Here is a 144,179-nt window from a genome sequence, read left to right as displayed (position 1 = left end):
GGGTGTCATACTAGCTCTCTTCTCCTCTCACAGGAATGTGAAACTCTAATGATATAATATATATAAATGTACTTTATAAAGTATAAAACATAACGCAAATGTGACAAAATTATTACTAGATTGCTACTAAGTGAAATACTAATATTTCTCAGTTAATTCTGAATAGTTTCCATAATTCCAGAGTAATTAGGTTTCAGAGGTGGTGTAGCTTCCTCAAAAAGGTAAATAGATTGATGGATGGGTAGGTGGATAGGTAGTTAAAAGCATATATATTCAGATTTTTCTTAAAAAGATTATTTTCTAAGGAAAATTCAAAATGTATTTAGAAAACTCCTCTTTCTGAATAAATGATTTTAGAGCGTTAATATCATTGCAAATGTCTCAACTCACTAAATACCACTGTGTAATTTATATACTTTTTTTAAAAGCAAAGTTGCTCAAGCAGCAAATTCAAAGTGGCAGGACTCTTTATATCATATATGCAGCATTATTAATTTTGCAGCATCTCCAGCAGATGCTAAAAATAGCATGCCGTTAAATTACAAATGTACACAGAGTTCTCTAAGGTCTGGGTATTCACAAGTAAAGATGAAGGCATTAAAAAGCTCATTAATATAAATAATAGTGTGAGCAAAACAGATATTGCCTTAAGCAGTACAATTACTAGTCAATAACTCCTTATCAGTTTTCCATTATAATCTCTTTATTGTACTACTTCACTTCTTATCCTTTGATCTAGTAATTCTGTTTCTACACCTTTAGGCCCTTTTGTTATTTTCTGGCAAGAAAACTGATCTAGTAAAGATTCGAAACAATCAATCTACATTTAAGAGTTTTCACTAAATCTTTATTAATACTGAATTTAAAAAGTTTAAAGTTTCTTTTTCTTTTTCAGTGGTTATCAAGATATGACTATGATGTGCGTTGATACTCTTTTCTATATTCTGATTGGACTCGTTAAACTTTTATCTGTGGGTTCATAGTTTTCATCTAATTAGGATAGTCATTGGCCATTATTTCTTTAAATAATTTTTCTTCCCTCTTCTGGCCATATGCTCTTTGTGTTTCATTCTATTACCATGTCTTCAAGCACACTGATCTTTTCTTTCACAGTATCTAATCTTAATACCATCTAGGGTATGATTTACTTGAAATATTGCTTTACACCCAAAAGTGCTTGGTCTTATTTATTTATTTTTTTTACAAATTTTCATCCCATTGCTATCTTCTAGTCCATTCCTCATAATAGTAATATTGTTTATATTCTTGCATATTTGGGGCATACACATTTATAGCTATTTTAAGATACTTATCTGGTAATTCCCTTATCCCTAATCATTTTTGCATCTCTTTCATTTGATTCATTTTTTCTGCTGCCATGAAAAGCCACATTTTTTTCATGCTTTTTTGCATACCTAGTAATTTTGTATTGGATCCTGGACCTTATGAATTTTACATTGTTGGGTGATTCATTTTGTCTTATTTCATTCAAGAGGTTTGGACTTTTCTGGGGCATACAGTTACTTGCAGTCAATTTGATCTTTTTGGGACAGCTATTAAACATGATGAAGGTGGTTTCAAAGAAGTCTTTAGTCTACAGCTGAGTTGGCTCAACTTCTGAAGTGATACTATCACCATATGTGAACTATCCCTGAGGCCCCATAAATTTAAATGTATTTCTGCTTTGATATTTTTTTAAATCTAGGATTTGTTTAGATTGCTTGTACTCTAACCACCTCATGGAATTTCACCCCTTCCGCTTACAGACCACTAATAAGGTAAATATTCTAAGAGACCCTTCTATAGTTCTCTGAAGCTCTATCTCTCTCTATGCTCTTGACTCCTCTCCAGGATTCTTTCCAGCACAGTTGAGCTTTATCTCCTTTGACTCTGATGTCTGGCTCTTCATCTCACTGAGATTGCTTGTTTGTTTGTTTGTTTGTTTGTTTGTTTTGGTTTCTCTTTTCCTGGATGACAACCTGGAAACTGCTTTCAGAAAATAACCTATGTTAATCATAAGGTTGATGTATTTGTTTCCTTTCTCTCAGGGATCACAGTCCTGTTCTGGTTGTTGTCTAATGTCTGAAACCTGTAGATATATAGATGATAGATGATAGATAGATAGATAGATAGATAGATAGATAGATAGATAGACAGATAGATACAAGCAGGGTCATTCTCATAGCACTGCATTGACAGAAGTGAAAATGCCCTTGAAGCTATGGAAAAAAAAAATGTCCTATTTCTTTTCACTGAAAGAGTCCAGAAATAATGACATATCAGGGGCGCCTGGGTGGCGCAGTCGGTTAAGCGTCCGACTTCAGCCAGGTCACAATCTCGCGGTCCGGGAGTTCGAGCCCCGCGTCAGGCTCTGGGCTGATGGCTCAGAGCCTGGAGCCTGTTTCCGATTCTGTGTCTCCCTCTCTCTGCCCCTCCCCCGTTCATGCTCTGTCTCTCTCTGTCCCAAAAATAAATAAACGTTGAAAAAAAAATTAAAAAAAAAAAAGAATGACATATCATGAACATAAGGATATCCAGTACCTAGATCTTTGTTTTAAAATATTATTAATCACCAAAATGAGTCAGTACTCCTTAGAGCATATTTTAAATATGGAAGAGAGAAAGTAGAAAAGATGAGCCTGGAAATTCTTGTTACATGAGAAAGTAAAAAATGCTAAAAAATTGATGGAAATATGTCAAATTCTTATAGGTGCCTGAACAGGTCATATGGACATTTGGCAAATACTTTAGGAGTTCAAATGAAACACAGATAAGCCAATGTTTTAGGAGTAAGGGTCTTTCTGAAAATAAAGAGATACATTATTGGAATAATAAAATAAATATAGATTCATCCTAACAAAAACCAAAACAAAACCTTTATAGGATAAAAAAGATCCACCAAAAATTTAACTGTCATGTAGAAAAATTGAACACTCAGTGAAGATAACAAAATCAAGATTCCCTACAACTTTTCATCTATAATATTTTGCATATAAATCAATATTTGTTTTAATGTGTATTCACTTTTGAGAGAGAGAGAGGAGAGAGAGAGGGAGAGAATGCATGGAAGCGAGGGAGGAGAGAGAGAGGAGGACACAGGATCCAAAGCGGCTCTGTGCTGACAGCAGAAGTCCAACGTGGGACTTGAACTCATGAACCATGAGACCATGACTTGAGAGGAAGTTGGAAGTTTAACTGATTGAGCCACCTTAGGTGCCCCAATAATTAAATCCTAATAGACATGTGAAGAAGCAGGGAAGTGTGATCCATAATCAAAAGAGACAATAAGTGAATAGAAAAAAAAAATACTCAGATGGTGGATTTGTTGGAATTAGCAGACAAAGACTTCAAGATAACTACTAGGAATATGTTAAATAATTTACAGTAAATGATGAATAGAATGGTAAATAGGGAATTTCAGGAGAGATATGAAATCTCTTTAAAATGCACCCAGGGTCACCTTGGTGGCTTAGTTAGTTAAGCATCCGACTTCAGCTCAGGTCATGATCTCACAGTCTGTAGGTTCAAGCCCCACGTCAGGCTCTGTGCTGACAGCTCAGAGCCTGGAGCCTGCTTTAGATTCTGTGGCTCCCTCTCTCTCTGCCCCTCCTCTGCTTGTGCTCTGTCTGTCTCTCTCTCTCTCTCTGTCTCTCTCTCTCTCAAAAAATAAACATTTAAAAAAAAATTTAAATGCAGCCAAAGAAAATCTCAGAACTAAAAAGATTCAATATATAAAGTAATTTATTTTTATTATATTGTTTAATTTTTAGTTATATTTACTTTTTTGTTTATTTATTTATTTTAGAGAGAGGGAGGGAGAGAGAGGATGTGCTTGCAGCTTAGGAGCAGAGGGAGAGAGACTCTTAAGCAGGTTCCATGCTCAGCATATAGCCTGATGCAGGGCTCAATCTCACAATCCTGGGATCATGACCTGAACTGAAATCAAGAGTTGGATGCTCAAACAACTGAGCCACCCAGGCACCCCAAAATAAAATTATTGAATGGGACTGATGGCAGATAGAACACTGCGGAGAAAAGAATCAGTATACTTGGAGACCAGTAAAGAGAAACTAAACTGAAGCACAAATTATCTTATCTAATCTGAAGCACAGATAGAAAGAAAAGATTGAAAGAAATAAACAGAACCACAATGACCTAGGGGATAATAAGAAGCCATCTATAACATGTGTAATTGGTGTCCTAGAAGGCAGAGGAAAAGTGATTATATATATATATTATAATATATATATATATATATATATATATATATATATATATATATAAACATTGCCCTCAAAAAACTCTTTAAAGTATCAACCCACACAGCCAAGAAGAAAGGAAACCCAAAGGTAGATAAGCATAGTGAAAACCACTCAGGGTCACAAATAACCAAACTACTTAGTCTAAGATATAAAGAAAACATCTTGAAAGCAACCAGTAAAAAAAAAAAAAAAAAAGAAAAAAAGAGAGTAAAAAAGGAAAGAAAAAGAGAGAGAGTGATATATACCATGGAGAAAAATAAGAAGGATAACTAATCTATCAGGAGTAACGGAGGACATAAGGCAATAAAATGACATCTTAAAAGGCTTTAAAAAACAAACTTACTTAGAATTTTAAGGATAATGGATGTATACTTCAAAAAGGAAGGCAAAATAAAGACACGTTCAGATGAACAAAACTCAAGAGAATGGGCATTGCTGCAAGAGCCACCACAGGAAGTGAATCAGGCTGAAGAAAATTGAGTGGGAATAATTCTTACATTATATGTGGAGATGTATGATATTAATTCAAGGTAGATGAAAAATTAAGGAGCATATTTTACTTCCTAAAATAACCACCATGAAGCTAATTGAAGGAGTTAATAATAACATTCCATATAGAAGATAACATGGAATACTGAAAACAGTGATTTCAAAAGAAAGCTGCAGGGGGATGGAAACGGGGATTCCCAGCTCAGTGCTTTGCTTTTTTAAGGTGAACTGAACTCTGCTGACCCTGCAACAGAAAATTACTAAAGAAATAGATGGATTTTTACAAAAACTGAGGGAGAAGATGAAAATTGGAATGCTAGGCAGGTAGGACTTTGACAAAGTGCAGGAGCAACTGGGAAATGATGTGTTGAGGAATATGACTATATTTTTCAAGAAAATGGCTTGGTAGCATACAAAGATGGGAAACTCTGTGTAAACAGAATATTCAAGGTCAGCTGGGTGAGGCATTCAACTACTGTGTGAGCTACGTTGCAGAAATTAAACTTCCAAAGAGGGGGTACTTTCATTGCAATTCTAAATGGGATGTTAAATGTGTCCTCCTTTGGAGACAGTAACTTGGGATGTTGAATGTCACTGAAAGATCTTTCTTTGAATTGGATGTGGTAGGGCTTCCCAAAGGCATTATTCAACTCTAGCTTCTCAGGGATCAAGTAAGAGCCTGAAAATTAATAAGAAATAGAGCTGCACTTTATTTCTTTTAACAGAAAGAAAATCTTTTAACAGAGGTGTCCACCCAGGCCCTCATACACACTTTGACTTAAGGTGTGGGAGCAGCAGTTGTGGGGACCCTCATTCCCCTCTTTCACATTTGGCAAGTTCTTTGTGAAACTGGAAGTAACCTCGAGGTCCCAGTCTAGAACATCATGAAAGAGAGTTTTCCAACAAAAGGGTTCACGGGTCACTTTTCAGTAAATGGAAATATTGGGACCCACAAACCTTCCACCAGTTGGTTCTAGGGCTGGGTTCAGTCCACAGGTGGTCTCTACTAAAGGCTCACCTACCTGAATATTCAGCCTAGGGGAACCCTGTGGTCTGCATCCCAGCCCCAACCAGGTGCTTTCAACACAGATAACCCTGGCTTCTTCCAAACCTTCAGGCCACTCAGCCTTGTCTCGCTCAGGATTGGGCTGGGAGAAAACAAGAAGAAATGCCAATTTGTGGAGTTTTCCCCCCTCACACACTTCAATTTATCTCCCACAGGATGGATGTATCCCGGTGATTCCCAGGACACAGCATCCAGTGACTCTTTTCCTCATTGAATTTTGCAAATGACATTGAACTGACCGTTCAAAATGAAAAATAACAAAGTGATTTCATTGTTTCCTAAAAAAAAAAAAAAAAAATAGAAGTCATTAGGAACAACAGGACAAAGAATGAAAAATGAAAATGATAATGAAAAATAGAAGACAAATAGAAATAGAGAGAACACAAATAGATCAACAATTATGTCAAATAAATGTGGACTAAATGCTCCAAGTAAGAGTCAGAGATTGATGGGGTGCCTGGGTGGCTCGGTTGGTTAAGCATCCGACTTTGGCTCAGGTAATGATCTCACAGTCTGTGGGTTCAAGCCCCACATCGGGCTATGTGCTGACAGCTCAGAGCCTGGAGCCCGCTTTGGATTCTGTGCCTCCCTCTCTCTGCCCTTCCCCCACTCTTGCTCTCTCTCTCTCTCTCTCTCTCTCTCTCTCTCTGTCTCCATCAAAAATAAATAAACATTAAAAAATTTAAAAAAAAGAGTCTGATATTGTCAAACTAGATAAATAAGCAAGACTCATCTATATGCAAGTTATAAGAGATGAATTTTGGGGATCCTGGGTAGCTCCGTCAGGTTGAGCATCAGAGTCTTGATTTTGGGTCAGGTCATAAACCTAGGGTCATCTGATCAAGCCCCACATCAGGCTCAGCATTGAGCATGGACCCTGCTTAGTATTTTCTCTCTCTCTCTCTCTCTCTCTCTCTCTCTCTCTCTCTCTCTCCCTCCCTCCCTCTGTCCCTCTCCCCCTCTCTTCTGCTCATGCATGCACTCTCTCAAAACAAAACAAAACAAAAAGAAGAAAAGAGAGAGAGAGAGAGAGAGAGATGATTTTTCAACCTAGGAAAGTTGAAAGCAAAAACATGGAAAAGTACACTATGTGAAAACAGTATAGTAAAGCTGATATGACTATACTAATATCAGATAAAATCAGATAAAGACTTCTGGACATAGGGTATTACCAGATATAAGAAATATTCATAATGATAAAAAAGTCAATTTAACAAGAGGATCTAAAATATTAACCTGTATTCATCTACTAACAGATCTCAACAAAGCACAAAGTAATAACTGTCAGAGCAAAAGGGAAAGCTAGAGAAATCCATCATTATTATTGGACATGCCGTATGTTCTTATTTACATATATTTCTAGAACCGAAAATAGTGATCTCATCTGAGGAAAATCTCAATAATGGTTGGTTTTGCTGGGGGTTTGTCTGTAAAGAGCAAGATGTATTTTCTCAGTATGATAAAAAATACTTTTTTTCTTTATTGGGATGGGAGTTTTACAGAAGTACACATTTGCCAAACTCCTTTAGCTATCTACTTAAATCTTTTCACTTTATTGCTTTTAAATTCTATCTTAACAAAACCTCAAAGTACTGTCCAGTATTCTACATAATGCCCTTTTGTCATTTACATTTAATATTGGATATTTATATATATTATTTCCCTGTTAGAGTTCTGCTTATAACACTTTGCCCAATTTTGATAATTAATCAATATCAATTGAACAAATAAAAATGAACTGTAAATATTGAATCCAACATTTTACTTATTTATTTTTATTTTTTATTTTTTTTAAGCTTGGATTTTCACTTGCTTTATCTTTTTTTTTTCAATATATGAAGTTTATTGTCAAATTGGTTTCCATACAACACCCAGTGCTCATCCCAAAAGGTGCCCTCCTCAATACCCATCACCCACCCTCCCCTCCTCCCCACCCCCCATGAATCCTCAGTTTGTTCTCAGTTTTTCAGAGTCTCGTATGCTTTGGCTCTCTTCCACTCTAACCTCTTTTTTTTTTTTTTCCTTCCCCTCCCCCATGGGTTTCTGTTAAGTTTCTCAGGATCCACATAAGAGTGAAACCATATAGTATCTGTCTTTCTCTGTATGGCTTATTTCACTTAGCATCACACCCTCCAGTTCCATCCACATTACTACAAAGGGCCATATTTCATTCTTTCTCATTGCTACGTAGTACTCCATTGTGTATATAAACCACAGTTTCTTTATCCATTCATCAGTTGATGGGCATTTAGGATCTTTCCATAATTTGGCTATTGTTGAGAGTGCTGCTATAAACATTGGGGTACAAGTGCCCCTATGCATCAGTACTCCTGTATCCCTTGGGTTACTTCCTAGCAGTGCTATTGCTGGGTCATAGGGTAGGTCTATTTTTAATTTTTTGAGGAACCTCCACACTGTTTTCCAGAGTGGCTGCACCAATTTGCATTCCCACCAACAGTGCATGAGGGTTCCCATTTCTCCACATCCTCTCCAGCATCTATAGTCTCCTGATTTGTTCATTTTGGCCACTCTGACTGGCGTGAGGTGATATCTGAGTGTGGTTTTGATTTGTATTTCCCTGATGAGGAGCAACGTTAAGCATCTTTTTATGTGCCTATTGGCCATATGGATATCTTCTTTAGAGAAGTGTCCATTCATGTTCTCTGCCCATTTCTTCACTGGGTTATTTGTTTTTCGGGTGTGGAGTTTGGTGAGCTCTTTATAGATTTTGGATACTAGCCCTTTGTCCGATATGTCATTTGCAAATATCTTTTCCCACTCCGTTGGTTGCCTTTTAGTTTTGTTGGTTGTTTCCTTTGCTGTGCAGAAGCTTTTTATCTTCATAAGGTCCCAGTAGTTCATTTTTGCTTTTAATTCCCTTGCCTTTGGTGAATCCAACATTTTAAATAGGACTAACTTTATTGTGTATTGTAGAGTAGGTGTTGGTAACAGTTAGTCAACATAGCCCCTAGCCTAAATTTGGCCCACTTCTTGTTTTGTATGATCCAAAGCTAAGATTAGTTTTTGTATTGTACGTGGTAGGAAAAAAATCAAAAGAAGAAAATATTGTGTGACGAGTTAAAATTATATAAAATTCCACTTCAGAAAACATTAAGTTTTATTATAACACAGGGAAGTAAAAGGATGAGAAAAGATCTGTGGTTCCTCGATACCTCAGTTAGTTAAGTGTCCGACTCTAGGTTTCCGCTCAGGTCATGATCTCCTGGTTCATGAGTTCCAGCTCTGTGCTGAGGACACAGAGCCCGCTTGGGATTCTTTTTCTCTCTTCCTCTCTCTCTCTCTCTGCCTTTCTTCCTCTCTGTCTCTGTGTCAAAATAAATAAATAAACTTAAAAAAAAAAAAAAAAAGGATGAGAAAAGATCGATCATGCAAACACTTAGCATGATACGGCTGATAGGATTTTCCTGATATCAAATAAACGAGGCTTTAGGTTGAGAGGTTTTGTCAGATACAAATAAGGAGAATTCAAAAAGGCAAAAGTTGAAAGAGTTGCAGGCGCTGCTGAGATAGAGCCCAGGAATCTGGACTGCAGTAAGCCTTCAGGCCCTCTGTAACAAAACCTGCTGTAGAGTAATGGCAATAACAAAATATTTCTTAATCATGAGCCATGCAAATAATCAGCTGTTTCACAAGATACAAAGTGGCAGATGGGGTCATGCAGCAGATTTAGTAAGAGTATAAGTGATTATGTAGGCTACAGGAGTGGATACAATTTGGAAGGATGGGAGATAAGGAGATAACTGGTTTCTGCCTACACAGTTTCAGCAGCTTTGCAAAGATGAGATTTATAAATACTTTATAAATTAAAGAAATTAACTACAGCATCACTAAACTGAAAGTACCACCTACACCACTTGCACAGTGTTCTATTAATAGTGAGTGAAGCATTAGCTGCCAAGGCCTTGGAATAAATTATTATGGAATTAGACCTCGCAGAGATGAGTTATTGCCTCTCATATGCACATTACTTGTAGCAAGAAAATACCATATTTGGAGTCAATCTCTTGTAGAGTCCAAAAGCTACACACAGTTACAATGACATAAGAGCTTAGACTTACAGCCTTATTAATGTTTTATAGAAATGAGGTGGAGAAGATAAAATGGATAATAATTTAAATGATGATGAGATGGATCTTCAATACTTTTTGGTCCTTTTTTGGTCTCTCAGCTACTTCTAAGAGTACAAGCAGGCATTTCCTTGTTTTAAGAAAAACTCGTTATTCTATGGCACTACTTATTAAGGAGAGAATAAATTCAGTATTAATTACATGAAAGATTATAGTTAGAAAAATGCTGAGGTCCACGTTTAATTAATTGTGGTCGATCCCTGCAATGTGAGTGAAAGGAGGTGTCAGAACAGAATCATCTGCCTATAATTAATATAATGGTTATCATTCTTCCTACAAATAAAAAACCTGTTGAGAATTTCTTGGTCAAAATGGGAAATGTATGACTAGGATGGAATATAAGGGTAATTCGCAGTTCAAGGGTCTCATGTGGCCAGGCCTTAGGAAAGAAACTGGAACCACCACATCATTGCTATTAGGGCTTTCTCTCAATTATCATTCTGGGCTGTTTCCTTGTTCTGTCTTTCTACTGACCAACCTCTTGTAGCCGAAAATGGCTGCCGTTACCTCTCATTTAGAATTTTCCCTTGAAGAGGGGTGCCATAATAGAGATTAAATGTTTACATTCCTGGGGTGCCTAGGTGGCTCCGTAAGTTAAGTGGTTGACTCTTGATTTCAGCTCAGGTCATGATCTTGCAGTTCGTGGGATCAAGGCCAGTGTTTGGTTCTGAGCTGACAGCACGGAGCCTGCTTGGGATACTCTTGTCTCCCTCTCTCTCTGCCCCTCTCCCAGTCATGTGCTCTTTCTGTTTCTCTCTCAAAATAAATAAACATTAAAAAAAAAAAAATGTCTACATTCCTTGCTAAGGAACTCTTCAGCTCAGTTGGTGTCAATAGATCACCACTCCTAGTCTGACCACAGTGGATCCTGTGGTTCTATTACTGTGTTCAGAGAAAGAGATCTCATTGTTTTTGTTTTTTTGCTGTTTTTTTTTTTTAATTTTGTTTATTTTGAGAGAGATAGAGACACTGCAAGCAGGGGAGGGGCAAAGAAAGAGGGAGAATCCTAAGCAGGCTCCACCTGGTCAGTACAGAGCACAACAAGGGCCTCAAACTCATGAACTGTGAGGTCATGACCTGACTCTTACCCCACTGAGCCACCCAGGTGACCCATCTGTTCTTTTTTTCTTTATTATTCTTATTTTTTTAACATTATTTTTTTTTAACTTTTCTTTTCTTTTCTTTTCTTTTCTTTTGGTTATTGTTCTTAGTCTTCTAATCTGACCAGTACTCACTAGTCAAACCAGAGACTATAATAGTAAGGCTGAGCTAATAATGTATCAGTTGTCTCAAAAACGGTCTCATCCATAAAACAAAAATGGTTTGCTTGCCCTGGTTATGACTTTATAGAATTGATTAGTAGAAAAATGAAATTATGTATGTTAATAATATTTGCAATTTTTTTGACACCAATCATATAAATTTCTTCACTATATGTAAAGAATTTCTTTCTTTGTGGTTCTTTTTGGAAAGCTAAGCTCCCTGCACACACTATAGAAGTTAAAAATGCTAGATTCTCACATTCCAAGTCTCCCTAACACCTCAAGCATGAACATGTGACCTACATGGGCTACTCAGGGGCATTCATAAGGGACTGCATGTGGCACAACATAGAATTGCCATGAGTAGGATATTGTGTTGGGCCATGGCAACAACACTGACCAGATCTGATGACCCTACTTAATACCTTGACCCTGTGTTTCCTTTAGTTTCAAAGCCTGGCTCTTCTAGCCTGCTAGTGCTTTTTCTATGCTTTTAATTAAAATAAATAAACTCAATAGATTTTCAATAAATTTATTTTCTATTTAGGCATAAAAGATCCAGATCTAGTTGAGTTGGTTTTTGTTGCTTGCAACTTAAAACTCTAATAAATAGTGAAAGTACTCATAAAATACAATTCATTAATGTTGTATATTTGATTTCCATTTGTAGCCCTCAATCCACCAATCTGGAAAGTTATTGAGAAAATAATAACAAGAAGATAAGCTTACCATGAGTCAATGCCCTTTAAAAATAGACATCTAAATGCATTTTTCAGATTTCATTGAAAAGGCATTAAGGACTTCTGCATTTAATCATAAATAAATTTCACCTCAAAAACAACAAAAAAGTACTAGAAACAAATTTAGAGCTTTGGTTAATAATATGCACATTGAAGTTTTTGTGGGAATATACTGATTCTATAACTTTGCTTGAAATGCATCAAGAAATAAGATAGATGAGTCAATGGCCAGAGGGATGTGTATATGAGTATGGATGAATAGATATGTGATAAAGCAAATATAATAAAATGTTGATTTCAGCCCTGACATAGTGTATACGTGAATTTTTACTCTGAAATTCTTTCTGCTTTTCTGTGTTTAAAATTATCATAATGAAATGTTGGAAAAAATAAACATCTAGTGATTTGACATCTCATAATATAAAAATTCATTCTCAATATTTCTATGCATTTGAGAATCTAGAAAAATCTCGATTCCTACTACCTCCACAATGCTCTTTTACATTGCTTTAACCCCACTTACCTTTGAAGTTTCTAAGTTCAGTGTGTACCATACTTGCTGTTTACAATGGGTCATCTTAGTTATTCCTTTCAAGTTTTTAATTCCACAATGAGTAATTATGTCTTTCAGAAATCCACAAGAGCAAAATCTGAAAATATAAATTATCTGTTTCCTCAATACTCAGAGATATTTGGTGTACATTTCTCTAGAATTTGCTTTAATAAATGCCCTTTAAAAAGTTGGAGAGACTAAAGCAAATGTATGGGAAGTATGTATTATCTTTGTCATTTAATAGATCGGGCCAGAAACTCAGCTTCTTAAAATCCAAATTTATCATTTCCCACTTGCACCTTATCATGACAAATATTTGTTTTTATCCTTCAGATTTCTCATTGACCTATTCCATGGGTATTTTATGTTCTATTGATTTTCTCAGCTACTACAATATTGTACATGTATTTCATAATACAATATTATTGGATTGTACTCTCTCAGTAGTTTGGGGACGGAGGTGTTTATCAAGTACTGCCTAATAGGCATCACCATGAATAGTGCCATAAAAATCATATAAAGGAAATAAAACTCATCTTAAGAAATATTAAACAGATCATTTTGTTGAATGGTTAAGATAGGCAACATCTTTGAGCCTTAGTACTTAAACCTGAACAGCTTTAAAAGAAGTAACATAGCATGCTAGTAGTACCTCATCCAGTATATGCCATATGCCCAGTCAGCGTAAGAGATAATTTCTATTAGTATGTTACTTTTGATTTGTACACTGCCAGCATATTTACAGAGCAAACTGCAAAAATCATTTATACTCAAAAGAAGTTTCAACATTTTCCCTTGAATAATTTTTAACATTATCGGTATTTTTATTATGCCCTTTTTCATTGATAATGCAATCCTATCTTTAGCTTAGACAGGTTCTGACACCACAAAGTCTAGATTTTTTGAGACTTGGTAAATGAGATTTTGTTATTTAAGAATCTAAGATAATGAACCTTACCTGGTGCTTTATAGTCTTTGGTAAGACATCATTCTTTTACCTCTATTCTGGACTAACAACTCTGGTACTCCATTTGTGTGCAGTGAGTCAGTCATTAGAGAAAGTAAAGACTTTCTTCCTAAAATTATATAATATTATTTTTTTCTTTTTGAATTAAAGGTTTCCCATTTGTCATGTAATAGCCATTACTAATCTGTTCAAATCATTTACAAAATTCTCACTTTCCATCATGCTTGCTACATTTTTTCAATCATAAAGAAGAACAGATGATATATTAATTTTGCTGTCTTCCTTATCTAATGGAATTTCTCTTCCAACCCACCTTATGTGAGTCAACTGACATGTGGCAAGTACCAGCCTCACAGATGGATCAGTAATGACAATCACACAATTGCTGCATTTTGCAACACAGGTGCTTGGATTGGCTTTGCCTGCTGGCCAGCAATTTACAGATTTTTGGCAGACCCCCACGGTTGTAAAAAAAAGCAAAGAGAGAGCACATACTCATTCAACTGGCATTCATCCTTCTCTGCGATGGGTCCTATGGTGAGCCAGACTCACTGCTATCATTGCTTCCTAGTCCCTGAATCACTGTCAGGTTCTTAACCCCTATCTGCAACTTGTAAGGAAACCATTTTGGTTTAATTATAAATGTGTCAATTTAGTATGGAAATAATGTGTTCCTTCATGCAATATTTACTACCAAAAAAAAAGTAGAAATTGAGACACTTTTTCTTCCGAATCCAAAATGAAATGTTTTTACAGCGAACATAAAAATACACTTAAAAAGAGATTGTCTTTAAAAAAAAGGTCATATTTTTGCTATTAATTTTTCAAGTTTAACCTTTGATTTTCCAAATACTCCTTTGTCCTTCAAACTTGAAGATGTATCTGGAGAGAGTGATTGCTATTTATATGTATGTGGGTGAGTATGAAAATACTGCTCATGAGCCATTTTTCAGCATGAGTGCATATGAAAATTTGTCTTTAGTGAGAATTTATGCACTTGGCTGGTTTCCAGGAATCTTAATATGAATTGGAGATAGACTCACCCTTGAGGAACTCATGGTAGAGTTGACGAGAATGTCAGTGTGACACCTTCCACTAAAAAGTATGAATAAAGGAAGTAGTACTGCTGGGGGAGAGGCAATTGTGCTTGAAAAGGGTCAAGGAAAACAATAGAAACAAACTGACATATGTACTTAAGGCTTACAGGATGTGCACTTCATTAGGAAAGTACACAGATGTAGTCAGTTTGAACAAAGGGAAATGGTTTGTTTTGGAAAATGGGATTTATTGTGTTTGTTGGGAATAACTAAAGATATGGTTGGAGAGATAGTCTTGGATCAGACATGAAGATCAGTATGGGGCTGCTTTCAATATAGGCCATGTCCAGAACAGAACATTATACTAGTTAACTTGTTCCACTTCCTGAGCATCCCCATCTCACTGCACCATAGTAAACCCAGTGAATCTACCTGAAATCTTAGAGTCATTCTCCAGTCTTTCTTTTCTTTCACACCCCATATCAAAACATTAAAAAGCTTTAATTTCATCTTCAAAGCATATTCCGTCTTCTTATCTGGACCGTCACCAATATTATTCACTTTCAAGCCACAGTCATTTCCTGCGTGGACTATAATAGACTCGTTATTGGCCGTACTGCTTCTGTTTGGACTACCTTTCCCCCGAATCCATTTGCCACACAACAGAATGATCTTTTAAAATCGAAATAAAATCACATTATTCTGCCTTTATCCCTCCTAAAAAGCTGTCCACTGAAGATTCTAGAATAAAATGCAAAGTCCTAACATTCAGGAGACCTTGCATGGTTCAACTTCATCTCTTGTGGCAGGTGCTCTTTTCTAAACTCCAATCTTTTCCTCAAACACAATAAGCTTATTTTTTGCCCTGAGGTCTTTGCACTAGCCTAGAATGTTCTTTCTCAGATATTGGCATGACAGTCCCATTCTTGTTATTTTCATTTCAGGTGTAGGTATCACTGACTTGCCGGGGTGGGGGGGCATTTCTGACCATGGAACCTACCTCATCCAGAAGTACATTATCACTGCTCTTCTAAGTAAAACCCCTGAGTGGTTGGAAATGGGAATAAGAAAATTGCAACAGAATGTGAGACAATGTACTGCTTTCTTTATCAAGAAAGTTGTGTAACAAAAAAATGTGAACTATAATATCTTATGTGTATGAGTCATATTTGCTTTATTCAGAAATTACAGAAGGCAGTATGGTGGAAATTCTGGGAAGAATGAGCTTTATCTCAATCGGAAAACAGACCTGATTATCTGACAAAGCACCTATCTGGGCACGTATTTTTCCCTTTGTTGCCTTCCTTTTATTTATCAACAGAAATGGGATGAAGGGAGCACGTATGCATAACATGAATATCAAAGGAATTCTGTCTGGTTACTATGCCAAAATGTTGGCGTTACTTTTCCTCCGTCTTATCAGAGAAGGAAATGACTTGGGGTAGGCAGGCCTCACAACCATTTTATCTATTCCAACAACATAGGATATAGATACATTCTGATATTGATTGAAGCAAACTGTAAGTGCCCATTTAAACATTCCATTATGGAAATTAAAACTATAAATTGTATTTTTATTTAAGGAGTTTGGGGGCTTTTTTTTTTGTAAAAGAATCAATGCCTTGATTGAAATCCCAGAGTTCTGTGCCACAGGGCATGGAAGAGTCATTTTTGGCATGGAAATGTTAAAGGCAGTTGTTACTGGTTATTTGTAGATATTGAGGAACTTTAGTAAATCTCTTGCCCAGTGTAGAATTTTGACTAGCACTGCCTTCAGGAGTCCTCCAGGATTAGTCCATAGCAAAATGATGCTCTAAGTAGTAGAAGGTATTAACAGGTCAGATGGAATTATTTACCATCATTCCATTATATTGCTGAACAATGTCTGCCCAAAGGAACAGTATGGGTATTTATTGTGGTTGCATTTTGTTCCCCCTGACAATAATTAAACAACAGACTGGCTACCTTTTTAAAAGTACATGTTATTATTTGTTTTGAATAGATAATATATGCACATGATGCAAGGTATAAAAAGGCACTCAAAGAACATACAAAATAATTCGCAGTCCCACATTTTTAAAAAAAATTTATTTGCTTTGAGGGGAGGGTAAGGGGCAGAGAGATAAGGGGAGAGAGAGAGAGAGAGAGAGAGAGAGAGAGAGAGAGAGAGAGAATCCCAAGCAGGCCCCATACTGTTAGCACAGAGCTCGATGTGGGGCTTGAATTTACCAACCAAAAGATCATGACCTGAGCCAAAACCAACAGTCAGATGCTTAACCAACTGAGCCACCCAGGTGCCACCCCAGTCCCACATTTTTATCACAGCCATCTAGTTCCTTAGAGGCATTCACTGTTACTTTTCTTAGATGTGCTTCCAGAGATAATCTAAGTACATCCAAGCAGATATCCCATGCATATTGTCTTTAAATAGAAATCATAATCCATCTATAATATTATGCACATTGATTTATTCTAAAATATCTTGGAGATTTTTCCATATTCACACATAAATTTCCTATTTAACTGCTGCATGATATTCCATTTTATGGATAAACCAAATTACCTTCAATACTTTCCTGTTATTGGACATTTAAATTGTGCTTTTAACTATCTAATAAAAAAGAACTTTTTTTAAAAAAGTCTTGTGGAATTCCTAGGATATGTGTAGTACTCTCCCCCACCCCCACCCCCGCTGAGAAATTGTGTCCTTTCTCAATCTATAGACAAAAAGTTGTACTTAACAAATTTCTTGATTATGTGAATTCTTTTTTCTCCTATTTTAGTTCTCAAGCTTAGCAAGCTGATTGTATTAGATCTCTTTTTAATTTTTTTTCCTATTAACCTTTGTCTTTTTTTTTTGCTCCTTCATTCCTTTTTTTTTTTTTTTTTTCACTTCCTTTTCAATCCTATCATGTTTTCAGTGGGGATAGTTTTTGTGTTGCTCCTAATGTGGGCTTTATACCTGAGATTTTATTTTTTTCTCTTACTTCTTTCCTGTGCTTTGCTAACTTATGTGCTCTCTTTCTCTGTTATCTACCATATCTGCCTTGGATTCTTGCACCTCTGCTTTGAACTTGAGGTCATATAATTTTTTGCTTTATCATTAAGATTTCTTAAATCTAATCTTATTCTAGCATTTTCCTGTAAACGCTGTTCTTGTTTCTTAATTTCAGTGAACTCAGTTCTGGGACCAATAATCTGCCAAAATTTTATTGTGAGGCAGGAATTTTTCTTAGGACATTATTTTTTAAAATTTTTTTAAACATTTATTTATTTTTGAGAGACAGAGAGAGACAGAGTATGAATGGGGGAAGGGCAGAGAGAGAGGGAGCCACAGAATCTGAAGCAGGCTCCAGGCTCAGAGCTGTCAGCACAGAGCCCCACGTGGGGCTTGAACCCATGAACTGTGAGATCATGACCTGAGCTGAAGTCAGATGCTTAACTGACTGAGTCACCCAGGCGCCCCAGGACATTATTAAATTAAAGCAGTATTTCCTTAGTTTATCACTGAAATAAATTATTATATTCAAAATAAATTTTGCTATTAATGATGGCATTTAACATCTTTTGGCTTAATGGTCCCCAAATGTTCATCTTGGCCTTTATTGACAAAGGCTATCTTAAAATATTGAAAAGAAGAAGAATTGGGTGATTTAATATGTCTGGGCAATGAGAGTTGATTTATTCCAACTCAAGGTTAGCAGCATCAGGCCTCTTGACTCTTAATTGAAAAGGACACCTCAATGAAAAATAACAGGAGTCCTCAAATGCTATTGAACATATAAGCATATTATATAATATATTCTGAGAGCTATGGAACCTACTGCAGAGAAATAAAATCGTTAGTAGACGTGCTACTCAAACTGAAAATTGCTGTGCGCAGTAAAAATTATCTTATAGGGGCGCCTGGGTGGCTTGGTCGGTTGAGCGTCCGACTTCGGCTCAGGTCATGATCTGATGGTCTGTGAGTTCGAGCCTGGTGTCGGGCTCTGTGCTGACAGCTCAGAGCCTGGAGCCTGTTTCAGATTCTGTGTCTCCCTCTCTCTCTGCCCCTCTCCCGTTCATGCTCTGTCTCTCTCTGTCTCAAAAATAAATAAACATTAAAAAAATTAAAAAAAAATAATCTTATATTCCTATGTGATGGTGTTGACATACATTTTTGTTTTGTTTTTTACAGAACAATTAATATCAATATTGTGATCACCAGCTGATATCACTATTTCACCTACTTTTCTTGGGCTATATACCTCCTTGCGTTTCTGATGAAAGATTTTGACACACTGATCTACCTACAGTTTTTGAGGATGTAATTTTGTTCTTCTTTTTCTAGCACAGGAATTTCTGCCCTGGTGTCACACATAATTCCATCCTATCTATTGCTTTACATTTTCAGGATTTTTTTAAACTTTACCTCTACAGGTCGGCAGCATTTGGACTCTATCATTGAAACTAATCATATTTCAAGTTCTAAAAACCGAGCCAGGCAAAGAGTAAACAGTTCTCTGAAGGAAAATGCTCATGCAATCCCAGGGCTATGGAAGGCTGAAATAATGAAAAATAAGGCAAATAAGTAAAATGAAAAGTAAACTGGAGTGGGACATTGCTGAGGCAATTTCTGTCTATCACATCTATCTTAGAGAAGAAACTCTCTGGAACCCAGATAAATATCCCTTTTGTGGCAGGACCCACCGCAAGAATTTCTCCATAGACCCTACCAGATGTCAGATTTCCACATGTTAAATTAAAGTTCTATTAAAGATAATTTGTCTCCTTTTGTTTGTGTCTGAAGGAGTAGACTAGAAATACTTACCTATTTCTGCCCAAATGTCAACATTTGTATCACATAATACTGTGTTGGCATAGACTTATGGAAAAATAATTCATCTAAAAATGACTATATCCAAAAACAACCTGCTTTTGAAATTCTGTTAGTAAATAAATAAGGAATTTTTAGAATATTTATGAATATAAAAGAATCTGTTTTTAAAAGACCAAAGGGAGTTTTGCATTTATGAAATTATAACAATAAATCATGAAGAAAGGAAAAGGTGAAATAAGAAAAACTGTATGGTGCAAAACACATGTTATAAAATTTAATGAAAATAATGGTGGTGATAAAAATAATGGATTAGCTATAGAAGACAAATCTTGGAGAAGAAAAAGGCACTGGAGGGAAAGTGTTCAAATCAGAGTATTTCTGAGGAGAGGAATAAAATAAAGTGAAAGTAGGTCTGAAGTGGGGCAGATCCAGGTAATCAGACCCACGTATCACATACCATGCTGGTGAGGACAGAGTGGACAGAATAAAAATAACGAAGACGTGTGTCTGAAAACTTTCACCAGATAAAGACATATTTCAACTGGCAGGTTGCAAATACCTTTGAAAACCTAGGGAAAATTATGTTAGATAAATAATATTTACATTTATCATGGTGAACTGTGATGGCTGTGTATTTGTTTCCTGTGGCTGCCGTAATCCATTAATACTGACTTGATGGCTTAAACGATGCAAATTTATTCTGTCACAGTTCAAGAGGTAGGAAATTTGAGATCAGTTTCACTGTGTCAAAATCAAGGTGACAGCAAGGCCACCTGCCCCACGGGCTCTAGGGAAGAATTTGTTCTTTGTCTCTTTTGGCTTCTGGTGGCGGCTGGCATTCTTTGGCTTGTGGCTGAATCACTCCAGCCTCTGCCTCTGTGGTCACACTGCCTTCTCTTCTCAGTGTCAGCGTTCCCTCCTCTTACAATGATACACGCATGTGATTACATTTACCACTCTCCTAGATTATCCAGTGTTCTCTCTCTCTCTCTCTCTTGATCTCCAATTTAATCATTTTTGCAAAATTCCTTAATGCAATATAAGGCAACATTTATAAGTACTGGGGATTAGGAAGTGGATGTCTTTTGGGGGGCCATTATTTAGCCTGTGATTTAGATGTATGTATACATGTATGCATGTATGTATAAATTTTGCAAGCCTCCAAGCACGAGATACAGATTACATACATGGAAACAAAATTCTAGTTGTTCTTAGACTATCATTCTGTAGAGAATTCTACAGCGTTGAGGAAACATGGTGGTATTACAAATTCAACCAAATACTCATTTATTTGCAAAGGCAACCAGAAGATTTTCTCAGCTCTAAAAAAGCTCAATTTAGTTTTCCTGAAGATAAAATTTTGTTGCATTACAGATGGATGGGAGATGATTCAAGGTTAGAAAGTTAAAAAGAGGGAAGTTTTTTATAAAAGTCTGGCAATAAGCACTGTAGCTTAACAGAGACTTAAACATCAAATTAAATCTCCATGCTGGAGTGCTTCTCTGCTCAGGCCAGATTTACACTCAGTCTCTAGGTACTCTCCTTCAGTCCTGTGACTTTGCATACCATCTGTATGCTGGAGACAACCTGATTTATATTTCTAATCTAGGCATCTCCTCTCAAGTCAACTCTCACTTAACCGTGTTTTTTCCTTTTTCTTAGATACCTGATAGGCATCTGAAAGTTAACACACCCTGAACCAAACTCTTGTTCTCTATTTAGACCTGGTGAACCTTTAGCTTTCCCTGTCTCAGAATATGGCAAATCTATTTAACCAATTATGTAAGCAGAATATCTATCCACTGTTTATTTTTCCCTATCTTTTGGCAAATCCCATTGGCGGTTGTTTAGAGATATAAGAACTACCACACCTCTCACTCCGTGGCTCCTACCTAGCTGGAGCCATTCTCCTCTCTTGCCTCAAATAATTAAACATCTTGCTCTGCACCCACACTTGCCTTTGTATAGTCCAGCCTCCAAGGAACCAGAGTGACCTGAACTAAAGTATGATCATGACTGCATTACTTAGCTGCTCAGAGCCCTGCAATGGCTTGCAAGCTGCCCCTTCACTTCCTGACTTCATCTCCTACCACCCTCTCTTATTTCCTCCAAGAGTTAGGCCTCCTGGCTGTTTCCATAACACATGAGTTAGGGGAAGGTCTTCCAGGGCCTTATGTTTGTCCCTTTTCACTGAATTGTTCCCCCAGATACTTGCATGGCTGGCTGCCTCAGTTCTTTCAGGATTGGCTCACATATCCCCTGTTGTCCAGGCCCCACCATAAATCTCTATTTCCTCACTCTGCCAAAAATTTGTTCATGGGTCTGACATTACACAACTGTATATTTACAGTTTCATTTTATATCTCACACCACTAGAATGTGAGTTTCATAAGAGCAGAGGCTTTTTCTTTTTTGATCATTGCTATATCCCCTGGGCTTAAAAGTATATATAACAACTAATAAAAGCTGTTAATATTTTTCAATAAACACATTAAATGAAAAAATAGTGAAAAAAAATTATCCCAGTATATTCTGAAACACATTTTGAAATATATATGTCATGTAAGCATATATATTTTTATGTATGTAATATATAATAATTCATGAATATATGCATATGGAATGCCCTCTCCCCACAAAAAAAGATTCTCTTTGGTCAGTATGAGTATAGTTTTTTTTTTTTACTTTTTCATTTTTTCTAAGTTTTTTCAATAAACATATATTTTTAGTTTTTAATTTTTTTAAGAAACAGAACTTTTTTTTATTTTTTTTTTGTTTTTAAGAGACAGCATGAAAGAGGGAGAGGGGCAAAAGCAGAGAGCGAGAGAGAGTTGTAAGCAGGCTCCACACTCAGCATGGAGTCTAATGAGGGGCTTGATCCCACAACCCTAGGATCATGACTTGAGCTGAAATCAAGGATCAAGGGCTCAACAGACTGAATCACCCAGGCACCCCCAACAAATATTTTTAAAATTAGGACTTGTGCTATTAACATTTTTTACAGATGAATAAGACAGAAAAGGAGAGAATAATTAATCGGTGTATGGATATGCAATCATCAAGTTCTTTTTGAAGATGAAGGTAGCTGCCATTTTATATGGCAAGGAGTCCTCTTCTAAAGCTACCTTTAAAATTTGTTTAGGGGTGCCTGGGCGACTCCATTGGTTAAGCCTCTGACTCTTGCTTTCTGTTCAGGTCATGATCTCACAATTTTGTGAGATCAGGCCCTGCAATGGGCTCTGCACTGGCAGTGAGGAGCCTGCTAGGGATTTTCTCTCCCCCTTTCTCTCTCTGCCCCTCCCCCACTCATACTGTCTCTGTCTCTCTCAAAATAAATAAACTTAAAAAATAAAATAAAACAAGATAAAACAAAACAAAAATAAAATAAAATAAAATAAAATTTGTTTAGTAGGAGTACCTTAAATGGGAAAATGTTCCAAGACATTCCACTACAAAATTTCTTTACATGGATCCAAGCCAGACTCGCTTAAATTGACAATGATCATAGTAATGTGATAAATCAAATACTTCTTGTTAGGACATCCGTATATAATAGTTTAAATTTTGTTCTTCTAAAAGATAGTCACAGTTTAAAAGAGTTAAAAGATGATCAAAGGACATCCTTAGAGGGGTGCATAGGTGGCTCAGTTGGTTGAGCATCTGACTCTTGATTTCTACTCAGGTTATGAACATAGGGTGGTGGGATTGCTCCGATCTCAATATGGAGTCTGTTTAAGATTCTGTCTCTCCTTCCCACTGCCTGTCTCCCCCACCTGTGCTCTCTCTATCTCAAAAAAAAAAAAAAAAAAAAAAAAAAAAAAAAAAAAAAAAAAGGAAAGAAAAGAAGAGAAAAGAAAAAGAATGTTTTCCAGGTGATATAAAATTTATATGGAATAGTGGAATTCTATGCAGCAGTGCCAACCATTGGTCAAGAACTTTAGGTGCTCTGGAATTTGATGCATTCCTTGGTAGCCTTCAATCTACTCCAAGATAAATAAATAGTTGCCTCTGTAACTGACTGTAATACCAGGTAAGCAGACAGGGGACATGGTACTCACCCTCTGTCTTTGAAAGCTTCAAAAGTCTTAAAGAAGGAATGGTGTTCTGTTAGAATTCTAACTTAATATTTTGCACATGACTTCAAAGGGACAACTCCAAGGGAGGTTATTAAAATTTTATCTTTCACGGTTTTGTGAAAATGTTAATTCACTTACCGAAGAGAATATTATACACACATTTGGTTTAAAATTGAAATACCACAGCAGATGTTAGCATTTGAGTTTTTCACTTACTTATTACCTTGCACAAAGATAGTAACTCCAAAATTAGCATATTACAATGTTGTAAAACAAAGATAACACATTGAAGCTAAAGAAAACCAGGGAAATATCTTTAAGAACAGTGGGAGAAGAATCCTTTTGGATTAAAAATGTTGTTTTCTGCATGGAACTATAAAGATTCATTTCTGTTGATGGTGAAAAACCAAAGCTAACCCAAGTTGTATTCCTCTCAAAAACTCATATCTTTCTAGTAAACCTGTTTAAAAAAATAATATGAAATTACAAATACAAAATTACATATAGTGCCTTCAGAGGAGTCCTTGCAAGTGAAGATTCCTTAAGTTATATTAGCTTCATGATAAATCTTTCTCTGTGAAAATGTTATTTTTCATCTGTTCCCAAAGGCCTAGCAGTATAATGGAAATATGCATTACAGATGTAAATGTAATCCTTTATATCACTAGTGGCTTCTAGACAACAGCACAAAGATCTATAGTTATTCCTTTGCATTAATAAAAAGGAAAAAGAAAGAGTAAAGGAGAGAAGAAAAAAATAAAAGAAATCATATATGCAAAATGAGAGAATCCATTTGCTCATGGCCACTCTAATAGGAAAACAGTATGAACATGAAAACTTAAATTTGATATAGAAGGGGAAAAAATGCCAGAATATTAAGAAATGCTAAAAATGAAAGACACCAAAGACTTGAGATTAACACAGAAATGCAAATTATTATCTGCTTAAAAAATTGGTAGAAATGTGACTGTGCCCCAGGCACTTTAAAAAAGTGTTGGATTTTAGTTTAGACTGTTAAAGTAAAAATTGCATTGGACAAAATAAACAGGCAAGGGAGTCTTTATTCAAGACTATTACAGTCATAGAGAGAGACTGAACTCAACTCTGTGAAACTAAAGATGTAAGAGTATTTAAGTGCTGAGGTGAGTTGGCAGAAAAGTACGAGGGGACTTTTGGGAAGGGTTGACTGATGGTAGGCATTCAGCACACTGAGTTATTCTTGAGTCTGCAAATGTTTTTATCTCTGGTTAGGGCATCTGTGTTTGGTACTTGGCTCTCAGTGAAGTTGGAGGGACTGGGAGACAGAGCCACTCTATCTTTTACTGTTTAATTTTGAAGCCCTAGTATATAGGTCCTTCAAAAAGGCATTTCCTAGTACTAACACTGGCAAAAGACTGGGATATTTGCATACATTTCAAAAAAGCAGAGAAAAAACTTACAATTGCAAGATTTTTAATATAGATGCTCTAAGGAACAGATGATTAAAGGGGTATAGACAGCAAGAAGTCTGTCTAAATTTTAGATGAGCCGAGGGGACCATTAAGGCCATCTTCCTCTAAACAAGGACTTTGAATTTATATTTCAAGTTAGATGAGATTTATTAGTTCCATTCCACTGGTCACCACTGCCCATGTTTGCTAAAATTGGGAGTGGCAATTTTAGAGAGATGATACAAATAGATGATAGATAGATAATAGATATCATTTTCTGGCATATTCATTTTTAAGGATTTTAGAATGCTTAACATTATTAAATACATTTTTATAGTTTATTCTCCAGAGACATTTTTAATAAGTTCCCCCCCTTCTCCCTAAATTATTAACGGAAATCAAAATAATTAGAATGGAAGGTCTCGCTTCAGAGAAACAAGGTAATACAGTAATTGCCTCAAGCAAGAGGCTTCTGCTAATTCTTCTGAGATGAAAAACAACTCTTAATACTCACCTACCTAGTTTAATAATCATTAAGTATTTAGTCCTAACAACATCTCTTTATGAGTCTGGTGAGAATGAAAACCTACTTGCATTTCTGAGAATTCTCAAGACTGTCAAAACACTTTTTAAGTGAAAAGGACACTAGAAAATGAGAATTAAAATTCTGATTCCTTATCTTGAATCTAAATTATTATATTCAATTATTATCAAGTGAGCCAATGTGGGTTGCCTCAATGCAAACAATGATCTTCTGTAATAACTGCTATTAGACACCACCATAAAATATTATATATATTTCAATTACCCATCTTATTTTTCAAACATATCTCTACCCAATCCTATATTTATTGGTAAACATGATTTCTATTGTAGAGGAAGGAAGTATGCACCCCAAATTTATTCCACATATTCAGTCATCTCTGTTACAGTTCCTTGTTCAAAGAAAAACTATTAGTTTCTCAGATATCAGTAATGAATACACTTCTTTGTCACATGAAATTGCAAGTTTTACATTTTCTGCTTCTGAGTATTAACACAATATGAATACTCTCCCTGTTCTTTAAATTGACCATCTAGAATGGGCCAGTAGTTCCCAGCCTTTAATGCATATTAGGACCAATCAGGAACCATTAAAAAATGCTGGTACCTGGCTCTGACCCTCACGTTGTGATTTAATTAGTATTGGTATTGGCTGTGATATAGATATTAGGAGTTTTTCAAAATAACTTTTGAGATAATTCTAATATGTAACAGAGCTTGGGAATTATTGATCTAAGACCTATGATTTTTTCTCTAGAGAAAGTATTGTCCTTAAACCTGTCAAGACAAACAGTGTTATCATAGAAAAAAATAAATCAGTGTATCTCAGCCTGATAATATTAGAATCATCTGAGAAACTTAAAAAAAAAATATATATATATATATAGATATCTAGACTCTACTCTCAGTGATTCTAGTTCAATTGGTCTGGTAGGTTCAGGCAACAGTCATAGAGCCAGGAATTCTAACATGTTGTTGAGGATATAGGTTGAAAACTGCTGAGTTAAACATCCCTATATCAATGTAAAATTATCTAAAAAATTTATCTACCTATCTAGCTATCTATCTCCAATTTCTTATCTCACACTTCTTCCAGCCTGAAATGCTCAAGTGATAGATCATTTGGATAAATTTGATTACAAATGGAGGCTGTCATACTCCTCCTTCTCTTCTTCCATTTAAAAAAAAATATATATATATATATATATATTTATTTATTTATTTATTTAAGTCTTTTTTTTTTTTTTTAATGTGTATTTATTTTCGAGAGTGAGCGATAGAGCATGAGCAAGGGAGGGGCAGAGAGAGAAGGAGACACAGAATTCAAAGCAAGCTCCAGGCTTGGAGCTGTCAGCACAGAGCTGGACTTGGGGCTCGAACTCACAAACTCAGAGATCATGACCTGAGCGGAAGTGGGGATGTTCAACTGACTGGGCCACCCAGACGCTCCTTAAAAAATTTATTTATTCATTTTGAGGGGCACCTGGGTGGCTCAGTCAGTTAAGTGGCCGACTTCGGCTCAGGTCAGGATCTCATAGTTCATGAGTTTGAGCCCTATGTTAGGCTCTGTGCTGACAGCTTGGAGCCTTGAGCCTGCTTGAGATTCTGTGCCTCCGTCTCTCTCTGCCCCTCTCCTGCTCATACTCTGCCTCTCTCTCCTTCAAAAATAAATAAATATTAATTTTTTTAAGTAACAGAAATTAACTTGTTTTTATAGTGAAAGAGCACAAGTGAGGGAGAGATAGAGAGAGGGGTAGAGAGTGAGAATCTCAAGCAGGCTTCACACTGTCTGTCTGATGATGCAGGCTTCGATCCCATTAATCGTGAGATTATGACCTGAACAGAAATCAAGAGTTGGATGTTTAACCATCCGAGCCACCCAGGGACCCATCACCTCCACTGTTTCTTATCCTTTCATTTATCCACTGAGTCAACAAGCACCACACAGTGTGGTGGCATTGTGCATGCAGTTCCTAGTTGGGAATCCAGTGATGAATCTCATAACATCAAGACATTGGCAGTTAATTGCCTTGGGAATTCAGGTTTTCCAACTTTCAGGGTAATTGTAAAGGGTTAAAGTAGGTTTGTAAATTGTAAAGTCCTATGAAAGTGGACAATGCATAGAGAAGAAACCAGACTTCTTTGGTGAGGTAAGTAAGTGTTGTGTTAGGTGTGTATGGCTATTGGTGTTAAAATTCACCTCTAATATAACTATGCCACTTCTATTTCTTTATTATCTCATTGATTGGTAACTCTAATGGTGAGATTTTGGACCAAGGATAAGACAGAACAAGGTAAGCTGAACTCATGGAAGCTATGGCCTAATTGAGGAATTCCTTCCTTTTCTCCTTCCTTCTTTCCTTCCTTCCTTCTTTCCTTCCTTCCTTCCTGCCTTCCTGCCTTCCTGCCTTCCTGCCTTCCTGCCTTCCTGCCTTCCTAACCTCCTTCCTTCCTTGTTCTTTCCTTTTCTTTCTTTCTTTTCAGGAAAATTGTAATTTTAGATGTTGTTCACATTGGGATATAGAATTCGATTTGTGGCTTGGCTATATAAAAGTTTTACTTTTTCTGTGCCCTACAACCTGTAATGCCCTTCCTGCATTTTGATTGACAACATCCTTCACAAAGTATTTGACAATATAATTGGTCTGTTATGAGTCTCTTCAATAAATTTATAAGTAAAATATTTTACAATTACAGTAGCTCTTGTCAGTGGTATGTCAAAGTGACTATTGTGTTTCATCAGAATTGGTCCTAATATAAGATATATTGTCTATTATATAATTTCAAAATATTTTTATAATTGTATATTAATACACAATAAATATGTATTAACAAAATATACATTTCACATTAGTGTCTAATGCATAATTAGATGGCCATCATATGACCACCATGCACTCTTCTTTTCTAACACTGATCTTCCATGACTTACCATGCATGGGGTTACATCCCAGTAAACCCATTTTAAGTTGAAAATATCATAAGTCAAAAATGTATTTAAAACACTTAATTTATTGAAGTTCATAGCTTAGTCTAGGTCATCTTAAATGTGCTCAGAGCATTTACATTGGCCTACAGTTGACTATAATTGTCTAACAGAAAGCTTATTTTTTGTGTGTATTTATTTATTTATTTTGAGAGGGGAGGGGGAGGAGCAGGGGAGGGGCACAGAGAGGAAGAGAGAGAATCCCAAGCAAGCCCTGTGCCACCAGCATAGATCCCGATGTGGGGCTCAAACTCATGAGACCATGACCTGAGCTGAAATCAAGAGTCAGTCACTGACTGAGCCACCCATGCACTCCATAACAGAAAGCTTATTTTATAATAAAGTGTTGAATATCTCATGTAATTTATTGAATACTGTACTGCAAGTGAAAAACAGAATGACTGGGTACAGAATTTTTGTAAATGTCCACCCTCCTGATTGTGGGGCTGACTGGGACCTGCGGGTCGCTGCCACTGTCCAGCGTCACAAAAGAGCATTGTACAGATACTGCTAGCCTGGGAAAATATATCAAAATTCAAAATTTGAGGTACAGTTTCTCCTTAATTCCTATTGGTTTTGTACCATTGTAAAGTCAAAATATTGTAAGTCAAACCATCATAAGTAGGGGACTGTCTGTATTCCAAACCTCCTGTTTTTCTCCTATCTTGGGACTGTTCAGGGAATTCTTCAATGTGACCACCTGCTGGACATGAATAGAATAGTCCTGTATGTGTGTATGTGTGTACCTACCTGTGTGTGTGTATTTTAAAATCTGGTGTTCACTTTGTTCTTTAACAGTCTCAAGTTTCTACCGAGATTGTATTGATAAATAGCATTGCTGGTTTACATTTACATTAAGTATGTTTGGTTTAAAAATACATATGCCTTATTTTTCTTACAATCCTCATTTAAATATTTTTTAAATGTTTATTTTTGAGAGAGACAGAGAAAGAGTGTGAGTGGTACTGGGGCAGAGAGAGAGGGAGACACAGAATCCAAAGCAGGCTCCAGGCTCTGAGCTGCCAGCACAGAGCCCGACAAGGAGCTCGAACTCACGATCCATGAGATCATGACCCGAGCCAAAGTTGGACACTTAACCAACTGAGACACCCAAGCGCTGCTCTTACCATCCTCATTTTAAAACGAACTCTTTGTAAAGAGAATACTGTTGCTCAATTCGGTAAGGCTATAGGCACAACAAGAATTTTACTAGCTGATGAGTCTGTCCTCTTTCTTTAGCAATGTCAGGAAGGTCCCATTTATTTGAATATTCTGCTAAAAATGTCACAGCTGCAACTATGTTAAGATTTATCCATGAAATTTAATTTCTGATTGGTCAGAAACTAATTACCTTGCCTTCATGCTAATAAAGTTCAGCAGCCAACTTACTTGAGAAACAAAATCAGTTATAATGGTATTTTTTTAAGGTATGTGAATTGTTACCTTAATCCTTATACGTATTACATGGATACCAAACTATAAATGATGATCAATTTGTAATAAACCTTATAATGCAAAATCTTGTGGAGAGTTCCACACCACAAGAAATAATAATGTTTTCACTTGAATAATTGATCAAGCTGAGTCTTGTGATACTGGTTGGAATAATTCCAGTTGTTCAGTTGTGACCTTAGACATAATTTTCCCTCATACTTTTGAAAAATGTACCTTAAAATTTTACCAGAATTAGGTGATAACCTCCATGGCTTTGTGAATTTATGCTAATATCTCCCCATACTCTGCTTCTGGGGAGGGTTTATGCCATTTTGAGGTTTTAATACTTCTGTACTGTTAGTATCTGAGACAATCAAAACTTTTTTCATCTATGAGCCTGCTGAAATGTAAATCTGAAAGATCTATTCAGAAGTATTAGTTTCCATTATTTTATGCAGAAGTTTCTCCCTTGGCTTAGGGCCCCTGGATTAAAATACTGCACTGAAACTGCCTTTTATTTTTTTTATTTTTTTTTATTTTTTTTTCAACATTTATTCATTTTTGGGACAGAGAGAGACAGAGCATGAACGGGGGAGGGGCAGAGAGAGAGGGAGACACAGAATCAGAAACAGGCTCCAGGCTCTGAGCCATCAGCCCAGAGCCTGATGCGGGGCTCGAACTCACGGACCGCGAGATGGTGACCTGGCTGAAGTCGGACGCTTAACCGACTGCGCCACCCAGGCGCCCCTGAAACTGCCTTTTAAATGGCATTCATAGTAAGAGAAATTGTATAGACGCTGCTACACAGTGTTTTCTCCAAAAGTCTTAACCTAACTTCCAGCAATGGTGCTAGACACAGTGGATTCATAATAGTTTATTTACAGAGCAAACACGAAGGAGTTTATGTGCTGGTTGACTCTCCTTGTTGCATTTAGGTAAAAATTTCAGAGTAAGTCAAGGCTTGTGTCAATAAAATTCAAGAACAAATCAATTGATTGTCCAAGGTAGGACAAAGTGATCCACATGATCTTTTCAGATGACTGGAGCATGTCATTTAAGGCAGGTTACAGGTATTCTATAAACATAATCATGTTTTCCTAATTATTGGTCTCATCAAGAGTATCTTTAAAGGGTCTTTAATGATGTTGAACAGGCATCATCTCATTTCATATCTCAGAGGGTTCTACATCAAAAGGAGGCTCAAATGATTCAGAAAAACATAATGGATCCTGGAAGAATGGCACCCAAAACAAAGATGGTGGTGTGGAATGAAATGCCTGCTCATTCACCTATTATTTGTGGTATTTTTTTTCCTTCTTTCCTTTCCTTTCCTTCCTTCCTTCCATCACAGGATGAAGGAAGAACTATAAAGCAAAAATATCCATTTACAGCAGCACTGGAGTGATTATCAAAACTGACTTGACTTGTATAATAACTCCCTCTAACCAGCTGAAGATGATAAGGTAGCCTGAACTCTGAATGACCTTGAGTGAGGATGGCAAAACCACACTGTCTCTAACTATGAACATCCTTATGGCCAATGAACAATGGGACATGCTTTAACCAACAGTCTACAGATCTACGAACTCACTTTGTCCTATCCTGGGTGTCAGTTTTCAATGCTTAATTAACACAATCAACTTGCACTGCCCTTTTCTGGAACTTAAAGTCTCTGACTTCTCCTCTTTACTGAACTACTCGATTAATTTATTCATGGATGTCTTTAGTTGCCATGCCTGTTAGTAAATGCAGTTTTGTAATTTTTTAAATTATAATAATACTATCATTTGTCTATAGAAAGTACAACAATTTCTTTCCCGGAATTAAACAATTTCCTTTTGATAATCCTAATATTTCTGGGTCCAGGAAGGATTCTCCTAACCCAGATGCTTAACTGACTGAGCCACTTAGGTGCCCCTCAAGACCTAGTTCATTTTAAAAAGATACCTTTTTTATGAGTGGTCATAAACATACATATGCAACTAAAAATAGAATACAGGTATTTTTTGAGAGAAAAAATTCTTAAGGTTATTCAGGAAAGAGAGTTTGAAGCTACAAATCATTTTAATATGCATAAAATTAATTGTCAAACTTTATATTGTGAAATTTAATTAAACATATTCTAGCCATTTGGGTTTTGAAATGCTAGGTATAATACTAAGTGAAAGATGTGAGGAATCGATATTATCCTTCTGGCATTTTTGTTTCAGCAGTATAATAGCTTTCTTACATGGTGTGTAAGAGAGCTAGTGATATTTTTACCTTGATCTGTAGGAAAATTAACATTCTATAAAGGGTAAATCTATTAATTAGAGACCTGCACAGCTTTCTTTCTTGCTAGTATAATCATTAAATTGATTTTTCCAGTCCATCATGTAATTGTTCCAGCGATAGAATCCTGCTCTCCATTCTCGTTCTGCTTCATCAATATTTCCTGTAAAACATGGAATAAGTTGTATTAATCTAAATTTTAATCTGTTTACATTAATTGAAAAATAATTTTGATTATAGATGCTATTTTCTCCAAGTACACTGTGCAGTAATTTTTTACTTTTCATTATTTATTATCAGCTTCTTTCGCTACCTGAAAAGCTTTAATAAAATTTTATACTTTACATGGAAATGCAAATAATATATATGTGAATTGAATATATCATAAAAATGTGAACATGAATTGATATATTATGTCAAATTATATTACATAACATATATTAGTTTCTAAGAATATATATAGATGTTATCTTTTTTGAACCCCTCTGCATAACAGAAATCTCATTTAATGCATTTCACTTATATATGATACAACAGACTATTATTTCTGATGAAAATATTTGTATATATTTATTAATGCATAAGGGTAACTTTGTAATTGACATTCCATGAAGATTTTACACTCACCCTATATGAGTTATTTTAATTCCAAACAATGCCTACTCATTGAAAGCAGCTTATTGAAACTACTACATGAAAGCAGTTTATTAATTGATTTACAAATTAGAAAGATGACTAAGAAAATCTCTGCTTTTCAGTAGCTTGCAAAGTGTATGCATGTGTCAGGAGAAAGGAGTGTTTATGTCAGGAATAATGTGAGGCAATGAACCAAAAACAGTCTATGTGTACTACAGGCACCTTGAAACCTTGATTTATTTGAAAATCTATTACATTAAAGAATAAAGTTTGTGAGCAATAGAAACTCCTGAACACAAACTTCTGAAATTATGTGTATATAATTTTTAATGTTTATTTATTTTTGAGAGAGAGAGAGAGAGAGAGAGAGAGAGAGAGAGAGAAGGAGTGTGAGTGGGTGAGGGGCAGAGAGAGACGGAGACACAGAATCTGAAGCAGGCTCAAGGCTCAGAGCTGTCAACACAGAGCCTGATGCGGGGCTCAAACTCATGAACTTTGAGATATGACCTGAGCCAAAGTCAGATGCCTAACCTACTGAGCCACCCAGAAGCCCCTCCTAAGATTAATATATATGATAAAGCTAGAAAATGGTTTAAGTTATTTAATCTATAAAACATTTGTTGTTTTACTTTTTAAACTCTTAGAGTACTGTGTTATAGTCATTTAATTAAAAACAGCATTTTGAGTTATTTCAGTTACCTTGAGAATAAAGACTGACAGTGTTTTAATTATATACTTTTCAGTTAGGAATTTTTGAAATTAATTATAACTTTGTAAGATATTAATTTGGAGAAGGCAGTTCATATGATCTCACTACATTATACATGAAAATGTGTCTTTGTTTCATTCATACTGTTAACAATGGAGCACATTCAGTGATTTATTTTTAGTTTATATGAAAATCAAAATATTTAAAACATTTACACAGCTATTAAAATATCCCCTGTAATTTAAGATATATTTAAGTTTGAAATGTTCATAATGCTTGGACTTTGGATAAATATTTGAGAATATATACAAAAATTTCCCATTTTAAAAATGGCTTTTAAAAGGTCAATGACTGTAATTATTTTGTGAATAATAGAACTTTTCTAAAAAAACATTAGATGTGAAAGACATTAAATATCATGCCAAATGATCCACTCCTATGATATTTTTTATAATTAAATGCTGTTTTAAGTGTTATGCAAAATAAGGGCTCTAAAGTTCAGAAAGAACAAAATTTTTGTTATAAGAAATAAATGAAAAAAAAGAAATAAATGATTGGTAATCTAGCACTTACACCATGAATTTTAATACTCAGAAAAAAAAGTCTTAGATTTAATTTTTTTTCTTGTACATAGAATGATGCCAAATCCATTAATTCATATAAATGTAAACTTATTTCCTTATGTATCATAATCAAACACTATACTTTGCTTTTTAGTGCACAAATGCATTGTAAACCTTAATAATTTTTTTCTTTAATAATACTGAACATTGAGACAATAAAATATGAAACATTTGATTTTTTTCTAATACAACTCAGAAGAAGTGAATACACCTTAGTAAAAAGATAACAAAAATTTTGAATCCATGACATAAATCAAACCAAAATTAGTTCTTTTTCTTCCTCTTACTTCTCCTCTTCCTCCAAACTGGAATACTACTTAAGTGGCTATAGATTGATCATCTGTGAGATGTAGATGTATCATCTTGTAGTTAACAAGGTACTATAATGTGAAATAAAATACATTATTTAGGCTTTGGACTGATGTGGGTTAAATTCCAGCTTGACCACTTATTATATTTCTGACATAGCAAGAATTCTAAACTTTTCAAATTAGTTTTCCAACTGTAAATGGGGTTGGTGTTCACTATTGTGCAGTGTTACTGTGAAGGATAAATCAGCTGGTATGTACATTATAAAATGAAGCTCGATACAGCTATTGGGAGCTCCAAAAATGAATTTACTGCCCTATTACAAAAATTTATTCTTAACTTTGCTCTTTATTGAATCCATGTACAGCTAGATCAATACCAGTAGTTCATAAATATATTGACACAACTTTTTCAGGACTTTCATGCTCTTTGATTTGTCCACATTGTTGTCTCACTTGGAAAAAGAAAGAGTCAGGCTTTCTTCCTTACAGAAAGAGTAATACTAATAAAGCTACTTTTTGTCTTGCCAATTAAAAAAGAGTGAGCATATTTCACCAGAGTGGAGTCTATTTAGTCAAGTTGAAGGAGGTAAGAAGGAATACAGGAGAGGTGAGTTGACTCAAAATTATAAATGGAGGTAAAGTTAGAAGAAAAGATTAAAATGGATATTGAATTGTTCTGATCATTATAATAAAAAAAAGTGATTCATGTACTTTGAGATTTCATTGAAAATCTCTCTTGTCCCCATTACTTATTTTCCTATTTGTTAATTAATTACTAAAATTACCAAGGAATGCATAATTCTTTATGAGACAGATCAGAAACACATTTATTGTCCTGTTATAATTCTGAGTGTGGGATTAGAGTGAACTATATCTATACTAATACTACAGAGTGAATTACCATAAACTCAGGCTAGGCTTTATGAAGACATCACTTACAGGCATACCTATTTTATTGCACTTTATTGTGCTTTGCAGATACTGCATTTTTACAAATTGAAAGTTTACGGCAACCTTGTATCAAGTTAGTCTATCCACACAATTTTCCCAACAGTATTTGCTCACTTCATGTCTCTATGTCATGTTTTGGTTCTTCTTGCAATAGTTCAAACTTTTCATTATTATTCTATTTGAATTGCTGCAATCTCATTATAAAACCATAAAGGATGGGGAGTTGCTTCTTATGGATGAGCGAAGAAAGTCATTTCCTGAACTGGAATCTACTCCTGATGAAGATGCTGTGAAGATTGTTGAAATGACAACAAAGAATTTAGACATTACATAAATTTAGACATTACAAAGAATTTAGACATTACAAAGTGATAAAGCAGCAGCAGGGTTTGAGAGGATTGACCCCAATTTTGAAAGTTCTACTGTGGGTCAAATGCTGTCAAGTAGCTCAGATGATAGTGTTTTTAGCAATAAAGTATTTTTATTTCAATTTTTTAAATGTTTATTTATATTTGAGAAAGAGAGAGAGAGCGAGAGCGAGAGAGAGAGAGCACCAGCAGAGGAGGGGCAGAGAGAGAGGTGGAGACAGAATCCTGAAGTTGGACGCTTAACTAACTGAGCCACCCAGACACCCCAGCAATAAAGTATTTTTAAATTAAGATGTGTTCAATATTTTTTTAGACACAATGCTACTATCTCTACTACTTAATGGACTTCAGTATAGTGTAAATATAACTTTTATATGCACTTGGAAACCAAAAAGTTCGTTGACTTGCTTTATTGTGATATTCACTTTATGGTGGTGGTCTGAAACCAAATGGCAATATCTTCTATGTATGTCTGTATTTTTAAAATGCAACAAAGGAAAACAACACTAGATCTAATGCTTTTCTTCATTGGGAAGATTTGAAGGTCAAAGTGGTTTTTCCTTTAGGTAAATTTACTCTTTCACTTTTAGTGAAAAATATTGGTATCTTATTGACATTGAATGGATCATTTCTCTACTTCCTTTTCTTTCTTTTGCAAACAATTATGAAGTACTGTGCAGTTACATTTTGAGTGAAAATTGTTGATAACATCTGAAACAAATACTGCACATTTTATTTCTTGCAGGTGCATGCAATAATAGCACAGGCATATGCTGAAGTATAGTCTGAAAGTTAAGGGCTAGAATTCATGTGTTTAAACAAATCTTAAGGATCATTTTATTTGAGAACATTTATTGCTCAAAAGTAAACTACTGCTCAAGTGGTACTTATAAAGCTCATTGGGTTTCCATCTTGAGTGAGGTAAATATTTCTCCTTTTAAGAAATCCAGTTAGTGTTTTTTTTTCCTTTATGTGTAGAGCTGTTTTGTGTGTGTGTGCGCGCGTGTGCGTGTGCGTGTGTGTGTGTGTGTGTGTGCATTTAATAATATTGCCATAGAAACGTCAGCGCAGGTCATCTGAATAACCCCAATTTTCAAAATATCAAAGACTGAAATGTATGAGGTTTTGCAACTTGAAATACACAAAATATGGTAAGAACATGTTTTCTTAATCTTTTTAATCCCCCTACATTATTTATTTGTAAAACCTAAAAACATGTAACTTCAAACTGGTTTTGTTTAAATGTAAAAAAGTTGTTGATTATTAATGAAGACATTGATTTTTACAACAATCATATCATGCATTTACTTTAAATTTTTTAAAATATATTGAATATAACTTTTTGGGGAGAATTATCTGAAAAATGCTAAAGTATAAAATTGTGTTTTTTAAAGACACTTTGGAACTATTCCAAAGCACCGTACAAACCCAGAGCAAGGTATGGTATTTCCAAACAGCTCAGTGTTGCTCAACTAGGGAGTGGTTCAACACTGGATAGGAAGGAGTGGCAGCTAGCCAAAAACTTAACAGTTTGTTTATTCAACCTGCTTTATGACAATTCACTATTTAAAGATAGGGATTTTGAAGTACATCTTCAAAAATTGTTGATACTGAAGTTTTATTTTGTCAACAAATAAATTACAATAGGCTGCACAAGCTCAAACCAGAACAAGTCAATTCGGCTTATGATAAGTTAGTCATTGAAAATCCTCCCCACTCCCCTTTCATTGTCCCTCAAGTACAACCTTCTCATTTAAAAATATTTTAAGTAAAGATTAAGAATGTGCCATCTGTGATATGTTAAATGGTACCTCTTTTGGTCTCTTGGCAGTTTAAACATGTTACCTCATTGTTATTCACACCCGGAGGACACAAGGGCAGCACTGTAGGTTTGCCAAGGGATGCAGAAACCCATCTCTGGATATATATTATGTCACAGAACATTTGGTAATACACAGAGCACGGGTATATCAGAAACATCTCCCAAACAGATGGAGTACATAATTATAATTTTGGTGAGTAATGTCTGATAATTAAAACACATATTAAACAATCAAATATAGCTCTGAGATGCCCATATTTGCCTGAAACTAACCCCCAACCTCTCTAAACATTAAACCAAAACAGCTACTATATTGTGGTGTCTAACACAGCCTGAAAATTGCAGAGTATTATGATGAACAGAGTGGTAAAGTCTAAAGGAATGGGGCAGCAATATGTCTGATGTTTGAAAGTCAATTACTTTTACTTGAAAAATAAAGACCTGAGGAGTCACATGGGTTAGAAACAGCTGGGCGTTTTAAAACCAGCAAGTGAGTGAGATACACATGTCATTTCCTCACAGAAGAGGTGATCATTCAAGCTGATTGCTCGAGTAGATTTAAATATCTTCTTACTAATGAATTTTGAAATAACATAATAATATGAACCAGTTTTCCTAGCACTTCCTTGTATAAGCTTATGGAATCCTTTCTTAAAGATTAGCTAACTAGGGGCGCCTGGGTGGCGCAGTCGGTTAAGCGTCCGACTTCAGCCAGGTCACGATCTCGCGGTCCGTGAGTTCGAGCCCCGCGTCGGGCTCTGGGCTGATGGCTCAGAGCCTGGAGCCTGTTTCCGATTCTGTGTCTCCCTCTCTCTCTGCCCCTCCCCCGTTCATGCTCTGTCTCTCTCTGTCCCAAAAATGAATAAACGTTGAAAAAAAAATTTAAAAAAAAAAAAAAAAAAAGATTAGCTAACTAAATTATTGTCTGTTTATTGTATTATGGAATACATGTATGTGTTCAAGATAAATATCTCTAACCTCAGAATATTTAGAAATTTTTGGAGTCTGCTTTTAAACATTTAATTCTGGAGGGTTTTTTCCCCCCTTAGAAATCAAGAGTTCTGTTTATCAATAAATTTGTTTTTACCTCTCTTTGAGTATAAATTATATTTCATTCTATATTTTATTAATTATATTTTTAGTTCTATACATTGCTTACTTTATATATTTATTTGTTCATTTATCCATTAATTAGTTACACATAGACTAACTAATGTGTTAGCAAGCAGTGCCCTATTTTAGTTCCACTACCACGTTTTATGTTCCTCTACGGGAGAATTTCTCTTTTAGTTTTCTTTACTACTAAAGTGCTACTCATATAGTAAGACCTCAAAACACATCTAAACTTGCTGGAAGAAAGTTGTTAAAATTATCTACTCACTGGAATCAAGTAATTGTAAAATCACAAGTTAATACCATCACTGTGCCTTGGATAGTCTACCTTTTCTCCCTTTTACATAATCCACAATCAATTACTTGACCAACTACTAAAAAGCACATACCTGTCATTTCCAAGACTTTGGGAAAAAATAGTGTCCAGAATCGGCATTGTTGAGCACGTAGTTTAGTGTATACTTTTGGTGACTCTGCATTCAAGGTTAAATATTTTTGATCGGTGCTTCTGAAGGCAGGCCATCGTGTGCTGTTGTTCTGGGTTCCATTTGGATTTCTAAAAAATTAAAGAGACACAGTATAGTTCTACTAAAATCATTGTTAGAATATTGTTCTCAAAAACCAACAAGAGCTTTTAAAAAGTCAGAAAAAATGTGGATTTGTTTTGATGAGGTCAAGTAAAAATGAACTGGGTAGAATGTTTTCAGTAACTTGAAGCATTAAATTAGTTAAAAGTGTAGGAATTAAAATTTAAAGAAAAACTTTTTCCATGCATTTTGGCTTAACATACAAGGAAGAAAAAAATTTTTTTTCCATTTCAGGAATAGACAAGCTTAAACAAGCTTGAAGGGTCAGTATTCTTTTTGTTTCCTTTTATTCCTTTACCTCAGATCCAATCTTTTCACAATGAAGATTAATACCATTTTCTCAATATCTTGCATCTATATTGTTCTATTTGTTCCTGTCATTACTGTCTGAGTTTGTGACTGATTACACATCTTATTATGCAATAACTTCATTACTATAGGAAACTGCCTTCAGTCTCACTTTTAAAGATAGTGGTTCATTTATTTCTTTTGAGAGAGAGAGAGGCGGGGGGAGAGGCAGAGAAAGAGGGAGACAGAGACTCCCAAGTAGGTTTTGCACTGTCAGTGCAGAGTCCCTGATGAGGGATTCAAACCCATGAACCCTGAGATCATGACCTGAGCCAAAATCAAGAGTCAAATGCTTAACTGACTGAGCCACCAAGGTGCCCCAGTCTCACTTTTAATTTGATCTTACATTCTTATAGATCTGCTCACTGATTAAAAATTGTTTCAGTGATTCACTGTGGGTTCAGATAAATTTAATTAATATGGTGCCACCCATATTTCCAAGCTTATTTTCAGATAGTCTCTGCATAAAGCAACCAACAGGAATTAGGGACAGTTCCTTAGTAATTCCCTCCTTTATTTCACTTCCTTGCCCTTGTCACAGCTACTCTGCTTGGAATCCCTTCATTTCCTAATAGCATGGGTCTAGGTCAATTCCAATTCTCTTTTTTATATTCTCTTTTTGTGCTGATATTTCCTATATCTTTCATTGTGATTTTTAAATCAATAAAACGTCTCTATTTTTTAGAAAAAAAATTTAAATGTTTTTTAACATTCATTTTTGAGAGACACAGCATGAGTGGGGGAGGGGCAGAGAGAGAGGGAGACACAGAATCTGAAGCAGGCTCCAGGCTCTGAGCTGTCAGCACAGAGCCCAGTGCAGGGCTCAAACCCACGAACCATGAGATCATGACCTGAGCTGAAGTGGGGCACTCAACGGAATGAGTCACACAGGCACCTCTCTATTTTTTAGAAATTTATAGTTTGGGGTTTATTTGCACCTTTGTAGCACTCAATAATATGTTCTTACCTAGATCACACAAACACAAATTCAAAGAGTAAACATTTTGAGACTCCAAATAGCCACTGGTGAGTCCCTAGATTTCCCTTTAATGAACTTTTATGCTATGATTATGAATTAGATTCTGCTCTAAGATCTAGAAATACAAATATGGGAAACATATGTACATATGTGCAAGGAACAACATTCGTGAAGACAAAGAATCAATGTATGGTAGCCTAAACCAAACATAAACAAAGGGACACAAATTGTCAGAAGAGGGAACAATCACTACATGCTTGCAAGAAAATTACCTGAAGGAAGGAGATTCTAACTGACATAAGAAGAGCAAATAAAGAACTGATCCAGGAAGAGAAGTTGGAAAAACTAGAGAAGGGGAAAACAATTAACATAAGTATAAATAATGAGTGTTCATCTTAGGTCAAATAACAATGAAAAAACTAGTTTTCTTGGAATATAGGATAAAGGACATCCTATTAGAGTTACAGCTTCAGGATATCAGTGTTACTGCATTAACATCTGACAGCCTAGGAAAATGGTTTGAAGTACAACTGTAGGCATTTATTATTCTTAAGGGATTTTTGACTAAATGGCTTATTTTGAACATAACATTTTAGAAATACTGACCTGGAAGTTATCCAGAATAATCAAGAACCTATAGTCACAGGTATTTCTATCATAAACAGAAGACTAAAGTGATAAGGATAAGTAATTCATTCCTTTCTCCTAGAGTCTACCTTAAGTAAAATTATGTAAGAAAAACTCTAGTTGAACTTTTCTAAAAATTCAATGCACAAATTTCTTTGTCATTCTAATAGTTCTGTAGATTGGTATGGACAGAAAGTCCGGAGTAGTGACAGCAGATACAAGGGTTTTTTTTGTTGTTTTGTTTTGTTTTGTTTTCCAAAAGCCTGTGAACTCAGTAGATTTTGGAAAGAGAAGCAGGCATTCATTCAGCGTGGTTATCTACAGGCACATTTTGCCATCAAGAACTTGTATCGAATAAGCACCATAAATTCATATTTTATCATAAAAGTAGACATATTCAACCATGAATTCAGGAGCTTTGGAGATAAATAGCTTCTTGATGGACTAGTTGATTTTATGTAGGAATTGGATGGTTAAAAAGAATTATTAATAACCAGAGCTATTCAAGCTAAACCAATATCATAACAGGATTGAAACCTCCTGCTTTAGGGTATTATTTGAGAGAGGTCATGAAGAAAATTTCTCTGGATCACAGATGGCACACTTGTCTAGGTGAATTATGTAGTCTTTTCCCTTTCTTTTAAAGCTTTAGAAGCTAACAAGTACAGCTGCTGGAGGCTGGATATTAAACCAGGAGAACCATTGGTCTGATTCGGTACAGCAATTCTTATGTTCCTAAATTGCCCACTTTCCTTCTAATTCCACTCTAATTAACTTATGGCACGATTTTAACTGCTCATTCATTTCTAGCTGCTGCAAATGGTGACTTAAAGTGAGCTGACTCGTACTTGAGTTCAAGAGCAAAGCACTATTGGCACTGCCCATGTTCATTTGACAAACTTTGTTCTATGAAATAACTCATGAAATTCCAAAATGCAATTCAGAGATAATAAAATTCCTTTGCCTATGGATGCAGATATAGTTTTCAAAAAGTGATTGAAATAGCTATTGAAGCGATGGAGCATTTTACTGTATAATTTGAAGAAATCTTCGAAGAATTTAAAACTTAACAAGAGATATAATTCACTTTCTATCCGCATCAATTAAAGACTTTATGAAATACAACGTATTTTCCAGATACACAATTCTGAAACACTATATAATTTTAGTCTCAAAACTATAAGATATATTTAAACATCTTGGCTTTGCTGTTTTTTAAAAATATTTCCTGTTCTTGTCACAAAATAGAGACTTCAAAGTGCTAATACCTAATTTTTTTTTATAAAATAGAGAAATCTCTGCTCTGTTTTTACTATGAAATTTTTTTCTCTACTTTGCGGTGTACATAAGTGGTCTAAATATCATTCATTACACTTTTCCTCTTATGTAGGTTTGAAATTTTTAAGACACAGCTTGTTTAACCAAAAAGGCAGGGTATTTTCCTAACATCTGTATTTCAGGAAATTACCTGCTTGTCATTGATATTTGAGCAAAGATTTGATGTCTTATTTTATGAATAGACTTATAAAAAAGACTTTAATTGACTCAGGATGCCTGATATGAAGAAAAAGTATGCATTCAGCTCTGTGCATCAAGTTTTCTTGGGATTATAAATCCCAGGATTGCCTATCAATCTTAACATAAGAATTAAGATTCTTTTTGATTAAGAATTTTGAGACAATGGTATCTAAGAAAGCTATACAATGATTTTAAAGTGAACATATTTCTAGTAAGATAAAGCCATGATTAGTAGTTGTAAATTGAAAGGCCATCTGAAATATTCCACTCCTGTGAGAGGGCTACAGATGACACTGGATAATTTCTTAAATATGAAAATGTTTATAGATTTATATTCTATGTTAAGTCACATTTGAATAAAATTGTATATTAATTTAAAGAGTAGAAGGGCTATTAGAGAATCTGAATTTAGCAAAAAAAATCATCTATTCATTCAACAAATACTGAATGCATACGATTTCAGGTTTATTTAAGTTACAGAAAATCAACAAAGACAAAAATAAAAACTCTTGCCCCTTGCAGTATTCATTCTTTGAGGAAGATAGACAATAAACAAGATAAATAAGGAAAATACAATATGTTGGGTAGTAATAGTTCTAGAGAGGGGGCAGTGGTGAAGGAATATGCAATAATGAATTTGATTGGCCTTGGTCCATAGGTCCTATGAGGTAACCTCTGAATGTGTGGAATTTTGCACCATACCGAACTGTTTATGCTAACACGGCGACTCATGGTGGGCATCAATGGCTTTTGCTAAAGGCTTGACTCAGGGTGGGGCTGTTCACACTGATATCTTATGGAAGGAACCAGCCATTCCAGAAGGACCAACCATGTGATTAGAGGGTTGAGACTTTGAGCTAGGTAATATCAACCTGACCTCCAGGAAGAGGAAGAGGGCTGAAGATTGAGTTCAAACACAGTGGCTAATAATTTAATCAACTATGCCTATATAATGAAATTACAATAACACTCTGAACCTTAAGCTCAGGTGAGCTTCCTGGGCTTGTGATACTCCATGTACACATTGCCACAATTAATGCCATGAAGGTAATGCATCTATGAGGTCCCAGAAGCTTTCCCTTTGGAATCTTGTCAGTACCAGATCCTGTTTTATGTATCTCTTCTTTTGACTGGTTCTGATATATACCCTTTTATTATATAAAAACTGCAATTGTGAAGCATCTTGGTGGCTCAGTCGGTTAAGTTTTCTACTCTTGATTCCGGCTCAGGTCATGATCTCACAGTTGGTGAAATTGAGTCCCTCATCTGCACTGACAGCACAAAGCCTGCTTGGGATTCTCTCTCTCTCTCTCTCTCTCTCTCTCTCTCTCTCTCTCTTCTCTCTCTCTCTCTCTCTCTCTCTCTGCCCCTCCCCTGCTCTCTCTCAAAATAAATAAAGAAATCTTTTAAAAAAGATTGCCCTCTCTCTCTCTCAAATAAATATTGAAGAAAACAAAACTTCAATTGTAATTATAGCACTCTCCTGAGTTCTGTGAGTCATTCTGGGGCATAATTAAATCTGAGGAAGTTCACAGAGACTTCAAATTTAGAGCCCACTATTCTGAAGTGAGGGTGGATCTGGTGGCTTTGAACTTGGAACTAGTGTCAGAAATCTTGGGCTAACTTGGAAGTCTGAAGGCCTGAGCCATTAACCTTGATTTGGCTACCTCAGGGTAGGGAAGCTGCAATATTTGATCGGAAAGGAACTTTTAAGTAAAGACTTGAAGAAGAAGAGGACTGAGATTTGCAATTTTTTGGAGGAAGAACATTTCAACAGAAGGGCTAGAAAGCAAAGGCTACAAGACAGATAAGCATCTGGAGTTTTCCATGAAAAGTGAGTAAGAGAGTGGGGCTAGAGTAGAGCCAGCCAGGGAGGGAGTAGTCTGAGGGGAAGTTGGAGAGGTAACAGGAGACCACATTAATTAGTGAACTATAGGTCCTTGTAAGCTTTTTATGTCTACTTTCAGTGGGAGAAGTAATTGGAGGGTTTGCACAAAGAAGAGACAAGATCTCACTTATATTTTTCAAAAGATTATCTGGCTGGAATTCTGGGAATAGACTGCAGAGAATCCAAAGCCAGAATCAGAGAGAGCACCTAGGAGACCACTGTATAATTTAGGTGAGAGATGATGGTTGTTTGAACCAGGTAGGTAGTAGTAGAAGTTGAGAGAAGTGGTCATATCTTGAGTGTATTGAAGGTAGAGAGCACCCTTGCAATTTGCCAATGGAGTAAATAGAGAGAGAAAGAGAGCAGTCAAGGATGACACCAAGGATTTTGGCCTGAAAATTTGGAAGGATGAATGGAGTTGCCATTACTGAGATAGAAACTGCTGCAAGAAGAACATATTTGGAGGAAAATATTGAGAATTCAGCTCTTTGCATGTTAAATTTGAGATACAAATACAGAATGGAAGCAGACAGTTGGAATTTAGTGGCTAATCTTTATTTTACTGAGGGAATCTCTGTCTTACAAATGGATTCACAAGCTCTTGAAGGTACTATTCCCCAGGAACACCAATATTCTGACTCAGTTTCCAAATTTCAATGCAGAAATGACATTTAAAAATATACACCTTGCAATAAATGAATTCATAGGACACACAGCACCTGTCCCTTCCTATATTGTAGCTCCTTGGTTTAATGCTCCTCTTACCATCTTGTCAGACAGGCCTTCCTTGATGACTCCATTAAAATGGCCAGTCTCGATTTCCTCACACTTCAAAATTTACTTTTTAAGTTTTTATTTAAATTCTGGTTACTTAACATACAGTGTAGTATTAGTTTCAGGAGTACAATATAGTGACTTAACACTCGCATACAGCACTTGATCCTCATCACAGGACGTGTATGCCTTAATCCTCATCACCTATTTTACCCATTCCCACACCCACCTCCCTTCTGGTAACCATCAGTTTGTTCTCTACAGTTAAGAGTCTGTTTCTTGATTCGCCTCCCTTTTCCCTTTGTTTGTTTGTTTTGGTTCTTAAATTCCACATATGAGTGAAATCCTTTGGTATTTGTCTTTCTCTGACTTATTCCACTTTTCATAATACTCTCTAGCTCCATCCATGTCATTGCAAATAGCAAGATTTCATTCTTTTTTATGGCTGAATAATTCTCAAAATTTATTTTAACTGCACATTTTCCTCTTTCCTCATTACAGAGTGCTATGGTCTGAATGTTTGCATGCTCTCAAAATAAGGTGATGGTCTTAGAAGCTGGAGCCTTTGGGAAGTGCTTCAGCCATAAAGGCAGGCCCTCATGAATGGGACGGGTGTCTTTATATAAAAAGTTTCATAGAGATCCTTTGCCCCTTCCACCATGTGAGGACACAACGAGAAGGAGCTGGCTATCAGTTAGGAAGAGGGTCTTCACCAGAAGCTGACCATGCTGGTAACCTAATCTTTGACTTCTAGTCTCCAAAAGTGTAAGCTGTTGTTTATAAGCTACCACATCTGTGGTATCTTGGTATCGCAAGAATGGGCTAAGACAGAGAGTAAGCTCCATGCAAACCATCATTTATTTATAACCTAAAACTGTGCTGAATCATAGTATTTAGGAAATAAATATGAAGAAAAAAATAAGAAACATCACAACATCATGGTAGTTTATCTCATTTGTTTTTAACTATAGTAAATATTCACATTTAAAAACCACCACCACATGGGAAATTATATTTCAAAGATGACTTATATGACTATAAGAGTCTATGGGATAGTTTTAACATGTGCCTTACATGTAAACTATTTTTTGCCATGACAATTTAACATTTAAATAAACATAATTGATAACATAGCATAAATTTGTGCCTAGGAGATCTCATTTAAAAAGTGAGATGTGCAGATTTATTATTCTTAGAAAAAAATTAGGAACCAATTGAGCAAAACTGATCAAAAAGAAACTAAAAAGGAGATAATATCATGATTAGTAGTGGTAGCAGAAAATGAAAAGTTTCACAAGTTGCTTCTATTTTGACATTTATGTAAAGAGCAAACAAAGCAATTTAACATAGTAAACAAATTTTCTCTTCATATATAAGTATATGATGATGAACATGAATTCATAATATAATCTGTTTTAGAAAAATATGAAGACAGGTAAAACAGTGATGCTAGTACATAGCAAGGGATAAATAAAATCCTGTTTCTCTCAAGATCATATTCTTTGCTTGATTTTGTATACAGGCAACTCCTTACGATAAATATAGACATTAAATACATTTTGAAGTAGTTTTATTCCTTCTAGACACATTTTCTATGACTATATTTATAAATTTGACAAAGTGCCATTATTGATTTCATTTAAGTGTGCTAAAAACTATTCAATCTTTAAAACTGACCAAACAATAGCTTTTTTAATTAAATTAATAGTAACATTTATTCTTTTAAAAAATTTTTTTAACATTTATTTATTTTTGAGAGACAAAGAGAGGCAGAGCATGAGCAGGGGAGGAGGAGAGAGAGATACAGAATCCAAAGCAGGCTCCAGGCTCTGAGCTGTCAGCACAGAGCCCAACGCGGGGACATGGGGCTCAAACTCAGGAACTGAGAGACCATGACCCGAGCTGAAGTTGGACGCTCAACCAACTGAGCCACCCAGGTGCCCCAATTGTAACATATATTCTTAATCATATAACCAACTAAATATCCACTGAATTCTCTTAAATCGACTTAGTATTAATTTGTGAATGCATTCCCAATAATTCAAACATACTCCCTCCATTTTAATCTATAAGGCTGTATCCTAGGTTGATCAATTAATTTCATAGAACTTATACTGAACTTTATCGTTTCTACAAGTTTCCAAGATGAATCTTTAAAGACAAATGGAATAATTTAAATAATTTTTCTTTGCATACAAACACACAAACATGCACATTTCTATGTATCTGACTCCTGACTCTGTGTGTGTGTGTGTGTGTGTGTGTGTGTGTGTGTGTATTCTGCAACTCGAATATTAGAGGTACCAAAAACAATTGAACAAATATCACTTATATACAAATGTAATTTATTTCATACTATTGAAACTCACTGTAAGAGTACCAGTACCAGATTATATAGATAACAACTATATTTTGAGCTTTAGAGTAAATAACATCTTACTTATTTTTGCATATTCAGCATGTATCATAAGCCTGCACAGAAACTATACGTTCAATAAATCCTTGCTTAAATGAGAACTAAGTGACTAGCCTTCAGAACTTTGGATGTATTTTAGATGAATTTAATATCAGTTATAAAATATTAATTTTCACAGTATTAGAAGAGAGGAATTAACTTTATTCTCATGTGTTAAGATGACAAAAAGTCTTGTAAATAATACTCTTCTCAGGTTAAAAATTTGAAAACTCACATTAGCTCTTTAAGTGTCTAAAGTAATAATGCATTTAATGTCCAAGTCCTACATCAGCTGATGAGGAGTCACAATATGCATGACTTTCTGAGTTTTTCATAAGCCCTGTTCACAGACTGAAACTCAGCTCTTTTCCAAGGTTCATTTTTGGCCTCATCTAGATTCACTGTAGTTTGTTAGGAAGGTTTTTATGGTCGTACTGTTCTCCCTTTGTAGGCAATAAGGGCAAAAATATTAGTTACTAAAGCAATATGTAGTGTATAATAATGTAGTTGTGCATAGAGAGTTTTTTATAAATAGATTATTTGCAATTTAAATTATATTTAATGCAAATATCTAAACCTAGTTCACTTTTGTTGTTTGCTTCCTTCCATCTCTTGACATTTCCAGTGCAAACTGTGGAGATGAGAGAAGTAATTATGGACGAACAAGTCTCTAGATTCATTGGTTTGTTAAGTTTCCTCCTTACTCCAACAGTTCATTATTCTAGGCAAAAGTCTGGGTACCCAGAAGGGCAGGACTGTATTAGTACAACACAGTTGTCAGTAATACAGAAATTCTTTAACAATGACTTCTTGCATCTAAATCTACTGTGTGAGGGCCCCTCCTGAAGTGGATCACCTAAGGAGAAGCAATCTAAGCCTGCCCCTCCTGCCCACGTGCACCTTGCCTACCCACCCCAGCTAATACGCCAGATCCCCAGCATCATAAGCCTGGCAGGGTGCAAGTAGCCCAGACGAGCCACACCACCCCACAGTGAATCCCGCCCCTAGGAGAGGGGAAGAGAAGGCACACACCAGTCTCACTGTGGCCCCAGCGGTGGGCTGGGGACAGACATCAGGTCTGACTGCGGTCCCGCCCACCAACTCCAGTAATACACCACAGCACAGGGGAAGTGCCCTGCAGGTCCTCACCACGCCAGGGACTATCCAAAATGACCAAGCGGAAGAATTCCCCTCAGAAGAATCTCCAGGAAATAACAACAGCTAATGAGCTGATCAAAAAGGATTTAAATAATATAACAGAAAGTGAATTTAGAATAATAGTCATAAAATTAATCGCTGGGCTTGAAAGCAGTATACAGGACAGCAGAGAATCTCTTGCTACAGAGATCAAGGGACTAAGGAACAGTCACGAGGAGCTGAAAAACACTTTAAATGAAATGCATAACAAAATGGAAACCACCACAGCTCGGCTTGAAGAGGCAGAGGAGAGAATAGGTGAACTAGAAGATAAAGTTATGGAAAAAGAGGAAGCTGAGAAAAAGAGAGATAAAAAAATCCAGGAGTATGAGGGGAAAATTAGAGAACTAAGTGATACACTAAAAAGAAATAATATACGCATAATTGGTATCCCAGAGGAGGAAGAGAGAGGGCAAGGTGCTAAAGGGGTACTTGAAGAAATAATAGCTGAGAACTTCCCTGAACTGGGGAAGGAAAAAGGCATTGAAATCCAAGAGGCACAGAGAACTCCCTTCAGACGTAACTTGAATCGATCTTCTGCACGACATATCATAGTGAAACTGGCAAAATACAAGGATAAAGAGAAAATTCTGAAAGCAGCAAGGGGTAAACGTGCCCTCACATATAAAGGGAGACCTATAAGACTCGTGACTGATCTATCTTTTGAAACTTGGCAGGCCAGAAAGAATTGGCACGAGATTTACAGGGTGCTAGACAGAAAAAATATGCAGCCAAGAATCCTTTATCCAGCAAGTCTGTCATTTAGAATAGAAGGAGAGATAAAGGTCTTCCCAAACAAACAAAAACTGAAGGAATTTGTCACCACTAAACCAGCCCTACAAGAGATCCTAAGGGGGACCCTGTGAGACAAAGTCCCAGAGACGTCACTACAAGCATAAAACATACAGACATCACAATGACTCTAAACCCGTATCTTTCTATAATAACACTGAATGTAAATGGATTAAATGCGCCAACCAAAAGACATAGGGTATCAGAATGGATAAAAAAACAAGACCCATCTATTTGCTGTCTGCAAGAGACTCGTTTTAGACCTGAGGACACCTTTAGATTGAGAGTGAGGGGATGGAGAACTATTTATCATGCGACTGGAAGCCAAAAGAAAGCTGGAGTAGCCATACTTATATCAGACAAACTAGACTTTAAATTAAAGGCTGTAACAAGAGATGAAGAAGGACATTATATAATAGTTACAGGGTCTATCCATCAGGAAGAGCTAACAATTATAAATGTCTATGCGCCGAACACCGGAGCCCCCAAATATATAAAACAATTACTCATAAACATAAGCAACCTTATTGATAAGAATGTGGTAATTGCAGGGGACTTTAACACCCCACTTACAGAAATGGATAGATCATCTAGACACACGGTCAATAAAGAAACAAGGGCCCTGAATGATACATTGGATCAGATGGACTTGACAGATATATTTAGAACTCTGCATCCCAAAGCAACAGAATATACTTTGTTCTCGAGTGCACATGGAACATTCTCCAAGATAGATCTTATACTGGGTCACAAAACAGCCCTTCATAAGTATACAAGAATTGAAATTATACCATGCTTACTTTCAGACCACAATGCTATGAAGCTTGAAATCAACCACAGAAAAAGTCTGGAAAACCTCCAAAAGCATGGAGGTTAAAGAACACCGTACTAACGAATGAGTGGGTCAACCAGGCAATTAGAGAAGAAATTAAAAAATATATGGAAACAAACGAAAATGAAAATACAACAATCCAAACGCTTTGGGATGCAGCAAAGGCAGTCCTGAGAGGAAAATACATTGCAATCCAGGCCTATCTCAAGAAACAAGAAAAATTCCAAATACAAAATCTAACAGCACACCTAAAGGAACTAGAAGCGGAACAGCAAAGGCAGCCTAAACCCAGCAGAAGAAGAGAAATAATAAAGATCAGAGCAGAAATAAACAATATAGAATCTAAAAACACTGTAGAGCAGATCAACAAAACCAAGAGTTGGTTTTTTGAAAAAATAAACAAAATTGACAAATCTCTAGCCAGGCTTCTCAAAAAGAAAAGGGAGATTACCCAAATAGATAAAATCATGAATGAAAATGGAATTATTACAACCAATCCCTCAGAGATACAAACAATTATCAGGGAATACTATGAAAAATTATATGCCAACAAATTGGACAACCTGGAAGAAATGGACAAATTCCTGAACACCCACACTCTTCCAAAACTCAATCAGGAGGAAATAGAAAGCTTGAACAGACCCATAACCAGCGAAGAAATTGAATCGGTTATCAAAAATCTCCCAACAAATAAGAGTCCAGGACCAGATGGCTTCCCAGGGGAGTTCTACCAGACGTTTAAAGCAGAGATAATACCTATCCTTCTCAAGCTATTCCAAAAAATAGAAAGGGAAGGAAAACTTACAGACTCATTCTATGAACCCACTATTACTTTGATTCCTAAACCAGACAGAGACCCAGTAAAAAAAGAGAACTACAGGCCAATATCCCTGATGAATATGGATGCAAAAATTCTCAATAAGATACTAGCAAATCGAATTCAACAGCATATAAAAGAATTATTCACCATGGCCAAGTGGGATTCATTCCTGGGATGCAGGGCTGGTTCAACATTCGCAAATCAATCAACGTGATACATCACATTAAAAAAAAAAAGAGAAGAACCATATGATCCTGTCAATCGATGCAGAAAAGGCCTTTGACAAAATCCAACACCCTTTCTTAATAAAAACCCTTGAGAAAGTCGGGATAGAAGGAACATACTTAAAGATCATAAAAGCCATTTATGAAAAGCCCACAGCTAACATCATCCTCAACGGGGAAAAACTGAGAGCTTTTTCCCTGAGATCAGGAACACGACAAGGATGCCCACTCTCACCGCTGCTGTTTAACATAGTGCTGGAAGTTCTAGCATCAGCAATCAGACAACAAAAGGAAATCAAAGGCATCAAAATTGGCAAAGATGAAGTCAAGCTTTCGCTTTTTGCAGATGACATGATATTATACATGGAAAATCCGATAGACTCCACCAAAAGTCTGCTAGAACTGATACATGAATTCAGCAAAGTTGCAGGATACAAAATTAATATACAGAAATCAGTTGCATTCTTATACACTAACAATGAAGCAACAGAAAGACAAATAAAGAAACTGATCCCATTCACAATTGCACCAAGAAGCATAAAATACCTAGGAATAAATCTAACCAAAGATGTAAAGGATCTGTATGCTGAAAACTATAGAAAGCTTATGAAGGAAATTGAAGAAGATTTAAAGAAATGGAAAGACATTCCCTGCTCATGGATTGGAAAAATAAATATTGTCAAAATGTCAATACTACCCAAAGCTATCTACACATTCAATGCAATCCCAATCAAAATTGCACCAGCATTCTTCTCGAAGCTAGAACAAGCAATCCTAAAATTCATATGGAACCACAAAAGGCCCCGAATAGCCAAAGGAATTTTGAAGAAGAAGACCAAAGCAGGAGGCATCACAATCCCAGACTTTAGCCTCTACTACAAAGCTGTCATCATCAAGACAGCATGGTATTGGCACAAAAACAGACACATAGACCAATGGAATAGAATAGAAACCCCAGAACTAGACCCACAAATGTATGGCCAACTCATCTTTGACAAAGCAGGAAAGAACATCCAATGGAAAAAAGACAGCCTCTTTAACAAATGGTGCTGGGAGAACTGGACAGCAACATGCAGAAGGTTGAAACTAGACCACTTTCTCACACCATTCACAAAAATAAACTCAAAATGGATAAAGGACCTAAATGTGAGACAGGAAACCATCAAAACCCTAGAGGAGAAAGCAGGAAAAGACCTCTCTGACCTCAGCCGTAGCAATCTCTTACTCGACACATCCCCAAAGGCAAGGGAATTAAAAGCAAAAGTGAATTCCTGGGACCTTATGAAGATAAAAAGCTTCTGCACAGCAAAGGAAACAACCAACAAAACTAAAAGGCAACCAACGGAATGGGAAAAGATATTCGCAAATGACGTATCGGACAAAAGGCTAGTATCCAAAATCTATAAAGAGCTCACCAAACTCTACACCCGAAAAACAAATAACCCAGTGAAGAAATGGGCAGAAAACATGAATAGACACTTCTCTAAAGAAGACATCCAGATGGCCAACAGGCACATGAAAAGATGTTCAGCGTCGCTCCTTATCAGGGAAATACAAATCAAAACCACACTCAGGTATCACCTCACGCCAGTCAGAGTGGTCACAATGAACAAATCAGGAGACTATAGATGCTGGAGAGGATGTGGAGAAACGGGAACCCTCTTGCACTGTTGGTGGGAATGCAAATTGGTGCAGCCGCTCTGGAAAGCAGTGTGGACGTTCCTCAGAAAATTGAAAATAGACCTACCCTATGACCCAGCAATAGCACTGCTAGGAATTTATCCAAGGGATACAGGAGTACTGATGCATAGGGCCACTTGTACCACAATGTTCATAGCAGCACTCTCAACAATAGCCAAATTATGGAAAGAGCCTAAATGTCCATCAACTGATGAATGGATAAGAAATTGTGGTTTATATACACAATGGAATATTACGTGGCAATGAGAAAAAATGAAATATGGCCTTTTGTAGCAACGTGGATGGAACTGGAGAGTGTGATGCTAAGTGAAATAAGCCATACAGAGAAAGACAGATACCATATGGTTTCACTCTTATGTGGATCCTGAGAAACTTAACAGGAACCCATGGGGGAGGGGAAGGAAAAAAAAAAGAGGTTAGAATGGGAGAGAGCCAAAGCATAAGAGACTGTTAAACACTGAGAACAAACTGAGGGTTGATGGGGGGTGGGAGGGAGGGGAGGGTGGGTAATGGGTATTGAGGAGGGCACCTTTTGGGATGAGCACTGGGTGTTGTATGGAAACCAATTTGTCAATAAATTTCATAAAAAAAAAAGAAACTGAATGTGAAATCAAAGAACTTCCTACAATAAATGAATCTTCTAAACAATACATAAATAAATAAATAAATAAATAAATAAATAAATAAATAAATAAATCTACTGCGTGGATACAGTCCATGGTCAAGTTGGTTATTAAATTTTTATTATTTATCATTCCTAACTAGTGGATTGGAATACATTCTTAACCCCACAGAAAAATAGGAATACAGATATTTATGAGAGAAAGAGAGATCAGAGGAAGAGGAAAAGAAAAGAAGGGAAGAAAAGAGTAGAATCCTAAAGGCCATGTAAAAAACTGTATGATCCTGTTACCAAATTTGCTCAAAAGACAAACCATATCAATAGGCTAAACCACCTATGGAAGAAAAAAAGAGAGGGAGGTTTATTTTCACTCACCATTAATAAAAAGGAACAGATTAGATTTCAGTTAAATAAATACCATAGTTAAATGAGATATGTTTAGCTGCAGATCATCTTCTAACCTTGAGAATAATTAGTAACTGTAGTAACTGAAGGTAGGCAGCATATGGGCTGAGGTTTCAGCACTAGCAATAAGCAAAGGCCCATTATAATATAATATAGCTAGATATGTGCTATGAAAGTGGATGCCTGGTAAGAAAGAAACATCTAGTCTAAAGGATGATCATAAAAAGTAAAACTGTGGAATATTGAAGGTAAGGTAAGATATTTTTAAGTGTATTTACTTATTTTGAGAGAGAGAGAGAGAGAGAGAGAGACATAATAGGAGGGCTAGAAAAAGAAGGAGAGAACCCCAAGTAGGCTCTGGGCTGGCAGCACAAAGCCCCAGAAGGGACTCAACCCCACGAATTGTGAAATCATGACCTGAGCTGAAATCAAGAGTTGGACACTTAACTGACTGAGCCACCCAAAGTGCCCCATGAGGAGAGTTCTTCAGGAAACTTGTCTAAACAACAACAACTACTACTACTACTTCTTCTTCTTCTTCTTCTTCTTCTTCTTCTTCTTCTTCTTCTTCTTCTTCTCTTCCTCCTCCTCCTCCTCCTCCTCCTCCCCCTCCCCCTAACCCTAACCCTCCTCCTCCTCCTCCTCCTCCCCCTCCTTCTCCTCCTCCTCCCCCATCTTCCTCTTCCTCTCCTCCTCCTCCTCCTCCTTCTTCTTTTTCTTCTTCTTCTTCTTCTTCTTCTTCTTCTTCTTCTTCTTCTTCTTCCTTCTTCTTCCTTCTCCCTCTTCCTCTTTCTCCTCCCCCTCCTCCTCCTCTTTCTTCTTCCTTCTTCCATATTCTTCCTTCTTCTTCTTTCATCTTTCTTCTTCCTTCTTCTTCCTTCTCCCTCTTCTTCCCTCTCCTCCCCCTCCTCTTCCTCCTCCCTCTTGTTCTTCTTGTTCTTGTTCTTGTTCTTGTTCTTGTTCTTCTTCTTCTTCTTCTTCTTCTTCTTCTTCCTCTTCTTTCTTTCTTCTTTCTTTCTTCTTTCTTCCTTCTTTCTTCCTCGTCTTCCTCTTTTTAACTAGTGCCTAACAGAGAACCTGGCACTGGTTATCAATGTTGCTGAACCCAATCATATTTAATAAAAAAAGGGGGGGGGGGGAAAATGTTTCAAATACACACAAACATGTTTCTCCTTTTAATCCAAATCTAAGTCCTCCTATACATATTCACCTTTGCTGAGATGTAGTATTTTGTTTTCCCTAAATTAATAACTAAGAAAAAGTTACCCAACTTAAAACACATTTCTGTTTTGTAAGAACTTTTAAATCTTAATTACTATTTAAATGTGGCCACTGTACTTAACCCACTCTCCTAAACACTGCACTGCAATAGTTGGATAGAGTCATGGAAACAAGTTGATTTCCAAGACGCAGTTCCCATTTAGAAATTGGTTTGCACTGCACATCTTCAGTTGTTTATCAGCTGAAAGAGCAAACGGTTGCCAAACAAAAGATCTCTAAGATCTTTACTATCCTGGTAAAGTATGGTATGATGGACGACCAAAGCTTTCTTGGTCTGGTAAATTATTTTCTTCTTTCCTCTGCATTGTTTGGACAGAATGATTTGTTTAATTATCTGGAGAGTTAAACAGGAATACCAGGCAATGTTTGGCTCCTCCAGCTCTCCAAAAAATGAACTGGGTTGAACACTAGAGTGATTTATTTATTTATTTAGTGCTTTTTAAAGTTTTTATTTAAATTACAATTAGTTAACATACAGTGTGGTATTAGTTTCAGGTGTAAAATATAGTGATTCAATACCTGCATACACCTGGTGCTTATCACAGCAAGTGCACTCCTTAATCCCGATCACCTGTTTTTACCCATCCCCCACATACCTCCCCACTGGTAACCATCAGTTTGTTCTCTATAGTTAAGGTCTGTTTCACCTTCCCCTCTCTCTTTTTTCCCTTTGTTTGTTTGCTTTGTTTTTAAAATTCCACATACAAATGAAATCATATGGTATTCGTCTTTCTCTGTCTGACTTCTTTCCCTTACCATAATACTTTTTAGATCTATCCATGTCATTGCAAATGGCCAGATTTCATTTTTTTATGACTAATATTCCATTGTGTATATATACCACTTCTTTATCCATTATCCGTTGATGGACACTTGGGCTGTTTCCATAATTTGGCTATCATAGATAATGCTCTATGAACATTGAGGTGCATGTATTCTTTTGAATTAGTATTTTTGTATTCTTTGGGTAAATACCTAGCAGTATTTACAATTGCTGGATAATAGGGTAGTTTTTTTGTGGGGGGAGGAGCATCTATATTGTTTTCCAGAGTGGCTGTACCTGTGCGCATTCCCACCAACAGTGCGAAAGCTTTCCTCTTTCTCCACATCCATGCCAGCACATGTTATTTCTTGTACTGTTGCTTTTAGCCATTCTGACAGGTCTGAAGTAATATCTCATTGTAGTTTTGAATTGTATTTCCCTGATGATCAGTGATGTTGAGCACCTTTTCATGTGTCTGTTGGCCATCTGTATGTCTTCTTTGTAGAAATGTCTGTTCTTGTCTTCTGCCCATTTTTTAATTGGATTATTTGTGCTTTGGGTGTTGAGTTTTAGAAGTTCTTTGTATATTTGTATAGTAACCCTTTGTCACATAAATCATTTTCAAATATCTTCTCCCATTCCATAAGTTGCTTTTTAGTTTCATTTATCACTTCCTCCCCTGTGCAGAACCTTAGAGAGAAGCAGAAACTTATTCTCCCTCCCTTCCTCCCTTTCTTCCTTCCTCCTTTCCTTCTTTTCTTTCTTCTTTTCTCTTTGTTAGCTTGGCAAGTGCATCCATATATCTTGCCTAATTTCCAAGTGTCCAAATACATTATATTTGCATTATAATTTTGTTTCTAGTGGCAATAGATCAACCACTATCATTTGTATATGATCACATGAATTCCCAGAGACACTACAGTCCAAGGGTCTGTAGAAATTCCAGAAGCACTTTTACATAACAACACTAGAGCTCTTATTTTAATAAAAGGCAAACTTAACATTAATTATGGATAAGAAAATGATCCCAAACTGGAAACAAATTTGTTTCTCTTTTGAGTCTTCCAAATTCTATCAGTTTTGTACTTCATGTTGGTTTGCTGTAGTCTCTGCCATAAAGATAATGGCAGCAAGCCCACAGTTTCAGGAATAAGCCTAGGAAATGCCAAGAAAAAGTCCTGGAAACTTAGTTTTGTAGTAGCATATATATCTTAAAATAGTTTGATTTTAAGGGAACACTTGAACATTAGAAGAGACTTGGGAAATCAAATGCTCTAAGAAAATTATACAAAGTCGCAATTATTGCAATTTTTTTTCTTTAATGGGTAGTTTGAGCATATCAAGTAATTCTCCTTGAATTAAAAGTTATTTTCTTTATATCACTATTCACTGGAGGTCCCTATATTTGAGTAATCACTTCCATTAGACTGAAAAGCTCCATGAGAGCGGAGAACATGACTGTGTGTTCATTCCCATAGCCTAGTATAGTCAGTGCTCAGTAAAGGCACGGGGTAGCCTACTAGACCTTGCTGAAGTAAGTAAACCATTAAATTGATTATATTTCAACTTATTATAATTTTATGTATAAATATATAAATATATTTTTTTCTAATGTCCAAAGAAAGATTTAGCTAATTAATATATTACAAAATATAATTTTTCAACTATCTATATATGATTTTATTTGTATATTTACAGGGCATTGTTTTTAGGGAAAGTAAAGTAATGGAAACAAGTGTGCCACATTAAGGTACATGGATAACAATAATATCATTTTTGGAGAAACTGTCAGCATAACAAATAATTTAAGTAGTAACTTTTATGGCAATGCACATACATACAGAGCTTCAAATTATACTCAATGAATTTTCCAAAGTAAGCACTCAAGCATATTTAATTTCTAATCATTAAAATAGTTATACATACAAACCAATCTTATTTCATTTTAATGAGAGGTAAAAACATTTGATCTAAGTGATATTAAGTCTATATGAACATTGGAGAGATAACAGTAAATTATATATTTTCTATCTACAATATAAAATAGGATGCTGTTTTTCAATAATTCTATTACATTACTTGAACAATAATTAATAGATTAGAAATTATCCTATCCATATTTTTTAAAATATTATTTAAAATTTTTATGATGTCCTATCCCAGCATCAATCATTTCTCATTAAATAATTATATTTATTTATTAACATGGAGTTGGAAATGTTTTATAATCAATGATTTTCTGTTCTTAACTCTTTTCTGGATTTTTTTCTAGCTTTTCTATTACTTAAATTTTTTTTAATATTTTTAATCAATAATAAATAAAGGTTTCCTGAAGTAATGTTGTCCAATCTCCTATGCAGTATTTTATTCCCTGTAAAATATCTACATAAAGATATTCCAGCTTCTGTTCATTCACTTTCCATAATGGGATGTGTGTCACATTCTGGACCAGGTCATTCCAATCCCTGACAACTTTATTCATTACTAATTCTACTTGATAAAACAGACCTGTATTCAGGCCCTGCTAGAATTCCAGGCACTGTGGATATTTTTTATTCTTTCTCAAAGAGAAATATGTTTTTTTTCTTTTTTTATACTGTTAAAAATGGTCTCTATATGAATTTTACCCAAAGGTTCTCTGCTTTGTGCCCACATAGAATATATCTAAACTCTCTTTTATGACATAATTTTTTTTTCTTGAAACCAGCTACACTCACTGCCACAACAAACACCTTTTTTTTCTCTCCAGACTAAATGTAACCTCTTCACTTGTGAGACAGTGAGGTTATTCTTAATTGGAAATGTATCACATAATAGGCAGTGTTTTGTTAAATTTTTTAATCCACAATAAAATACCAAGCTAATTTTTTTTCAGGAAGTTGTTTGTTATTTCTTCATTGAATTTTATCACCTAGTGTGTGCCAGGAACTCCTCTCTGGACAATGGATATAACGGTGAATAGGACTGATAAGGTCCCTGATCACAGAGATCCATTATTTTAATTTGTGGAGATAGACAATATATAAACAAAGTAATAGATATAAAAAATTCAGATAGTAATATTGTTGATGAAGAAAGACAAACAGTATAGCCAAACATCTTTAACAAGCATGTACTAATTCAGAACTGGCTATTGATTCATGGAAAAGTTTGAGATGAGCTGACAGGTGTTGAAAGCAAACCTTACTTTTTGTGCTGCTTCTTGGCTACAGTTTTCTGGCTTTTCCTTAGAAAAGGAAATTTAAGAAGGATGAACAGAGTGGACTTTGCAGTTCTCATAGATGCTAAGTACAGCTCAAGCAGTCCCTCCTGGACTTCCTTAGAGACAATGACGACTGTAATTTCTGAATGACTTGCAAATTGCGGCTAAGTCAGTCATAGGGTTTTATTTCTTATATACGAAGCAGATGTATCATAATAAAAACCAAAAAGGTAATCATTTTACATTGGCTAGTAAGATTTAATAACTTGTGAATTTAAAAACAGTGTTCCTTGGACACTTTTTCATGAATTTTATGTAAAACTATCTGAAGTAATGCTAAAGAATTACAAATATTTGTTTCTGGGGCACTTGAGTGGCTCAGTCAGTTAAGCATCTCTGAATTTTGGCTCAGGTCACGATCTCATGCTGATGTAGTTTGAGCCCTGTATCAGGCTCTGTGCTGACAGTGTGGAGCCTGCTTGAGATTCTCTCTGTCCCTCTCTCTCTACCCCTCCCCGCTCATGCTGTCTCTGTCTCTCTCAAAATACATAAATTTAAAAAATACATTATTTTCTGTTAAATTGTATGTTGTTTTATTATTATAGCTATAGAAATAATTATCTTCCTATGATCAGATATATTTTTGACATTTTATATGAATATATAATTATGAAGTAAATATAAATTATGAAATATAATATATAAAATTAATAAATATTTACTTGAAATTAGAAATTTTAAAACTTTCTTAATCTGAGAGGTGGAAAAAATTTATTTTCTACATAGAAATAGTAGCTATATAAAGAAGAAGAGGAACAAGTGATCTTGGTTACAATGTATTTATCTCACAGTTTAAGTTTCTAAACTATTATTTCAGGTACCATAATTTAGAAACAACTTTAATATCAAGAAACAAGGTAGAAAAGGTATTTACTAAAAATACTATTGCGGGGCACCTAGGTGACTCAATCAGTTAAGCGTCCAACTCTGGATTTCAGCTCAGGTCATGATCTCATGGTGTGAGATCAAGCCCAGCATGGGGCTCCATGCTGGGCATGGATGGAACTTGCTTAAGATTCTCTTTCCCCTACCCTCCCTCCCAAAAAAGATTCTCTCTCTCCCTCTTCCTCTGCCCCTCCCCCACTCACATTCTTGTGCACAATTTCTTTCTCTCTCTCTCAGAAAAACAATGTTATTGGCTGTGTGATCTTGGGCAATTTGCCTAAACTCCCCAATCATCAATTTATTTGTAGAATATGAATATTAATGCATTTTACACACATTCATTGTAAAGAATGCATGAAATATCTATATAGAATGTTTAGAATCATAATAGAATATTTAATAGTAAACATTAATAAAGTATTTAACAAATGGGCCTTAGTCTTAATAAAACATTTAATAAGTGGAAAGTGTGACGAATAAGTAGATGACAACAGCAATGGTAAAGGTGATAACAGCACTGTCCTATAACCACCAAAGCCACTCTGGCTGTTGCCTACAGGCTTTCCACAGTAGAATTCATATTACTTACTGGACATGTTTTCCCAATAAAGATGTGAGGTAGGTTTTATTAGGGAAATAGAGACATGGTGGAATTAATCACCTTGGAAACTATATGGCAAGGATCAAGTGTATCTTCCTATAATGGCCATGTTCTTTCTGATCCATTATAGTTGGAAGTTCAACAAAAAAGTAAGGCTATTTTTGTTGGATGAAAGAAGAACCAAGAAATCAGTTCAGTGTGTGTTAGATTTTCAACTTTTAATGTGATTTATTTCAATCTTTTTGGAATTAAAAAGTAATGAAAATAAAACAGTGTTTTATCTTTTAAACATACTTGTAATTAAGAAAAAAATCTTCATGGGACCTCATCAAAATAAAAAGCTTCTGCACAGCAAAGGAAACAGTCAGCAAAACTAAAAGGCAACCAATGGAATGGGAGAAGATATTTGCAAACAACATATCAGATAAAGTGTTAGTATTCAAAATCTATAAAAACTTATCAAACTCAACAGCCAAAAAACAAATAATCCAGTGAAGAAATGGGCAAAAGACATGAATAGACACTTCTCCAAAGAAGACATTCAGATGGCCATCTGACACATGAAAAAATGCTCCACATCACTTATCATCAGGGAAATACAAATAAAAACCACAATGAGATACCACCTATCAGAATGGCTAACATGAACAACTCAGGCAACAACAGATGTTGGCGAGGATGCGAAGAAAGAGGATCTTATTTGCATTGCTGGTGGAAATGCAAACTAGTGCAGCCACTCTGGAAAATAGTATGGAGGTTCCTCAAAAATTAAAAAGAGAACTACCCTACCACCCAGCAATTGCACTACTTGGTATTTTCCAAGGGATACAGGTGTGCTGTTTCGAAGGGGCACATGCACCCACCCCAATGTTTATAGCAGCACTATCAACAATAGCCACAGTATGAAAAGAGCCCAAATATCCATTGATGGATGAATGGGTAAAGAAGATGTGGTACACACACACACACACACACACACACACACTATGGAGTATTACTCAGCAATTAAAAAGAATGAAATCTTGCCCTTTGCAGCTAGGTGGATGGAACTAGAGGGTATTATGCTAAGCAAAAGTAGTCAGAGAAAGACAAATATCATATGACTTCACTCATATGAGGAGTTTAAGATACAAAACAGATGAACATAAGGGAAGGAAAGCAAAAATAATATAAAACCAGGAGGCTGGACCAAAACATAAGAGACTTTTAAAGATAAAGAACAAACTGAGGGTTGCTGGAAGAGTTGTGAGAGAGGGAATGGGCTAAATGGGTAAGGGGCATTAAGGAGTCTACTCCTGAAGTCATTGTTGTTCTATATGCTAACTAACTTGGATATAAATTAAAAAAACAAATTAAATAAAAATTTAATAAATAAATAAATCATAAATAAAAAGAAAAAAAATCTTCATCCCAACACTTTTTTAGAAAACCTATTCCTTCAGACATGAATTTACCACAATTTATCTTATTTGCACATCGATGATAATATTATGCATGAAATAGCTTTTAATTTGATACACATTTTTAAGTTATATCTCTTTTGCTACCACCATTATTTTCTCTTATATTAACCTGCTTTTTGTCTGTGTAGTTGAAAAAAATATTTTAAGTATGTTTCTGTTTCTTATGCTATAAAGCAGTGATTCTTAATGTGAAGAGAAATAAGAGAGGAGAAACGGTGGTGATAAGGAGACACATCTATTTAGGGGTTATTCAGAATTATTTGCAGGACCTTTTAAAATTGCACCTGCTCACCTAGAGTTTTTGATAAAGGTGTAAGTCCTTTTCTTTATGTGAATATGTGACCCAATATTCTGGAGGCAAGTAAAGACCTTGTTATTCAAATGTTTGTAATAAATTAAAAATCAAGGGGCACCTGGGTGGCTCAGTCGGTTAAGCATCCGACTTTGGCTCAGGTCATGATCTCAGAGTTCGTGAGTTCGAGCCCCACGTCGGTCTCTGTGCTGACAGCTCAGAGCCTGGAGTCTGCTTCAGATTCTATGTCTCCCTCCCTCTGACCCTCCCTCTTTCACGCTCTGTCTCTGTCTGTCTCAAAAATAAATAAACATTAAAAAATTAAATTAAAAATCAAACTGCTATTCAGATTCTGGGTTCACAAGTGTTAACTTTCACTCAAATTTGCTTCTTGCCTCTGTCCCCTTTCTTGACAAACGTATCCATTTTCAGTTTTAACTATTCTTGTACATGATGAGCTCACATGTCTCTGTCCACATTCTTTCATCCACAACACCTTGCTGGACTCAAATCATAAAATCCCAGCCACTGCATATACACCTACACTTATTGTTCTGCTTTTCCTTCAACTCTGTGAGACTACACCATATTTAACCTCCATGAAAGCACTCTCTGTGTTCTCAGATTCAATTAATGTCTTCAACTTGCTTCCAGTATCACATTACACCCTGAGGGGCTGCATAAAACGTGGTTTGGAATCACAAGCTTTGAAACTATACTCTCCTACTAAAAACTGGCTGAACTCGCATGACGTTATTCAACTTCTCAGAGCCTGTTTATCCATACATTTTTAATAAGTGATCTCAAGAGGACCACAAGGTTGGCTGGAGCATTGTAAGCAGGGACAGAATCTTAATAGAAGTAGACAAAGAACATCTCATAGAGGCCCTTTTAGATAATGATGAGAAATTTAGATTTTATTCTAGATAAAATAAGAAATCACTAGAGAGCTATTATCTAGGCAGTGACAAGATTTGGCTAACATTTTGAAAAGATAACTGCAGCTATAAAGAATGAGAATAAACTATAAAGCGACAAAGGAGGGACCAGGGAGACTGGCTATTGTAGTAAACCAGAACAGGTACGTTGGTGGTGTAGAATAGGCTTGTATCTGAAAACAGTGAGACCTAAATTATTTTTGGATCTATTTTAAAGGTTGAGCTGATAGAACTGGCTGATGTAGAATGGAGAAAGTAAGGATTTAAAGATAGGGAAGGTTTAAGTTTTGAGTAACTTGAAATGTAGGAGACATTTAGAGATGGAATTAATTAATTAATTAATTAATATATATATATATGTTAAAGACTATATATGTTTATATATTAAACACTATATATATATAGTGCTTAACTAATGTTTATATATATATTATATAATATATATTAAACACTATATATATATATATATATAACACACACACATATATAGTAAGTAATCTCATCTATTTCTAACACAATAGAAATAGATGAGATTACTTAGGGAAGAGTGTAGAAAAAGAAAAAAGGGAAGAGATCTAAGATCTAAGCTCTCTTAGGTAGAAAACTTGAGAAGAATCCATTTAATTATTCATTTACTCACTGAAAAATTATTCGTTGACTACCTATTATGTGCCTAACAATGTTACAGGTACTGGATATACAGTTTTCAATAAAAGCCTTATTTTTCTGGATCTTATATTTTGGTGGGAGAGTGAGATGGTGAATAAGACCAATCTGCTCAATAATATGTGTTAAGAGGACAAAAATATGCAGAGAAGGAAAATGTTCAATGCATAGAAAATTGGGCAGCCTGGAAAATTGGGCAGAATTTTGGGCTGAAGAAAATGAAGGGTATATTCATGAAATATCTGAAGAAGGAGGCAGAGATCAGTGAGGAAGACTCTGCAAAAGTTCTGAGTATAAACAGCATCAAGTGTGCCCTATAAGTTCAAGAAACATTAAGGAAACAGAAAGGTGTGGAACAGAGATGCTGTGTTGACAACAGATGAAGGTTGAGCAAACACAAGAAAGTTAACACCAGGCACACAGCTAGTGAAAAAATATATATGGGACACGATGGTGATTTGAACCTAAGTAGTAGGAGCAGAAGTAGTCAAGAGTTATTAAACTCCTTTCATCCATTCATTTGTTTTATGCTGTAATACAGACACCACATTCTGCACCTAAGCAATTTAGTTTTCATCTTCCTCTCCCTAAAATGGATATATTCCTACTTAGCCAAAACCAACGTGTCCTACCAAATAAATTTAACAATAATTTCTAAATATCACTGAATGTCCAGACTATATTTATGACTATTTTAGATGAAAAGATATGTAATGGGCATTAATAACTATAAGTAGTATGTAACATTAAGAGAATTCTTGCTTGCTTATTTTTGTAAAGGTCAAGTTGACAGAATTTACTGATAAACTGGATATGGGGAATGATAAAAAAGGGAGGCAGCAACATTTATCCTGAGATTTTTGGCATATGCAAATGGAAGAATGGAGTTGTTTTTAACGGAGATAAGAAAGCCTAAGAGGAGAATATTAAAAGAAAATTATGACTATTTAGTTTATGATAGTAAGTATCTACACAAATACACACATAAGGTCCAGGGCAATCAGGGAGAGGTCTGGGCTGCAGATACAACTTTGGAAGTCATTATTATGTTGATGGTAGTTAAAGGGATGAAGCTGGTTGGGATCACCTATGGGATGAAAATGTACAGAAAAGAGAACATATTCAAGGACTAAGTTTTGGAACACTACAACATGCAGAGGTGAGCTGAAGAGGAGAAACCCCAAAGGAGACTAAAACAGTTTTGGGAAGGTTAGACAAAACTTGGTGATGGTTGGGTTTGCAGGACCCAACTGAAGGAGATGCTTCAAGAAGGAGAGAATGCACCAAGTTCAAACACTGGTAAAAGGTTAAGTAAGAAGACTGAGGAAGGATTATATAATTGGGTAATGTAGAAGCAACTGCTGACCATTACGAGACTAGTCAATTTGAGGTGGCTGGGAAAATGGAATAGTCTAAATACAGAATGAGAGAAGAAAAGTAGGCAATTGGTAAAGATATTTTGCTATCAAAGAGAATAGGAAAATGAGAAAGTAGCTATTGAACAATGTGATGTCTTTTTTAAGATGTTATACATTAATAAAAATAGGAATGATATATAAAGAAAAATGATGAAAGAGAGAAGGAAAATAATTTTTTTCATGTTTATTTTTGAGACCGAGAGAAAGAGTGCAAGCAGGGGAGGCGCAGTGAGAGAGGGAGATAGAGAATCCCAAGCAGGCTCCACGCTGTCAGCCCAGAGCTCCGCACAGGGCTCAATCTCACGAACCATGAGATTATGAACTGAGCCAAAATCGAGACTTGGACGCTCAGCTGAGTGGGTCACCCATGTGTCCCTAAAGAGAAGGAAAATAATTTTAAAAGCTACATTCTTGCATAGTCATGAGTGGATGGGCTCCACGCATCCCACCTGCGGTGGGCATAGGAGACAGAAAGTTAGCTACAGAAGGAGGAAGGTAGGGTACTTAGGTGTGAATTCTGATAAGTTGATTGATTTGGTGAGCTAATAGAGTCAGGGTTTGTGTGCATGCATGTGCACACGTGTGTGTGTGTGTGTGTAAAATGCAGGTTTATAACTGAAAGTGTGACTGGCAGAGGAATGTTTAGGCTTTGAAGAGTGAGTAAATAATAATATTCTCTAGAAAAGTTGGAGAAATAAATAAATTGGCTAGCAACATTTAATAGCAAGAAACATTAAAGATCTTGAGTGTAAGGTCTTAAAGTTATTAGTACAGTGTGTGTGTGTGTGTGTGTGTGCGTACAGCCACATTAAACTGTTTGGTTGCAATTGTATATTTAGACATTAAGAAGGTTGTGATTCCTGCAGGTGAGAAAGATTAAAAAGAGTCTTTGGATGGATTATTGTTATGAACACTGAAATAATTAAAAATGCTTACAAGATTTATGGTAGAAAGAGGACAAGGGAGCTAGATGTTCAAAATTGGTGACTGAGTAGGATTCACTAGGATTTAAGCAGACTCCTACAGCAAGAACGGGGAGTGTGTAGTGTTGTCTGACATTGTTCAATAGAATTTGCCTCAGAGTGGAATAAGGGAGGTGGGTGGAATGATGTTTTGGAAACGGTGATGAGCACTCAGGTAGACAGTTGTACGACTCTGGTACATGAATACTGAAATAAAAACAGTCATCCCTTGAATGGGCTGAAGGGAAAATAGAATCTTCAGGACCAAAGAATGAAGGAAATGCTTAAAAACTGAAACTGCAGTGAATTTTGTTGACAGACTGGGAATCCCAGAAGGGACAGTGGGAGGAGTTTGGAAGCTTGGCAAAAGTGGAAATTTGATTAGGGTGTCTTTCCGTATAGGTTACTGAAGACACACAAATACATTTCCAAAGGGATTCTTAAATACAAGCTTATGTTTCATAGTGGTATAAGATGTTTTGTTACATATTTTGATTATTTAAATTGATGTGTGCACACTCATATGGATAGCGGGAGAAGAAGAGCCATTTTTCTCTCTTCATATGATTCTGGAAGATCTGAGATATAGCACCAGGAGCATCTGGGTGGCTCAGTCACTTGAGCATCCCATTTCAGCTCAGGTCATGATCTCACAGTCCATGGGTTTGAGCCCGAAGTCAGATGCCGTGCTGACAGTTCGGATCCTGGAGTCGGCTTCGAATTCTTTGTCTCCCTCTCTCTCTGCCCCTCCCCCCCCCCCATGCTCTGTCTCTCTCCATCTCTCAAAAATGAATAAACATTAAAAAAATTTAAGATACAGCACAGATGGATGACACCAATGACCTAGATCATTAAATATAAAGGTCATTGTTTTGGTGCTTATTTTGCTAATTTTTTCCCTTTCTTTTCCAGAAATTTACTTGCAATGCCTTCGGAAACAGCACAAATTTCTTTTCTTTTCTTTTTTCTTTTTTTTTTTTTAATATATAGCCACTCCTTCTTACTCTGAATTTTAGGCAGCTTGTCCTTTTCTTCCTCCCTAACGTTGGATATTGTGAAGTATCATAGTCCTGTTAGGTTTCCCATTGTACATAAAGTATCTTAGTGATCACACCCAGTTTGGCTGATTAAATTACTCTTTATATCCAAGTGCCTAACAATGAAAACTCATGGGTGTTTCATAGACACTAACTCAATGTGTGAAGGACTGAACTCCTCAATTTATTATTTCTGTCATTCACATGTATCTCACTCAGTAAGAGATCCTGACCAGTCGGGGCACCTGGTGGCTCAGTCGGTTAAGTGTCCGACTTGGGAGTTCGAGCTGGGAGTCCAACTCTGTGCTCAGAGTCTGGAGTCTGCTTTGGATTCTGTGTCTCCCTCTTTCCCTGCCCCTCCCTGGCTCGTGCTCTGTCTCTCTCTCTCTCTCAAAAATAAATAAACATTAAAAAGAAAAATTTGTTTTTTTAAAAAAAGAGATACTGAGTCAAGTCAGAAAACTGTGTAAAGTTCATTGATTTCCCCTTCTCAAATACCCTTTATAACTATCTAAGTAATCATCAAACTGTCTTATATCATCATCAAATCATCAAACTGACTTATATCCACTGAACCTCTCAAATCGATCATCTGACTGACTGGTCTTTTGTTTTTTTATTTAATTTTTTTAAGTTTATTTATTTTAATTTTTTTTAAGTTTATTTATTTTTGAGAGACAGAGAGACAGAGAGAGAGAGACAGAGCATGAGCAGGGGAGGGGCAGAGAGAGAGGGAGACACAGAATCTGAAGCAGGCTGCAGGTTCTGAGCTGTCAGCACAGAGCCCTATGCGGGGCTGGGAGATCATGAACTGGGCTGAAGTTGGAAGCTTAACTGACTGAGTCACCCAGGTGCCCCTATTTATTTATTTTTAAGAGAGAGAGAGAGGGAGGAAGGGGAAGAGATAGAAGGAGATGAGAGAGAGAGAGAGAGAGAGAGAGAGAGAGAGAGAGAGAGAATCCCAAGCAAGTTCCGCACAGCACAGAAACTGATGTGCGGCTCAAACTCACAAACCAGGAGATCATGACCTGAGCTGAACTCAAGAATTGGACCCTCAACTGACTGAGCCACCCAGGTGCCCGCTACCAGGTCTTTGCATTCTCAACATAACCCTTCTAATCTAGGATTATTATTGCTGCCCTGGGCCATTGAAACACATCTCTAAATCATATTCTGTCACCTTTCTTGCTCACCTCTAGGCCATCTTTCCCCTGCAGACAGGATGATCTTACTAAAATGCAAATTTAATAGCATTCTGCCCTGACTGAAACAAACAAGGAAGCAACAAAACAAGATGTTTCCACATGGTGCCCTTCCGATATAATCCTAAAACTAGTAGAGTTGACACCTTTATGAACTGGTTTCTGCAAAACTCTTCAGACTCATGTCTCCCCACTGCTGCCTTCTTGTTTTCTCTTGCTCTCTTTATCAGCTTTGGGTTTTTGCAAATACTATTTTATCTTCCCAAAGGGCTCTCTCCTTGAGAAAGGTTTCCATAAGACTGTAGGACTGACTTGAGGTTCTTCGATGCTTTATTCCACAGAAGCCGATTTTTACTCATGGTGTAGCCCTTGTCACTGTGCATGGAAAATTGTTATTTGCTGCTGTCTTTCAGCAGTAAGTGGTACCTCTTAGGTGGCAGGTCTGCATTTTATTCTGAAGTATATTTCTACTAACTCTACAACATTCACCACAGTGTCTGGCTTATAATTGGAGCTCAGAATTTTTTTTTTTTCAATGAATAAAATTATAAAATGTCATAGAGATGTAGGATACAATTTAATATAAAATATTTGATTTTGTATAATCAAGATTTTTTGTTCATAATATTGGATAATATTAGAACCAGATGCCCAAATAATGGTATAATCATATCTTTACAATAATGACTATGTAGTTTATTTTGATCTGCCTGAATAATAGCAAAATAGATCAAATATTGTTCTGATTGTTTTAATGACCAAACTGGGTTCTTTCCCATGGCTGTGTTGATTGAGAATGCAAAATTGTGTTAAATTAGAAAAGAATAGCGTTACTAGAACACTGTGATCTTCTAGAAACAACTATTATTTTATGTGGGCTATTTGGGGAGTTGGAAGGACAGCATTCAGCCAGTATAACTGAAAATACTGAAGTTCAGGTATAAAATATAGCTAGACCCAATTTCCATGTGATTTCAATTGAAAAACTGATTTTTTTTCAACTTTTAGGTCAAGACTACACTCTTGCTAAATTGGAATATTCATGGATCTCTTGTGCAGCATACTAAATACATCTTAAATACAGGACACTTTTCAACTTTTTAAAATTGTTATATAATAAGAACATAGAACGAATGAGTAGATTTTAAATTTTTTTTGAGATTCGAGATGATTTAAAACATGTTACTTCCCATTCTATATAATCACATATGCATAACTGTTTAGATCCAATGTTCATATTTAGCATAAGTTTAGCAGGGGTACACAAGGCAAATATTTGTTAGGTATATTTCCTTCTAACTATCTCATCCATTTTAGCATGCATTTTATAATCCAAGCATAGTATAATTTCACTTTACATTATTTTTCCACATTAAAGTGCATAATATGATAACATTAGGTTCTCTAAGAAAAGTGACAAAGTTTTTATATTTATTAAAACTTTAATATTAAAAGTTGACTTTAAGCATGTCTAGTGGAGCATGGTCCTTAGTTAAATTTCTGTAACTGTTAATCTTTAAAAACAAAAAGTGTTACCAAGCTAAGTATTCTTTCATTATTATAATTTATTGGAAAATACCCCTATTTCTTTGTTATTTTATAGAAGTCAGTAGAGTTTTACACATTCCTAGGATGGTGTCTATATTTATGATTATTCATAATATTAAAATTACTGTTTTTAATAATGCTTACCATATGGCATACATTGTATTAGATGATTAGATTTTTGAAAATCTATTTTCACATCAGTTACAAGAAATTGATATTTATTTTGGAGACAAAAATAGTAAGCTTCAGGCAGGCTATATTCTTGCATGCTGAATTTTTAGAAAAATAGGTCTTTGATAATAACAAGTTTTATTGTCTATAGTTACACTCAGTATGAGTTAAGGATAATATTTTTCTGTTCAAGTTGTGATTTTTCTAGCAGCAGATTCCAATTCACAGAGAAAAATTTATGAGGGTTTTCCATATTGTTCCTATCAGGAAGATTATGCCCTCTCAAAATATCTTAATATACATTGTATATAGTGTCTTGGAAGGTGTATAGATTCCCAGTACTTAACACTTCCTTCATCTGTGTGCTAACATTGTATTTTGGGAGAGTCTCTGTATACTTGTCACAGCTTTATCACTTTATAACATTTGTTTCTATTTTGTCCTTGGGTGTGTTATTTTGTTGGCAGTTTTTCAGTTTTTAGGCTGGCTATGATTTGGGGATAAACAGCTCTAGCCACTGGGATTGAGGATGCATTGTCATCAGCTCTGCCCTCTGGCCATTCAGAGAATCAAGTTCCTCCATTTGAAATTAAGAGTAAGAAGTTAGACATTGGTTTCCTTGGCAGTATTTTTTTGAATGTTTATTTATTTGTTTCAGTTATTTATTTATTTATTTATTTATTTATTTATTTATTTATTTATTTTAGAAAGAGACAGAGACAGAGACAGAGTGCGAGCCCGAGAAGGGCAGAGAGAGGGAGACACAGAATCTGAAGCAGGCTCCAGGCTCTGAGCTGTGGAAACAGCGCCAGATGCCTGTTGTATCTCACAAACCAAGAGATCATGACTAGAGCGGAAGTTGGACGCCTAAGGGACCGAGCACCCATAAGCCCCTCCTTAGCAGTATTTGAAGCAAGCTGTTATTCCTTTTATCTCTTTTGAAAAGTTTTGTTCTTTAGTATACCATTAAATGAAGAACTGGTGTGGAACTTTTATCTTAAAGCACAGACTGTGGCCAGATTAGAAGATAAAACTAGGGGTAACTTTTGGAAGAAGAGAAACGTCTAACTCAGTGTTAATACATTAAAACACGCAGGGAGTACTCCCTTTAAAAACAAAACAAAACAAAACATTTTACTTAAGAGTTAGAAATTAAACTTTCCGACTAAAATTTATTTCATAGTGATGATAAAAATAAAATTGCACAATTGATAACTAAAATACATACAATAAATCATTAATTTAAAAAGTCAGTTATTGTAACACGGCAGCAATGTTGAATGTTAATTAGTAGAATATGACAACCCAGTGAATGAAATGTTCTTGCTCACAAGTGGAAGACCCAAATTGCAAATGAATCTAAACTTGAGAGATTTAGATCTCCATTTAGCATGAAGTTACGATACCCACAGAAGAAGTGAAATTAGAAATGACTCTGCATATGCAAGTGGAGGTCTAATTCTTTTTTTAACTAAATTTTCATTAGACAAAGGACAATAGTCTGAAATAAAAGTGAAGGCATATGTACCTATATATTCATTTATAGATGCCCCATCTTGTGCAAACATTCTTAACAGAGTGTGTAATTGTATGGAGGAGAGGCAGGAATGTGGGATAAGTGAAAAAAACAATAAAATAATTTTACTGACATGAGAGAAGTCTTGCATGAACAATGATAAAATGTTTTAGGAATAACTGAATTTTCTGCATCTGCCAAAAAACAAACAAACCAACAAAAAAACAGAAAAATCAAACCTCAACTGACCAAAAGTTAATTTGATTTTCTCCTCAAAAATTCCCTTTTTGGATTTGTTTTTAGCATTAAAGTTTTAATTTGTACATTTGAAACAAAGACAATTTAATCTGATAATTTGGACATTATTTCCTCAGCAAGATGGGAGGGTACATGGATAACCATTGTTTTACCTTCCTACTGTAAAGAGTGCCAATCTAAGCCCAGAATTATAAGTACTGAGCAGAATGGGGATTATATAATAATAGATAAAATGGTAAAATCTAGAGTGACAAGAGGGTTAGGTGACCTAGTGCAAAGAAATGGGCTTTGGTGTCATAACAACTTCCTTAGGTATCTCGCTTCAAATCACCTCCAGCCATCTGACTTTGCCCAACTTAACTCACCCTACCTCTTCATTTAATTAGCAGAGATAATAATTTCTTAGCAAATTTGTTATGGAAATTAAGTGGGTTAATATTGTGAAAGCACTTAGTCCAAAGCTAGAAACTTGATAAACTTTCCTCTTTTCATTTATTTCCTTTTTTCTCTTTCTCATTCATTCTCTATTGACTCTTTTTACTATAGATTGGTTCAAGAGTTCAGAGGATCTTCAGGTCAGATCCTAAAGACTCTGTGAATACTGTGACTTTCAAGAACAGATAAGTGACCACATCAATTCTATCAGGAACTAACAGAAATTTATATAAATAAATAATCTGGTCTTTATCCATTCTCAACATTTTGGTACCACATCTGAAATATATAATTTTATAATAGTTAGTTTGAAAAGAAAAGAAAATACTATCATATCCTTATCTAAAGATTTGTTAGATATGAATCCATAACTGGATAAAAGTTGGATCTCATAAGTTTTTTACCTTTTTGTGCTTCTATGACAAGACAAAATACAAACGTATTTATCACTATTTATATTCTATGTTTAAGTTTTAGTTATTAATTTGCTTTTCTTATCATGATAATCTAGCCATGCTTACTTCACATGCTAGATAAAAGAAAACAGTAAAACTACTATAGTTTCAAATAAACAGCATGCTCAAACTTTAAAATGTGTTTAGATAGGCATTTCTAATTTTGTGGATTATAATATCTTTATTTCTTTTTAATTCGCCGCTTGCATTATTTTTATAACTGCTCTAAAGCACTAGAGAAATAAATGAAAATTAAATATTTTACATATTTCCATATGTATTTATTTACTAGTTACTGGTAATACAATTGTTATTTAATTGCACTGTCTTTAATGTGGTATTTTCCAGTGATGAAAAATATTTAACTAATATTCCATAGAAAGAAACATAATACTGTGAATAAGCATGCACTCTAATAGCATGTGATGTGGGAGGGTATGCCTTTTAAATACGGATGTATAGTCCAGTCATTAGCAGACTGTGCTCCAAAACATTGAACATTGGCATTAGTTACTCCAGATTTTGTCTAGAACCCTTTCTCTGTTGTCTATCATTTCTAGTTACTAAAAATGTTCAGATGTCCTTCATAATGTCATAAGATTCCACAATTCTCTAATTGCTAGACCATCTTTACTTTCATTTACAACTATTCAGTGAGGGTCCTCTGCATACATGTTTTGTCAGAGTTTTGGTTCAAAACTTTTTTTTTACCAGGAAAAAAAAATGATAAAAAGAGAAGGTGCCATCAATTAAACAATACAAACTGCAAAATTGTAATAAATCAGTGCTCTATGGCATGTTGATAAACAAGAAGTAAGTTCACTTTGATGATTTACCAATATAATTTAAAAGATACTTTGTAGGTAGAATCTTTTTGATGTTGAAATAATTTTATATTCTTTTAGGTATTGAATTATTAAATATTATTTTTGGTCATTTTACTACAATCGTCTTTTATCTCTTCTGGTTTTCTTCCTTATGAAGTAAATAATTTTCAGTTCCTAATCACTAAAGATTGAACATCAATTCTGATTTTTCATCTTATTTTCCATTTGTAGATACCTGATTATGCTTATATCAAGAGTAGGTTCCAATCAGAGAACTTAAATATGTATACCAATACTGTGTAAAGTCAATACTGTTTTATAAAATAAATATAATTGATCTTTAACTTAATCCCATTGAAAAGTTGGTTGAGAGAATATTCTGTTTAAACCATAATGGATCCACCATTTAGATTTACTTATTTACACCAAAATCTTACCCTAGTCCTAAAAATGAAAAAGAAAGGAAACTCAAAACACAAGGCTGAAATAAATTTCCAGGCCCAAAATGGGAGTTGTTTCTGCTTGAGGTGATAGGTCAGCAAACCAAACTTAGATAACTTTTGTATCCCTGTAAATTTTCCACTTGATCAGAAACACCCAGTCAGCTGATCCCCAAATGCCAAGTTAACTCATGACTCTCTACTTATTTGTTTCTTGATATTTGTACATAAAATCATATATGCAAACCCAGCTAGTAAAGTCCTGCCTTCCCATTACTGCTTCTAAAGCTCTATAAAACTTGCTCTCATCCAAACATCCCCGGGGGTAGAATGTTCTACTGCTTGATAAGCACTGTATACTCCCCCAATCCATGCACTGCTATTACTTAAACAAAGGACATCAAACTTATTACTAAATTGTTTCATTTTTGTCATTTGACAGCAATAAATATAAATTTGTAAATTTTAAGCCAATTTTCTGTAAATGTTTTAACAAAAGAAAGGCCAATTATAAAGATGATGCTCAATTTAAGGTTTAAAGATTAATAATTTTTATCACTTTAATATTATTTATTCATTACATATAAATGATCTCCATTGTACTAATGGTAGAAAAAGAATGTGATGAGGTTTTGGGTGATGGTGGGGTTCGTGGGTTTCAGAGCTAACAAGCCAATAAAGAATTCTTGAAGATGTCTTTGATACAAAAAGATGATTTTATTAAAGCACGAGGACAGGACCAGTAGGCAGAGAGAGCTGCACTGGAGTTGTGAAGAGTGGCTCCTTATATAGATGGGACTGAGGAAGGTAAAGTCAAAAGGGAAGTTTCCAAAGAGATTTTCTTTTTTTTTTTTTAATTTTTTTTTTTAACGTTTATTTTTGAGACAGAGAGAGACAGAGCATGAACGGGGGAGGGGCAGAGAGAGAGGGAGACAGAATCAGAAGCAGGCTCCAGGCTCTGAGCTGTCAGCCCAGAGCCCGACGCAGGGCTCGAACTCACAGACCGCAAGATCGTGACCCAGGCTGAAGTCGGATGCTTAACCGACTGAGCCACCCAGGCGCACCTCCAAAGAGATTTTCATATGCTAAAGACTCACAGATTACTGGAGGCCAAGATATTGTCAAGTTGAGGTTTCTCCCTCTAGAAGAGCATTAACATTAAGATAGTAAGGAGTTCCTGGACTCTAGGCCATTGATGTCATTGCCTTTTTCTTATAAGCTGGTGGACACTCTTCTCAGTTTAACCTTTTTTTTTTTTTTTTTTGTCCTTTCCTTTTTTGGGTAGGTAGAAGTGTCCAAGGAATATCACACATATCCCACCTGGGGCGAAGGTGGTTGGGGGAGGGTGGGAGGGAGGTGCTAGCTTGTACTTTGTCCTCAGACTGCCTATGCTCCCTCATCAGAATGTAATTAAATACAAAAGATATAAAGTAATCAATTTGGCTTTATGCAATAATTTAGGTAGAGATCAAAGGCCAATCTTAATTTACACACAGTCAATTACAGGCCTAAGTAACAGAATATCTGAATCCAAAGTTGATGGAGAAGACAAGATTAGGCTTTGTACTTCCTTGAATTTTAATCATTTTTGTAACTGTTAGGTTTCTTTGACTACCACAATGTTTACCTTGTAATAAAACCCTTTATATAATTACAAGGTCTGAATAATTTATTTTCTAATGATTCAAATTTATAAGTAAACAGAGCATTGCAAATAGTTTTTACTAATAAATAATTTGAAAATTAAATTTGAGATTGCAAAGTCTAGTGTTATAAATAGAATTAGATTAAAAATCCTGAAAATAATGTTTCTGGTTTATCTTATTTTTCTCTTATTCTTTATTTCAGGGTTCATTAATATGATTCAAAAGTCTTCATAAATACATTTTATGAAACACTCATTTCCCAGAGGTTATCTTTTCTTAGGTGGAAAAGGAAAAAAAAAAGATTCAAAAGCAAACAATAAAATAAACTCAAATGCATATTCAGAGCTTTAGAGATTCAGGCTGAGGGAGAAGTAAACCTTATTTCTGTTATAATGTTAATATTTAGATCAACTTTTTTTTAATGTATACATTTATTTATTTTTTAATTTACATCCAAGTTAGCTAGCATATATTGCAACAATGATTTCCTGAGTAAGTTCCTTAATGCCTCTTACCCATTTAGCCCATTCCCCCTCCCACAACCCTTCCAGCAACCCTCAGTTTGTTCTCTATATTTAAGAGTCTCTTATGTTTTGTCCCCCTCACTGTTTTTATATTATTTTTTGTTTTCCTTCCCTTATGTTCATCTGTTTTGTATCTTAAAGTCCTCATATGAGTGAAGTCATATGATATTTGTCTTTCTCTGACTAATTTTGCTTAGCATAATACCCTCTAGTTCCATCCACCTAGTTGCAAAGGGCAGGATTTCATTCTTTTCTGTTGCCGAGTAATACTCCATTGTATATATACCCCACATTTTCTTCATCCATTCATCCATCAATGGACATTCGGGCTCTTTCCATACTTTGGCTATTGTTGATGGTGCTGCTATAAACATTCAAAACAGCACAACTGTGTCCCTTGGATAAATGCCTAGTAGCACAATTGCTGGGTTGTAGGGTAGTTCTAATTTTAATGTTTTCTAGAGTGGCTGCGGCAGTTTACATTCCCACCAGCTGTGTAAAAGAGATCCTCTTTTTCCACATCCTTGACAACATCTGTTGTTACCTGAGCTGTTAATGTTAGCCATTCCAACAGGTGTGAGGTGCTATCTCATTGTGGTTTTGATTTTTATTGCCCTGATGAGGAGTGATGTTGGGCATTTTTCATGTGTCTGTTGGATGTCTTCTTTGGAGAAGTGTCTCTTCATGTCTTTTGCCTATTTCTTCACTGGATTATTTGGTTCTTGGGTGGTGAGTTTGATAAGTTCTTTATTGATTTTGCATATTAACTCTTTATCTGATACATCATTTGCAAATATCTTCTCCCATTCTGTCAGTTGCCTTTTAGTTTTGTTAATAGATTCCTGTGCTGTGCAGAAGCTTTTTATTTTGATGAGGTCCCAATAGTGCATTTTTGCTTTTGTTTTCCTTGCTTCTGGAGACTTGTTGAGTAAGAAGTTGCTGTGGCTGAGGTCAAAGTGGTTTCTGCCTGCTTTCTTCTCCAGGATTTTGATGGCTTCCTGTCTTATGTTTAGGTCTTTCATCCATTTTGAGTTTATTTGTGTGTGTGTTGTAAGAAAGTGGTCCAGGTTCATTTTTCTGCATGTTGCTGTCCAGCTTTCCCAGCACCATTTGCTGAAGAGACTGCCTTTATTCCATTGGATATTTTTTCCTGCTTTGTCAAAGATTAATTGGCCATACGTTTGTGGGTCCATTTCTGGGTTCTGTATTCTGTTCCATTGATCTGAGTGTCTGTTCTTCTGCCAGTACCATACTGTCTTGATGATTACAGCTTTGTAATACAGCTTGAAGTCCAGGATTGTGATGCCTCCATCTTTGGTTTTCTTTTTCAAGATTGTTTTGGCTATTCAGGGTCTTTTTTGGTTGCATACAATTTTAGGATTGTTTGTTCTAGCTCTGTGAAGAATGCTGGTGTTATTTTGATAAGGATTGCTATTTAGATCAACTTTTGTCTTTATGATGTTAACCTTTACTTACCTCAGCTCACAATACTTAATGTATTGTAATGTAAACTTGCAAGCTGAGCTCTGACTAGCCCTAGAACTAATCTTGAGAAATGTAGCCAGGACTTTAGAAATGAAGGGTGTCCCTTGAGAGTCCCACTCTCTTTTGGTTTCATACAGATGTGAGAGCCAGCTCTCACTACAGTGCCCTGTATTTCCTTCTGTTTCCCTTACCTACTCAATGGGGCCTTTACCAAACTTCCCTCTGACACCTTTCTCAGCTTTTGCCAAACTCTGCTCCAACTCAGAATATTTTCTGTAAGTCATCTGACTTGCAGTTAGAGTTACCAGATTTGGCAAAAATAAAACAAACAACAACCACAAACAGAACTCCCAGTTACATTTGAATTTTAGCTAAACAACACGTGATTTTCTTTACTTTTTAATATAATATGCCCTATGCAGATTTATGGGACATACTAAACACTAAGGAAAATTACTTGTTGTTTAGCTAAAATTCACATTTAACGAGGCATCCTGTACTTTATCTGGCAACACTACCTGTAATATGTTTCTGAAAGTCCGTCAGCTATTTTGCATAAAGTTTTTTTTTTTTTTCAAATTTCCATGCCAACCCAGGAGATAGGTATTAGGATGATATGGAAAGATAGAATTAAATAGGCAGAGAAGGAAAGTTTAGGACCTGAGGTCCCTGGGTAGGAAAAAATACATATTTTAAAACAATGCTGGAAGCATCTGACGGGAGCAAACTCCTTCAGGCATAAGATCCTCTTAAGAATGTAAGACACTACCTAAGGTCTATCAGGTTTCCCTTAGGAATTTGACAAACAAAAAACCTGACTAAAAATAAGTAAACCTTAAAACTTATGCTATACTGGGACAGTGTGACCATAGTCTGACTCTTCATACAATGGAATTGAGCCAACCAGGAATGGACAACCCAGAACACAGAGTTATCCAGCCAATTAGGGTAAACCTGAGAAGGGACAAGGGGGAAGGGTGATGTTGGAGGATTCTTTAACTGAAAGCCTGGGGTTCCTTGTCTCACCACTTCAAAGAATGAAGAAGTGGACACAAAATGAGCAGCAGGCAAAAGTTTATTAGAGTATAAGATCAGAAAGGAAGAATCATTGTATGAAAGCTCTCTTTACAGAAAGGGAGCATTTGAAAGTGATTGCCTGGGCCTATCATCAGGAGTCCTTGTGTTATAAGGTTCTGGTCAGTCTTCCCTACCCTTCCCCCTCCCTTGTTTCTTAGGTTCTAACCTTATTGGCTAGGTCACTCTAAATGCCTAGTCATTACTTTTTGATTGGCTTGTTTCTATTGTATGAAGAGTGGTCTATGGCCATATCCCTCCTTGTGGGTCATATATTTTATGGATGGTCTATTACTTATTTTTAGTTAGGTCTTTTGTCAAATTCCTGAGGGAAACCTGAAGGGGACTAGGTGGTGTCTGTTACATTCTTAAGTGGAACCTTAAGACTGAGGGGGTTTGATGTGGTCAGACACTCCCATCATTGTTCCAAAATAGGTGTTTTTCCACACCCAGAGACCTCAGGTCCTAACCTTTTCCTCTAGGCCTACTGAATCTTATCTTTTCCTATCATACTGAGACCCTCCCCGCCCCTGCCCCATGTATTGAGGTAAAACATCCTTCAACATTAGCACTCCCATATTAAAGATAAGGAAACTAAGGGTAAACAGGATTCAGTTACTTGCTCTTTCCTTTTCCCAATGGCACACAAAAATTCTAATAGGGATCAAAGTATAGGGAAGAGGTACCTGTGTTCCTCCATGACACAACAGGATTCAAATTGGAGCTCTGGTTTTTATTAATACCTGTAGAATTTTGAGAAGCTTAAGCTCTTTAAGCTTCAGTGTCCTATCACACTACCTGTTGATGATGACCATGCTTCCTTAGAGAACTGCATAATGAAAGTGAAGTCCTGAGAAGATAGCTCATGTTAGCATTTGATTTATTTTAATTGATGCTATTAATATAAACAACACTATATAGGCTTACAATTATTAGTCCAAGGCCATTTAGTTATTACTTTCTTTTTTAAAAATGATTTTAATGTTTATTTATTTTTAGAGAGAGAGAGAGAGAGCTCACAAGTGGGCCGAAACCAAAAGTTGGATGCTTAACTCACTGAGCCTGCCAGGTGCCCCGTAGTCAGTACTTTCTTCAGAAGATTCTGGCCACACAGTAAGGCTCAATTATTATTAATTATAGGTCTGTGCAAAGCATATTCCTTAAGGGTTCAGTTATTTTAATTATAACCACATTAATTTTATTTTAACAAATTAATTTTCCTAACAGGGCTGCACAATATTTCCCCAAATGTTAAAGGACACCTAGAAGGCACTACATAACATGTTAGGTGATCTGCAGTCAATATTTTATTATCACTTACACTAGCTCTCATATCAGAGGTTATTTCCCCCTCCAGCTCCTTGTCTTGCTGTTCCTATGACCTTTCAGACTGTTGTAAAGTTGCTTACTTCCTGCCTTAATTCTCAGAAAACTGCTGCTTCTGATTTGTCTCTCTTCTTAAAAAATAAAGGAATGGTTCTTTCAGAATTTAGGGTACATTAGAAACCAAAAGATCCCAAGTGATGAAATACCACCTTTTCTGTGGAATAAATATCAAAGAAATATTTCATGATGGGTTTTTTTGATGTTCATTATATTTGGGTGGTGGTTTTATTTATTTTCCCTTTGATTTCCATCTCTTGATTCCCTTAGTGTGTGCTCTGCAAAATCCAAGTTACTGATGGCCTGACTTCTAACCAAGTGGTTTGCATTATATTGAGATGCATTGTTTTCCAACATAGAAAATAAATAAATGAGTAAAATTAGGTAGATGATTATGATGCTGACACAAAACCAAAGTAGTCACACTAATCACTCTACTGGTCCCATCAGCACACAAACATGTTGCGATGGCTCTCATAAAAAAGCAGAAACAATTGTGAAAAAAATTGACACGACTGGAGCCATTTTAAAATAGAGCCCGAGCAGCCACTGCAGAGAAACTGCTTTACCTGCCTTTGTTTGCACTGGGTCAAAACCTTTGTACTGGGCAAAAGAGCAACTGTTTTAGCAATCAGTGGGAGAACAGATACCCAATCACAAGACTGACTCTAGTCCACAATTGATAACTGAAGAGAAAATAACCCAGAGTGGTTTGCAACTTAACACACATGGAAAGCTTGTTAACACCCACAGAAAACCTTTTGCTTTCCTTCAACTCATGTAATTGCCTCTTGCCTTTTCCTCATAAATCAGCCCTGGTTTCACCTACAAGTCAAACACTGGTTGGGTCTCTACCTGAATCTGTGCTCCCCAAATTGCAATTCTTTTATATCAAATAAACATTCCTTTTTCTCTCATCCTGGCTCTTCATTTTAAGCTAACAGAATCAGAAAGGCTCTTGCTCTCTCTTGTCCCTACATCTCCTGATTCTGATTTGGCTTCCCTGCCACACTTCAGAGTAAGCCTTTTGCAAAAACTGATTCAAATTGAAATTTCTAATTCCTCTTCTCCCTTTCTCTTTGGCATCTCCATTAAGGTTGTACTCCATTAAGGTTGTAAGGTTGCATCTCCATTGCATCAAAACATCATGTCTTTGCCACCAATAACCCATAGGCCTTTGTATAAGTTTCATGTAGTTTTCATTATACTCATTCTATATTTGATACTGGTATCACTCCCTCCTTGCAATGTTTTCTTCATTTGCTCTGGGGAGATACTTTGTTCTTGTAGTTGCTTTTCTAACTCATTGGCTAGTCATTGTCTCTGCTGGTTGCTCTTCTTCCAGACCTCTAGTCTAGGAGCGCTCAGATATCTGCTCCCTCTAAAACCCGTATGAGTAAGACAATCCTGTCTCATGGCTTTAAATACCATCCTCATGCTGTTAGATACCAGATTTATATCTCTAACCCCTACCTTTCCCTGGAGTTTTAGACTTCAGTGCCAAATTGTTATTTTATTGATACAAGTGTCTGAAAAATAGGCACCTGAAACTTAAAAATATTTAAAATATCACATTTGGTTACAAAATCCCAACCACCTCCTCCCATAGGTATCCTTATCTCAGAAAATGGCACCTCTGGTGGCTTAGGTCAAAAACCTCGGAGCATCCTTGCCATTACTTATTCTCACATATCCCACACCCGACTTATCAGCAAATCCTGTCCAATCTTCCTTCAGAGTACAGGTATATCTTGTTTCATTGTGCTTGTCTTTAGTGCACTTCACAGATAATTGCATTTTTTTATACATTGTGGGTTTGTGGCAACTCTGCCTCCAACAAGGCCATTGGTCCCATTTTTCCAACAGCATTTGCTCATTTTCTGTCACTGTGTCACATTTTGGTAATTCTTGCAATATGCAAACTTCTTTAGTATTATCATATTTGTTGTGGTGAACTGAGATCAGTGATCTTTGATGTTATTGCCATAACTGCTTTGGGCCACCACAAACCTTGCCTGTGTAAGACAGACAACTTAATTGACAAATGTATGTGTTCTGACTGCTCTGCCCACCTGCGGTTCATCCCTCTCTTTCCCTCTATTCAGGCCTGCATAATATATGACCCAACCATACAAAAAAGGTTAACTTGTGACTAATAGCGCTCTATAAAAAATGCAGATTTTTATATCAAGGAGTTTTACAAAATGTCTAAGTTTCGTACTTCCAGAAGCATTATGAAACCAGTAAAAGCATGATTGGAATTATAGCTTTTAAGCAAAACATGGAATTCTAACATTTGTGACCTCCTTGGATTATTATGGTGGCTTGCAAAGGTTTATCAAATCGAATATATTTTTGTAGTTAATATTTTAACTCTTGTCTTAAAACAAATAACTTTGATATCAATCCTGACAGATACATCAAACATAATGTAATTTGTATAAGATACTCGATGTATATAATAGAGGTCTGTGAACAAGTTAGCATTAGCATTTCATTCACAATAAATCTACATATCATCCTTTCGGGTTAATAGTACCTATTAAGCTAATAGGAAGGAATCTAGATAAAATATTAACATATAAAAATAAAAATAGGGTGCAGTTGTGCTTTTTAGTACTCAGAATGTTATTGACTAGGAAGGAAAATTGGAGCAAGAATAATTTCTTGGAACTCACAAACCTGACCAAATACATTTTAGTTATATCTGATTGTGAAACAGTCCGAAAAATAGTATTTTATACAGTAAAATATTTAAAATCACACTATGGTTACTGCATTTTGTTACTTAGTGAAATATTATGTATTATTTTGTATGTGACAAGTCTTTTGAAGTATTGAATTTATATGTTACTGAAATTATGACTTTGTTTTTTTTAAAAAATAATTGATTAATCTAATTTCAGATTGAATTTAAGATTTACAAGTTAAAGAAAAACGTAATTTTTCCAAATACAGAAAGTATGTGGAAAAAAATACAGAATTAATCACATTGTTATTTCCAAGTAAATGGATCATATCAATGTGAGTTTCCATGTTTTAATGAGCCCCTTATACTATAAAAGCATTAGCTTTCTCCTACTTCACTGTGATAAAGTATTCCAAAACACTTAGTCAAACATATTTTAGTTTTATAGCTATCTTCATAGATGTAGCCCTTTGGGAGATCTGGTTTTTCTTCATTCCATTGTCACTGATGGTAAAATATTGCTGCACTTTGAAATGGTTTTGCAAGTGATCTTATATACACGTTAAACTGTCCCATAATGTAATTCCTCCTTTTCAAATAAGTTACACTAATGCATGTATGTTTTTTTTAACATACATTTATATTCTATCTGCTAAATTTAAGGTACTTTACAGGAACACTGCAGCTAAGATTCACTGTTTTATTCCTTACTGAGTAACTCCTCACCTAATTCCTAAAGTGTTGGTGGAGGGGCGCACAGAACTTCAAGTACTAGAACACTGATGCTGTCATGATAGCCATAAAATAAATCCAAGGGGACTGGAACCGTGACCCTTTTGCAAAGTCATCAAAATGTTTCAGTTAGGTTAATTATGATAATGTACCACAAATAATTATAGAATCAGAGGGTAAGGATTTTTTCTTCACTCTGGAAACCACATGAACTATTATCTGTCAGAAAATCTAATTATAAGCCTGATAATAATTGCAGTAGATGACCAGATGACAGTCTTTCACAAACTTAAACTTGTCTCTATATCTCATGATGTCTAATTTTAGCCTGTTCTCTGCCCTTACCCTTGTAACGTTAACCAGGTAGGTATCAGCGTGCTAACATGTTAAAATTATTAGTTTGTCACCAAATTCATTTCCTAAAAATGTTTAATGACTGCTTTCAATAATTCATGGTGATGGCAGCCTGGTGAATGAATAGTACAAGGAAATGAAGTTAATAGTCTTGAGTCACAGTCAATCTTTGTTCTGTCACCTATTAGTTCCAATTCACTTTTCTTCTGTGGACCACACTTTTCCCATCTGAAATGTTAGATAGTGTCATCATTTCATCATTTTTTTCATCCTAATAATAGAATCCCTATACTTCCTACCTTGTCAGTGTAATGGTATCATTCACATTAAAACAATCTTTTACTGCTCTCGTTTTGCTACTTAAGGCATCTCTTATTAAGAAATGGGTTGTAATGAAGTCCTAGGATATTTATTTTGTTGAGTTAAAAAATAATAAAAATAATTTCAAGTGTAATATGAAAATTAATTTCTTTTTTTTAAATTTTTTTTTCAACGTTTATTTATTTTTGGGACAGAGAGAGACAGAGCATGAACGGGGGAGGGGCAGAGAGAGAGGGAGACACAGAATCGGAAACAGGCTCCAGGCTCTGAGCCATCAGCCCTGAGCCTGACGTGGGGCTCGAACTCACGGACCGCGAGATCGTGACCTGGCTGAAGTCGGACGCTTAACCGACTGCGCCACCCAGGCGCCCCTGAAAATTAATTTCTTGATGAAGGGGTTTGTATAAACTTTACATAATGAATAGGGACACACACTAAATTCCTATGGAGATATTAAGAATGAAGAAGCACTGCTTCTTTACTTACACATACTTTGATTTCCTTAGGTTTTCCTATTATCTTTTGAAAACACAAAATGACTGCAGGAGAGGAAGAAAAAGAGCACACAAAGAAAATATACTCATTTGAAAAATAAGTGGGGTTGAAATGTTGTTCTTTCAATTACTTTATTTCCTGTGTCATATATAAGGAAACAAGATATAAACATACCTATTAAGCAATAATATTATTAAATCCACTTCACATTATAAATATCAGAAAATATATTATTATAGACTGTGTTCCTAGTAGTGTAGTGAGTATAATAATGTATATGAAACACCCATCCCATGGTGCATGATGTGTGTGTGTGTGCGTGTGCGTGTGTGTGTATGTGTGTGTTTGTGTAAATGAACTTTATTTCTGATTTGGAATATTTGGGATATATCTATATACATGTATATATACATACATATATACATTTGGAATATTTGTTATGTATATGTACATATGTATATGTATACATGTATACATACATATGTATATATACATTCCAAATATTCTAAATATATATTATTACATCCCAAATATTCCAAATATATATGTATATGTGTGTGTATATATATATATGTGTGTATGTATGCATATATCTGTGCATGTGTGTATGTGTGTGTCTATATACATATATATATCCCAAATATTCCAGATGAGAAACAAATGTCATTGCTTTAGAAATCTGGCAAATCTGTAATTGTACACATTATAATTAGAATTTAGTACATGGAAGCATACTTATTTTTAAATTGTCTCAATTATTAAAAAAAATTGTTGTGCACTAAGAAATTATGGCTTAGCATTTAATTTAATCACACCTACTTCCCAGTAGAGAAATCAAGAACAGTTCTTATTTATTTTTAATAGATAAGTGAATCATGGGATTGAAAGTTTAGTATTACATTTTTGTTCCCATATAATTAATTATTCATGTGCGATAAAGTTTCTTACTGTGTAAGAGACTAAATAATAAATAAATAAAATACATGAGAGTAGCAGTGGATAAGCTTATGTGAAGTTACAAATATTTTGTTAAGTAATTTTTTTTTCACGATATCAAAATAGTACAAAGGAAAAATGTTTTGTGCCATAATATTTATTTCTGGCAAAAGTGTGTTAGGAAACATTAACCACTTTAGAGGGATTCTGAATAAACGAATTATCAACAAAAAGACAGAAGGAAGTTAGCTGCCTTGATTTTGCAGTTTATTTGTTTGAAAACTGAACTGATTAGTTAAGGTGGAACTGGGATGTCAAACAATTGTACACTTTGGGGGGAGGCAAGTTTGATTTTAGATAAGAATAGATTGGAGTAGTTTATGACTGGTGGGGAACGGGGGATTAATTTTTTTAGTGGGAAGGAGGAATGCAATTCCCTGCAAATGAGAAGGTAATATTTAAATATGTCAGTGAAGGAGGTATATTTATATGCCCATTTTATAGATAAGGAGAAGTAAGGAATTTTAAGTAATTTGCCTAAAGTGATAGAAACACAAGATCTGTAGAGAGATTACCACTGGACACATCAGACCTGTCACATACAATTGGGAAGACTGTGTAACTACACTGTGAATGTCTCCCCTTGAAGTTGCACACTGGAGGTGCTCTGGATATAGCCCCTGGGAGCCTACAGTAAACAAAAGATGCTCTGAAACAGTAGGAAACAACTGGAGGGGTCCTGGAATAATGACCCTACTCTATCTTACATTATGCTACTAATTACGTTTTGGCTATTTACTCTCTTTAGCTGTTCTGGCCTCCCTGGTAAATTAAGTTTGATTTCACCAGTTTCCTGCATAATTGGGATAGTGCTGAATGGATGTCATTAAGTGCTGCTTAATTTAATTCCTTGACCATCAAGTTATTACGTGGACGAATGATCGATGGATAAATATGTGAATTGATATTTCAACATATATTAGCACAGAATATTGGATGTAATGCACATACGGGTCCGTGTGCTATTTGGGTACGGTTTTAAATTCATTTTCAGAGGTCGGACTGAGGGAAAAGCAGGAGCAAGCAAAGTACATATAAGTGGTTAACAAAGTCTTACATGATATTGTGGCTTCTGTTTTATAAGGAATTTAAAACGCTACAACTAAGGATACCATATTTGAATACAATTTAGTGCTACCAAAGAATGTTTTCTTATTTTTGCCAAGAAGTAAGTGACAAAAGCTTTCATATGTATTGGAAATTGGTAAATATTCTAAAGTAACTGCAAAAAATGCACTTCATATAAGGGATTGAAAAATATAAAGGTTAGAGTACCCTCAAAATACAAATGGGAGTAGTTTGGGCTTTCATCTTCATCCATGATGGAGTGATTTAAACTGAATTAGCCTTCCCACCATAAACAATTTTAATACTATATAAAAAAACAAACAAAAACAAACAAACAAACGAAAAATGGCAATGAGTTTCAGGAACCAGGTAATAGGCAGTAGAAGTCTGTGTTATATGAGAGAAGGGAACTCCAAGGTGAGCCCATGTTTACCGTGGTTACTCACAAGAGCATAATTTCTTTTTTTTTTTAATGTTTATTTATTTTTGAGACAGAGAGAGACAGAGCATAAATGGGGGAGGGTCAGAGAGAGAGGGAGACACAGTCCAAAGCAGGCTCCAGGCTCTGAGCTGTCAGCACAGAGCCCGACACGGGGCTCGAACTCATGGCTGTGAGGTCATGACCTGAGCTGAAGTTGGATGCTTAACTGACTGAGCCACCCAGGCACCCCACAAGAGCATAATTTCTTATCCAAGATGCAGGGAGCTTAAGCCTAAGCAGTAGAGCGGCTTCACTAAGGTCAAGAGACAGAAATAAGAGTTCCTGGATATAGAAGGAGCTAGAATCTGTGGAGCAGGACTCCAGAAAGAAGGAAGGAAGGCTCAAATTTTCTTCAGGGGTTCTCTACAGATCTTTGACTCAGGCCTGGACTAAATATATATAGGATGAGAGTATAAAGGGGCTGACCCGAGACAAGATGCTGCAGGGCTAAGAACAGGAAAGAGATGGAAAAGTTGGAAAGTGAATAACTATCGTCAAGTTGTCAGTACTTAATTTACATCTCATTAATACCTCTTTAATGTTCAGTGTCCAGCTGGACGGATGGTCATGCCTTAGAAGTACAGAATACAATAAGACCTAGTGTATCCCCACCCTGACAGACTATTAAACCAACTACCCCCAAAGCCCTCAGTGAACATAGACTTTCGAGTTTAAGTCCTGCCAAGTTGGAGGATCTATAAAATATCTTTGACCTTCCCTGGATCCATTTGAACAAAATATAAAACCATGCTGATTACACATTTGAGAAAAATTCAATTCTATATACATCCTTTAATTGAATGGCCTGGTAAAATAGAAAAAAAAACATTCTTCAGTGGAAGCATACATTCTTCGGAGAAGGTTAAAATAATATAGAATTTTTGCTGCATATAATCCACAAAGTCTAGTATAAACTTGAAAATTACTAAGCATGTAAAGACATAGAAAAATAGAAACTGAACCCTGTTATTATATGAACAAACAAAACCTTAAGTTATTTTAAGTATGTTTAAGAACTTAAAAAATAATATGTTTTATGTAGGAGACGGGAAGGGACTCTTGGCAAAGAAATGTAAGTATTTTTCAAAAAGGAAATTTTGGGGCGCCTGGGTGGCGCAGTCGGTTAAGCGTCCGACTTCAGCCAGGTCACGATCTCGCGGTCCGTGAGTTCGAGCCCCGCGTCGGGCTCTGGGCTGATGGCTCAGAGCCTGGAGCCTGTTTCCGATTCTGTGTCTCCCTCTCTCTCTGCCCCTCCCCCGTTCATGCTCTGTCTCTCTCTGTCCCAAAAATAAATAAACGTTGAAAAAAAAAATTAAAAAAAAAATTGGTGGATTAATCACACCGATTGTAAGGAAGATTTCTTTAAAAATGTAAGTGGAAGAAAAGGATAGAACAAAACATGCAAACATAAGTATAGGAACCTTGACCTGTCTATCTTAATATTAGGCAAATCCAACTTCAGGATGAAGAGACATTTCATAATGGTAAAACAGCCAAATCAGGACTACATAATTCTGACTATGCATAGAAATTAATAGCATAGCTTTAAAATACTAAAAGAAATTAGGAGGGCAAAATGGAGAAATGAGTAACACCACAATTACAATTGAAGATGCTAATACCCCTCTCTCAGCATTTGAAGCAAGTAGACAAAATTATTAGCAAGAGTATTAGAAGACCTGAGCAATTGTGAACTAATTAATTTATGGAACGAATCATACCAAGTAAACTAAAGAGCACATAAAATAATCACCCATATAGATCATATACTGGGTCCTAAAATAGTTCTTAATATATTTCACAGGGAAAAATCTTACAGTATTGTCTCTCACTAGAATGGAACTAAATTGGAAATCAACAACGAAATAGATAGAAATTATCCAAATACTTGGAGGTTAAATAACAGTCTACTGAATGACCCATTGGCAACATAAAAAATCACATAGAACAATTCAAAATTAATTTGAATTTAATTATAACAAACAGTACAATATATACTAGACATTATTTGTTAAATGTGTTAAAACATTTTCTGAGCCATGAACTTGATACCTTGTTTTTCTGAAGAATTATTACAACTCCTACTTCTACTTTTTTTATTTTCTTAATGCATTGTTTTTGGGTTATGAAGAAGTAGAAACCTGTAGTTTCTCAATCTTGGAATTATTCACTTTGGGAATGAATAGTTAATTCTTTGTTGTGGGAGCTGTTCTGTGCTTTGCTGGAAGTGTAGGAGCATCCCTGGCTTCTTCCTTGCCAGCATTACCCCCACTCCCAGTTGTGACACTCAAATACAGTTCCAGACATTATTGAATGTTCCCAAGTGTTGGGGGGGGGGGGGCGGTGAGAGCATGAGAGGGTAGAGGATTAATCTCCCAGCATTGAAAACCAGAGTTAGAACATCATGTTTGTGGTAAAATAGATGTGGATGGATTTACAAACTGTGTATTTGCCAACTTTGTTTCCTTTGGAGTTTACTTAACTATTTTAAACTTTTATATTTATTCATAGATATACTTTGAAAAAAGACAATTTATACCAGGAGATTAACATTATGTTTGCCATCAAGTTAACTGTCAGCATGTATGAAGTATTATTATTTCTGTTCAACTGTGTGAATATGAACTGTAAAGACACTCCCTAACTGAAATGACATCATGTGATAGCTAAACTACACTGAAAAGTTTACTTTAATCTTTATGGCTTAAAATCTTACTTATATGAACTTGTCTTTATGATTGAAATGTGTTAACCTTCATATATTTCTCATTAAAATATATTAATAATAGAAGTAGATTGGGGTTAAACAATCTATTAAGTGTCAAAGATTCTCTTCTTGGAACTCTTGCTATCTGTGTGTCAAGATATATTCCACATCTGATTCTCAGTGTTCTCCATTGTGACATGAGAAAATATAAATTTTCTGGTAATTTCAATATGCAAAATATAAAGTCCTTTAAAAATTACAGGCCCATCAATAATCTTAAGAAATATATCTCCTTAAATTCTTTACAATCTCTAGAATTATAAGAAAGAATTTAAAACATATTAAAATGATTTAATATGGGCATAGCCTGTAGGCAGAGAACAAAATGAGATAGAAATAATTCTAATGCTTATCCAGTAATGATGATCCTTCTTCAGCAGAAATTTGATGTTGAGAAGGCAAAAGATATTGCACAACTACAGGTAAGTTAATTGCCCACAAATCTTAAAAAAAAAAAAATATATATATATATATGAGTAAAAAAAAATATATATAATATTTAAATAAATTTTAAATTTAAATAATTTTTAAAATATATATTTTTATATATATAAAATAATATATATATATAATAAATATATATATATATTTTTTTACTCATTCTAGCAAACCTATTTTTGCTCAATCATTGGATAACATTGGATAGCCAAATATTTGATAAATATGTTATATACCAATGGCAGTAACTCTAATGAGTGGGCATCCAGTAAAACCAGTTTCTCTTTTCAGAAGCCTGTTTAGTCTAGGTTAGTAGGCTCAGCATATGATGAAAAATAGCACAGAGACAAATTACAGTCAATCACTTCTGTGGAGAGTGAAAAGAGGTCCAAAGCAATTATAACTTTAAGAATTAAAGATATGCTTGGTGAAACATGTGGGTGCTCAGGATCTTCAAAAAAAGAGTGGGACGTGTGTCACTAAAAGGAAAGGTAGACATTTTAAACAGGGCGCAGAGCAAGAGCAAGGCTCTAAGGTGTATTAAGCTTGAAATCTTTGGCATTCATGAGATAACTGCCCTGCCAAGAAGCCAGATATTGTTGGGGAATATGGCTTGCAGTAAGATTATAAAAGCTTCTTAATGAAAGATAGAATTTTAGCTTTAGACACAGTGGATAAGCATTAAAAAGTTTTGAGAAGAATTATATTATACAAGTCCTTTGTAGAAAGATATATATATATAGTGACATGAAGTACAATGAATTTCAAATGGAGGTTGGAAAAGAAAACCGGAATGCAATAATACTAGTATCAACATTTTTTCAGTTATAAAAGATATTATGACAGATTGGATTAGCACATCCATCAATTTGTGTGTCTGTAAGTATTTCTTTTAAACATAGGTGCTCAAATTTCTATTTGTTTTGTTCTTCCCATGGATACAAGGTATCCCAATATAGAAAATTCTTTTTAGGATTACAAAAAAACCCTTATATCAATGCACATGCATTTATATATTTGAGAAACACACAAATTAGAAAATACATGTGAACAGATTATTTTCCTCTGATTCTTGAGGATATAATATCACAATATTTATAACAGATGAGGAAAAATGGGTTCTTTTGTCATATGTCTGGTTATCTAATGTTAGCTATATGACTGCTCAAATGCAAAACAGCTTAGCTAAACATGGGGACCCTTGTAGACGCCCTTGTCCAATACAGATCACTTGAAAACTCTGAACAAACCTAGTAGGGGAAAAATTGATAAAATGCCAAACTCTGCATTTGTATTTGGAGTAATCTGAGGGCCAACTCCATCACCATCTTGCCCTTTGATTTTCCTGATCAGGAATGTGTTTTTTCACTACCTCTGCTTAGAAGCATGATGAGAAGATATATTCCTGCTCTTCCCTAAACCTGTAAACATTATACATTTCAGGTTCAAGAGTATGGTCACAAGAGCTTTAGTTTTCAAGGTAAACATCCACTTCCATACAAACTTTGGCTAATATTACTGAAGTACTTCACAGTATTTTGGAAATGAAATCAGAAAATGTTTTTTTTTTTTTTTTTGTAAAAGTCATTTGATGATTTATGTTAAGTACCCTGATGCAAGAAATTGAAATTCATTACATAATAAAAACCAAAACTAGCTTATGGTACAAAAAGAATAAAAAACTAAAACATGTCTGTGCCTTTAATGAAGTCTACACCACAGAGCAAGCAGAGTTAAGCAAAAGCAATCACAATCAAAACAATTCCAAAAATCAACACTTACCCATATTTTGCAAAATTTGCCCAGTAGTTCATGATGGATCTGCTCAAAATTTCCTCAGCTCTTGTGTAGTTAATTCTTCTTTCCAGAGGCAAACCAAAGACAAACTCAATTTCATAACCATGCATCACTCCCATCCATTCTGGCCAAGGAAGTTGGGAAGATTGGTGTTCAAAATAGTAGAAAAAGGCATTATTTCCCAATTCTGAGAATTTTGTGGTGAACTCCAATGCAGGGCATATGATATTGTAATCCCCAAGAACATCATCCAAGGCCTCACGGTACTTTTCAGCTCTCTGATCATCTAACAAGTCCACATAATAAAAAAGAATCGCTTCCCTTCCAAATTCACTCACTCCTGGAAAATATATTTTTAAACCTTCTTGAAATTCTTTTCTAGTTATGATACTGTCATTATCTTTGCTGAAACCAGGAGCACCATATACTAAAAATGCTGTCCCTTCATCTTTATTAACACCCACCAAGATCTGGGTTTTTTTGAACTGTCCAAGTTGGAGTAGTGTGTCTGGCATATCAGTGAGAAAATCACCATCCACGACTGGACCAAAGTTTACAGATAAAAGAGTATCAGAGGGGACAACCAATAGTTCATTCAGTAGAATTTCCTGGGGATCTTTGTTTCGAAGGCATTTGATTATCTCTGTGTCATTTTCTTTAGAGCAACCAATAAATTTAGCTAAGGTCAGTGTTCTGTTCTTGGCTTCATCCAGAGACATTACTGCCCAAGGGGCATTAGAGGATCCACTTTGCAGAATGGCTCTGGTAAACAATGGCTGGCTTCTAGGAGAAAGTAAATGAAGGCTAACTGAACCCGCCCCTGCACTTTCTCCAAAGAGAGTTACGCTTTTAGGATTTCCACCAAAGGCTGCTATATTTTTTTGGACCCACTGTAGTGCCAACTGTTGATCAAATAAGCCCATGTTCCCTGGTACCTCAGGATTTCCTGGTAAAGCTAAGAATCCTAGGGCACCCACCCTATAGTTCATTGAAACTACAATAACTCTTTCAACCCGAGCCAGAAACTTGCCATCATAAACAGGTAAAGATGATGTTCCAGTTTGAAAACCACCACCATAGATCCATATCATTACAGTAGCATTTTTTGGTTTAGGTGTTGGAATCCACACATTCAGGTATAAACAGTCTTCACTGAGATCAGTGTTTGGGTTCCACATCTCTGATCCAGGGAAGCCTGGGAAACTTTGATCTGCATTCTGATAGCAAGAATTTGCATATTTTGTGGCATTCCAAATATCGGACCACTTGGTCAAGAATTGTGGCTTTTTGAATCGAAGTCTACCAAGAGGTGGCTGTGCATAGGGAATTCCCAGAAAGGCTGTCACCGTGCCATCAAGAACTGGCAAGTTCATCCCTCTGACTTTTCCATTCTTGGTTGTAATTATGATGTCTTCTTCCGTGTGTGACTTCCCAATGAGCACCCAGAGCAGAAGAAACCGCAAGAGAAATTGGATGCTTATGATTGTACCCTTGCTCTGCATATTGATTTCTGAAAGAGAGGTGATTAGGGAGTTTTAAAAGCCTCATGCATCAAGTATTATATTTTATTTATGATAATTAATTAAAACACAGTAGTTATAATTAACCCTACCAATTATGAAAACTAATAAATCTGCTACCACTATTAAGGTTTTATCAAAAAAAAAAACAGAAAATGCTTGGAGATATTTGTTTTCAATTTAGAATAGAAATAAGTGGAATGGAAAAGCAGAAATCATTTCACTTTGGAAAGATTCATTATCAAGTGTCTGCAAAGAAGATTTAGTATTTAAATGTTTTTAGTGTTTGTTTAGTTTTGAGAGAGAGAGAGGCAGAGAAAAATAGAGCACTAGTGGGGGAGGGGTAGAGAGAGAAGGAGACACAGAATCCAAAGCAGTCTCCGGGTCTGTCAGCACAGGGGCCTGAAGTGGGGCTTGAACTCAAAAACGTGAGATCATGACCTGAGCCAAAGTCGGAGGCTTAACTAACTGAGCCACCTGGGCACTCTAGAAGATTTAATATTTTCAAGAGGAAGTTTGTCCCAGGCATATATATATATTTCTCCACCATACACAGACCCACCAAAAGTGGAATTAAGTAGTAGTCGATTTATGACAGATATAATTTCTACCTTGGTTAGAGGAGGAAATACAAGCTTGTGTATTTTCTGAAATACGCACTGTTCTATTCATGGCCAGCTTAGACTTCTGTTATTGTATTTTTCTGTTTCCATGGTCCCTTCTGTGGTCCTTTCTGCCTCATGGTTTCTTCCTCTACACAATTCAGAAGAGAATTTGAACAATCTGTTCATAGAATACTAAGTAACAAAAATACAGCAGTTGTCATTTATCTTAAAAATTGTGAAAACGAACACATCTGTGACCCCTATAAAGAACTATGGGAAAAACTGGAAGAGAAGGCTGCAGACATATAACACACAAGTTCTGGAAAGTGAATAACGAAGAAATTCCTTCTCTATACCTGAATTACAATGTCAATAGAGAGAACCAGTAGCTGATAATATATCGTGTGGATGAAGATAGTTTGAAGGAATTTAACACTCAGGTATTACTCAATGCACATCTATTATTTGTTAATTGATTAACAACTTGTGATGATAAATATGTTGACATGATCAGATTAGTTGCATTTCGATAGTGGACAAAATTAGTGAAATTAAGAGAACTAATGCTGAGAAATTACTGGAAAAGGTAGAAGAAAAAGCAATATTTGACATTTAAAAAATATTTATTGATGACATGAAGAGATTGCTTATGGAAATCAAAGTTTTATTAAAATTTCATAATTCACACTCGAATTTCTTTGAAATTAATAAAATTTAAAACTCAGATTCTGAAACTCCAAATGACAAAGAGGGACACAAAAATGTAATGCCCGTATCAATAAAAAAAACTACCATCTTTATATAATTGAAAGACGACCTGATTAAAACGGTCAAATACAAACACTGACTCCATCCACACAATAATAACAAAGGTCCATAAATGTGCAAAATTTTTTTCTTTATTATTTTTGGTATTATAATTGTAAAACAATCTATGTGTCTAAGAAGCTAATCATGTGAGCATTGAGAAATTGTATTAGCGTGTGTGTGTGTGTGTGTGTGTGTGTGTGTTTAATTTAGATTATCTCAGAAGGCAGAGAATAAGGCATCATCCTGAAAACTGTGCCAGAGTTACAATTTTCACATTTTAAATCAACCTCATTTACCACTGCTAATAGTGCAGCTAGTGATCAAAAAGTATTTCTTGAGCCCCCCAAAAGAACTAAATAAATTGATCAATTGTATACAGTATTTTGTTCAGTGTACTTATAGATCTCTTTATCTCTATCTCTGCCTCTGTCTATATCTATATAGCTATACATGTAGATCTTATTCTTTCAATGTCCATAAGTATATGCATATTTTTACATATATGTCTATATATAATGATTATTCTTATGATAATCAAGTTTTAAAAAATCAAAATGTGAAATTATTTTATGTTCTCAAATTTGATACAATTGAATCTGTGTTAAGACCATTGAAATATATTATTGAAGTATATAATATCTTAATACTATTTCTATATTATTATATTTCTATACTATAACATTTATATTATTTATGATTATATTATATTATAATCTCACGCTATTATGATAATGTAATCATAATGTAAAGTTTCCTGTAGACTTGACACTTCCTAATGAGATTTTATATTTCTGACAGTTTAGGAGTTTTAGAGGCATGGCTACCACAGTCTTTTTTTTTTTTTTTCCTTTTGGTAATTTCTAAGCTCTTTCTTTTAAATAAATTTCAGTGACATTTGGAGAACAAAATGCTGCAATGGATTTTTTTTTCTTTTTTAAAAACCTGTTTGGGAAGGAAAAAAAGAATTAAGATACCAAGTGGATTTACTTTAAGCTGCATTTCAATAGATTAATTGCAGCATCTCTGGTTGGCCTCATTCCTCCCTGTGGCCTGGCTCAAGCTATGTTCTTCTGAGTCTGAAGCAGAGATTGTCTGGGCTTTTTTCTTGGTTTTATATAAATATTATTTTGCCTTTATTAACAAAACACCTAAATGCTAATAATTTTTGGTCTCTGATACTTTTCAAACATTTGTTGTACAGTTTATTAATTTTATTGCACAGCAAGTATAATACCACCGAAATGTTTTGTTTTTGCATGTAATTAATATATGCAATAATCTTCCTTGACTATTTAAAAAAATATCTACTATAACAGTTAAAAGGTTGTCATATCATTCCCATGCCACTTAGCTTGATTTACATAACTGTTTCTTATATGATTTTATTTATATTTGTGCTGAATAGGTGTTAATGTTGTATAGTATGATTCATCCAAATAATAACTAAGCTTGCTTTTTCAACCATGATCTGTGAGTCATCATCTTATAAATAATGTAATTAGTAACATTCAAAAAAATTATTGTAAGCATGTGTTCACTGCAAGAATGGCAATATAATTCCAACTCACTATCATGCTACCTGTTGGAATGTTTATACACCATATTATGAAATCTAGACTTTAATACAAAAACACTCATGTGCTCACATACTCATTGTTAGTGTAGGCTAATATTTTTATATTTAGCCGCAGCACTTATCTAAATAAGCATTTTCATAATCTGGTATTCTCTAGTCTAACAGGTTTCTCTGTAGTTTTACTACTAAGAGATATTTGTATTTTTAGTATATGCTATCACATGATTAAATAATCAAAAGATAAATAAAGGAGACTAAGAAAATTTTATTAGTTTGTATGTCTAAATCTTTATTTTTTAACCAAATTGATGTTTATTCATTTTTGATAGAGAGGGGTGGGGAGGGGCAGAAAGAGACAGGCACAGAATCTGAAGCAGGTTCCAGGCTCCAAGAGTCAGCCCAGAGCCCCATGTGGGGTTCGAACCCACAGACTGTGAGATCATGACTTGAGCCGAAGTTGGTCACTTAACCAGCTGAGCCACCCAGTCACCCCATATATATCTAAATCTTTATTAATAATTAAACCATTTTCTTCAATAAATTCTAGTGCAAATTGGCTAGTGTCACATTAAATAAACAATTTAAACTCTGAGAATACATAACACGTTTACTATAAAGAATAGGGAAAATTTTCATACCAAGAACAACTGAATATCTAAATTTAGATCACTTAACTTACTGTCATAGTTTTTGAAAGAAAGGCAGGAGTTTTTGTTTGGAATTGCAAAAGAAATTGAATGATGGAAGTGGGAAGAGGAAAAAGCTGAAAGATATTTAAGACTATAGTATTCTAAGGATATCAAGTGCTCTAGGATATCAAAATCTACTGGCCATCTTTGGAAAATATTCTAAACTTTGAATAGTAAAACTTTGAAAAATAAAAAAAGGCAAAAATACATTTTTTGGATTTTTGATTTAATTTTGAAAGCATCAGTTTTAAGAAATATGTTATGCTATAAGATATGGGTGTAAAACGATTGATAGAAAGAGCTATTTATTTGCCATAAATTTTCCATAGTTGATTATCAAACACATTTTCAAAATAATTGGCCACCCACGGTCAAGCAAATATTGATAACAGTTTTCTCTGAGTGTAATTTCCGTTTTTAAAAACAGTATAATATGTATTTCTATATAAAAATAAAGCTTCTTAAAATAGTCGGGCAGGAGACATCTAGATGATATGATCTAGAGCAAGCATCTCTAAGATGTATTTGGCCAAAGTAAGACAGTTAAACCTTTATACGAAACCTAAAAAGCTTGTTTTGTTGCAGGCTATCTGAAGTGGGCAATTGAGGAAGTCTGTTTATAATAGACTCTACCACTGCCTTTCAGGGATCTTTCTGATATCTTTTAGGCAATAAAAGAATGTGTACAGATAGCAGACACGATGTTACGTATTAGAAATGTTAAGATCTGTATCTCTCCTCAACTCGGAAGAATATTCACAAAGTCTTCCTTGTGTGAATAAATCAAACATGTAATATTAGAGAGATAACTTGGGTCTTCTTTAAAAGTTGAGTCTGGTCTTAGGTTGACATCTATTCAACTATAATTCTCTAACATCCTGTACAGTTCAGTTTCTAAGAATAAGCAGATTTTGGCATGAAAGCATCAGTATGAAGACAACATGTAATTTAAACATGTTATTAATTTTTATCAAAAAATGACTCAAAGCAGAAACTAAATTTATAAACAAGATGTGACTTGCTAAGATATTATTAACTTATATTTCAAAAACTGAAATGTGGAATAGATCTCAAGCAGTTTCTTAAGGTTAAAGAAGCAGAGCATTAAAAACAAAAAACAACGAAAGAACAACAAATCTAGGAGAATAAAACAACTTTGCAAATCCAATTAGAAATTTTATTTGTCATTCAAAGATAATGTTATTTCAAAATCACAGAGAATTTCTGAAGATCTTCATTTAAAGTATAAAGACATTTAAAAACTCATGTTCATCCTTAAGAAAGTTCCTATTTACATAAATGAAATATAATTAAGCTTACCATCAGTATGAGATAGTTTATATTATGGAAGATATTACATAGACTAGGGATAGAAACTTCTGGTTGAGTTTATTACTATGTTATACACTCATAAAGATTGGGAAGGCCTACTCTTGAAATAAAAGGAAATTATATATGGAAATCATAAACAATGAAATAATTTTGTTCACATTTCAGTTTACTTTTATCATTCATACATATTACACTCAATGTTCAATACTCTGATTAAATAAGTACTGATATCATCAAAATAAGAGTAGATTTGCCAGACAACGGGATGAATAGAAAATCTATATTTCTAATTGTTTCCATAATAATAGTAATAATAGAAAATTTCCATAATTTTGCTATACTTTAAATGCACATATTAAAAAAAAAAAGAGGACAAACAGGACAAAGGTGGGGGGAGTTCGTAAATGAAATTAGAAAACAGAATTTTCTTTTAGATACAAGAAACTTACACCTCATTCTTTGCCAGTTTGATACTGGTAAAGTTTCAGATGACAAAATGTTGATTAAGAAAAGTACCCTGTCAAGCCAGACAATAAGAGGACTATTCATTTCATTCCACTTAAAAAAGAAAAAAAAGAAAAAAAATAGACTAAGACAGGTCAAAGACCACTTTTATTACCCTTTTCAGGAGAGATTCACTAAATCGTGCTTTTAAGGGCAAAATAGAGCATAAAAATATTTCCTTCAGGGAGTGCCCTGAGAACATACATCACAGTGATTCCACAAGTGCTGCGGTCCTTTACACAAAGTTGAATAAATTCATTATTTTCTCAGCAGTTAAATGGACTCAGTTTGCGTTCCTTGAATAATAGGCAGATTTGATGCATGTGTCTGCTGGCTCGCTTCATCTGTCCCATTTGCAATAACTGTCCTCCACAGAGCACCAAAGGGGCACAGCAGACAAGTGAAGGGATAACAATCCTCCTACAGAATGAGGTTCACCGCAAGTTGCATCTCTACACGAACACGTAAATTCTGAGCAGCTTACCTGACTCACTGCAACAAAAGATGATAAAGTTTGCAAGGAGTGGAAGTCATGGAATACTTCAGGGAAATGCAGAATGCAGCTGCTGCTCCAGCCTGTAAATTGGACTGCACTGACATTACAATCAACTGTTACTGACAAAGCTCGCGAGAGTTGGCAGCAGCAACTTGATCTAGAGGCAGCCAATCTTTACACTCTGACATCTGTTCAGAGGCTAATGGTACGAATGCAATACTGATTCATTTACAAAAGTATCACTAGATTCTTTACGAATTGCAGGCGCTAGTTTCAGAGTGAGGGGAAAAAAAGAGAAGCTGCTTTAACTAACAGAAGCTGATATTGAACAGAAAATGCACGTGTTTTCCTTTTTAAACACTACCAGAACTTTTAAGTGTTTTTCCTCTTTTATAGAATATGAAATTTTTGTGCTTATTTTAAGATTTAAAGACGTGCACATTGTCCTGAAGAAGTGTGGTATTGAAATTCTTTGTACCTTCAATCTGTGCCTTGCATGTAGTTATGAAGGAGTGCAAAAGAGGAAATAGGAAACAAAATAATTACTCTGTAGATAAAACTATGCAAATCAAAAGATTACTTATACTAACTGAATGTATGTCTCTATTAGTTATGTCCTTTCAAGAACTGTGCCCCGATACTTTCTTTAAGTTATACAAATCTCAGCATTGGTAATTTCCTATTCAGGGGCCCTGCAAGCAGTCAAGTGTGATGAGAAGCAACAATTTTCTCGTCAAAACAAAAATACAATGAACAATCTTCACCAAACTCTTAAAAAGACACATTTATCAGCTGGAAGAGTATGAATTCCCAGGGATGTATTTATAACTTTCGGGCTTTTATCTTCCTTGAAATATATATTTAGGAAAATGAAAAAAATAAACTTTAATGCCTCTTTCTCAGTGCAGTTATTTCTTTATCTGTTGCAAATGAGTTTTAACTTTTAAATCTCTCACTATTGGGCTCACTGAGGACTAATCAGTAGGCATGTACTTATAGATAAACCCATTTTTGTTTTTAATATTGTGCTGAAATATCAAACATGCAAACATAAGAGCTGTCATTTGTTATGCATACTATCTTGTTCCAGTCATTATAATAGACAGTTACATAAATTATTTTATTTTATTCCAAAAAATATATAAGTTAAATATCACTAGTCATATTTCTCAATGAAGAAGCTAAGGCTTACAAAGATAAGAAACTTGTTATATATCCTACCGCTAGTAGTTGTTGGAATAAAAATTTTAACTTTGATTTGCCTGATGTCATGTCACGGTAACCGTTTCTAAGATAACAGCAATTTTGGTCTTAAAAATGATCTTTTCTGCAAAAATTGCTACCCAGGAGGTATTTATGACATAAAAAATTCCCAATAACTATCATCCCTAATGCATTTAGAATGTAGTTTATATAATGATTACCTAGTCACAAAAAAAGTTACAAAATACACGGTCTATCTAAAAGGAAGGAGGGCTTTTTAAAAGGGAGTACACTGACAATTAAGCAATGCTTTGTAAAGTGATGGCATTTCTGTTTAAAATGTAGTCATTCTGGCGAAAGAGCATTCATTGGTTTAATAAATGTGATTTGGTATGCAAATGTCAAAACTCTCTCCAACACAGCTCTGTTGCACTGTTTTCTGGACCAGCATGACTTATTCTCAAATCCTGCAATTGTCAAGGGATGTTTTTGATATTAGCGAATTCGGCAGAGCATTTTGCACACTCCTACTATCCATTCACCACCAGGTAAAATATAGCACATGGATACACATATTTCATTTTCATCTGGTAAACAAGAAGCCAAACAATAAAATAATCTGTTGCAAGCAGATTTTTATTTTGAACACATGTTTGCGTTGGCTGACTAGCAGCATCAGCTGACTACAAAACCTGGCAATTTTTCCTCAGTTCAGTATTTTCACTTCAGTGAAGCATCTTTAGCCACTGCCCCTTTAGTTTGTTTTCTTTGATTTCTCAGCTATCCTACATTATCTGATGCATTATTTCAGTGCATTTCTTCCTCCTGTTTTATTTGAAGGTTTCTTCCATTGTGGCTCAACATACAATGTAGCAGGAATCTCGCAGAGTCCTCACAGAGACTTTTCTTTCCAGGAAGCAACTTTATTCCTGTCAGCACTGCTCAGTTGGGTTCATACCAGAAGAACTGAGCCCCGAAGGAACATCCCGTGGCATAGTTTTTTTTGTTTTTTTAAAATACGTTTTCTATTTCTTTGTCTCCCATATATGGTAACACACACAAAATTAAGTAGTCTCAGTTTACAAGGTCATGAGGGTTGTTGTGAAGTAGGCACATAGCCAGGTTACCTTGAATTTTTTTTTTCTTTTCTCTCTTTTTTTTCTCTCCTTAGGGAGGGCACCCTACCACATTCCCCCCTTTGATGCTCAAAACCCTCTAATTTGGGTCAAAGAGCATCATCTTGGTTTAGAGGTTTATATTTTTATAGCATTATTACATGAATGGCCATCCTTTTTAAATCATGGCCTCAGTGAGACTGGAGACAGACTGTACAATCAAGGGAGCTAAGCAGGGTAAGATTAAGCACCCTCCCCAAATTAGAAGGGTAATTCCCACGAAGGTTTTGAATCCCCTGAGAGTTGAAAACCATCCTCTAAATAATTCCCCGGGTTTCCAACCATTCCAGGTCTGGACTGGGACTTGAGCAACCTTTCCCATTTGATCTGTGATGTCCTCTGTGACTTTTCCCTCATCATCTCTCTGTAGGCAGCAGTTGCTCAGGTTAAGTTTTCCACAAACACCTCCCTCAGAAGCAAAGCAGGTAATCTAAGGCCAAGCGATTTTGATAGATGGCCTTGTGCACTTTGGTTTGCCACGTGGCTAGTAAGTTAAGAGCTCTGGCAGTTTCATTGGTTATAATTTCTACAACTGCTTGCAGTCTGATTATGTGGTTTAGCATGTAAATGGGAGTGCAGCAGCCCCAGGACCCATCCTCTGCCCAGTTGGCAGGGCCATAATACTGGATTATATGCTCAGGAGGCCATTTATCATCTTTTTAATTGCCAATTTGTAAGGCACACTGCTTCCTTTAAGTCTCCCTGTCCCTATACACTTGGACTCCCAAATATTTCCCTCTGTCAGGTGGGAGCAGGAAGAAAGATGGACGAATAGTTTCCAGCACATATGACCCTGACCAGACTGAGGGAAGTACTATATAGGATGTCCTTCCACAGATCTAGTATAGTCCACCTGGACCTGCCATTTGATGGCTGTGACATTGTCTCAGGCCTCTCAGAGATGAGACAAGTTAGAGAAGGGGTGGGGATCTGGCTCAAGGTGATCTGGGGTCCCCCCCGACAATTGGGTTTTTCGGGTAGTTGAGTTATAAAATCTTTGGCATAGGCATGTTAAGTTTTTAACAGAGACAACAATGAACTTTTTCCCCACTACTCAAGACAGTTTTTTCCCAATAATTGAGCTCTTGAGAAGCCAAACCCCAGTAGTAGGACTGGGGTGTTTTGTTTTACTATAAGGTTTGTGGGGACCTAATTTTCTAGGCTCTAATGGCCATTGTTGCCCCATGTCAGTGCCAATGAAGTATCCTTTCCACAAAAGGAAGGTGAGTGTCAACAGAAACCTCTCACCACATTTCCAGCTGGCCAGGCAGCCTCGGCCAATCTTATGGCAAAGAGTAGAGCAAGAATCACAATAATAGTGAGAACTAAAGCGTGACAGTGCATCAAAGTAAGGAAACAGATATAGAAAATAAGGACAGTCTTTCGTTTCGCCAGATCGTGGATTCCTCAAGCTTTTGCCATACGTAGATTAGCAGGACTCCAGTCTGTTGGAGCCTGGGGAGTTGCAGATTGCTTCTTCCTATGGTCAGCTTGCACAGCGTTGATGAATCAGGAATACACTCCCAGTTTCGAGAGGGCAGCTTCACTCTGCTGTAGTGAATCCAGGGACCCACTTTGGCCACCTTTACTGCAGTAGGGGTGGACAAAATGGCAGTGAATGGGCCCCTCCAGAGGGGTTTTAGGGTTTGGTTATTTCACTCCTTTATCCATATTGCATCTCCTGGTTTAAAGGGGTGAGTGTCTGTGGTCAGATTCATATGTTATCGCTCCCTGACTCAGTGGTGTAAGGTGGTTAAGGTAAAGCCAAGGGCCCGCATCTGTTGTCTTAGGGTTACATTGCCTGTGTCACTTAGATCCCCCTGCCTTATGCCCTTGGTGCCCACAAAGGATTTTATAAGGGGAGAACCCCATCTGCTTTAGCCTCCCACCTGCAGTTGCAGTCTGCCTCCCTGAAGGTCCCTTATCTCTCCCTGCCTAATGTTAACCCTTTCCCTATGTATTTCTCCCCTGAAATAGGGCCTGTAACTGCTGTTAGGAAAAAGGGATGATAACCGCTCTGGCTTCTGCAAGCTGATAAGGGGCAGTGTAGGGTATAGCAGTTAGAGTCTTCCCAAGGGTCAGTCAAGTGGCCCACAGTATGGTTTTATAGGAAGGCTGGCAGGCATAAGAGAGCATAAATGTTAGGAGACACAAAGAGAAAAACAAAGTAAAGATTATATTGACCAACAAGATGGCATCTTAAGATAATGTATATAGTTTCCAAACCTGTCCAACAATCTAGGAGAGCCCCTGGCTATGTAAACATATATCAGGGAATCTCTCATAACCCAGGTGATGGAGAAGCAGGAGCAGTAAGTAATTAATGGTGGTTCTATTTTTAAGAGTTTGGTCCTAACTTAATTTAAAAAAAAAATCAAAGCATCTAATGCTTGTGAGGTGTTATTTAGAGATTTCCTGAGTATGGGCTGACAGTTTGCTTTATTTTGAGGTATAAAACTTTTCCAAGAGCAAGGCGTTCTCCTAGAGAAAGAGTCGAGGCAGCTATTTACCATTATTAATTGGTAAATTTTTAGGTAAGCCAAACCTGGGAATTATTTTATAAAGCAGGATTTTTATTACTTTTTGTGCCTTTTCTGTCTTGAAGGGGAAGGTCTTTACCCAATTAGTAAAAGTATTGAAACCTAATTGTCAGTCTTTTCTGGAGACCCTCCAGTTTCTTGATTGCCTGGGAGAGCAAGTTTGTGGTTGACCTCACAGTCTGATACTACTTTCAGTAAACATCCTTTGGGCCATTTGGTAAGTTTTGTCTCTCCCTAAATGAAAGGCTCGATGCTGTGTTTTAATGATCTTTTAGCCCTGTGAGCTTGGTAATAATAATTGCCCTGCTATGTTTGTAACCATTCCAAGGGCTGGAGACAGTGTCTAGTAGTCAAACCCCAGTTTTTTTTTTTTTGTTTTTTTTTTTGGGGGGGTGGGGAGAGTAGGTCGGATTGAGTCTCCTTTAATAATTGATATGGCAGGCAAACTATTTTCCTGAACCCTGGTATCTACAGCCTAAAATATCTAGTAATTTCCCAAAACTCACATCATTGTTTATTCTGTCCTGGAGTTAGTAGCAATGTCCATTTCTAGCAAAGGAGTAAGGCTCTCTGGCATTATCAGGAAAGAATGAGAAAAAAAACCTAGGTTTTCCCATATACATCCCAGGGGCTGAGAGAAAAATTTAGTTAGAAGTTTTCCAGAGATGCCTCTAATTGTTATGCTGCATTTGGATAGCTGGCCTGGAGTGGAAAGGAGGACAAAAAGGGTAGCTCTGGTGTTAAGAAAGAAATCAACCAGTTTTCCTTCTGTATTTAGAGTTCCCTGAGGCTCTGGGTTTCTGATAGACGGTTTAGGGGAGCCACAGTGAAGAGCCCTAGGCCCCAGTTAGTCCCTTTCCAGGGACATTGGTTATCGGAACCCTCACAGATAGAGGTCCCCGAGGGCATTCAGATATCCAGTGATTGTCTCCACATAAGGGACATGGCTTATGGGGTTTTCATTTTGGTTGTCCCCTCTGAGGACATTCTCATTTTAGTGCTCCGAACGGCCATATAAATGGCACCTGGTGCCAGGACCTTGGGAAGTCTGGTCTGACATAGTACATAAGGCCACAACTAAGGCCTCAGATTTTTTTTTTTAAGCCTCCTTTTCTGTATTTTTTTTTTTCCTCCTCTTGATCTTGGTTGTAATATACCCAACTGGCAGCTCATAAGAGCTCCTCTAGGGTCCCTTCAAGGCCAACAGCCAATTTTTGCATTTTCTCTGAATATCTAGGGCTGATTGAGTGACAAATTTGTCCTTTAAAATCATCTCAGCTTTACGGGTGTCAGGGAAGATAGCCACATATTTAATGACAGCCTCCCACAACCTCTCCAGGAAGGCCCTTGGGCTCTCACTTTGTGTTTGTAAAATAGTGGCTAATTTAGCATAATTTAAGGGTTAAATCTTAGATTTCCTTATTTATTTATTTATTTATTTATTTATTTTTTCAAAACATCTGTCTCATTAAGAGTCTGATTTAACAAAAGCATTGTATCTTTCCAGGTCAACTCAAAAACATACATAATATTCTGAAAAGCATTTATATACTTGTCTGATCAGAAAATTTACCTAGATCTTCTTTTATCTGTCTTAAGCCTTGTAATGTAAAGGTTTTTCTTCTGGCATTTTAGCTTATTGTAAGGGAAACATGTTTGTTACATTACGGGGATGGTCTGGATAAGGTGGGTGGCGGGGCACAGAATTGTGTTTTGTTTTTAAATATAGACCCAGGACCCGAGGAGGAGGAGGTTGAGGTGGAAGATTTCCCTTCCTTTCCCTTCCTCCTTCTCTAGGTCTGGTTTGGATACAGGTAAGGGGTCCTTAATTGTTTCCCCTCCTGATTGCTGGACTTCAGAAAGGGTTGCCATTAAATCAGGATCCACCTTACATTGCTTACATATATCTTGATTTCTTTTATTAAGGCCCCAAAACCATGAACATGGGGGAATTCTCCCCATTTCCCTTCATATTTGCAAAACAAGTCCAATTGTAGAACAGTATTGTCAGTGAAATTTCCCCCTGGCAGCCAGGTCCCCTATTCCAATATGTATTGGGGCCAAGCCTTTGTGCAAAAGAAAATGAGTCATAATGCATTCCAAAGGAATAATGGCCTTGGTTGGGGAATTACCCATCTATAGGAAAAAGGAAGAAAGCTGGCTCTTCTCTCAGTTTCCTATAGCTGGCCAGGAGATGAGGTTTCTGGCTGGCTATGCGACTGGCAGCCAAAAGCCCTGTCAGTCTCCTGAGGTGCTGGGAGTAGTCATTCTTAACCTGGCTTGACCCTATCTCGGAGAGCTGACCTGGTCTTTCCTATTTTTCTCTTACCCCTCCGTTTCCTGCCTGCAGGATCTTGGGGGAATGGACTGTGATCAAGCAAGACTTTCCTGGCTATCGTAGGATGCGCTAATTTTACTTTGACCCAACAGTAACTTACATATTGCTCACTGGCCATTGAGGAAGGAGGTTAAGGGGCCAACATCAAGGTCTATTTCACTTCTTTTTTCAACAATGCCCGCATAAATATGTTTCAGCCATGTGGATACCCATTTTTGGCATACAGTGGGCTAACTTTAGTAAAATGACTCCTATGTATCTTAGCAAAAGCCCTTCATTTATCACTCATCACTCATATGGCAGAGGCATCCATTACTCTGCTAAACAGGAACAACACAAACGTGGAGGATTTGGAGGCAGGCACCAAGGGTATTACGATCATTTTCGCAGCCTTTGGATCAAATCAGGAGGAATTTTAATCTTAACCCAGTGTACTTTTAAAATCCATTTATTTTAACCTTAATCTGTCCTGACCACACATAAAACTTATTTTTAAAGATTTTCCTTCATGAACCTTCTACAACTTTTCTTTGCATTTAGATTTTGTCCCAAGCCATTTCTCTCCAAATAACCAGTCTCATTTAGGACAAAATTACTTTCTTTTACCTTCAACAAAAATATATTTCCATTTCTTATTTCTTTCATATCTCCTACATTTCTACGTACAGTTGCTTTTTTTAAATTTTATCAGTTTTAACTACATTTTAACTACATTTAGCAGAATTTTAACTCTTATAAACCTAAGTCTCCAGTGAAAACTAAGTAGCAATCAATAGTGAACTCTATGTTACATCAGAATTTTTTTAGATGGCAAACTTATAAATCCATTAAGCATATGTTTTCCCATAGATCCATATATCATTAGTTTCTCTGCAGCAAGTCAGAAGCACAAACGTACATCTTGTAATTAGTGCTTTAGCCTCTTATCTCGTTAGATATCCAATGAATTCAGTCTTAATTTATCATGCAAGGAAACATTTAACATTTTGGGTTACCAAAGACTTTGAAAGCTGTCTTAACAATTACTCATGAAAACTTTGAGACAGACAAAATTAACCATCATTTTAAGTCACCTTTTTGCTAACAGATTACAACAGAGTTAACAAGAGCTTATTTGACCTTTAGAAAACCTTAGGTAGAAAAAAGTTTTATATATTTAATGCTGATAACTCTAAAGATATATAAAGACCAACAAACTTAACTCCACTTAAGTACCAAATATGTTCCATCTGCGTCCATTTAAAAGTTAATCAATTTGTTGCCCATTGTCTATTTTTACCTGGGGCATCAGTGGGGAAATCTGAAGTGTGTGGTCTTTGCTTCACGACCTCTAGGGTGGGAGGAGGAGTTGACAGTGCCTGAGGCATTGAGGAGCCAGTTATGCAGGCTGCCCCCACCAGGTGGTGCAGTAAAGGAGCAGGGGAAGGGAGGGCAGAAGAGGAGAGGTGCCAACAGAAGGTAGAGAAAGAGAATCCCCTGTTTTAAATCTTGTCAACTCAGACAGAGGAGCCGACTCCAGGTTTCTTTTGTTTTGGTTTGTTTTCCATTAGTGGAATTAGGTAGTCCATGTCAGTCCAGAGAAGATAGGGAATTTCCCCAAAACAAAGGGAGTTTCGGCAGCTGCTTAGGAATATTCCTTAAAGTGCCCTTTCTAAGGTAGAATAACCAGAGACTGTTGGCTCTAATTACAATTGTCATTGACCCAGGAAATGAAGGAGAGACAAGTCCCCACACACAGTCACAAGGCGACTCCAACCTGCTACCCAGTGCCCAGTGCCTTAGAGTTGCAGCTTCATTCCTCGTCCCTTGTGGGACTACTAGGGCAACTCTGGGAGGTGATCAGGCTCCCCTTCTGTCTCTTAGGGACAGGTCTGCCAAAACAAACCCTGATTCTTACCAGTCTGACGGGCAGTGCTCCTTAAGCTGGTTCCTGGGCCTCACAGGTTCTGTTGGTGCACACGGGGTCCTCACCCCGGTGCACCAGGAGGGATAGTCTCCTGCAGATCAAGTGGTCCACTGGCACCAGGTGAGCTGCCTCTCCCGGTGCCCTGAGGTCATATCCTCTGTGGCAAAGGAGGTGGAAACACACCATCTCTGAATCCTGGACAGGAGCCCCCAGGTAATGTAGCAGGATTCTCGCACAGAGAGTGGTGACACCGAGGCCTTTCTTTCCAGGAAGCAACTTTATTCCTGCCATTACTGCTCAGTTAGGTTCACACCTGAAGAACTGAGCCCCGAACGTCCCAGGGCATAGTTTTTTTTTTTTTTTTTTTTACATTTTCTATTTCTTTGTCTCCCATACATGGTAACACACACAAACGTGTAGGCTGATTAAGTAGTCGCAGTTTACAAGGTCATGAGGGATGTTGTCACGTAGGCGCATACCCAGGTTACCTTGAAGTTTTTTTTCTTTTTTCTTTTCTCTCCTCTTTTTTCTCTCCTTAGGGAGGGGACCCTACCCCAAGAACAGCTCAACAGCTGTTTTACTTCTGTGATATCATTATTTTTTTTTTCTTTTACATATATCCAGCCGACCATGTAGGTCAAAGGCAGTGAGTTGTGTTTTGTTGTTGTTGTTGTTTTTTGTTTTGCTTTTGTTTTGTTTTGTTTTTGAGAGAGAGAGGGCACAAGTGAGTGAGGGACAGAGAGAGGGAGAGAATCCCAGGAGGAGCAGAGAGAGAGAGAGAGAGAGAAGCAGGGCTCACCTGAAGCAGAGCTTGTATTCACCCCATGCAGCGCTCCCGTTCACCCAAAGGGGGCTGAGCTCACCCTAAGCGGGGCTCATGCTGTTATCTGTTGAGTATGCCTTGTAAGTGATGCTGCTGAAATATCATAGGACACTGCTCAGATTTGGCAGCCACATATGCTGAAGCTCAGGCCAGACAACCATTGTGGTCTTGACTCTATGCTCATTTTCAGTTAGTCTATCATGGTGGCTTTTTGCCTTTAAGTTTTCATTGTAAATTAGGTACCACTGAGCTGGTTGTTTTCTAGAGAGCAGCATTCAAGGAGATTTGAAAGAGTGGGGAATCCTAATCCCATATTACACGTTAGTCTTCCTTAGGCATACTGATGCCACAAAATGCCCTAATCTTTTGTTAATACTTTGGTTTTTTTGACAAGAATAATGCCTTCTCTAAAGAAAATATGGATTACAGAAAGGATATTTTTACATTTTACATATCACAGAGATGGAAAAAATCATGTGATGTATTTTATTCTAAAAAATGTATACATAATTATAGAGTTATATATAGCAGTAGTCAAATAGGTTATCATAATTTGTTTCCTTTTAAAAATTTATCATGATATTATTTTTTATTAAAATATTTTAATGACCGAGTGATATATTATAGTGAATGTACCATAATTTATTGCACATTTGTTATATTTATTATAATAATTTTAGCTAATAACTACTGCTTGCAAACATTGTTCCAATAACTTTAAATATATTAACTCATTTAAAATTTAAAAACACCTTTTTTGGAGCGCCTGGGTGGCGCAGTCGGTTAAGCGTCCGACTTCAGCCAGGTCACGATCTCGCGGTCCGTGAGTTCGAGCCCCGCGTCGGGCTCTGGGCTGATGGCTCAGAGCCTGGAGCCTGTTTCCGATTCTGTGTCTCCCTCTCTCTCTGCCCCTCCCCCGTTCATGCTCTGTCTCTCTCTGTCCCAAAAATAAATAAACGTTAAAAAAAATAAAATAAAATAAAAAATAAAATAAAAAATAAAAACACCTTTTAAATAGGACAGTTATTATCCCTATTTTACAGTTGTGGAAATTTAGCCATGAAAGTTTTAGGAAACTTGACAAAAATCATACAGGTAATAAAACTATTTTCTAGTATTTTTTATGTAAACACTATTACAATTGACATATTTGTATATGGATATTTAGATGTAACTTTTGCTTATTTTCTTAATTTACTTTCCCAGAGTTGGAATAACTGAAAATGACTACTACAAAATAAATTATTTTTTTTGCAATCTTCTGAGAGCCTCCACAGACTTTTAAATAAGAATAGGTTTCCAGGGGCTCCTGGGTGGCTCAGTCCCTTAAATGTCTGACTCGTGATTTCAGCTCAAGTCATGATCTTAGAGTCATGATCTCACAGTGCTGAGATGGAGACCACTCTGGACATGGAGTCTGGTTAAGATTTCTTCTGTCCCTTGCCCACTGGTGCTCTCTCTCTCTCTTTCTCTCAAAAAAAAAAAAAAAAAAAAAAAAATTCCCACCTTCTGGCAAAAAAAAAAAAAAAAAGGGAAATCTTAATCAGAATAAATCTGAGCAAGTCTCTGGAGCCAAGAGACAGTACCTTCAAATACCTGGGTGTGGAAGGTGCTTAAAAGTGGATTTTTGGACAAATTTTAGAAGTGGGCCTAGCCCTGCAAACAATAAAATTATTTAAGAGTGTGGAGGTAGCAAATATGGAAGTGCCTGCAGGCAGTGGCAACAATTAGAGCTACAACAGAGATCTTTTGGAGTTAAGGAAGACTGGATGAAGGGGAGTCTGAAGTAACCCTGTGCTATTTATATGGGTATACAGGTAGTTTGTATAAAGGAGTTCTGGATAGAGATTTGTAGGCACCAACAATTTGGTTAGAGTCTAGAACACTAGACTCTAAGGAAACACACTCTGAAACTAAATCACACAGGGCTTAAACAAAGAAAGAGAAACTCATTGTTCTAAACATGAAAAAAGGGAAAAGAAGTGGCACTTTTCCTTGTTTATCATCTAAGTTATTGAACTGGCTTCAATATACTCTTGCCAAACATTTGATTCATCTTGGAGTTCTACTTTCAGAAAAACTGTACATTAACATGCCACAGAATCAATCCAAGTGCTCTTTGAAGATCCAGATTCCTGGACCACGTACTTGGGCTTTGGCTTTAGAAGATCAGCGGTGGGATCTTCTAAATTAGCCTCCTCTGTGGGGTTGACTAGGGAAGTTCACAGACCACACTGTAAGAGGCAGGGTTCCAGGGTTGGGTTCCTCAGGAAATTGTTAGTCTATCATATGTACAGTTTAGCTTTTTCCTCCTATCTACTCATGTGCAATTATATCTTTAACTTTACGCTAACTTGGAAATGTGTCAAATATAATATTTTGTAGTAGGCTTTCATATAACTGCTATCATATATTTCTTTTCAGCTTAATTTTATTGCCTATATTTTAACTGGTTTTATGGTTTTACTATAATGTTACTAACTCATTTTCATTATAAAGGTAGATTGTTTTAAATTTATCATGGATAGTAATATAAAAATGGACATAATAATTGCAAATATCTTTATACATCTATTGTTTTTCATGGAATAATTACCTAAATCCAAATTGTTCAAAAGTAATTTACAGTTTATGGCTAAGACATATATGACCAACTACCTTTACAAAGTATTATCAATTTAAATTTCCAATGCACATTAAGAAAATGTTTCTTTTCTAATGCTCAAAGAAAATGGATTGTTATTTATTTTCCCATTTCACTTGATAAAATATTATTATGTTTAATTCATTTGCTTATTGCTATGATTTTCTTGTTTATTAGTTTTCTGAAATGTAACCTTTACTTAGATGTAATTTCAAATGAATGAAAAAGTTTCAAAACTGTTTAAAGAAGTCTCAGATACCTTTACCCAGATTCACATGTTAATATTTTGACCCATTTCAATATCATTCTTTCTTCACATATATGTATATGATAATATATATGCATGTACACATATGTGCCTCTTATTTTTTTCTGAGTTATTTCAGTGTTATTTGCAACTAACAAACAAATAAAAGGATATCCTTTACCCTAAACTGTCCTATAAAATCTATGAAAATCCTCTGGCTGTTGATATAAGTGAATTCAATCAGCAGTGTGATAAATAGAACACAACTGAATAGCTCTGTTATCGAGGGGCAAGGCTAACTTAAAAAAAGACAACTAATAAACATAGAAGGAATAATATGCTGGAAGCAAAAATTTGACAAACCCTGGTGGAAATATTGAGTCAGGCAACAATTAACAATTGATATTAAAATCATTAGGTATATGATTGATGGAGAACTGGATGTTTGATATTCCCAAGAAACCTGAATTATGTTCAGAATTTCATTATTTAGGCAGGGGGTCAAATTTAGCATCATGGATAGTGGGATCAATGGAACATCTGGCATAGAACAGCATCTAGTGTACATAAAAATTTTTAAATTAAATATTTTATCACCAAGCTTTAAGATATGACTTATACTTTATATGAAATAAAGAAAATAATGAGAAAATAAATTATATCACAGTGAAATAACCAGACAACTCCAGAAAGTGGAATATTTGGGCCTGGTAATTTCAACCAAACAGTGAAGAAGCGTTCTATTATGTAAGATTGGACAACACATAAAGGACATAATCAGACACAGTGTGTGGCACAGATAAAAATGGGTTTGAATATCAGAAAGGTTATTTGGGGGGTCATTTTTGAAAATCTGAATAATTATTGGGTGTTACATTAGATGAGAAAAACTGTGGTGAAAGTCCTTGATTAAAAGAAGTGGGTCACAGAACATTATGAAATGCATCCCATTGTGGTAGTGCACACACACATACATATACAGAGAAAGATTTGAAAGGATGTGCATTAAGATATTAATGGTGGTTGCAGCTGTGTAGTGAGTATATATAATATTTACTTCTAAATATTTGTTTCTCTATGTTTTCCAGTTTTCTGTAATGCAAAATTATTGTTCCTATAATCCTATAATCATTATGTATATATACCCAGATAGAGAGTCAAATTTAAATAAATAGCGGTGAAACAGTTCCACCATGGACCTCACGCTCAGGTGATCTAATGAGATCTTAGCGCGTGTTAACTGGTTTAGGGAATTGGAAAGAGGAAAAGCTACCCAGTTGATATTTTTTAAATGATACAAACTTCATGGCAAAATAAGTTAAGGGCAAAAAAAGAAAAACAAAACAAGAAGTTGCAGTTTAAAGAAGCTGAAGCAAGGAGATTTTAAGGTGGGTGAGGTGAACAAGCTAAGGAGAGGGAAGCGATTTGGGGAACTGCCCTAAAGAGTGCAATTGTTGGGGAGTTACAAGCATAAGAAAAACTTTCAGGAAGGGAAGATACTTGTAGTGAGGTGTAAATCCCTCCTGAGAATCCTCAAGGTTGAGTTTGGTAGTATAGACTAACATTGTTTTTCAATGATTCTGGAACAAATGTATGTGTGAGTGTGCGCGCGCACGTGTGTGTGTGTGTGTGTGTGTGTGTGTGTGTGTGTGTAAGTACTCAGAGACACTGGCTGCAAAAATACTCAGAGAGACCTACGATGGAAAAAGGAGAGAGATTTATGTGGTATAAAATAAAATAGTTACGCTACTATATTTCTGAGGCGGGAAATTGTAACCTTTTGCTTTCTTCACTTCCGTAATTGAAAACTTTTCTAATTTACACATAATATGTTTAATTAAAAACAAGCTTCTTATAAAATAATTTTAATCCTTACAGGAGCACATTTTGGAGTCATACAGCGACTTCTGAGACAAGAGTTAAAAAAGAGCAACGGTGGCCCCTCCCCAGGAAGATCCTGCCTTCATTCCCAGGGTAATGTCTCCTCAGGTCCTCCCACCCCCAACTTCTGTCTCCTGTATCTTCTTTCCCTTCATCATCTCTGCAATATTTCCATAGATCTCTTTCTGCCTTTTTTTAAGAGCAACTATTTTTATCACCTCAGGATGACTTTTCAAATACCAGTATTTAAATCTTATTATTTTTGGAGAGAGTAAGGAGAAATAGAGTCAAAGCCGCAATGCAGAAATTGTAAACTGCTGAGACTCACCTTTGCTGTGCAGCTGGAGTGTGCACTTGTTGCCGAAAGAGTCTGACGTTTAGCGGAGGGCTGGATTGCTGGGGCATGACTGCAGTTACTAAATATAATCAGGCAACTAATAATTAATCTTACCATGTCTGAGTACCGTCTGCATCTTAATATTGTTTTTCAGTCTGTTCATATTTGGTGATTACATTCACAGAATCATTTAACCATATAAAGGAAATTTATTCAGAGTATAGTCTTAAACATGGAGAAGCTTATTTTGGGGGCCGCGAGAAAACTTAAGATAATTTACTGCCTCCAAGCTATGGTTCTACCTTTGATTTCTTCCTTAAACCCATCAGATGGCACTTTACTTCTCTGTGTCATCAATCATTCCTCTGATGTCAAATTTCTGGCTCTGTTTAAATAAGCAACGTGAAATAAAGCATGAATTAGTACTACAAATACCAAGAAATATAATATGAAAGGGTGACCTATTTGTAGACCTTGCAAAGTATTCTTCTACAAGTAGATTATACATATCTAGCTTATTTTTATGCAGTAGTTATTAACTTATGGATGTGTAATTTTATTACTAGATATAGATAAGACATGAAGAGCCTTCAGCAGAGAACATGTACTTCTGTTTTGTCTATTTTATTCAATTTTGTGAAAAATCACATGAGGTAATGTAAGGAAAGGATGTGGTGAATTATCATTCTCAACTTTATGGTTTATACATATAAATGACCAGAAAATATTTTTATGTCTGTTGCTAATCATACTCTGTCTCCAGAAGCACAATAACATTGCAGTGCTAGTAAGGATCAGTGCCACTCTTTGCACTTGGTCTTACAAAAGCAAGAAATGCCCATTTCTGTTATGACACCAGTCACTGGAGGATTTCCGGAAGCAGCCACGCCAAAATACAAGAGGAAACGTAAGCACATTTATGGGCAGTCACAATGATCTTGAGGAAGGATGGCCATATTGCAAGAATATATCACTTTTTTTTTTTTTACAGAGAAAGCTAGTTCTTTTTTTTTTTTTTTTCAACGTTTATTTATTTTTGGGACAGAGAGAGACAGAGCATGAACGGGGGAGGGGCAGAGAGAGAGGGAGACACAGAATCGGAAACAGGCTCCAGGCTCCGAGACGTCAGCCCAGAGCCTGACGCGGGGCTCGAACTCCCCGACCGCGAGATCGTGACCTGGCTGAAGTCGGACGCTTAACCGACTGCGCCACCCAGGCGCCCCGAGAATATATCACTTTTGAAGCAAGGATGTGAAAATAGAAGACAGGTGCTTACTCCTATTTCTATTTCTTCTCCCTTTGATACCACTCAAATAAACAGTAGCCTTGAAGTGAGTATTGTACTCACTGATTGCTTCAGTTAAAACATCTGAACAGGCCAGCATGAGCGAGGGCATCAGAGAAAAAAAAGTGGGGGCATGCTTTTAGAGTAAATACTTTATTGTAGTTTAAGTTGATTTTCTTGTGTCACCCTTTGCATTTGGATTTATAAAATGGGCATAATTTTGTTTATGTTTGTATTTGTATTCTCAGTACCTTGCAAATTCCTTGGTATATACTAAGTACTGTATAAAAACTTGGTAGTTGTTTGAATGTATAAAGGAATGTATAAAACATATAGAACAATTTACTCAAAACCATTTAAATGTACAATGTGCCTATTTCTCTAAGAGTTTCATTGTTAGAAGGAGAAAATACATTTTTTTAAAGCAAGAAATGTTTCCCATCACTGGGGATTTCTTTGAAACCATTTGACTGTTATAGGTGGTTATCTACTATAGGAATTTCTCAGTATCTTTCCCAAAGGTGTTTTCTGAACACCTTCCATTCCAGATGGATACACCCAATGAAGTGATTTATTTGAAGGTTAGTCTTGTGCCTTTTGTCTAAAGAATGTAATAGGAGATTCGGAGTATAAAATTCAAGATGTTCTTGATCTAGTCACACATATTTCTAAGGTGGTAGGGATGCTGATTGTGGTATCATGAAACATAACTGCAAAGAGAGACTTCATGGAATGGATGGGTACACCATAACTCTTGATCTTATGCATTAGTAATTATTACTGAAATCAACACCTTACCATTATTACTTTAAGGAAGATTTGTGTAAAGTTTTACCACCCCAAGCTTAACGACAGCTGATTATTTATGAAGTTCTGGAAACAAACCATCAGTATTTTGAAAACATTTTGATAAGAACTTAAGTTTTTACTTGAACATTACAATATTTAATGGATTCCGTTTTCCCAAATTGTAGACTTGTATTATATTTGTCTAGGTCACTCCTGGTATATGCCTGTTTTCTCTGCATGCTGCCTTCCACTCTCAGAAATTGAAAAACAAATTATAAAGGCCCCTACTGATAGTTAAAAATGAGTCACTGAGAAATATTATACATACAGCCAACTGGTAAAGAGCAAATATGAACTCAGATTTTTTAGTAAATGTCCTTTTATGTAGTGATTTAGATGTTAATAAGTAAAAAACAGTATCCTTTCTTGAGGTCACTCTATAAACAAAGCAAAAGATCTTCAGAATCTCACTGGAGCAATTACTTTTCATCATAGTTTCTTCAATGCATCGCCAAGGCATTTCTTCCCTTGGTAGGATAAGCCTGGCATACCAAGGATTTATTGACTGTGTAGTCTGGACTGTGACATCGTGATGAACACAAACCTTGCTTCTTGCCACTCACACTTCACCGTACAGTGTTGCAGCTGTGCTTAGCAACAAAATGCCAGATGGCACGGAGACATCAATTGATTAGTACTCAAGAACAATGTCACCTACCAGAATGGACTACAGACAAATTGACAAAGACAATGCTATGTTTGCAGGCCTGAATGAAGAAGCCCTTTAAATAGATTTATGGCTGCGTTTTTAAATGTGTGCTGTTCGGAAAGTTTTGTTTGTAGGATAAGGCTACAGTCTTAATTATATAACCATGCGTGCTTTGCTGGAATCCATTTTTTTAGTGCTTAATCCTCTTGTCTACACATCTAGAAGGATAATATAACATGTTAAAGGTCTCCGTTGTCTGCCACCGCAAATCCAAAATTATCCACCCTCTTCTTAAAATGCATTCTTAGTCACCTTTTTGTGATAATCAGTCAACATTGTAAACTTGGGCCAAAGAGGATAGCCAATAGAAGCATTGCCTGAAGAATTCTGGAATTCACAAGCTGTCAGCATGAGTTATCTGTCCACAAAGAATGTCTTTTATGAGTAAGTCTTGTTTTTATAGAAGGCATTTATTATTGTATTTGGCATCATTTTATATAGCATATCTTGAATTGTTTGCACTCAAACTTTGGCTATAAGCTTTATCTGATGGCCTTAGAATGGATGCCAATATTTGAAAAATACACATGTCAGATTACTCAGCTTAGTTTTGGTAACTAAATCATTCTGACTTTTCAAAAATATTCCTGGGAAACTCGTCAATTGTTATAGCTTCTCAAATTTATTTTAAGAGATTCTGGTATGTTAGTGAAAATTCTGCTTCAACAAATACAACTTATTGCTATTATTTAAAATGCATGGATGACCTGTAACTGTTTTTTGTTTTTGCTTTTTAAGATAGTGTGCATTTACTTGGGTGCAATATAATATCACTTTGGACATGGAATTGATCTATTTATCTGAGAAATTAACAAAATGCCTCACTTGCTGCAAGGGCAGGCTTTACTTGGAAGATCCGAGAAGTTTATTAGAGAAGATAAGTCCATGAGTCCTACTGCTTCTGGTTTTGTTATATATTTTAACTCTGAAAACATGACTTTATTATCTGTAATTCACCTCATTGTCTCTTGGAGCATATTTTCCTGCTGATGGTGTTGACAGAGGAGTGGACCTTTCATTGGCTTATTAAGTATAATTTGATCTCTTTTGGTCTAACATAGTTGTTTTCCTTAAATATTTAGTCCATATAAAGTTTAAGCATACTATCAGGATATTTTCTGTTTCAAAGGTCTCTTCTTTTCATGACTCTCCATTTTGATACCTTGGTTCAGAGTGAAACTTTTTAATCTCCGTGGAAGGCATTGTCTATGCACATCTTCCTGTCCTCCCTGATCTCTGAGCTGACAGTCACTCTTGAACTGATGTCCGCCCCGGTGTAGCAAGTTTGGTCTGGTTTTAGACCATCAGGCTGGTACTCGTTGATGACACTGTGTAGCTCCACTGCCTCACATCACAAGGTTTACCAGATTCTGCTGCTCCCTTATTTCACCTTGAGGCACCTTGCAGGTCACAAGTTCTCAGGGTTACCTCGTGTTTGCATGCTCAGAGAGTAATTGAAGAGCTCTGTAGCTCTTGCATGCTTAGGCAAGCTGTGAGATAGATCCCAGTGGCACCATCTCCAGTTCTCCTTCTGCTTGTGAATGTCAAGCTGCTAGTTCTATTCTTCTGTGGTTGCAATGAGTGTCAGGTTCCAGATCTTCTCTTTCAGCTTGCTCCAGCTTTTCCTCATCCCCGATGGGGCCTTTGATCCCTTATCAGAGACCTACTCAATAACTTAACAAGCCTTCTATTGTATATATTTATATCTCTGTCACTGTTACATACACTTATTTCCTTTCTAAGTCACAGTAAAGCTGTCCTGATATCATTTATATACTATGTTCTCTCTATACGTTGGTGTTGGCAAAATGTCATGCTCAGACCTCTAAATTTCATCTCGATATTTAAAAATAAGCTCTTAAAAAGCACGAAAAAATGAAGACCATGTTTATTATCTTCTGGTAGATTAAAAAATATCTAACTTGAAATTCAAAATTAATCAATGCATACTTTATTTAGGCTGAATTTAAACTTCTTCTGAAACTAATGCACAATCAATGGGTATGGAAGCCAAGATACAACTGAGATATTGGGAATAGAATTCTATTATATTACCTCAATTTCATCCTACCCCAGTAAAACAATATTTTCTTGAAAAAGACCCTTAATCTTATGTAAGGTGTAAAATACTTAGTCTTATGCCATTTTGTACTAGACGTTGAGGGCTAAGTATTGTCAAACTTGATTTTTTCTATCACTTGCCATTTCTCCAACATCTGAACACTAGAGGACATTAGTCTTATCCTAGAACAGTGATTTTCAAATTACATCAGAATCATTTTCAGGGCTTGGTGGAGCAAATCCCTAGGAACTAGTCTCAGAGTTTCTGATTCAGTAGGTCTGCAGTGGGCCTAAGAATGTTCATTTCCTTCACTAGTAGCTATGCCACCAGCACAGGCAAAACTTTCTTTGAGTAGTTATGCAGCGTTTTTTCAGTTATGACTCACAATTGCATCTGATTCAAGAGGAATGCAAGTGACCTTACATCCTAAATAATGACAAGACTCTTCACTGACTTCCCAAGACATCTCCAGAGGGACTTAGTGTCTGCCTTACCAATAGCACATTTTCTTTCTAAGCTGATTATGAATACCAATATTTTCCTACATATTCCAACCTCTTCACATATTCTTTAGGCCAAAACACTAAGGGATTGAGCTGTGGAAATTTGTATTCTGTATCCAAAAAGAGGTACCATATTTTGAAAGTTCCAATTCCAAGAACCAAGTTTAAAGGTTGTTTTCTATGCCCTTTATTTTTCTTTTCTCCTTTTTTTCTTTGTCCTTCCACTCCCACCCACCCATGAATAACCTGATTTTTCCTTGGCATAATACTTTTATTCCTTCAAGGGTCATGACCGTGGGTTGAAATGACTAGGCTTCTATTTTCTTTCCCGGGGATTAGTAATACCTCTGTGGTGCCAACATAAATCCCCATGAGTAACAAGTCTGGGGTGTTTACACCTCTATAGTCCAGTAGCTAAGGTCTTTCCCTTCATATCATTCTAACTTCATAAATTCTCTGTGTTATTCAAAAGGCTTACAAAAAGTCCAGAAATAAATATTGGAGCACTGTGTTGGTTGTTTTGGATGGAGTTCTGAAAAATCTTGCAGCACAGATGAGAATCATTTTCCTGAGATGACTCACGAGCAACCTGCAGCAAATTGTTGATGAAAGCCCTTATCAGGTGATGATGAGAAGTATAGCCTACATGATTCCTCAGCCCAGCACACATGAAGCACGTGCTCATGTGGGAACAGATAATACTTCATGCATTGGTGAGAATCCCATGTAACTCTGATGGTGGTGTGACCCATGCTGGCCAGGCTTATGATGCTGTATTTGCTTCTCCATACATGGCCTCCATTAAGTCTCATCTCTTATAGCAGTGTCTTATTCTAAACCCCATTCCATGCCAGATAAGGTACATCTTCCTGGGTCTAAGTAATATGTCTTTCTTTATCATCTCTTCAAATTTTATTGTGACATAAGCTTATGTTCTTCTATGCTAAGTGCCTTCAATTTAGCTTTTCAAGAATACTGTGTTCTCTTAACAAAATCCATCCCTTATAATCAAAAGCTTTGACTATATTATATTATGTTATATTATATTATATTATATTATATTATATTATATTATATTATATTATTATAGTATATTTTAGAAAAAGAGAGAGCACAAGTGTGGGAGAGGGGCAGAGGGAGAGAAGGGATCCCAAGCAGGCTCCACACTCAGCACAGATCATGACCTGAGCCAAAATCAAGAGTCAACTGTCTGAGCCATCCAGATGCCCCAAAAGCTTTGACTTTAAAATAGGCTCCCCAAAGCCTATATTGTAAGGATATTTTCCTTTACTTCTTTTTCTATTTCTGCCATAATAGCATTTCTCAAGTCAGTATGCATAGCCCCAGTGTGGTCTGGAACTTCTGTAACTAAGGCAACATGACGTTAGGTGCAGAAAGGCAGTCACCTTGATTCATTGCTATAATTCCAGTTAAATAATAGCTAAGGCATAATAATTCATATAAAAATGCAAAAAGAAGGATTCAGTAAACAATGCTTCTTATCAGATACATGCTCCAATTTCACAAGGGGATACCTCTTAGTTGTAAGAACATGATAATGCAGGACAGTTTCCTTCAATGATAGACATAAGGTCTTGTTGATCATTCTACACCCAGTAATTAGCACATTGATTTTAAAATGATAAATTTCAATTTTTTTAATTAAATAAATTAATAGAAGAGGTAGATGTGTATACTCGGCATTCCTGGCCACTTTAGTTTTTATGGAAAATGGCAATAATCTCAGGTACTGAAGATTAACTTATGGTAGAGTTTCTTAAAGTTTTGGAATTTTGGATTCTTCTATATATTTAAAAATCATTGAGAATTTCAAATAGCTTTTTGATGTGATTTGTATATATTAATATTCACAGTATTAGAATTTAAGATAGAGAAATGTTTAAAATGTATGAATTCATTTAAAATAGTAATAAGCCCATCACATGTTCATTTAAATCCATTTTAAACAAAATAACTCGGCTTTCTAGATCACAAAACAGTTTAGTCAGAAAAGCAGTGTTGATATTTTTGAAAATATTTGTAATGTCTGTCTTAACAGACGGTAGGATTTCCACATCTGTTTCAACATTCAATCCGCTGTGATATCACATGTCATGTAGCTTCTGGAAAACTCCACTGTACACTCATAAGCTAAAGAGTGTGAAAAAGGCAAATAAAGTCTCCATGTCATGAAAATAGTTTTGACATTATAGAACCCCTGAAAAAGTCTCCTTGAAACCCAGGGATCCCCAGACCATATTTTTTAAATGTTGACTTGGTTATTTCTTGACAGTTTTCTTGTTTTGTTATAGCAACTAAACACAATACCTCAACATGAGAAAAATAAGTAAAAGTAAAGAGTGAAGAGAGGAAAATTAATAAAAATACAATAAATTCAAGGAATTAAAAATAGCTCCTACTTTTTTTATTGACTAAGTAAGGGATTATTATATTCCTCTTAATCAGAAAATGATAATTTATGGTCCACATAAATTAAATCAAAATATTACAGAGTTTAAGTTCCAGTTTTCAATATTATCACAGTTTGTCTCCATGGAAGTCACTGATAACATTTAAAAATTTTATAATAGAGACATGGAAGTTATTATATGTCAATCAAGTTTATACCTTGTTCAAGCAACTCTCAAGTGTGCCTAGGTAACAAGTGTTCGTAATTCAGTTTAGAAATATAAAACCGAAAGACAGGTGGCACATAATTTAGTTTGCAATTCATCACTATTGATTTGCAGACGTAAAGTTCAATAATGACTGCCAATATGATATATATATATGGACAGATGAGAATTTCTCATGTATAACTTAGAAATATCAAGTTTAAAATGAAGTTAAAATAATTAGTAATATTTGTGTATGTTCCTTATGGTCCCGTGTCTGCTTCACGAATTTTTAGAAAGCATGTTTGTATGTACATGTGCTACGTGTATGAGAGACAAAGACAGAAAGGCAAAGAGACATATAGTAAATGTAAGTAAATTAGGGCCTAGAATATGCTAGGATTCATGTGTTTTTCTCCATATATAAATCAGAGAAACTAATAATTGTGTTTGGAGCTAAGATTCATATGCCAGAATGTTAGATTCTTAAATATTTCAATAGCAAAGAACCAAGATATAGATTGTTATGATCCATGTTTCTGCCAGTTATTTGTATTCATATTATGTCAAGTGATTTATCTGCCTTTCTTGGGAATCATCACTCAACATTCTAAGTCACTAGCTCCCTATTAATATCATCTTAAAGTCTTTTACAACTCAAGTTGAGTGCCTCTGTGCTTTTGGAATAAAATATTTTTTCCAGAGTGGCCCAGTTAACCTGCTATTCTGTGACCTGTATTTCAAGGAGAATTAACATAGCACCATAATTCACATGTCTTGATATCAACATTTTATTTTTCACTTGAAACAACATTTTCTCCGTATAACAAATTGAAGTTTTTCTCCTGACAGCCTGGAGAGCACTGTGGTTGAAAATGAAAATCTTATTGAGATCTGGGAAGCTAGTTTTGTAAATTCCTTGAAGCCTGAGTGTTTTCATCTCCTTTTATTAAAATGAATAAACTCTAAATTGATCTTTTCCATCAAAAACTTCTCTTAGAAACATTCTACCTGAATGACTGAGACCACTAAATATATTTACTTCCTAGGGAATGCATCACCCTTAAAGCAAGCAGCATCTCTAAACATTACTAAAGGGAATCTCACCATTTAAGCGTCTTGCACAACAGGAGGCTCTGTCGTTCTCTGAATGTGCAAGTGGTATGTGATCATGAACATCTCATTACAAGCATCTGTGCAAAGTTTCCAGAGTCATGCCACGATTTCTACATACTGGATAATTTATCATAGTGCCATCTGTTTAAAAAACATGGTTGCCAATATGGATGGATGATCAAGAAAATAAATTATTTTGTGTCTTTATGTAAATGCTCTTGATGATATATGCACGTGAAGTCTCCATAGATCATTAGCTTCTAAAGGCCAAATAACGTTGCAAAGATGGAGTAATCCTTGAAAACAAACATAATTCCAATCAAAGCAATGACTCTTAATGAAAATGATAACCAAGTATTAGTTGTTCTGGTCAGTTCATGAAGAAAAACAGTAGAAGAAAGGTAACAAAGTGACAATATTTGGGGAAAAAAGTCCTTGTATCTAGATTTTATTTTTGTCTCTTGCCATTTGTACTGGTATCATATGGACATAACTTATTTCCTTAGAAACAGAGTCTATATACATAATTACTTAATTTGTATGTAATTACAACTTTTGCTCCCAAGCACATTGTGATCAACAATGAAAATAGAATGCAAGTCCTGCAAGATCTCATACCTCATATCTCACCTTAAATTGTGGCTCATAGAAATTCTGGCTATAAGGAATTTTGAAGTCATCCAGTCTGGTTCTTTTATTGATGGGGAAATTAGTATTCAGTGTGATTAAGTATTCATGTGACAGAGATAGTTGTATTAGTCTGGGTTTTCCAAAGAAATGGAGAGAAACAGAGAAACAGAATTCAAGGAATTGGCTCATCTAACTGTGAAGGTGCAAGTCTAAAATCTGCAGGGCAGGCCAGCATGCCAGAGACCCAGGGAAGAACTACAGCCTGAATCCAGAGGCAGTGCACTGACAGAATTCCTTCTTGCTTAAGACAGGTCAGTCTTTGCTCCTTAAGGCCTTCAACTGATTGGATGAGGCTTACCCATATTATAAAGTAATCTGCTGTAGTCAAATTTAATGATTTAAATGTTAACCTCATCAAAAACACGCCTTCACTGAAACTTCCAGAATAATGATTGGCCAAATCTCTAGGCACTACCACTGAACCAACCTGACACATAAAAATTAACCATCACACTAATGTATATGCTGCACCTTCAATGTTTTATTAACAATGATTGGAGAACTGTTTGGGTTTTTATATATTTTCTCCCACAAGTATTTGTTACACAACACCCGCCCTTTAAGGAATTCAGTATGAAATTGGCATTACAAAGTATATGTTTAAAAAATGTCTTAAGTGTATGACTTCCCTATTAACTGAACTAAGATGCCTACTTAAGTAATCGGTTTTAAGATGTTGAATAAATACTAGATAATACATTTTTCTAGAATTTTTTACACTGCTTATAAAATCTGTATGTGATCTTTAGATCTATTTTAAAAGAAAAAGTACATTAATTTATAAGAGTAAGAATATTACTAAAACGTTTGCACCATAGATCACATATGTTTAAAGGAACCTTCTCAAATAGACTTGGTGACACCATATCTTGTTTTTATTCGAGAGAGAGAGAGAGAACAAGGGCACATGTGCGAGCGGGGGTGGGGGCGGGGCAGAAGGAAAGAGAGAATAAATCTTAAGCAGGCTCCAGGTGCAGCCTGGAGCCTGACTTGGGGCTCAATCCCACGACCTAAGCCTAAACATGATCATGACCTAAACCAAAATCAAGAGCTGGGTGCTCAGACAGCTGAGCCACTCACGTGCCCCAGTGACAATATATTTTAATTAAATGTACATTTAAGCCCTTAATATGCCATTCTTTTGTATTTCTGTGTCCATTTCTCCTACTCCTTCTCTACTTTTGACTGATGTTTATTCTTCAAAGCGAAACTTAACCATTTCTTGCTCTTCTATTTTCTGTTGGCTCCCCTTTCTCTGTGTTCCCAGAGCACCATGTACATGTTGCAATCCTGCCAATCTCCTATGGCATCGTTTACAAGTTTAAGTGGATCAATATCTTCTCAATAAATATCCTAGCACACTTAGTTCCCTATGAATAGTATTCATACTATCAAAGCACTACTCAAAAATGTCTGGAACTACAAAAGGAAACTTTTCAGTCCTTAGGACTGACCTTGGGAAATGTATTAAGTGAAATAGAATTCAACTTTCTGATGAGCATAAGTGTAGATTTCACTATGACAGCTATATTTGTTAATGTTTCTTTCCTTCTTTATTAAAAAAGTAATGTTTATCCAATGTTATATTTTAAGATATAATATCAAGCTTTCCTTCAAGGTTTTCTCAAGAATGTGGCATTTGATTTCAATAATTTTATTAAGGACTGAAAAAATGTATTTGAAATATATAATGTTCATTTCTCTGAGTGTAAAATATTTGATTAAATGTATTGTGTCTCATTCATCTATCAGTGGTACCTGTTATCTGCTATAATTGATACTACCCAATAATTGTTATTTTAAAAACACTAAATAAATCAGATATAGTATGGGATGGCTACTAAAAAGGTTTGGTTTTGGATTTCTACCAATGTTAACCATAATAAAATTACAAATTTGCTTTTCTATACCCTCAGCACTTTTTAACACCCACTTTGCCACCTACACATTTTTATATATGACTAAATTCAGGAGCCCCGTGCTATCTTTATTTCTTCCCATCAAAAAGATTCTGACTTAAGTATCTGTCATTAGCAAGTGTTTAATAATATAAATGCATTCATTACATAATATTGTCAAAAAGATATCTAACATAGAAATACCAACACAAGTGGGTAGAGACCAATGTAAATTAATATTGATTGTAAAGGTTATATTTGATATTTATGTACCTTTTATTTTGAAAATTATAAGAATAAATTATCAATACCTCATATGTAGATAGAACTGCATATTGTAGTAAATACGTTCATTATGCTCTCAAACTTGATCTTCCAAAAATCTGTGACAATTTAAGGCTCTCTTTAGTGTTCACTGGGTGAAGAAAATCTAACTGGCATAGTTCAGTTTTCAAGCAAGATTACCAAAGTCATATCTTTTAGTTTATGAACTAGCAGTTGCCCAATCCTAGTATGGTAGAATGTGACTGGGAAAGTAGGAGAAATGGATTCCTTTGGTAAAAATCACTGTTGACAGCATCCTTTAAGTGTTTTTACCATGGGCAAACCACCAAGGTTTGCAAACTCAGTGTATTAGTTAGCTACTGCTGTACAGCAAATTACTGCAAATTTAGAGGCTTAAAACAACACAGATTTGTTATCTTAAAGCTTCCATGGGTCAGGAGTCTGGGTGCAGCTTAGCCTCCTTATTTGCTTATAAGGTATAAACTATTTGCTTATACTGATATAATCATTAAATATAACAGTCTCATAAGGCTGCCATACAGGTCAGCTAGTGATGCATTCTCATCTGGAGGCTTTATTGGGAAAGAATCTGTTTTCAAACACACTCGGGTTTTTGACAGACTTCATTTCTTCGCAGCTATAGGGTTGACTGCCTCTCTTAATGTAGCTGGCTAAAAGTCCGAGGTCATCCTCAGCTGCTAGGAGTTGCCCTAGTTCCTAGAGGTTGCCCAGTTGCTAGTCACAGTGGCTTTCCAACATGTCATTTAACCTCATCAAGTCAACAAGGAGAGTCTAGAGCAAGTATGCTAGTGAGACAGAGTTTTATTTAATGTAACATATCCACAGGAGTGATATCCATCATCTACCTTTGCCAGCTTCTGTTGGTTGGAAGCAAGTCTGTTGGTTAGAAGCAAGTGTGGTTCTATCCACACTCAGAGGGAGAGTTTTCCACAAAAGCATGGATCTCAGTTGGCTGGAATCACAGTGTGGGAACAGAGGGATCTTAGAGTATGTCAGCTGTGTTCAGTAGAGATAGGTTTTATCATCCCCAGATGAAAACAGCTGAACTAAAATTTTCTCTCAAGTCTTACACCACTAGCAAATAATGACACTAAGACTTAAAAATAAATCTTTCTTGTTCCTGGAAGGAAAATCTTAGTACGGTGAAAAGTTTATATCTGGCTCTTTCTCTTGGTTCTGTGACTTTTATTGCACCTTTCAGCATCATAGGCCAGTTTCACCCTGGTTCCAACTCCCACTCCCCCTTCATCCCTGGCCTCCACTCAGTATTCACCCCTGTACCTTGTTGGTAGATGATGTGTTTCAGATGCCTGCACTCCACACCTGCTTCTGAAATTTAACATATAGAGACGCAAGCCATGGGAAATACGCCCCTAGGATACTTTCAAGGAAAAGAGACCCCGAGGCAAGCAGAAAATAAAATAACTCAATAGAGAGCAGAGGAAAATTGAAGAACAGAGAAAATAATATGATTAAAATGAAAAAAAAAGTCTCTCCTCCTTATGTTCTGTATGTTATATCTGGCATTTTTAAAATTTCAGACATGGCTATAAGTACAAAATTGTAGGTGGCAAATTACTTCCCTGAGGGCTGCATATTTTAAAAATGTAAAAAGGAAGCGGGCTGCTCTCTATTTCTCCCCCTTTGTGCAAGATGAGGGGTGACCCTGGATGGAGGTGAGCATGGATGCAATATAAAGATCTGGATGAAAGAGCAAAGAGCCCAACTAGAGCCCAAAGAAATCATCGACATGAAGGGAACAGAGGCTGAGGTACAGGCCTAAAGTATGAAGCCAGGGACCAAAAAAGACAGGTTCAGAGAGCTGGCTAAGCACGAGGGCCTTTGAAGTGTTATCCTGGGAAAATACCCAACAACTGGGTTGTGCCTATGGATGATTTCTTGCTGCTCGATTAGCTCGCTGCATGTATCAGGGGTATAACAGAGTATGGCCGACAGAAGGCATGTATCCTGCAGCACCAGGGAATCCTGAACGCCCTTTACTTTTGTCATCTTATGTGTGACTACTCATTCATTCATCAGATATGGCAGTGAATTAAAGAGACAAGAATGCCTTCTCTCCTGGAGTTTATATTCCAGTCAAGGGAATCCAACTCTAACATAATAAATATGTATATTATATGGTGATAGGTGATGAGTTCCTTGGGAAACAAGTAATAGGGCAAGGGTTTCCAGGAGTAGTGAGCTAATTATTAGTCTTCGCTGAGACGGTGACATTAAAAAAAAAAATCTTGAAGGAAGTGAGGGTATGAGCTGAACAGATACACTCTGAAGTGGGATCATACCTGCTGTGTATGAGGAATAGCAAGGAGGCACATGTGTCTGGGTGAAGTGAACAAGAGGGTAAGTAGTTGTAGATTAGAATAGAAGGTAATAGGAAGCCTTATCAGGTCGGATCTTGTAGGCCATTAATAGGGTTTGGGATTTTACCCTGAGTAAATGAGAAGCCCCTGGAAAGTTTTGACAAATGACAAGAAGCCCAGAGATTTCATTAGTCCTATGTTACACCTACAATCAGGCTTCAGGGTCTTCCCTTGTCAGTGATTTCTGTCTCTATGCCTTTCTACCTGCAAGCAATAATAATCCTATCAGACATACAGAAGTCTCCTGACCTTGTATCTGCCCTCAACTTCAGCAGCAGATAACCACATGCATTCTTTTAATATGGCTTGGAAAATAATACACAGGGATTGACAAATACCCTTTTAACCAAGCGTTACTGGATGAATGTCTTTTTACTTTATTTTTCACATTAATGTTTTGGTATTGTAATAACATTTAAAAAATCTGTCGAAGTGTGCAAAGAACTCTTTTGATGAATTTGTATATCACCAAACTCCAGTGATAGTGATCTGTGTTATATAAGGTCCAAGACTGTAGCCAGTGATGCCTACAATTCATGTCCTGATTTCACATATTTTCTTCATATGCATTTTGTCTCTTTCGTAAATAGAGAAGGGCCTTCTTTTATGCTCCTGATTTCAATGTTCCCTGGACATTTCTTTCTTCTTCTTCCACCACTACTTTTACTCACACAGGCAGAACCTATTATCTGGTTGCTAGATAATAGGTATTATTATGAATTTTTTGGTTTGACCTGTGTATCAAAAAATACAAGCATTGGGAATTTTATTTCTTCTGCACCTCCACTCAAACCAGTATAAGACAGACAACAGAATAAGCATGCTTGCTCTACAGTCTTCATCCTTTTGCAAAAACCTGAACTGAGGGTTAATCCATTTGACTCTTGTTTTTAAACTGTATTCACCAAGGTAGCCTTGGAAAGCTGACATTTTGGACTTTTTTTTATCTTTTTCTCAATGCTAGGAATGTTGGGGGTGGTCAGAAATGTTTATTAGGTCTCTTCAAGTCCTAGATACTCTTCATAGATTGAAATATTACATTGGTCTCAAGAAAAAAATATTTGGAACTATGGTAACTAAAAGATAAGATCCTTGAGAAGCCATGATTTGCCATTGTTTGCAGCTATGTGCTGCAATTTTCCTTTTAAGTTTCATTTTTTTTTGCAATGGTAATATGCTGCTACTAGATGATAATATTGCCACATAGTCTAGACTTCAAGGCTTCAACTCTTTTGATTGAGCTGGAATAAGTAAGCATATCATTTATGACACAGAAAAATGACCAGTGTAAAACTCTATCTTAAAATCCAAACAAAAGACATCAGCATAGATCACTCTATTTTTTGATGACATTTATGTATGAGGAATTTATGCATAGATCTCATTTGTGTAAATCAGTGAGCTATTACCAATGCATATACCCATAAAGCCAACAACCCAACTGATATAGATAACACTTCCATTACCTCGGAAACTTTCAGGTAACTTTTACATTATATGATTTTTTTTATATTACGTGTTCTTAATTTTAAGGGGATATGCTACACACAAAAGTGGGAAAAGACCTTATTTAGAAAATAAGAGGCTATCCAAGATTAAGTATAGTTCAAAAAATATGCCTCCCCATGAATCACAAGGAGGAGGCGGGAGTAGATATACTAGCTTGGCCTGTGGAGTGTTACTGATGAGACTGTGTTGTGCAAATGAATACTATTAATAGAAAAAAAATGGGGGGGGGGATGTAGAACATTTAATGAAATAATAATAAGTCCCCATAAAGCAACATGATACTTCCTCAGTGTCTCTCAACCAGTATCTCTTGTGGAAACATTAATCTTAAACACAAAAATAGACTTTATCTATTTGTTGGTTTCAAGGCAGAAGTCGTGAAACCTGAGACCTTTCTTGTTAGACCCAACTGAAAGATAGATGCAGTTTAGCTAAGTGACAGCGCATCTCTCCATCTTATCAGTTGTCTCCCATGTGTGGTACAAGGGAGAAAAGAGCTATCTGTGTGGGTGGGTCCTCTCTGTAGAAGGGTTTCTACCACTCTTGAGATGTTTACTCCCCCCTCCCAGATTTATTTAGATATAATTGCTACATATCGTTGTGTAAGCAAAAGGTGTATAAGGTGATGATTTGATACAAGTATATATTGTAAAATGATTACCACAGAATTAGTTAATACATTCTATCATATCATTACTGTTTGTGTGTGTGTGTGTGTGGTGAGAACATTTAAGTTGTATTCTCTTAGCAACTTTCATATATATGATATAATATTGTTAACTACAATCAGCATACTATATCTTAGACCCTAGATTTTACTCATCTTCTAATTGCAAGTTTGTACCCTCTGACCAATATCACCCCATTTCTCACAACCCCCAGCCTCTGGTAACCATTCTGTTCTCTCTTTCTATGCATTTGTCTTTTTAGACTCCACATGTAAGTGATCTCATATAGTATTTGTCTTTCTCTGTATGAGTTATTTCACTGAGCATAATGTGTGCTTTCATCAAAAGGAAGGAAATAAAAATTCACTCATGAAGATTAACAAATTACTCACTCTTTCTAGACATTTCAGCTGAAGTTTTCCAGCTAGACATATTTTGATATTTTATTTTTTGCTCCCCTAAAATGGCTTGGCAATTTGCAACATTTACAAAAATGCAAATTGCTGTCATAAAAATAGCTCTAAAGATATTATATGTTAAGAAAATTATCAACCAAGAAACAAAACAAAACTCAAATAACTCAAACAGATTAAATGAAATTTTAAATAATATATTATCAAAAGAAATAGTAAGCATTAAGGGAAGCTGCTTCTAAACATCTTTAATATAGAGTACTGTTCTATGCCCGTTAGATGGTGATGATGATGATAGCAGAACTTAATGGCTCCTTCCTAGTGCCGGACTCTTAGGTGAATGCTTTACATGAATCACCTCATTGCATCCTTACCTGGAAATAAGCATCATTATTATCCCTGGTTCGTGGTTAAATTAACTGAGACATCCGGGAGCCTGGGGGCTGAGTTGGTTGAGCATCTGACTCTCCATTTTGGCTCAGCTCATGATCTCCAGGTTTGTGACATCAAGCTCCATGTTGGGCGCTGCACTCGCAGCATGGAGCCTGTTTGGAATTCTCTCTCTCCCTCTCTTTCTGCCTCTACTCTCTCTCTCTCTCTCTCTCTCTCTCAAAATAAATAAACTTAAAAAAATTAACTGAGACTGAACTCTGTTAAATTATAGATACCTGTGGTGGCCCAACTGAAAAGCAGCGGAGCCAGTAATCAAAACTAAACAGTATGAGTCCAAAGACCTTCAACTCAACTCTCATGGCAATGCGCATGACCTATGAACCATTTGCACCAGCGTTCATGAAACACTCACTCTTTGGCCTCACACCAGCTCCTTTATGTGTTCATCTAAAGGTAATAATTAAAATTGGCTCAATTCACAGTAATTCTTTTTTTTTCTTTTTTTAAACATTTATTTATTTTCGAGACAGAGAGAGACAGAGCATGAGCAGGGGAGGTTCAGAGAGAGAGGGAGACACAGAATCAGAAGCAGGCTCCAGGCTCCGAGCCGTCAGCCCAGAGCCCGACGCGGGGCTCGAACTCACGGAGCGCGAGATCGTGACCTGAGCTGAAGTCGGCCGCTTAACCGACTGAGCCACCCAGGCGCCCCAATTCACAGTAATTCTTAAAACAATTCCAGTGCGTATGTTCTCATAAGAGCTAAAGACAAGGAATAAATAACATATCTGCAAAGACAAGGAATAAATAACAAGACCAGTTTCTCTATTAAGTCAGATTTTGGAATGGGGTAGAAACAATTTATGTCTACTTTCATTATCTATGAAAATTGGCCAAATACTATGGCATTAGAAGAAGTGAGTTTGTTTTTAATAAATATGAAATTATTTTTAATGTATTAGAATCCAATGATTCTCAACTATTTGCCTGTCCCTCCACACACCTAAGTAATAGAATGCACTGTCAGTAAGAGTGGCTGACTAAAGCATCGAATAAGATGTGTATAAGAAGAACACTGTTGGTGGGGGGCCTGCTTAATTAAAATGATCTCCTTACATCATTCTGATACAACCCCTGGTTTAGCTGAGAATCCTTGGTGTCATTTTTGTCAACCACTACTACTGCTAATTTCAATAGTGTGCTATTTTGAATCTTGGTAAAAAAAATCACAGAATATATTACTGGCAATATTCATAAAAGTATTTATTTGTAAATCGAGCATCATCTGTATAGTAACTGAACCACAAGATTTTCAGAAACTAGCCGAGAGAAGAGTCCATTTTATCTTGTTTCATTAGAGGAGAACCGAAACCAATTTGCTCTTCAGTGACAGGGAAAGTGTATTGTTTCCACACAAAATTATAGTTAATAAATTTTACTGTACAAATTATAATATTTATAAATAAAAAGTGATTTATATAATATTGTCCTTTTTGACATAGAATATTCTGTTTGGTATGAATATATAATTTGTAATCAAAGTTCAATTATTTCAGAGATTATTTTGTACTTTATCACTTTACGTTCTAAATATTTTGATGCTGAAAAATCAATGATCAGTTCTAGTTTAGACTGACAGATATCTCCAAATTACACTGTCAGATATTTGAGTTACTTATTCTGAATAAAACCACAATGCCAAATGTTGCTACAGAGTGTAAAGTGTCATATCAATTAAGATGAAATCAGTAATGATCCATATGTTAAAAAGCCATAATTGTCAAAAACTCAGAAACCGGAGTGTTATATGTTCATGAATGTATCAGTGACATATTAACTATTTTCCTCTTTTTAAATCTACAGAAAAGAGTGATATAAAAGAAAAAAAAACTACTTTTTTTGTCATCAAATTTCAAGCACTGTTTGAATTAATTTTTTTTTTATTGGTAAATGGATGCCCCTTAGACATGTGTCTATAATCATGGCTCTGCCTTTCCACAACAATATAGGTACTGTCACAAGAGAGTGTCAGAAACCACCATTTTCTTTGTAACTTTCACACAGCACATTGCCTCTTGAAATCTTGTCTGTGTGGCACGTCTCTGTGAACATCTTTTATCAATCCTACTGAAATATAAGCTCTTTGAAGGTAGAGTCACAGTGTTATCTTTGTTTCCCTGTTTGTAGCATAGAGACTTGACAGTGGTAGATTTTGAGTAAAAATTGTACTTGCCCGTACTTGCTCTTCACATGAATGACCCGAGCAAAGAGGTTATGAAAACAAGCATTCCGCTTTCGTGATATAAACCATGGGAGAGCAAGGACCTGTGGTTTCCATGAGCCGTTATCACAGAACTAGGCTATTTATAGTTGTCATAAGCACTTGTCTCAAAAACACAAAAATTTAAAAAGCACTTTCTCATGGAGATGTGGCTGAATTACAATGTTTCAAGGTTCTTCTCTCTCATACATTGTGAGGATTATTTAATACACTTATTCACTATCTACTCTGTGCAAGGCACTGAATAGGCAGGAGAGGAAAATGTCAGCATGCTCCCAGACTTTACTGAGCATCTCAGAACTATAGCGATCAGGATTCAACCTTAGGTTACCCGGTGAGGAACACGGTAAATTAGGATAGAGGGAGTTAGAGGTAGCATCTACACACTGTTCTGCATGCCCCACTGGTGCAGGGTTAAGACTCTCTTGAAACATAGTGCGTTGTTTCAAAATACATTTCCAACATAAGATTGTGGGTCATGCATTCAATATGAAGTCAGCTCTCTCCTTGAACATTTTCAAACAGAGTCTGAATGGGCTTTGATTCTTATTAAGGATCTTATAGTGGAGGTTTTATGATACAGCTTTCTTGTTGATATTCAGGGTTATGTGGGATGGGAAGGAATTAGAGGCTGAAGTAGTAAGTCTTCTAATATCTCACTTGACCATGTTTCAGTGTGTCTGGAATTAGATTGCCAAACCAAAGTCAGAAAATCTGGGCAAGATGTTTTCTAAGCCTACATCACAGACAAAGGATATGGAAGTACAAAGATGGATTCAGTAAAATTCTAAGTTAAATAAATATTCTCAAATGCTATGAATTGAGCTATATTACTTCATTTTCCAAACCCAAGTTAGACTAACATTTTTAGATATTAGTGATGTCAAATTATAATTGATAACACATAAATAATTAATATCTTCCTATATTAATTAGAAATTATGAATCAAAGTATATCTTATGTTTCTGTTAGCATTAATGTTTTGCTTATTAAACCCCAATAGCTAGACCTTTCAGCTAAATACAATTTTCTTTCTTTTACCAAAAGAGAGCTGGGAAAAAAAAATATAACAAAACTAATTGATTTTTAATTCTAAACTACGGAATATTTTGCATTTAGACAATCTCCTAAAAACAATACAGAGTGTGATCTTAACAGCCGCTCAAGAACGTGAACCTAAGATACTTATACAACATAAATTCTAAAATACAAATACATTGTATTAACTCTTACCTGCAAAAATGGAAATGTGGGCTGATGTAATTTACAAATATGTTCACTGAGAGCTGGAACAATAAAGAAAAATCTATTTTAACATATGATGTTTCCAGATAAAAAAGGAATGGGGATTATTTCGTTTATTAAGAAAAAAAATGAATCCAGAGAATTTTCTAGTGCTAGTCCTTAAGCAGGAACTCACCTCATTTGTACCAGTAGTTTTTTGTATTAGTTATTCCATTTGTTCTTTCTGAATACAAGATGAACAGACATGAAATTTCTAAGTAAAATTATCACTGTTAAAGTTTCCCGTATTCTTTAATTACAATTCATCTCTCTTTTTGCTACCATGGCCTCCTTAAATCATTTGACACTTCAATTCTTTGTCTTTTACTGCAATAAATTGTCCTCAATATTAATACCTAAATATAGTAATCAATATAGCATCTAAAAGTCAGACTAAGAGTCTGTCTTATTTTCCTTTACCTTTCCTACATAAACTATTTGGGGCTCCCAAAGGACCTCATAATTGTTGATACTAATTGAGTGATTTCCCAAGAGTTGGCCTGTGTAGGAAAAAGTGTGAGAGGTAAAGAAAATAATGCTCTCATGCACTGAATATTGTCATTATCTGAAATGATCCTCAATTTTCAAAGAATTAAGAATAGAATAGTTATTAAAAAAGAATTGGATGTAATCTTTCCTTATACAGAGGCACACAACCTGAGAATCAACTAAACAGAATCTCCTGATTCTGTTAATCTTGCATTAATCAGCAGGATTACTTTAAAGAGAAGTTTCTGTGACTCCAGTGGTAAATCAGACAATTTTACCAATAAAGATGTAGTCCCTCTTTGGACTGTTTTAAAGTATTTGCATTGTAGATGGACTTATTCATTCCAGAGTTTCGCCACTATACACCCAATTGGCTATCATGAAGAAAATATGTTCAAGCTTTTAGTCACGTTAACAAAAGGCTGATTTGAAATTTAGGTGATTGGGGGTGCGTGGGTGGCTCCGTCAGTTGAGCATCCAACTCTTGATTTCATCTCATGATCCCAGGTCATTATCCCAGAGTTGTGGAATTGAGCCCCTCATCAGGCTCCTTGCTGAGCATGGAGCCTGCTTAAGATTCTCTCCCTTTGTTTCCCTATCCCTGTCTCCTGCTCACACTCTGTCTGTCTCTCAATAAATAAATAAACAAACAAACAAACAAATAAATAAAATAAAATTTAGGTGATAGAATCAGTTAATAACTGCCATAGGTGTTTTCCTAAATCTAGAAATTGAAAAAAATTATCTCCTGTAGTAAAATGACGGACTATAAATTTACAAAATCAAAACAGAGTTCTGCTGAGTCATCTTAAAAGGGAAGGTGACACCAAGGTATGGTTGACCAGATTAAGCTTCAATAAAGTCTCTTTAATACAGAATGAAGTGAAACGTGGTTACTAAAGGAAGAACAAGATATCACCAAAGCAAGTAAATTAATTAGTCCACATATTCTATGGTCAAAGGTCTGTGATAATTTTTGAGGATACAGAAGTAAATCCTATCCTCATGGTCTAAAATTGAATGGATAAACAAAAATTAAATAAATAAATAAATAAGCATCTAGTAAACAAAAATGTTTATAAGATTGTCATATATAAATGTATATAGTATGTGCTAATATATGCAAATATGTCCCCATATGTATGTATGTATATTCAGATGTATGAATATACGAGCATATCTTGGAGATACTGTGGTTCAGTTCCAGACCTATGCTATAAAGCGAATATTGTAATAAAGTAAGTCAAACGAATTGTTGTGGTTTCCCAGTGCATATACAAGTGATGTTTACAGTACACTGAAGTCCATTAAGTGTGCAATAGCATTATGTTTTAAAAACTAGTGTATATACTGAGGTGCCTGGGTGGTTCAGTCGGTTGAGTGTCTGACTTCAGCTCAGGTCATGACCTCACGGTTCATGAGTTCGAGACTTGCACCAGGCTCACTGCTGTCAGTGCAGAGCGCACTTGGGATCCTCTGTCCTCTCTCTCTCTCTGCCCCTCCCCAACTCATGCTCTCTCTTTCTCGCTCTCTCAAAAAAATGAATAAACATTTATTTTTAAAAAACAGTGTGCATACCTACCCTAATTTAAAAATGCTTTATTGCTTAAAAGTGCTAGCCATCATCTGAACTTTTAGTGAGTTGTAATCTTTTTGCTGGTAGAGGGTCCTGCTTTGATGGTGATGGCCGCTGACTGATCAGGTGGTTGCTAAAGCATGGAGTGGCTGTGGCAATTTAAAAAAAATAAAACAACAATAAAGTTTGCACAGCCATTAACTATCCCTTTCATGAGTCATTTTTTCTGTAGTAGGTGATGCTGTTTGATAGCATTTTACCCAGAGTAGAACTGCTTTCAAAATTGGAATCAATCTTGTCAAACCCTGTCAGTTCTTTATCAATTAAATTTATTGAATATTTTTAATACTTTGTTGTAATTTCAACAATCTTCATAGCATCTTTATTAAGAGTAAGGCCATCTTAAGAAACCACATTCTTTCTTCATCCCTAGAAACAACTCTTCATACATTCAAATTTAACATGAGATTGTGGCAATTCAGTCACATCTTCAGGCTTCACTTCTGATTCTAGTTCTCTTGCTATCCTCACCATAACTGCAATTACTTCCTCCACTGAAGTCTTGAATCCCTCAAGTTTTCCATGAAGTTTGAAATAAACTTCTTCCTAACTCCTGTTCATGTTGATATTTTGCCTTCTTGCATGAATCATGAATGTTCTTAATGGCATCTAGAATATAAAATGACATCCTAGAATATAGAATTTACTCTGCACAGATCCATCAGAGGAATTACTATTTATGGCAGTCATAACTCTACAAAATGTATTTCTTAATAACAAGACTTGAAATTCAAAGCTATTCCTTGATCCATGGGCTACAGAATGGTTACTAACTTAGCAGGCATGAAAACTACGTTAATCTTATTGTACATCTCCATCAGAGCTCTTGGGTGATCAGGTGCATTGTCAATAAGCAGTCATATTTTGAAAGAAATCTTTTTTTTTTTTAGCAGTAGTTCTCAACAATGGGGCTTAAAATATTTGGGAAACCATATTGTAAATGGATATGCTGTCAGCCAGGTTTTGTTGTTCAGTTTATAGAACATAGGCAGAGTAGATTCAGCATAATTTTTAAGCACCCTAGGGTTTTCAAAATGGCCAAAGAGCATTAGCTTCAGCTTAAAGTCACCAACTCCAATAGCCTCTAACAAGAAGGTCAGCCTGTCATTTGGAGCTTTGAAGCCAGGAATTGACTTCTCTCTAACTATGAAAGTCCTAAATGGCATTGTCTTCCAATAGAAGGCTGTTTTGTCTACATTGAAAATCTGCTGTTTAGCTTAGCCACCCTCATTAGTTATCTTAGCTAGATCTTGATAAGTTACTGTGGCTTCTACATCAGCACTTGCTGCTTCACCTTGCATTTTTATGATAGAGATGGCTTCTTTCTTTCAACCTCATGAGCCGATCTCTGTTAGCTTCCACCTTTCTGTCTGCAGCTTCCTCACCTCTCTCAGCCTTCATAGATTGAAGAGAGTTAGGCCTTGCTCTGGATTAGGTTTTGGCTTAAGGGAATGCTGCGGCTGGTTTGATCTTCTGTCCAGATAAGTCAAACTTCCTCCCTAGTAACAATAAAGATGTTTCTTTTTCTTATCATTTGTGTGTGCATTGGAGTAGCATTTTTTTTCCCCTTCAAGAACTTTTCTTTTGCACTCACTGCTTGTATAACTGTTTGGTGCAAGGACCTTGCTTTCAGCTTACCTCAGCTTTTGACACGACTTCCTCACTAAGCTTAGTTATTTTTAGCTTTTGATTTAAAGTGAGAGACATGTGACTTTTCCTTTCACTTGAGGACTTAGAGGCCATTGTAGGGTTATTAATTCGTCCAATTTCAATATTGTTGGCTCTCTGGGAATAGGGATGTCTGAGCAGAGGGAGAAAGATGGGGAAATAGAACATGTACATTTATTGTGTAAGTTTGCCATCTTATATCATCAGCCTTTATTGTGGAGCCCCCAAACAATTCCAATGGTAACATCAAAGATCACTGATCACAGATCACCACAACAAATATAATAAGAAATTTTGGCATATTGTGAGAATTACCAAAATGTGACACAGATATATGAAGTGAACCGATTATTTTGGGAAAATGGTGCCAACAGACTTGCTGAACACAGCGTTGCCACAAACCTTCAATATGAAACACACACACACACACACACACACACACAAAACACAGTATCTATGAAGTTCAATATAGCAAAGCACAATGAAATGATATGTGCCTGTACTATAAGGGAAGGTAGATGAGTTAACAAATAACAGAATATTCTACTTCAGATTGGGCCATCAGGAAACTTGGCTCTTGGGAGTTAATATTCATGCTAACACCTGAAGGTTGAGCAAAAGTTAGTTAAAGAAAGAGGGGCAGGGGAGCACTTCAAGCAATAGAACAGAAAGTTTGAAAGTCCTGAAGGGAGATAGAGATTTATCTGTTGGATAAAAGGAAAGTAGGTCAGTGTGACTGGAACCTAACAAGGGAGAGACCACTGAATGATAATTTTGTGATTTTAGTGAAAGCAATTTCATCCTTTCAATTATTTGGGGGCAAAAATAGTGTTATCTTTGGCTCTTCTCTCACATCCATAGAAGCTGTAAGTAATTCTTATAGGAGACACCTTCTAAACATTTCCAGTTTCTGCCCACTTCTATCACGTGTCCTAGCTATCATCATGCTTCATGTGGATGATTGCAAGAGCTTCTCAGTGATCTCTCCATTTCACACTTGTTCTGCTTCAGTCTATTTTCAATGCAGCGACCCCTTCTCCAACCTTATCTCTCCCTCTGCTAGCTCTTCTCTTTGCTCACACAGCTCCAGTCACAGAAAAACACCATGAATGTACACAAAGTTTTCCAAGCTTTAGTTTCTCAGATCTATTTTATGAAATTATTCAAAGAATTTTATACAAATATGCATGTAAAAGTTTCCTGTCAGGATTCCTAAGTTCTAATTTAATATTAGCTATTAACATTATTATTGCTGATTACAAAATTGACCAGTCAAGAGAAACAAAACATGCCAGTCACAGAAACTTTTACCTTTCTTGTTCTATTTCTAGTTGTTGCCCTAAATTAATACAATGCCACTTGAATTTAAACAATGCACTTTCGGGGCGCCTGGGTGGCGCAGTTGGTTAAGCGTCCGACTTCAGCCAGGTCACGATCTTGCGGTCCGCGAGTTCGAGCCCCGCGTCGGGCTCTGGGCTGATGGCTCGGAGCCTGGAGCCTGCTTCGGATTCTGTGTCTCCCTCTCTCTCTGCCCCTCCCCTGTTCATGCTCTGTCTCTCTCTGTCCCCAAAATTTAAAAAAAAAAATAATAAACGTTAAAAAAAATTTTAAACAATGCATTTTCTTTTATAAGGAACCTGGTCAAAAGAGTTATTACTTTTGTATTAATTTTGCAGTAAATCTGGAACAAGTAGACAAACAATACTTTTTAACATGGGAATATGGTTGACATACAATATTACATTAATTTCAGGTGTACAACATGTGATTCAACATCTCTATGTGTTATGATATGCTCACCAGGAATATAGCTACCTTCTGTCACCACTCAATGGCCATTCTAATACTGTTGACTGTATTCCCTATGTTGTACTTTTTTTCCCTATGACTTACTCATTCTATAACTGGAAGCCTGTACTTTCCACCCCGTTTTACTCATTTTGCCCATCCCCTCAGTCCCTGCTCTCTGGCTGCCATCAGGCAGACAAATAATATCATTAAGACTCACTTTTTAGATTTTAGGTGACTGAAAAGGTACAAAAACATCACCCCTTACGGAAAGCTGCACTATAAGCTATGAGCACACGGACTTCTCAACAGTGTATGACTCCGAAATGTTATGGAGTGAGTGAAAGTGCCATGAGGTCTTTAACCTCCACAAAAAGTTGAAGGGTGTAATCAAGAGGATATTGCAACAAATCTATGATCTTCCTTTGTTACTCATTTGCAATTTTTCACTTTCATTTTCTTATCCTTGCATGAGGAATCTGAAAGGAAGTAAAAAACGGACTTGACGAAAACAACTAACTCCAGAGTGAGTTATCTTCAGACTATTTGTTGCTCTTTAGATTTTTTAAATAGTAGTTTTATTGTTCCTGCTTAAAGAAGAGATAGAAAGCACTTCACGATAGGGACCAATCATGTTTAAAAAAATAATGTTCTCTGTGCAATAGTGAGAACGCTATCAATTTCACTCTCTGCACTACTTACCACTTACTTGAAAGAAGCATTAAGGGGTTCATTGGCTCATCTGTTTCATTTTAAAGCTGGTGAACTATCTAGTCTCTGTGCATAAAAAAAATGAGACATATGCTCTATATTCTAATTAATCAATTATTTATGAAATGATAGCACAAAAGAGAAATTTGCATACCAAGGTTCCTAAATCCCTTTCAGGAAGATTTTCCTACCAAGGGAGAATTTAACTGTATGTATAATATTATAAAATATGCTTTTCTGTAGTGGTATTTGAGCTCTATAAGAGGAAAGGTACATTCCTGATAAATAATAATAGAAACACATTATCATTTAAAACTCTTCATAATAAGACATTATTAACGGGTGCTTCATATGAATTCATGCTCCTTTTCTGGCAAAAAATGTAATTTACTAGACTCAATCTAAGCTTCATTATATATGAATATAAAATATGTCTATTGTAAAGCAAGTTATTTTTCTCTAGTGTGTTTCATGAAATTTATCCTGACAAAGTATGATTCTTAATTTATCTTGGAGTCTGTTTCTCCTTTTTAAATAAAACTAATATTTAAGCATATAAATTAAACTAGCTATATTCATTGTTTAGGAAACTGTGATTGTTTATTTTCTAGTTAAATGAGAGGCATCAGTAATGGGACCTAATAGAACATGAGTAGAGTATCAAAATATAGAGCAAAATTAATCAATGTTTATATCTATATCAATGTTATCATGTTACATGAGTTTCTGTAGTGTTACACCTGGTCATTAATTTAAAAGAAACATGACCATAGGACAATGTATAAACCTTATTTAGGGATAAAGTTCATATCTTCTAGTAACATGGATACTTTGAAGTTAAAATTCTTATGAAACAGTAACTGATTAGATATTTTAACTGGGAAGTCAATGAGAATTTACATATTTGTTCAACTTGCAACATTATAAATAAACTATAGAACATGTTTCCAATGTATACATGTATACATATATTTTCAGTTATGTACCTATATACACGTGTGTATGTGTATATTTAATATATACATGTGTATATTTATTATATATATGTATATATATATGTATATATATATATATATATGAAAAATGATGACAATATTTAAGAATTAAGTTTGTGGTACTCATCATCTACCTTACAATGAAGAAGTGGCAGACCTGGCAGAAATATATTTTGTCATTTTCTTATTCATTAATAGGATTGATGTCAATACTCTCAATCTTCCTCAGTTGACAAAATAATTAATTAAAA

At 35.8% G+C, this 144,179-nt stretch overlaps 1 protein-coding gene across 1 annotated transcript; it reads right to left on the bottom strand.

The window, feature by feature from the left end:
* Window positions 1-31,857: 31,857 nt before the first annotated feature.
* On the bottom strand, window positions 31,858-100,711 carry BCHE (butyrylcholinesterase). The gene is made up of 4 exons (XM_043594975.1): window positions 100,576-100,711; window positions 93,041-94,565; window positions 39,006-39,172; window positions 31,858-32,246 (listed from the first exon to the last, which is right to left on the bottom strand). Exons 2-4 carry the CDS (start codon window positions 94,555-94,557, stop codon window positions 32,122-32,124), a joined length of 1,809 nt encoding a protein of 602 aa, XP_043450910.1. The 5' UTR covers window positions 94,558-94,565; window positions 100,576-100,711; the 3' UTR covers window positions 31,858-32,121.
* Between the last annotated feature and the right edge of the window lie 43,468 nt (window positions 100,712-144,179).

The sequence above is a fragment of the Prionailurus bengalensis genome, chromosome C2 (assembly GCF_016509475.1).
Source record: "Prionailurus bengalensis isolate Pbe53 chromosome C2, Fcat_Pben_1.1_paternal_pri, whole genome shotgun sequence".
Taxonomy (NCBI): Eukaryota; Metazoa; Chordata; class Mammalia; order Carnivora; family Felidae; genus Prionailurus; species Prionailurus bengalensis.
The sequence above is the reverse complement of the archived record's forward strand: the minus strand, read 5'-3'. Positions and strand labels throughout refer to the sequence as shown.

Coding starts and splice junctions, on each gene's coding strand:
- BCHE (XM_043594975.1), bottom strand. CDS start 94,557: ATGCAGAGCAAGGGTACAATCATAAGCATCCAATTTCTCTTGCGGTTT. Junction 39,173..93,040: donor GCAAATTTTGCAAAATATGG/GTAAGTGTTGAT, acceptor TTAATTTTTTAG/AAATCCAAATGGAACCCAGA. Junction 32,247..39,005: donor CAAAGTCTTGGAAATGACAG/GTATGTGCTTTT, acceptor CATGTTTTACAG/GAAATATTGATGAAGCAGAA.